General features: G+C 37.2%; 1 protein-coding gene and 2 pseudogenes across 5 annotated transcripts; 2 read left to right on the top strand and 1 right to left on the bottom strand.

The window, feature by feature from the left end:
• Window positions 1–35,227: 35,227 nt before the first annotated feature.
• Window positions 35,228–126,298, bottom strand: TRAPPC8 (trafficking protein particle complex subunit 8). Of its 5 annotated transcripts, XM_060120929.1 has the most exons (29): window positions 125,800–126,298; window positions 119,295–119,489; window positions 109,713–109,802; window positions 108,723–108,897; window positions 106,503–106,656; window positions 104,100–104,193; window positions 103,207–103,463; window positions 102,741–102,856; window positions 101,885–102,035; window positions 95,504–95,604; window positions 92,101–92,206; window positions 85,643–85,774; window positions 81,875–82,099; window positions 80,542–80,650; window positions 78,929–79,123; window positions 77,688–77,815; window positions 74,462–74,536; window positions 73,804–73,930; window positions 71,495–71,649; window positions 64,978–65,420; window positions 63,483–63,630; window positions 60,269–60,365; window positions 52,312–52,380; window positions 52,163–52,221; window positions 49,649–49,822; window positions 46,083–46,184; window positions 43,519–43,664; window positions 37,238–37,327; window positions 35,228–36,272 (listed from the first exon to the last, which is right to left on the bottom strand). In XM_060120929.1, the coding sequence occupies exons 1-29, from the start codon at window positions 125,954–125,956 to the stop codon at window positions 36,038–36,040; spliced, it is 4,305 nt and encodes a 1,434-aa protein (XP_059976912.1). In that variant the 5' UTR covers window positions 125,957–126,298; the 3' UTR covers window positions 35,228–36,037. The 5 variants fall into 5 exon arrangements, with proteins under 5 accessions (XP_059976912.1, XP_059976913.1, XP_059976915.1 ...); XM_060120930.1 differs by lacking the exon at window positions 109,713–109,802; XM_060120932.1 differs by lacking the exons at window positions 119,295–119,489; window positions 125,800–126,298 and adding an exon at window positions 111,936–111,954.
• On the top strand, window positions 61,463–62,383 carry LOC132504376 (homeobox protein NANOG-like; annotated as a pseudogene).
• On the top strand, window positions 96,514–99,521 carry LOC132504375 (small ubiquitin-related modifier 3-like; annotated as a pseudogene).
• Window positions 126,299–144,179: the final 17,881 nt, after the last annotated feature.

Genomic DNA, 144,179 nt, shown 5'->3' with positions numbered 1-144,179 from the left:
TTTTGGTGAAGGCCACCAAGAACAGCACTGTGGGATCCCCTTTAATCACTTTTGTACCTCATACAGTAGAAGCCCTCCTGAATTCTCATCACACTCAATATTTCTCAGTCACATGCCTCACCTACTATGAAGTCCCTGTTAACTGCTTCTTCCATGACTCTTTTACATTGTCATAACCTTAACCTGGGTACTCGTCTCCCCTCCATCACTGACAAAGTCCCTCATGACTCCTTAACACTGACAAGATCACCTGACTCCTTTCGAAGATCTGCAGGAAATTCCATTGGGTAATGCTGACTTCTTATGGTTTACTGATGGTTCTTATTTAAAAGGTGACAATGCAAATATTGTGCTGGGTATGTTATTGCTACTCCTTTTGATATCGTTGAATCATTCTAGAACTTAGAGATTAAGTTCTCCAACAGGCTGAATTATACGCTCTTACATGGGCTTGTACTTCAACCAAGGGCAAAACTGCCAACATTTATAACTGATAGTAAATATGTTTTTGGAATAGCCCATGATTTTGGAATGTTGTAGAAGTAATGTGACTTCCTTACTCCCAGCGGAAATAGAATTTAAAATGGCCCCTATTTCAGGAATTATTGGATGCAATACTTTTACCTGTGTTTTAGCTTTATTATTAAGACTTCAGGGCATTCTAAACTTGACTCTCTGGTAGTTAAGGAAAATCATTTTGCTGACATTTCCTCAAAAAAAACGCTGCCCTTAAAGAAACCAGTGTCAGCCAAACCTCTGCCATTGTCCCAAGAGATATTTCCCTAAATGACAACTTAGGAAAACTGGTTAGAACAGTGCAACAACTGACCTCAGAGAAGGAGAAACAAGATTGGAAGTTCAACAATTGTTGGTTTGGTAAAAAGAGAAAGCTCTGGTTTGCACCAAGTAACAACCCAGTCCTACTGGAGACTCTCAAATTCTCATTCCTCACCATTGTACATGCCTTAAACCATTGGTCTACTGAAAAAATTATAGCGTTCATGGACCAATATTGGTGGGGAAACATTAACAAGGCCACAAAGAGTGCCCACCTCACTTGTCCCACTTGTCCAAATACAACCCAAGAAAGCCTGTTTATATAGCTCCTGGTCATTTTAAACTGCCTAATGGACCATTCGAGGTTTGGCAAATGGATTTCATACAACATCCTCCAACTCATGAATATAAATATGTTTAAGTCACGGTTTGTATGTTTTCACACTGGAACGAAGTCTTCCCATGCAGGCAGGCAGCACAAGTCGAGATATACTTTGCAACTTTCAGCTCCACAGAACCGCCAGGTGAGGGCTTGGTCACTTCAAGTCTGGTCCCCTTTGTGGTCTCTATGCCAGTGTCAGACACAGATACGGCTCTCTGTCCTTCCAGACCTTCCAGTGGGTAAGTAGTAAATAGCTCTTTTTCACACACACACACACGCACGCACACACACACACTCATATGCTCACACACAACCAAAATAAGGCATTCATGCATATAACAGAATTTACTGACATTTGGAGTCGACAGAGGTATACAAGACAGCAATTCCAAACCCTAAAAATTAGATGAAACCGGTTCTTCAATTGTTTTTTACTGCCTCATCATGTAATTCAGCTGCCCTCATTCCTCCAATACCATTCTCTTTTCAGAAGTTCCCTTCCTCAGACAATCCACAGAAACTTAACTCCCCTCACTCTATTACCTAGAACAATTATACTCTCCCATGCTCTCTAATAGTATCACGGGGGGAAGAATAGTCTCCAAACTGGGAAATGGAAGGTTTTTGTATCTTGCATCTTTGCTTGGATCCTGAAAAGTATCATTACAGGCAATGGCCTGTTTAAAATTCAGCTGCACTCCCAGGCCCTCCGCTTCTACTCTCTGCCTGATCCCATTTCACCCTTTCAGGTTGATTGGACTAATCAGCACCTCAGCTGGGGGATGAAATTTTACTATTCCAGTGATCAGCACCATAGACATATCTGCCTCATTTGCTTGTAGTGGTTGTTCTTTCTTATCTGGTACACAGCATACCTGGCATCTGGGACCAGCCCTCGCAGACTTTTTTTGTAACCACTGATAGAGTCGTGATACGAAATGAAACTGCAAATATTTCTTACTTTGAAAAACATTAGCTACTTATGTAATCATTCTTTTTCCCAACTATTTAATACCTTTATTTTCACTGCCCTTCTCCCTCTCTTTCTCTCTCTCTCCTCTTTGAACTTTACTGATTCCCTCGCCCCCTAGAAAATTAATGAACTTAGGCAAAATCACAATCAAATTTGTCTAAGAAATTTTGTTTCACAATGAGCTCTTCTGAATTAATGACCCAAAGGTACCTGAAAAGATGTTCTATGTCATTATTCATGAGGGAAATCCAACTTAAATCCACTACGAGTTACTACTTCACACCTATCAGAATGACTAAATTTAAAAGACTGACCGTTCCAAGTGTTGGTGAGGATGCGTAGGAACTGGACTCTCGTACACTGCTGGCGGCGTATAAAGTAGTGCAGCCACTTTGGAAAACACTGTGGCAGTTTCTTAAATGCGTTAAACATACACCTATTCTATGTTCCAGCCACTTCACTCCCGGGCACTTTACCAACAGAAATGAAAACATAGGTCCGTTGAAAGACTTGCACACAAATGTCCATAGCTATTAGCTAAAGTTCATTGTGATGGCCAAAATCTGGAAATGACCTAAATGTCCATCTACAGGAGAATGGATAAACTATAGTGTACCCAAAAATTGGAATATACTACTCAGCAAGAAGAGGAAGTTAGCAGTTGATATAGACAACATGGATGAATTTCAATGTAATTATGCTAAGTGAAAAAAGGCAGACAAAAAAAGACTACGTACTTATGATTCCACTTATATAAAATCATAGGAGGGGGCTTCCCTGGTGGCGCAGTGGTTGAGAGTCCGCCTGCCGATGCAGGGGACGCAGGTTCGTGCCCCGGTCCGGGAAGATCCCGCATGCCGCGGAGCGGCTGGGCCGGTGAGCCATGGCCGCTGAGCCTGCGCGTCCGGAGCGTGTGCTCCGCAACGGGAGAGGCCACAATAGTGAGAGGCCCACGTACCGCAGGAAAAAAAAAAAAATCATAGGAAATGCAAACTAATGTATAATGACAGAAAGCAGGTAAGTGGTTGCCTTGGGGATAGAGCAGTTGAGGAAGAACAGGAAGGAGAAATGACAAAGGGGCCTGGGGGAATCTTGGTGGAGGGGTAAAGAATACATTCATTATCTTCATTCTGGTGATGGTTTCACAGGTGTATATACTTGCGTAAAACTTACCGAATTGTACACTCTAAATATGTACAGTTTATTATATGCCAGTTATACATTAATAAAGTTGTTAAACAAAGATTTTTAAAAGGCTCTCTTCTGTAATCATTATCTAAATGACAGTAAAAGAATGTTGTTTGAAAATAGAATTATCTATGTTTAAACCTTTGTTGTATTTTCTAAATATGTTTGGTCTTGTGATAAAACACCAATTGTGTGAGATGTTTATTGTGTTCAACTGAGTAGTTTTAAAAATTGTCTATGAACTGTTTTAATCTACATGTATATTATTTGGTGTGAATAGGTGTTAAGCTCTGTAAGAGTTCTCAGGAAGTTTAGAAAATGACACTTGTCATTGACCATAAGGTTGAATTATGCCCCTCCCCCCCCAAAAAATTGATATGTTGAACTGCTAAACCCTAGTACCTCAGAATGTCACCTTATTTGGAGTCAGGGTCTTTACAAAGGTAATCAAGTTAAAATGATGTCATTAGGTGGTACCCTAATCCAATATGACTGGTGTCCTTATAAAAAGGGGAAATTTGGAGTCATCTACACATGCAAGCAGAATGCCATGTGAACATGAAGATGGCTATCTACAGGCCAAGGCAAAAGGCCTAGAACAGATTCTTCTCTCACAGCCTCTGAAGTAACCAACCTGCCAAAACCTTATTCCAGCCTCCAGAACTGTGAGACAATAAAATTTTGTTATTTGAGCCAGCCATTTGTGATACTTTGTTATAGCTGCCCTAGCAAATCAATTTAATACTACTGTGTAGAAGAAAGACAATGTTCTCATCTGGAATTTGTGACCAGCAATGGCATTTTTTTTTTTTTTTCTGTACGTGGGCCTCTCACTGTTGTGGCCTCTCCCGTTGCGGAGCACAGGCTCCGGACGCGCAGGCTCAGCGGTCATGGCTCACGAGCCCAGCCGCTCCGCAGCATGTGGGATCTTCCCGGACCGGGACACAAACCCGCGTCTCCTGCATCGGCAGGCGGACTCTCAACCACTTCGCCACCAGGGAATCCCAGTAATGGCATTTTTTAAAGAATCTGTGAGGAAAATATCACTTGGATCCCTCAGGGTAAGAAGCTAATTGTGCCAAAAGATATATAAGGAGATTATTAACTCCTTAACTAAATTATAAGGAAAAGAATGTTGGTGAGCAATAGCTAATCACATTTGGTTCCTGTTAGAAGTTTCTTGAGGGGCTACCAGGGGAAGAGGCTCTGGAAAATAAGGAGAGAAGGGCACCAGCTGACAGAACTTTGACTTATGAAGAAACATACTGATGTTTTCAAGGAAGTTACTTTTCAACTATGAGAATGTAAATGTTAGATAACAGATACTACTATACAACAGGCTTATTGTGATTCGTTCCCCTATGTATTTCATATATCATTATATTATGTTATTTGTTTATAAGTACATTATTTAACTTACAATATACTTATGTAAAAGAATCATGATTAAAAACTACTGATTATCAAAAACCAGATTGCATTGTATTTATACACAAGGAGAGTCAGGGACACAATGAAAATAAAATCCAAAGTTACAAATATGGCATTTACACCCATGATTTTATTAATTTTTCTCATTAATGTTTAAAATAGTGAACGTAGATAAAATAGTTAAAATAATAAAAACTCAACATAGATGGAGATAATAAAAACCTTGTAAATGGAGAACATCATGACAGCTGATTCTGTGTTATTGTTTTTTTTATGAGTATAGCATTTAATGTAGCACCAGAAATATTAAATATCTGGGAATAATCTAACAAACGTGAATACCTCTAACAAAACTACAAAACATTATTTTAAAAGGCTAAAGAAGAACTGAGCAAATGGAGAAATATATCATGTCCATGGATTACAAAACAATAGTGTAAAGATATCGATTCTCACCAAATTTATTTATAAATCAATCAATTCAATCACTGTATGTGTGTGGAAATCGACAAGTGAATCCTAAAATTTGTGTGTAAATGCAAAAATGGCAGCTGATTCTTAAGAGAACTGTTCTATTCTGTTTTTACGCCACTTTCAGAGGCACCTGGGAGCTATGCAAATGCTAATCACGGCTCTTGTTGAAACAAGAAATTCAGCATCATGGCAGCTATAAGAGAAAATCTATCAGGTGGTTCAAAAGAGTAGCCATTAAATTTAGGAGACACTTAATGTAACTGCTCTCCAATACATTTCTATGAATTTCATTTTCTCTGTATGGTAGTCAATGACTTTTGCTTGAAAAGTGCAGCAGAACATTTCAAAGTACTGTCTGCTTCTACCTCCCCCCAAATAGCTTGCTTCTGTTCTTGGAGTATTGCTCTGAACGGGAGAAAAATGAAACCAAGAAACATCCAGACCCTTCTCTCAATCAGGTGGCCACTATAGTCACTCCCCATGCTCATAGGGATGTCGAAAAAAGGAAGGGAAGGGAAGGGAAGGGAAGGGAAGGGAAGGGAAGGGAAGGGAAAAGAAAGTTCTAACCTGCATCCACTCTGGTCGTTCCTAGAGGCTAGTGTAGTTTGGGCCCAGCCTGGGTTTTCCAAGAAGTCTGAATGCAATAGGATTTGATGAATCCCAGGAAAGAATCATACCAAAATTTCCTCTTACCTGGGTCTGCTATGATGAATGGATTTTCCACTCTGAAAGAAAAATTATTTTTGTTAAAATGTTGTCCTTTTTTAAAATGTAAAATACCCCAAGAAAACTAACACCAAGCAAAGATCCAGATTTAATACCTTAGTTGATCAGTGATAACTGACAGAAGATATTGACTGGATGGAAAGATGCCCATTCATGCTTTATACCTGGCTAGAGTAGGGTTTCTCCACCTTACTACTACCGACATCTGGACCTGGATAATTCTTTGGAGTCAGGTGCGGGGAGGGAGCTGTCCTTGAAGGACTAAACATTCAGCAGCATCCTTGGCCTCTAACCACTATATGCCAGTAACAACCCACACAGGGTGACATCCAAAAATGTCTCCAGGGAATCCCCTGGTGGTCCAGTGGTTAGGGCTCGGCACTCTTACTGCCAGGGCCTGGGTTCAATCCCTGGTCGGGGAACTAAGATCCCACAAGCCGCACAATGTGCCCCCCCACCAAAAAAAATGTCTCCGGACATTGTTAACCGTCTTCTGGGGGCAGAATTGCCCTGGATTGAGAACCACCAGACAAGAGTTTTAGACGAAGTAAAGTTACTGATACATGCAACCACATGGACGAATCTCAAAAACATTATGAGTGAAAAAAGCCTTGCCCGAAAAGAGCATATATTGTGTAATTCCATTTATATGCTGTTCTAGTACAGGCAAAACTAATCTTTAGTGGTAAGAAGTAGAACAGTGGTTGCCTGTAGGTCACAGGGATTAATGGGATGAGACATGAGGTAAATTTCTGAGGTGAAAGTAATGTTCTATATCATGATCAGAATTTGGGTTATACAGGTGTATGCATACTTAAGATTTGTGCATTTCATTTTACGTACAGGAAAAATAAAACTAAAAAAAATTGAACTAATGCTATGTATGCTGAAGTATTTAGGGGAAACTATTCAAATGTCTTCAATTTACTTTCAAATGTATCAAAAAAAGATGATTGATGGATGACTAGAAGATGGGCAGAGAGATGTGTGATAAAGCAAAATGTTGGTGGTGGAATCTAGGTGGTGGTATTGGTGTTCATTGTAAAATTATTTCAACTTTTGTAAATGTTAAAAAAAAATGATGTGGCCGGTTAGTGGTGTCAGATGGCCTAAACCAGCAGCTTCATAAATATTCATGCTGATAAAGCCAGTCCTTTGCTCCCTCACTGCATTCAGTTCTCCACTCAAATTTCACCTTATCAGAGCTCTCTCTGACTCTTTCTGTAAAAATAATGCCACAACCCCTCTCAAGCCCCTAATGCTATCTTCTGTGTTATTTTACTCTATAGTTCATATTATAACCTGACATACATTTATTTCCTAGTTGCTTATCTCCTTCTGCTAGAACATAAGCTCCATGCAATCAGATTCATTGTTTTATACGCTACTGACTCCCCAAAATCTAGAACAGTGTCTGACACATAGTAGCAGCTCAATAAATAGGTGTTGGATGAAAAAAATGCTGAAAGAACCAAGAAGATTTCTCATGTGCAATTGCTGTGTGCAAGACGCTGGGCCAAACATAGCAAGTAAGACTGGCTATCATCTCTCTTCTCAACAGATCTTCAGCCTAGTTGGGTGTCACAGGATAGTAATAAATACAATAATAGCAATACACAGTGGCAAATGCAAAGTGCCCAAGAAAAGCTAAACAACAAAACAAGAAAGGGCTTCTTGGAGATGAGATTTAAGCTTTGTCTCAAAGGAACAGTAATGACTTCTTGGTTTCCTTGGAAGGTACACCTGTCACTCTAAATTAATACATTGGGATGCCACTTTTCAGGATTGTTTGATATATCAGTTCTCGTGAATTCACTCAACTTCGCAGATGTTGACATAATTGAGCTTTGGGGAATCACGAAGCTAGAAAAAGCCAATGAAAGAAAGAATTTGAAGACAGGAAATAACTGAGAGAACCGGGTCTCAGAAGAGGGATTTACCTGGGACAGGAAAAAGCATGTCTTGTTCTGAGCCTGGAGGGAAAGAAGTTGTTTATCAGTATAGAACTGAGTAGATGAAAGACAAGAAGGTAATGGTGCTTATGCTTTCATCATTTCTTTGTAAGAGAGGACCTTGGTCAGAGCCCAAATGTACAGGAAACAGAGGCAACGTCACATAGTGATTAAGAGATTCTGCAGACAGGATGCCTACATTTAAATCTTAGTTCTGGTACTTAGTAGCTGTGTGACCTTGAGCAAGTTATATAACTTCTCTGTGCCTTAATTTCCTCATCTATACAATGAGGTGAGAAGTAATAATAATAGTATCTACCTCCCAGGGTTGTTATGAGAATTAAATTTAAATGACTTAAAACATAAGAAGGGTTTGGAATAGTGACTGACACATATTAAGTGTATTATTATTTGCAGGCTTAAGGTTGGTAAGAGCTACTGTGAGAAACCAGAGCAAGAGGTAGGTAAAATGAAATTCCAGTGATGCTTAAATGAGGTTGCAGCTGATGGGTTGATTGTTGTATTAATCTAAAGATGTTTAGGGAGGGATAAATTGGGAGATTGGGATTGACATATACACACTACTATATGTAGATAACTAATGAGAACCCACTGGATAGCACAGGAACTCTACTCAATGCTCTGTAATGACCTGTATGGGAAGAGAATCTAAAAAAGAGTGGATATATGTGTATGTGTAACTGATTCACTTTGCTGTGTACCTGAAACTAACACAACATTGTAAATCAACTATACTCCAATAAAAATTAATTTAAAAAAATAAAGATGTTTAGATTTTCTCAAGAAGAGCTAAGCTACCTAGTGCTGGAGAAGAGAAAGTGAGCTTTAAGACATATCCAAGGTCGAGGGCCTGCAAAGTGAGCTGTATGGGGCCACAGTGGATCTACAAGCTGAGACTGGTAGTGAGGGAGTAGTTCAATGGGTCGACCTGGTTGTAAAGATGTGAGTCCTGGGGGAGAAATGTTCCACTTGCTGAAGTCACCCACGGTGACAGCATGAGGAAGGGTGGGGTCAAGGCTGGACTCTGGGGTGGGCGTCACCATGTGTAGGGGAGCCTCCTGATGCTCAGTCAGTGGTGACAAGGACTGTATGGGGAGTTGATGCGGTCATAGAGAAGGGTCATTAGGGAAGGGTTGTCTAGGGAGAGCAGTTGGTTTCTTTGGGCCTCACAGAGAGGTATTCCTGGGGTTGGGGGAGAGAAGAAGGAGGGTATGGTGAACAAAATTGTGCCCCCCAAATTCATGTTGAAGCCCTATTACCCAATGTGATAGAACAGAATTTGTAGACAGAACCTTTAAAGAAGTAATTAAGGTCATTAAGGGTGGGGCCTTAATTCAGTATGATCGGTGTCCTTTATAAGAAGAGAAAGAGGGGTGGGTGCACAGAGAAAAGGCCGAGTGAGTATACAGTAAGAACACAGCCATCTGCAAGCCAAAGAGAGAGGCCTCAGGAGAAACCAAACCTGCCAACACCTGATCTTGGATTCTCAGCCTCCAGAACTGTGAGAAAATAAAATTCTGCTGTCTGAGCCACCCAGTCTATGGTACTTTGCTCTGGCAGCCAGAGCAGACTAATATAAGAGGCTATGGACCCAGATCACACCCTCAACCCTGCAGAAACAAAAATCTGATTTGTTTGTGTGCACACTAGATAATCATTCAAGGACTGGCTCATAGGTACCAAACTCATAAAAGGTTATTTTATGGACCAAAAGAGTAATATTGACTAACAAGCAAAATAAAGCCTGCAGGAGAACTGGAATACATATTACTACTATACCAGTGTGTTCTCTCCCTGTTGGCAAATCCTGGGGAAGGTAAATCATTATTTAAAGGTCACTCGGTGAGCGTGGCTTTAGGAGAAAGGGAAGTGGAGGGTGTGAAAGACACTGCCGCAACTCCTGTTGCCAGTGACAAGGGCCTGTGACCTCAGAATGGGCTTACATTCAACTCATTATGATTCAGACATCCACAGGCCTGCTTCCTCCAAAGTGCCTTCCTAGCTATTTGCTGGCGTTTCCAAGGTCCTGCCTCAGGGGAATTTTACCGCAGGTGCCCCGGTTTCTTCTTAACCTGCAACCCTGATGAGTCTTGTGAAGCGGCCCCCTGGTGGGGTCAGCTGTCCCTCGTGACGACCATGCCACTGCTTGCACTCGGTCCTCAGCTTGGGGATCCTGTTGCCACTAATGCCCAGAGAACAGCTGAGACCAGATGGCAGCTTTTATTAACTTTTAGTAAAGTGGGAATACAGAAAAGGATGCTGAGAACACTGTGTAACTGCTACAAACCTAACCTCTAGACTTGCTTAACCGACTTGCAACAGACCTCCTCCTGCCAGGAGCAGGCCTTGCTCCCCAGTGGGAATCCAGGCATCTCTAAGCAACCCCACAAATTGACTCCAGACCCAACTCTACCCCAGATGGTGTCCTCCCTCCTCCCATCCTACCTCAGGATGATTAACAGTAGAAACATGTATTCTCTTCAGTGGAGACCTCACACACACACACAACACACACACACAACACACACACACACAACACACACCACACACACTCACACACACACAACACACACACACAACACTCACACACACTCACACACACACACAACACTCACACACAACACACACACAACACACACAAACACACAACACAACACTCACACAACACACACACAACACACACACAACACACACACACACACACCACACACACAACATTCACACACAAACAACACACACACTCACACACACACACACCACACACACAACACACACACAACACACTCACACACACAACACACACACACACACACACACACACACACACAGCGTGGTGTGGGGTCCAAGGTTCAGCCAGTGCCACGGCAACAGTCAGCAGTCCCCCAAGTCCAAAATCCCTCCTTTCGTGACATTTCCACCTTCTGATAATGACACATATATGGATGGGACTGTGAAATCTCCCCCAATAAATTTTAAGAAAGAGATACCATATTAACCCCTGAGTGTTAAACCAGTGGATTATAACAGATGTGATTCAATCTGCTCAAAGTTTCTCTTATAGGTTAGCGTTTCTCCCAGGCCATGAATGGGAAGAAAGGAGAAGAAAAGCCACTGATGCTTGACTGAACACAGAAGGAAACCAGCTTTATCACGGCCACAGGAGTATCTGAAGAGGGAACAGGTGAGCAGAGGAGGTCATCCGCAGGGAAGGTAATACATGGGTATTGAATGATGAGAAGGAATTCCTCAGGGTTCAGCCAGGAAGAAGAAACATTGAATCTGAGAAACTCCATCACCAGAAAGTACTTTTTTGGAGGCTGTGGTTTATGGAGAAACAGGAATGCAGGCTAGAGAAACAAGAAGAAAGCAGAGGAAAGCTGCTTCCTCATTTCCCAGGGGGGGACCCACCTCAGCTCTCTTTGGCCTGTGGCTCTTGTTAAATTAGACAAGGAGGCCATTAGACTGAGATGGCTCTGATACCCTGCCATCCTCCATTAGCAAACAGTGTTACAAATCAAAACACTAAGGCCACAAACAGCCACGCAGGCTTTAAGCTGTAGCCAGTCAAATACACTAAGTCCCCTACATACCAACCTTCAAGTTGTGAACTTTCAAAGATGCGAACATGCTTTCACACGTCCAATCACGTAAGTCAGTTCACGTGTCTGGCGTACATTGTCATGTGCATGCATCCTCCACAAGAGGTTGTGCTACTGTGTACTTTACTGCACAGTATGGTATAGAGTACAGCAGTACAGTATCTTTATTTCAAGCCCAGCATGTCCGGAAGCAAGCGTAAAAGCGGCGGTGATGTAGCTGGTACTACTGTACTTTTCAAGGTACTGTACTGTAAGGTAAAAAATGTTTTCTTTATTTTTTGTGTTTGTTTTTTATGTATTATTTGTGTGAAAAGTATCATAAACCTATTACAGTGCAGTACTATATGGTTGATTGTTAGTTGGGTACGTCGGCTAACTTTGTTGGACTTATGAACAAATTGGACTTACAAATGCACTCTCGGAACAGAACTCATTCATAGGTAGGGGACTTACTGTAATTTCCCTTCTGTGAATTTTCTCTGACTGTCCCGCAGCTCCTTGTCCTTGGATGCCCCTAATCACTTCCAGTTTACCGCTGCCTGATTCTCATAGATTTTTGCTCAGATAAACTCAACATTTTTAATATGCCTCAGCTTAACACTCTTGAGAAGTCCTATTTATTTGGATTCTGCTGTACAGTTCACAGAGGGTTTCATCTGCATCTCACTGACTGCAATCTCCATGAGGGGAGCAAAGAAGGTGGTGTCAGGCTCCCCTTGCTAAGAGGAAACAGGCAATACCATTGCTAGTATGCAGCAAACTGATCTAAAACCGATCTTCAGAGTCCAAGTCAAAGAAACTTCCCCTGTAGGATTTTTGACCCCAAAACAATGCTTGCCTCCCCAGATATGCCCTTTCTCGTCAAGCCTCTGTCATTTCTCTTTCCTGCTTGCTGCTCCATCCTTCCCCTTTACGTTCCTCCCAATTTGTGCCTCTTGGTGGCGCTGTGTCTAGACTGTTGTGAGGACCACGTAGAAACGTCGCAGCAGCGCCACTCTCTCCCCTCACTCTGTGAGGCCACCGCTCTTTGCCTTGGGATTTTTCATTTAGGTAATAACTGAACTGTAAATTACAAGCCCTATTCTGTCCTCTTTTAGCAAGGAGTCCTAAGGCAAGGCAACACTAACCTGGACGGGTTCTGGGAAGAGAAGATTGGGAGGAGAAAGAAGAAAAACAGCCATTTATCACAATCTGGATTGTTAAGTGGTGAAGCAAAACGGATACCCTTTGTCCCCGCAAATACTTGTTACAGCTCATGAGATGCAAAATAGGTGGGAAATGGACTACTACACTTTTAAAAGATTATGTTCCTTGCTTATTTTCTTGTGTGTCCTTGACCCTGAAACTTAGGGAAAAAAAACTTTCAAAGTTGAGGAGATACCAAAAGGTGACCTAACCAGAATGCGAGAACATCATTTACGTCAGAAATCATCTGCTAGTCTTTACTGTTAAGCAAAATCTGTTAGCCTGGTTTAACAGGGATGGCTCGGTCTGAATGGGGTGAATTGTGCTGAAAGAAAACATTATGCATTTATCTTCCTTTCCTGTGGGTGTAAAGCTGGTTCTGACTGTTATCTATGCAGGGAAAGCTGACATTTAATGACCTTGTATTTGCATAATGACCAGCCTTTGCAGCTTTTGCTGTCCCAGCTAATTGCCTTAGAATACTTCTGCTACATCTGTTGGGTTTGACCAGTTTCTAATAGAATCAAAATCCTCAATCCCAGCCAAATCCACACCACTTATATACAAATTTTGAAACAGGCGGTTGTATGAAACATTCAGAATTCATGTGATTTGCCTGCTGACAAGATCACGCTCTATCAGAAAGAAGGTCACAACCCAGAAAGGACACACAGTCATCAAAGAAAAAAAAAATCAAAATCCTGTTTTCTATGTCCTCTGTACCTCACTGGAATAAGCTTTGAACAAACTTTGTTTCCTCTCATGATAGAGTTATCTTCCTACGAATAGAATCCAAGATTCTACACGCCAGGCGGTTCTCGGGAGCTCAGTGGGGTCTCTTTTATAAGATCACTAATTTCATTCGTGAAGGCTCCACCCTCGTGACCTAATCACCTCCTAACACCATCACACTGGGCATTCGGATTCACCATGTGAATTGTACAGGGGTGCAAACATTCAGACCATACATAGCACTTGGTGTGAGGACGCTTTTCATTTTCTAATGAGGAAACTGTACTTGACGTCAAGGTCAATGACTGGTGGGATTGAGGCAGGACACAAGGGCACAGGTCTGGACGGGGTGCCCTCTCTCCTAAACCTGTTTGGGTGGGTGCTGCCAATGGCTGGTTCTTTGGGAACAAGTTTTATAGGTTTCAAATTGACCAAGCCACTTGTGTTTCTGCAGGCTTTCTCCAAAGAAGGCATCATATAACTTGGTTTTCCCCTTACTAAATTATAATCACTTTGCAGTCTCTTGCTTTAGAGTAATCTAGATTGAAGGATTAGATATCTGTAGGCTTTTCAGACACATTATTTATCTACAGTTTACTCCCAAATCTCCTATCCGAAATCTTCTTCATGGAGATTGATATAGGTCAGTGAAATTAAAGATTCCAGTCAAAAAACTCCCCTTGCTCTGACCCTACACTCTCCAAACCACATTTGGATGATAACTTGACTCCTTAGTAGCTTGTCCGCATGAAGCCCAAGGGGAGATCTGACAATGTAAGCGTTCTGATCAATTTGTCGGTGCTGTTGTTTTTGTAAGTTAATAAATGGGTGTGCACGATACACTCCCCTCAGTTATTATGCATGTGTCAGGGCAGGGCTTGTGTGCCTACCTCAGTCTATACAAGTATTGAATCTTTTTCTCGGTTTTTGTCAAAGCCAGATTTCTGAGAGTTGGAGGCTTTGGAACATCCCTTCAGAGGGTGTGGAGAAAAGGGAACACTCTTGCACTGCTGGTGGGAATGTGAATTGGTACAGCTACTGTGGAGAACAGTATGGAGGTTCCTTAAAAAACTACAAATAGAACTACCATATGACCCAGCAATCCCACTACTGGGCATATACCCTGAGAAAACCGTAATTCAGAAAGAGTCATGTACCACAATGTTCATTGCAGCTCTATTTACAATAGCCCGGAGATGGAAACAACCTAAGTGCCCATCATCGGATGAATGGATAAAGAAGATGTGGCACATATATACAATGGAATATTACTCAGCCATAAAAAGAAACGAAATTGAGCTATTTGTAATGAGGTGGATAGACCTAGAGTCTGTCATACAGAGTGAAGTAAGTCAGAAAGAGAAAGACAAATACCGTATGCTAACACATATATATGGAATTTAAGAAAAACAAAATGTCATGAAGAACCTAGGGGTAAAACAGGAATAAAGACACAGACCTACTGGAGAATGGACTTGAGGATATGGGGAGGGGGAAGGGTGAGCTGTGACAAAGCGAGAGAGAGGCATGGACATATATACACTACCAAACGTAAGGTAGATAGCTAGTGAGAAGCAGCCGCATAGCACAGGGATATCATCTCGGTGCTTTGTGACCGCCTGGAGGGGTGGGATAGGGAGGGTGGGAGGGAGGGAGACGCAAGAGGGAAGAGATATGGGAACATATGTATATGTATAACTGATTCACTTTGTTATAAAGCAGAAACTAACACACGATTGTAAAGCAATTATACTCCAATAAAGATGTTTAAAAAAAGCCGTGAACTGGCTGAGGCGAATACCACCTGTGAACGCTCTTGGGAGTGGCAGCTGGTCTCTGCCAGCGACAGACACCTTCCTGCAACACCTGGGCATGTATCTTAACGTTCAAAATGGCAACAGTATAAGATCCTGTGCGTTAAGAACATTTAACAGGTGAAAATTTGAGCTTCATTTAAATCAACAAATTAGAGAACTTCCTTTGTATAAAACCTCATCAGTTCCAACCAAATAGGGACATTGTTTTGATTATTGCAAACAATTCTAATTTTCAGAATAACTATTTCTATGAAACAGTCTCTGAATTAATAAATATACACATATATGTATTTTAATATTACAAACAAGAAAATGTATATCACACACACACACTTTCTAATTCACAAATTGGAGCACATAGAATTTTGATTCCCAAAGCCACAATCACTTAAACGTTGACATAAAGTTCAGAGTTTAATTTGCTCAATTGGAGTCAGCTTGTCTCTTTCTTTCTCTTTAAAATTATATTTTTTCTATCATATTATTCCATCACATAAAAAATGAAAGAATTAAAAATACTACAGAATATGAGAGTTGTGATATTTCTGTCATAAATAAGGAAAAGGTAAAGCTACATTACTTGGCAAGAGTTAACAGTCCTCTATGATATCACCCCATCTCGTATTGGGGAAGAGTTATGCTAAATATAGAATATTTGAATGCATGCAAGGCCAAACTGGTGAATAAGAAAAAGGAAATAACAAGCTGTGGACCAGGTGCCAGCCTCCCCAAATAGAAAAATTTGTGTGAGTTTCAGGAACCCTGGAATTGCTTTATCAGTCATTTGAGGACAGACTGTAGAACAACCGTCTTCATCTGCAAAGAATTCCTGATTAGGATCAGATTATTAAGGCAAGATACCAAGAAATAAATGTCTAGCACAGATTTTTGTTTATGATGGAACAGAAGAGGGTATAGATATCGTTTCTAAGGCTATCCATGTTCCTCGGTTCTTGGCTAGCAATCCCAACAATTTCTTGATAGAACCTGTTCCTTGTTCTTTTAAGATTACATGCTGAGGTGTAAAAGTGTTTTGCTAGTCTTAACATTACTCAGGAAACTCCTCAAATGTTCAAGTAGCCTCAAGAGACAAAATGCTGCTTTCTGGTGGGAGACAGCTCTCCACGGGGCTCCCGCATTTCTACTTGTCTCGTGAGCCGAAGCATCGCGTGGCCGTTGGTTTCAGACTACCCTTTCCAGGATGTGTAGTGAACAGCCTTGTAAGCTTAGCGTCCAGGATAACCCTAGTTAATGACCCTCTCTGCAGTCAGGTTCAAGCAGGTTGGCTTATAGCCCATTATAAAAGGTATCTTACAAATGATGAAATAAAATTCATATTTTACGGCAAGACAAGAAAAATTTAAACATAAAAGTTTTCTCTGCCCGTTTAGGCCTCCTCCCTCTCGTCTAGTGTGTATTGTGCATCGGCATGAACCAGCCCTCCTAGGAGATAACCTTACTTCTTAATCTCGTAAGGGATCACGATGACCTACTATTTGCTTTGTACATGCAGATCTGGATTATGTAAACTGTGAGTGCGCTATTTGATGTATAATCTTTTGTTTCAAAAACGTACATAACTATGCTTTGATCTCTAATGGGCAGAACAGCCCTCAGAACTTTCTGAAAGACTATCTCTTGGGTTGGCTCGAATAAAATTTTCCATTTCTTTCTTAGATCAACTATTGATTAATTTTTTGTTGGCATAAATATTCTATAAACAGCCTTTTGAACTTATGTTGTCCCATAAATCAGTCAGTGAAAGCCCTTTGAGAAAAATGGATTGATGAAGACTGGACTTTAAACTTTTGTTTAAATTAGGAAACTTGGCCATTTAGGCAATTTCACTCCATTTGAAAACAGACCCTAGTTTGTGTTCTTGTTAACAGTAAGCCTTCAGTGAATTCTTGTTTCAATGCTACAGCTTAGTAACAGCTGTCCTTTGAGGACTTAATCAAGGGCCCAGGTTGGCCACACTTGGGGCAAAGCAGCCTGGGAGAAGCTGCAGCTGAAGAGAAGCCTGTTACCTTCCCAATGGCCAGAGGTGGCCCAGAAGCCAGAGCAGCAGCTGTCCTGACAAGCATTACCAGGATGAACATGAGGCAGGAGATGGGCTCCAGGTTAGAAATTTACAGCCAGCCTCCTGTTTATACTTCAAGATAGAAATAACAACAGGAACAGGGTAAACAGCTGGACTTTGTCTCCTGTGGACACTTTAAGAAAACAGTAATGGCAGAGACAGAGGGGGGCTAACCACTGCCTGCATAAGAAATCAAGAGGTCACATATTTTTCATCCTTGGGGTCACAGAGATCTCGACTGCACACGAGTAGAAAGGCTCCTCGGGGATCAAAAAGGGAGGGGACGCCAGACCATAATAAGTTTTGCTAACTTCCCAAAGGTCCTTGCACTGAAATCCATCTTGGCTAAAGGATGCATGCACACATAAGAGAGGGTCCTGAGTCAAAGAACAAAGCAAGACGATTGGCCAGAGGAAAACAAAGACCTGGAAGACTGGTCCCTTATAAATGATTTAAACTTCCCAAAGGCACGACTTTCTCTCCGAGCTCCCCCGTGCATCTGTCTGCATGTACTCTGTTTTTCTAAAACAACGCCTTACTTTCCTTTCTACCTTCTGTGTCCTCGTCCATTTTTTTTCAAGGCATATGAGAACTGGGACCCAGACTCTAGCCACTGACCCGCGTGGTCTAGTGTTTAGGACTTAGCACTCTCACCACCAAGACCAAGGTTTGATCCCCAGTCAGGGAACTAAGATCTTGCTTCAAGCTGCTACTCACTGCAAGCTAGTACTCACTGCTGTCTCTCCAAAATCAGACTTACAGTAGGGTAAACTTCCTTGGGAATGGTGAGGGGAATCTGGTCAAAGACTAGACTTTAAAAGGATGAGTCTGGGAAATGGAGAATTAGGGGGAATAACTGGTTAACAATAGCAATGCTAACCTCAACCAAATTAACTGCTGTATTAAAAGTTGGGTTTAAATAATAAAATATGGGGGACTTCCCTGGTGGCGCAGTGGTTAAGAATCCGCCTGCCAATGCAGAGGACACAGGTTCGAGCCCTGGTGCAGGAAGATCCCACATACCGCGGAGCAACTAAGCCCGTGAGCCACAACTACTGAGCCCATGCGCTCTAAGGTCTGTGTGCCACAACTACTGAGCCCGCGTGCCGCAACTACTGAAGCCTGCGCACCTAGAGCCTGTGCTCTACAACAAGAGAAGCCACCCAATGAGAAGCCCACGCTCCGCAATGAAGAGTAGCCCCCGCTCACCGCAACTAGAGAAAGCCTGTGCGCAGCAATGAAGACCCAAAGCAGCCAAAAAAAAAAAAAAAAAAGCAAAAATATATAAAGAAATAAAAATTTAAAAAATAAAATATGGCACACCAAACCAGCCTGCCTCCATAAATCTATTGGAGTGATCCACTCATTGGACAAATACTTCTGAGGATATAGTTGCCGGCCAGCACTATGCTAAGATGCAGAGGTGCAATGGCAAACATGATGCGTGCCCTCGAGGATCTTAACTGTTAAAGGTAACAACACATCTTACTGACAATGGCTACACAGTTTTATTATGTTTTATTTAGGGTTATGTTCAGTAAAAAGAGCAATGGCTTAAATAAAATTAAGGTTCATTTGTTTTTCACCAAAGTTCAGGTAGATAGGCTACTACGTAGACTCCACAATCACTAGGACCACGGGCTTCTACTAATTGGTTTCTCCATTCTCAACACATGGCTTCCACCTTGTGGCTGAGGATGGCTGTTCTAGCTTCAGTCATCCCAGCCTGTGTTTCCTGGCCTTTAGCAAGGATGAAAAGAGAGAAGGAAGGTATACCCCCTCCCTTTTGGGACACTCCCCAGAAGCCCCACATAATACTTCCAATTACATTACAGAGGCCGGAGTTTAGAAACGTAGCTACATCAACTCTACCAGAGAGTTCCTTATTCTGACCAGCCATGTGCCAGCTAAAGATGTGGGGCTCTACTATGTGAAATGAGGGGAGATGACCAGCACCGCCATAGCTTGTATAACACAATGCGGTAGGCAGCCCACTGGGAGCTATGGAAACTACTTCTGGGATTTAGGGGACCTTTGGGGAAGAGATCTAACTGGAATCCTGAAGGACAGCTAGGCTTGTCCTGAAGGCATGAGTGGGAGGGTACATTCCAGGTAGAGGGAGGAGTTTATATAAAGACCTGGAAGTGAGAGAAAGCACAATGCATTAGAGAAGCTCAAAGTCCTTTTGAAAGCTGAGCACAGAGGGCAAGGTTGAGGCGGGTGGGAGATGCAGCTAAAATAAAACTCACAATGAAGAGCTTGCTGGGAGTTTAGATTTTCTTTTTGGAAAATGAAGGGGGTCAAACAGGGAAATAACTTGATCACCTTTGCACTTTAGAAAGAGACTCTGGCTGCAATGTGGAAACTGGATTGGAGGTGGGGTAGCACAAGGGTTAGACACATTAGGTCACTTTCGTAGTAAACCAGACTAGCCATCACAGCAGCCTGGAGTCTGGGGGTAGCAAGGGAAAAGGAGAAAGGAAGACAAATGCACCTGGTAGGAGATAGTATCAAGAGGACATGGCGGTTCATTGGATGTGGAGAATGGGGGCGAGGAAAAAGTTAGGGACAAGTCTACGTGTCCTGGCTTTGATGTGGCTGATGGCGGTGCCACATCCAAGACAAGGAAGTTGGTAGGCGCATCAGGGTTTGGGAGGGTTGGGGAGCTCAGAACATGCTGAGGTCAAATGTTCAGGGCTACGGCTCAGAGAGAAATTTTGGCGAATAGAGAGAGAAATTTGTGATTGACCATCATGTTCAAAATGGTGGATCTAAGCTTACGTTTTAAATTAATTATAACTGACAAATGTGTGTTTGTGGAAAGTATCCAATTCCAAATTCCTATATGGTAGACCTAAATTTACATTTTAAAAGAATTATAATAGGCAGATGAATGTTTATGTAAAGTAGCCCCTTCCAAGTTCCTGTATACAGGAATATAGGAATTACTACATCACATTAATTGTATTAGGTTATTACATTAGCAATAATCATTTATTTTTAAATCATACCTGAATTGCAGTTATCCACTTTCTGACTGATTCAACATGAAATATGCATCATAAAAATTTAACTGCTAGGCAGATGGTCCCAATTTTTTAAATATTAAACTTAACAAGGAGTTTTCTCTGGGGGGGGGGGTTTGTAAAATCAAATACATTTTATTTTGCATTTTTAGATCCTTTTTAAAAATTAAGTTGATAACTTCCATCAATATTTTGTCTGCTGGTGGCTTGAGTCTGTTTATTTATTTAAAAGTTCAGTTAGCTTTGGCTAAGTGAATAGTTGTACCTCAATTAAATGACAAGATTCATCAATTATAGGGACACGTGGCCTGCATGTCATGGGTGATCTAGGATCCTTAACAAGGAGTTTTGAATCTCCCCAAACTGCAATTCATTTTAGACTAACAGACATTTCCTAGATTTTAATTAACTTTCCTTGAGTCTACAATTCTGTTTTTCATAACAAAATAATAACTTTCTAAAGAATAGCATTTATTATATAAGAATATTTTTTAAATTCGTTTTATCTCATTTCTCTGGAGTGTTTTTCTATTATACAGCAATTTCTCTGTTGTCTTTCTTATTAATTCATCTAGTCCTTGAGCACTGTTGATTTTTAAATGCTTAATTACGCACCCTGAAAATTCAGGAGAAAGGTCACTTTCCCTATGATTTTCTGTGCTTATTAACCCCAAATCCCAGGGAAGTGTGGACATAAAAAATAGGAGTAGAATCAAGCCCCCCCTTTTAATGGAAACCTCATTCTGTGCCCAAACCAGCTCACTCTTTAAGAAAATAATTAGGCCTGTGGAAGTGGTTGAAGAAAGGAAAACGAGCTTAAAAAGGACACACAAACGGAGCATCAGATTTGCCTGAGGAAAACCAGAAGGGTGTTCTAACATAAAAGTCAAGATGACAGTCTCTCCTGTCTGAGTTTGAATCTGAAGAAAAGCAGAGAAGGCAGGGCTGAACTAGAAATTACACTGACCAGCCATTTTTCTAAGAAAAATCTTGCAGTGAGGCAGAGTGCAACCCTGCAACAACTTCTGCAGCTATTAATCCTAGTTGGCTAAAAAATAGCAAAGGCTAAAATTATCTATCTATCTCTATCTATAGAAATATATATATAATAAAATCTATCTATCTATCTATATATATATATATATAAAACCCTCAATCATAAGGAAACTACTGGGACACAACAATATCAAACATAACACAACTCTCTCTCCATGGGCCTCTTGCAAATGGGAACAATAGGTCGGGGAACTCATTTCTTTTAAAGATAGGTTTAGAAATTGGACTAGAAAATATATAAAAAATACTACAAGGAAAAAGGAACGACAAGAAAAATTATCAGAATAATGTTGACACAGAGCAGACAGAATATGCAACCAAAGATACTGATACACCCATCAGATAAAAAAACAAACACAATGAACCAAACCCCTCTGTAACAAAAGCACAAGGCAGAGAGATACAAGATCACAAAGACAAGACGTTGAGAATGAGTTTTAAACAGCTACCAAGACCAGAGTGCCCACAGGACGTCAATGCCAGATTCCCACAGCACCAGGGAGGGAGGACAAATTCTGGGAGGTTCCGAGGCAGCCAGGTATACTGAGACAGAAGAGGCAGTGCCCACGATAGAAGAAGGGAGATTTGGCCACCCTCCTCCCTAATTTAAGGCTTCCCAGCAGAAAGCTAGAGCTTTAACATTGTGACATTCAGAATGCTGGTTGTTAAAGTGCTTAGAAAATTTAATTATTGAAATCGAGGCTGTTCTTAAGATTTAAAGTGACAGGAGCACATTGACTGAAAGAGTTACCAACATTTCATTCAATGTTTCTGGGTGGGTTTGGGTGCATGTGTTGGGGGCAGGGGGAGGGAGGGAAAAGAATAGAATTGTTTTCTGCTGCATCCTATGAAGTCCTGCTCTTTCCAGGTAACAGCTACACAAGACAGGAAGACTGCATTTCAGGAGACGGTGCAAAAGGGAGACAGGTTTGGGAGCCAGATGATGAGATGGAAACTGTGTGAAAGTAGGTCAGTGGGAAATGATGCCCAAGGATAAGGGTTGTCAAAGGACTTCTACCTAGATGTCTGGTTTTCAGTTTTCACTTGCTATAGGGCTGGCTTCAAGATAACAACCCTCCAATGCCACAAACCTTCGAGCTTCTGTTACACATAGAGTTTGGGTTATTGGTAATTCAGAGAGTGAAACAACAGAGCATTGTGTGAGGAAATGGGACATGTTTTGCCCATGAGTGATGTAAAGTACTTCTTGAGAATCTCTGTGAGAACATGCCGCTCCCTCGTCAACAAGGGGAATTGATCCAAAAACATCAGTTAGAGGCAAAAAAACTAGATTATTATGAATCTAGTTAATGTGAAAACTACAGCAATTAACAGCAACAACTGGTAAATATTGATACTACGCATTCCTTCAGGAGATAATTCTAAATTCTATCATTACACTCATACCAATGACAAATTCCTGAGGAAACCTAAAAAGTTAACTTTTTTGTTGTTAAATATGTAAATTCATGATTTCCTACTCACAGCTGCTTAATTAAACGTTGGAAATTAGCTTTTAAGTTATTTGGTTTTAGTTATTTCAATTTTTAAAATAAAGATATTTGCCTAGTTTGAAATATAAATGGTGACAAAGAATATGGAGTGGAAAGCAAGTTTCCCTCCCACTCCTGTCCCACTATTATCAACTTTCCAGTCTAGAGGCAACCACCATGACTTGGTTTTTCTGTAACCCTCCATACATATAATCTAAACATCATGCAGTTTTCAAAATCTGTATTTAAATAGTAGCAACAACCAACTCCTGTGGGCTTAGAAGTCATAAACCATTCAAATTTTAGAAAGCATATTGTAACCTAGTTTTTTTTAATAGGTAGTAACACTCGTGATGCTTCGGGAAACCATATTTTTTTCTTGACAAAATAAAATTGTTGGATTTTTTACTTGTTTTAAGGTAAAATACTATATTTCAATGCAAGAAACCAGGAAATAAGAAAGTAGCATCAAACTGAGGCTAAGAGTAAAGGCATGATGGCAGAATTAGGTCACATGCTCCTTGATATATTACAACAAGGTTTAAACCTCTAATGAAAACAATGATTTTCTTTATAAGCAAAAACATACAAAGAGAGTCCTCAAATATCAAGAGATGACAGGATTTATACAGCATAACTATTACAGTACAAACAGTAGGTACCCATCATATTAACAATAAAATTTTTAAGTGATGACTATTAGAGAAATGTTAATTAAAACCACGAAGAAATGCTAATTAAAACCACTAACCCTGGCGGTCCAGTGGTTAAGACTCTGTGCTTCCACTGCAGGGGGCGCGGGTTTGATCCCTAGTCCGGGAACTAAGATCCCCGCAAGCCACATGACACAGCCAAAAAAAAAAAAAAAAAAAAGCTAAGAATTACCATACCTATTAGAATGGCTAAAATAAACCGACAATATTAATTGCTGGCAAGAATGCAGAGCAACAAGAACTCTCATTCATTGCTGGTGAGAATGCCAACTGGTAGAGCCACTTTAGAAAACAATTTGGGAGTTTCTCATCAAGTTAAACATATACTACCTGAACAGTATGTGACACAGTACTCCCACTCCTAGGAAATCACTAAAAAAACCCAAATCAAAACTATGTTCATATAAAACCACAAATGTGACTCTTAATAGCAAGCTTATCTGTGACCTCCAAAAACTGGTATTAATTCAACAATGTGTATGAATCTCAAATGCAGTATACTAAGTGAAAGAAGCCAGAGACAAGAGTCTATACTGTATAATGCTACTTATATGACTTTCTGAAAAAGGAACAATTATGGACCTGAAAACAGGTCAGTGGCTGCCAGGGATGATGGTCGGGGTAGTGGTTGGCTACTACCACTTGTAGTGTAGGAATTGTGTCCCCCCCCGACCCCAGTTCATATGAAGTCGTAACTCCCCAGTACCTCAAAAGGTGACCTTATTTGGAAATGGAGTCACTGCAGATGTAACTAGCTAAGATGAAGTCGTACTGGAGTAGGGTGGGCCCTTCGTTTGAAATGACTGGTGTCCTTACAAAAACGAGAAATTGGGACATGGACATGACCACAGAGAGAACCCATGCGAAGATGGAGGCAGAGATAGGATTATGATTCTACACAGCAAAGGATACCAAAGATTGCCAGCAAACTGTCCGAAGGGAGAGGAGAGGCATGGAACAGATTCTCACAGCTCTCAGAAGGAACCAGCTCTGCCAAAACCTTGATCTTGGACTTCTGGCCTCCAAAACAATATGAAAATGAATTTCTATTGTGTGATTCAGCCAATTTGTGGTTCTTTATTACAGCAGCCCTAGGAAACTAAACTAAAGGGGTGGCACAAGGGAATTTTGGGGGTGATGAACTCTTCTGTCTCTGAATCATGATGGTAGTCACATGATTACATGTGTTTGTCAAAACTCAGAAGTGTATACCAAAAGGAATGAATTTACAGTATGTAAATAAAGTGAACAAAAATTTTAAGGTAGTAGCTTGAAAAATGTAATCAAAAGATTTCATTGCTTGGTCTAGTAAATTCACATAGCAAAACACTTTCCTGTAACTTTCAAATATGAAATTCTGATTCTTCACAAATGTACTATTCATATAGTTGCTGTCTGAAGGGTGCCACACTTAAGTTAAAAATACTTTTTTTTTTTTGGTCCCACCGGGCAGCATGCAGGATCTTAGTTCCCCGATCAGGGTTTGAACCTGTGCTCCCTGCTGTGAAAGCGTGGAACCCTAACCACTGGACTCCAGGGAATTCCCCCCCACCTCAAATTCGTATCTTTAAATTAACATTAGCTATTACTGCAGCCAATGCCCAGGATCGTCTTGCTAGCACCTAGAACAGTGCCAAGGCAAAACCCTATTAATAACTGTTGAACGAATGACCCATTAGAAGTTCTATACTTGAAATCACTTTCAGTGAAAATGTTAGCAAAAAGGCACAATACAGAAGCAAACCCAATGTTTCCACTTCCCTAAAACCCTTAAACTTTTTGTCATGAATAAAAGACTCAGTTATTCTTGCTGTTTTCTTCCATTCTTTTAACAGGAAAATGAATTCATATGAATGCAAGTATGTAAATTCAGTTTTAAAAACTCATTTTTATCAAACTAAATGCCAGGATTATGAATATTTCTCACTTATAAAGCATTACACGTCATATTAAAGTCATTGAAGAGCTGTTGCCTGTTGGCACTGCAAATCACAAGATTCACTGCACTTGTAATAGACAAAAGATAATTTAATCAATTCTTATATTCAACTCAACAAGAATTTCTAGCATGTGTCCCGCACCGTTCTAAGTATTAAGGGAGGATATGAAGGGAGCAAATCTCATAGTTGATGTGCATGAGGCCTAAGCCTGCAATCAAAATAAAGCCTATAATCTTGAACAAAATTGGAAACTTAAAATAGTGTGGTGGCTGCTATAGATAGAATTATGGGTTTATGGCTCATACAGCCATTTGAAATGGCATCTATTAGAGGAGCTTACAAAGAGCATTCTTAAATGGGATTTAAGTAAATCATGTTTAAAAATAACAGATTATTGAGTGTTCACTACCAGTCAGTCACTGAACTAAGAAATTCATGGAATTTAGTCATTTGAGCACCACAATGACCTAGTCATATGGGAACTATTGTCACACTATACAGATGAGAAAACTAAGGTAGTTAAGTTACCTTTACTTTCCCAAGGTCTCGCATTTGGTAAGGAGCAAAGCTGTGGATTCAAATCCATGTAGGCTTAGGAGCCATTGGTATTAGATCTTCCAAGGCAGTCTTGTCTGCAGAGATTATGGTCCATTATCCACAAGTAAATTCATATGCCCCGAATCATAGCCCCTTACATTTTTGCTCAGAAAATATTACAACCTCCCTTTAAATATCTAAAATACTTAAGTATTACACTTGACATCTCTATCTTGGTATTGATTTTGAAATCAATGTTTTAGTTTATAATATTGTAACTTCTGTTACAAAATTTGAAAGATTATGCAAGCCAACTTCTTAACAGCCCCAGATTGTGACTTTTGGGTAACTGTGTGATACTTTAAAAAACTGCCCAAATGACTGAATTAAGCTGGTAAGTTTTCCTGTTCTCCACAATGCGTGGGCATTCTTCTGGTTTGAGTCATCTTGCCCTATAACGTCATATCCCGCTGGGAGGAATTCTCCAGGTACACTGGTAGCTCACCAACACATGATTTAGCCAGCATGCACTGGACACCAACCACGTTCTAGGAACTTTAAAACCCATTATCTCACCATATACCATACAAGAATCCTGTGATATAAGGAAAGAAAAAGGTTAAGAGGTGTGTCCATAGCCACCAAGCAGGGATGGAAGAATTCTTACCCACATATTTTATCAGAATTTTCATTGATTTAACAATGTTCCATTTTAGCCTCCATTTTAAATTGCACTATGACAAATTAAATGACTTTCTGATCAATAAAACTTTACAATGTCTGAAAAGATTAAGTTTCAGGAAAATCCATCTATCTTGATTCTCTGAATGAAGTAAAGACTACTGAAAAGTCAGCAACAGTTTTTTTTTTTAAATATTTATTTATTTATTTAATGTATTTTTGGCTGCATTGGGTCTTCGTTGCTGCATGCGGGCTTTTCTCTAGTTGTGGCGAGCGGGGGCTACTCTTTGTTGTGGTGCGCGGGCTTATTGCTGTGGCTTTTTTTTTTCCCCCAATAAATTTATTTATTTTATTTATTTATTTCTGGTTGTGTTGGGTCTTCTTTGCTGGGCGCCGGCTTTCTCCAGTTGCGGCGAACGGGGCTACTCTCCGTTGCAGTGCACGGGCTTCTCATTGCGATGGCTTCTCTTGTTGCGAAGCACGGGCTCTAGGCACGCGGGCTTCAGTAGTTGTGGCGCACGGGCTTAGTTGCCCCATGGCATGTGGGATCTTCCCGGACCAGGGCTCGAACCCGTGTTCCCTGCATTAGCAGGCGGATTCTTAACCACTGCGCCACCAAGGAAGCCCTGTGACTTGTTGCAGAGCATGGGCTCTAGGCGCACGGGCTTCAGTAGTTTTGGCACGCAGGCTTAGTTACTCCACGGCATGTGGGATCTTCCTGGACCAGGTCTCAAACCTGTTTCCTGCACTGGCAGGCGGATTCTTTTTTTTCTTTGACATCTTTACTGGGGTATAATTGTTTTACAATGATGTGTTAGTTTCTGCTGTATAATAAAGTGAATCAGCTATACATATACATATATCCCCATATCTCCTCCCTCTTGCGTCTCCCTCACACCCTCCCTATCCCATCCCTCTAGGTGGTCACACAGCACCAAGTTGATCTCCCTGTGCCATGCAGCTGCTTCCCACTAGCTATTTTACATTTGTGGTGTATATATGTCCATGCCATTCTCTCACTTCGTCCCAGCTTACCCTTCCCCTCCCCGTGTCCTTAAGTCCATTCTCTACATCCGGCAGGCAGATTCTTAACCACTGTGCCACCAGGGAAGCACAGCAGCAACAGTTTTAATTATGAGGTATTTCCTGAGTTAATATCGTAACTTTAGGTTGGTAGATTACCATTAACTTGCCTGATTCTAATTCTCTGTAGCAGAAGAAAAAAATGTCTAATGTGAAACCCAACCCCACTAAGTGTTACCTCATAAAATGCTAATTGCAATATTTTACATGTAAATAGAATGGCACTGATGCAAAATTGCACTTCTGGTGCCCTCTAGTGGATACAGTTGGTTTCAAGAATCACTTGCTAGGTTTTAACAAGAAACCTGCCTTAGAAAGGAATGAGGCATCCCTTCTCCCTACAATCGATCCTCTCCTTTCTCCTCTATTGTCTAGTCTTATCCAGGTTTCCAAGATATGCTGACAATGTCATTCAGTGCTAAAGCTAATATAACTTTATTTACAGAAACAGGTATTTACAAAAATAGCCACACCCACATATTTGGCGGCTTTTGCGCTACAGCTGGAATAGTTAAGTAGCTTCAACAGAGACTGTATGACCTGTAAGGACTAAACTACTATCTGCCACTTTGCAGAAAAAGTTTACCAAGCATGTCACCAGTTATGAAAGCATGTCACCAGTTATGAAAAATGCTTTGTCTGGGAAGAGCTGGCTGGTCCCTATCAATATGTTTGGGAAACCCCCCATGAATGCACATGAGCAATAAAGAAACCTCTTTAATTTCATTTAATTCCACATTTCCCTAATTTGTTTAGTCAGGGAACTCCTTTTTCACCTAATACCTATTAACATCCTATTCAGTGAAAGGGAAATACTATTTTATAATATTGTGCTTAAATTTAAAATTCAAGTCATTATTACTACACTTCTTCTTGATATAAGAGGAAATTCTGTCTTGGAACCTTGTACCTTAGGAATCAAATGTTATACTGAGTATAATTTACTTTAAAATATTTCACCAAAAACAGTGTGATATATATGTAAGGTAAGTTAGTTTTAACCACCTAGGAGTAATTAAAAAACATTTCAAGTACCTAACCCAGGAGTGGTTATTTAGCCTTTGAAAAACTCTGGTCAGTCCATAATCCAGAAGTGGCTACCAAAAGCCTTTCAAATATGAGCTATCTCAGCAAATATTAGCACTAACAAGTTTGCAAATCAACATAAAGGACATATAAGTGGTGTTCAAGATACGATACGTGTACTGGCTACAAATATTGTACAAGCTCCCTCACACTTGAATGAAAAGGGTTTAGGAATCTAGTTAGGCGAGTAGCCTATACTCACTGCAGTGGCATTCTTAGCCCAGGGCTAAAATTCAGTCCTGGTTCCAGGCATTAGGTAACCAGAGGATTCTGCCACCGGATTCTCATCTGAAGGTTAGCTGAATCTTGCCACTCATCATCACATCTGAATTGAGTGAACATTTCTGCCCAAAAAACAGGGAACTAGGATTCCCCCAAACATCTAAGGATAAGCCATACGACTTTCCTGAATATGCAGTATTTGTATGTGTAGCAGAATTCACTGTAACATACCAGCCAGCAGAGAGCCTAAGAGGGGAGCTGAGGCCAATATGAATTCACACTCCAGCGTGTCTGGAACACACCGTAATTGTTAAAGTGCCCCCTTTCACTCTCAAAATGCCTCATTTTGGGTGAAAACTTCAGCAATTATCCTATCTACAGCTCTCATCTACCTGTACCTAGTAGAGACTACAAATATCTGTCCAAAAGAGCCTAACCATCGTGAATGGCAAAACGGACAATACCAAAAGCTAGTAAGTGGTAGCAGTTATGATCAATGGCCAAGAAATAAAACTGACAGGCAAGCTGGGATTGAGTGTCAATCCCAGCCTTTAGTGTGTTTAACTAATTGAGCAAATGAGTTATTGTAAACCCAATTTTTATTTCAACTGTCCTTAAGCAGAAAATTAATCTTTGAGCAATTTGCCATGTCTTAGGGGCATATATTCAAAACACTGGCACAGCCACCCAGAACTTTTAAAGACTAGTAACGTTTCCATGATGTGCCTGAAAGCTTGATAGAAACAAACAAACTTTATAAAAGTCTGCTGCTAGACACAGTGCTTCTAAGGCTCCCCAGGGCAACGTTTCCCAAAGTGTGGTATCTAGGTCTTCTCTTCTGAGTCAGAGCTTGTTAAAAACCCCACGATCTAAAAACAACAAACGAAACAAAACCCAACAACAAAAATAAGATTCCACACTCAAACCAGACCAACAAAAACTGATCGAGGCAGGTAGACCGAATTGCTGGGGAGGTAGCCTCTGGAATTGCATTTCTGGTAGCTACCCCAATGATCATGCCCATACATTTCGAGAACCACTGCTTTATGGGGTCCTAATGGCTGGAAGATTCAGCAAGACACCTTACGTCTTGGCTAAGAGCAACGTGGATATCAGGACACTAACTTTTTCATGGTCTATGCTCATACCCTGAGGTGTGCTGATAAATGTTTATCAAATCCTCTCCAGGAAAAAAACTTTTAACTGATATAGTCTTTGTAGCACATAATTTACAAACAAAAATAAAATATGCAATACTCAGGCTTCCCTGGTGGCGCAGTGGTTGAGAGTCTGCCTGCCGATGCAGGGGACACGAGTTCGTGCCCCAGTCCGGGAAGATCCCACATGCCGTGGAGCAGCTGGGCCCGTGAGCCACGGCCGCGGAGCCTGCACGTCTGGAGCCTGTGCTCCACAACGGGAGAGGCCACAACAGTGAGAGGCCCGCGTACCGCAAAAAAAAAAAAAAAAAAAAAAAAAAATATATATATATATATGCAATACTCTTTACTGCAAATTCCATATAGCCTATTGATTCTCACAAAGGACTTTTGTTGAGTTTTGCCGAGCTCTTGGATAACCAACCTGGGTTCCGATTCACAAATGAGAATAATTCCAGTATGATGCTGGCTGATATTTTTGTTTATGCTAAGGAGGAAGAGGAAAGTGAGACGGCACATCTGCTCCTGTTCACCAATGACATGAGCAACTTTGCTGACCTGGGTAACAGTTTTTGGACACCAGAGGAATATCTTCTCAATTATTTGTGCTATTCATAATGTGTTGCCTGCTACAGGCAGGCAACGCTTTAAAGTTTAACCTGCATTAACATTTTCTGCATGACTTTCTTAGTTTGAGAATAAACAGCAAAAATCAATACAGCAAGCCCAGATGTTCAGCATTTGATTTTTCCAGAGGCCAAGTTCCCACTCTGGCCAATTTCAAGCTCCCAGAGCCAGATAACATGGAGTTGGGAAGAGATGGGATTGAATGCAGAGTTGGGAGGAGATGCGCAGGGGCTCCCCATTAGGTAGTATTACATAACTTGATTTTTCAGTAGTGTCTGTGTTTAACAGTCGGTTCACAGAAGTCCTGAACATTAATAACTGGCCCTCCTGCGTGTTGTGAACGTGTTTCTGAGACAAGAGGGAAGGGGGCAGGGTACAATACACAGCCCTTGAGAAAAACTGGATAGACAAAAACCGGTTAGAACTGATTAGGCCCAAGATGGTGGAAGAGTCAACCTCCACTGGACCTTGAGCCTCATTATGCACTCGCTGTAATATATTAGCATATGCTAAATGACACACCCACAGGTGCCAGGGCAGTTCCCAGGCTGACCATAAAAGGCCAAAAAGTGCGCAGTGGCCCTATTCCTGGAAATCCCCTTCCCCTCCCCCAAATAGTTGGACTAATCCTCCCGCTTGTCAGCCCATAAAAACTATCCACCCCATATTCTGGGGTCGCTCTTGCCTTCTGAGAGGGGCCGCATTCTGCCTATGGAATGTGTATCTCTCAATAAGTTTACTTCTTACATATCACTCTGCTGCTTGCTGAATTCCTTCTGCGCTGAGACATAAAGAACCTGAGCTTCATTAAGTCCTCAGACAAGTTGTGTGGATTCAGTTGGAAGATGGTGGGTTCCAGTCCCATCTGAGGTGTACGGTGTCACCTCAGCAGTGACTACACCTCCCTCTCACTCTCAAATTTGCTCTCTTTGCTGAACATTTTTTGCAAACCATGGCCCTAAACTTCCAGGAAAGAAATACGTGCCCCCAAATGTGACCTTCCTCTCCACCTTGCCCTACACGCAGGGAAACGCAGGGCGGAAGGCGTGGAGCAGCAGAAGAGATGCCCACGTGAGACGTGGCAGGCACAGACAGCAACCCCTGCTCTCAACAAGAGTTGCTCTGCACCCAGGCTTTGAATCGTCCGTCTTTTTGAACCTGGAAAATGGGGTTTATTGATCTTGCCTCACTTTCGTGCAGTTCCCCTGGAGGGTTGCTGGGATGCAGACTGGAACAGACCCTGGAGTGGCACAGGGCTCAGGCTCCCGCAGCTACCCTCTCGCCCACAGCCCTTCTCCTTCAAGGACAAGAGCCTCCCTTCCAAGCACTCTCCTCCCCTTCCTCTGCGCTTTGCATTAAAATTCCCTATTGCTCCCTCTTGCGGCCAAATGCCTCTTCTCTAGTGCAAAAAGTTATTTTTAGAGCAGACTTTCTAAGCAACAGATTATTAATAGTCTTCAAAAGATTTCACGTTGTTTTATATACTACATCCTGGTGGAATGTTAATTCAACTAAGACATACCATTCGTTCACATGTGAAAAAGAACACTCGTTTTTGCCTTTTCACAAACATCCTGTTACCAGACGTGTCCTTTCCTGCCACCAGGTACAGCATACTCAAGTAGGTGAGAAACTGAAAACTGTTCCAAGTTTTAGGAAAGCTGACATCTATCATAGCTTAAAAATCAAAACAAAAACACAGGGAGTGGGACTTCCCTGGTGGCGCAGCGGCTAAGAAGCTGCTGCCTATGCAGGGGACACGGGTTTGAGCCCTGGTCCGGGAAGATCCCACATGCCGCAGAGCAACTAAGCCCGTGCGCCACAACTACCAAGCCTGCACTCTAGAGCCCGTGCTCCCCAACCAGAGAAGCCACTGCAATGAGAAGCCTGCGCACCGCAACGAAGAGTAGCCCCCGCTCGCCGCAACTAGAGAAAGCCCGCGCGCAGCAACGAAGACCCAACACAGCCAAAAATAAATTAGAAAAAAAAACAACACAGGGTGTAGGGACAGACGACACATGACATGCAAACTTTTCTCCCGAGGTGAAAACCTACAGCCCGATAATCCTGAGGAACAAGGGAATACTACCAAATAGGGATGACCCTAAGCAAGATTATGAAACGGGCCAAGTTTTCCTTCAGCAACCTATCCCTTCCTCCTTCCCCTCTCCCCATTTCCTGCTCCTCCCACCAGCTCCCCTCACCTCCCTTCTAGACACTGTTGTGTGTCCCATTCCATTTCAAGGCTTGCCTCACTCTTATAGGCTGCCTGACAAATCTTAACATTTTAAAGGACAATGAGGGTGAGTTATTAGGGTACCTACAGGCAGTTGCATTTTAATGGAGTCTTCTGGAACTCAGCCCTAAGGGTATGAAGCTTTAATGGAACAATTTCACTTGATTCGGGGTGCACAAACCTCAAAATACTCAACACTCTAAGTAGCCGACTTATAAGGTAATTCCTATTAGGATGTATTTCCTTAGCTGTGTGATAAATGGACCCCGTTCCTTTCTGCTCCTACAAGACCCCACTGCAAGGTCTCAAGTGCCTTGCCTGTCACCAGGGCTCTGATCTACCAGATGTCTTGTACTTTTACAGTCAGGATGACTTTCTTTGTTTAGAGTGATTGCAGCTCACCCTTAAACCCTGTCCTCTTATTTCCTTTCCACAGGGTCTTTCTGGATTCCGGTCTTCCCCACCTGCATCCACTCTGTACAAAGGCTTGACATAGATGCTTGACATAGCCAGCTGGAATTTAAGGCTAAATTTTCCATGTGCAGATAATTTGAAGTTAATATTGTCTAGTTATGCTAAACACACGAGCTAGGTGTGGTTTCACTTGCTCTTGTTGATTTGTATACTTATTTGGAGAATGAGTGGAAAGATTTAGATTTAGGCAGATTATCCTAGAGTCACCTGAAGTAAACTCTCTGGTTTTATTTGTCTGAAAATGTCTTTCACTTTCATTCTGAAAGGTATCCTTGCCATTTAGAATTTGGGCTTAGCAGTTAGTAGGGCATCTTCAAAGGGTTGAAAGAAACTATCTTCTGGCTTCCATTATTTTTGTTGAGAAGTCTGCCATCAGTTGAATTACTGCTACCACTCAAGTAAGTTTTGCCTTCTGTACTCAAGACTGTTTCTCCCTTTGTCTTTGATTTCTAGCAGTTCCACTATGATGCATCTGTATATAGGTTCCTTTACATTTATGTTGTTTGGAATTTACTGAACTACTTGAATCTGTAACTTGTTGTCCATCTTGGAAAATTCTCAGATTCTATACTGCTTCTGCCCTATCCTCTCCCCTTTCTAGGACTCCAAATAAATACGTAAGACTTTCTCACTGAATCCAGGTTTCTTACCTTTTTTTGGCCTATTTTCCATCCTTTTCTTCTCTTTGCTTCAGTTTTAATTATTTCTCCTAACCTATACTTCTTGTCTCAAAATAAGTCAAACATACGCTCTGCCTCTCAGCTGCTTCTTCCTAAGTGGGCAAACCTCCCAAGGCAAAGTAGGCCCAAATATCCTCTCTCTAGACTTTCTTCTACTGGATTTTGGTCCTCTAATAACGGACTATATTGATAACACTTTGTTTTTAGTAAAACATTTTCTTCTATTTTGTTCTGACTTTTTACTTTTCTCCAGCAGGAGGGCTAAATTACCTAGTCTGCCATAACCAGCATAAGAGTCTGCAATGTGGTTATTTACAGTAGGGTCAATAAGCATAGATCTTCCTTTCTCCCAGGATATAAAAAGGTTATCCAAAATTGTAACTGGGTATCAGACATGAAACATTTAAAGACAAAATTCATTTGTTCATGTATAACACGGCCACCAAGGACTATAGGAACAAAGATTGTCATTCACTTTTAGAAACAAAGATAACGCTTTCTCAGGAAATTGATCTGGCACCTGCTATAATAATATGGTTGGCATTCTTTTTTTTTAAAATATCCACCTACCCATCTATTTATTCGACTGCATTGGGTCCTAGTTGTGATGTGCGGGATCCTTAGCTGCAGTGTGTGGGATCCCCAGCTGCGGCACGCGGGACCTTCTAGTTGCAGCATGCAGGAACTTTAGTTGCGGCAGGTGAACTCCTAGTTGTCGCACGTGAGATTCAGCTTCTGACCTGGGATCGAACCCAGGCCCCCTGTGCTGGGTGCACGGAGCCCCAGCCACTGGACCACCAGGGAAGTCTTGGATGACATTCATTTTCAATAATATGTTAAGTTCTCAGAATTTTTTAAAAAAGGCATCTAATAAATCTATACAGTGAATAGCATGTCTTTATTCTATTTACAGTACATTTGTTATAAATATAATACATTTTTGAAAAGCTGATTTTTAATTAACTTGAGTAGATTTATATTTTAAACAGATCATCTCAATTGTTAAAGTTACATAATAAAGAATATGATAATTTAAATGACAAAAATCTCATATTGTGAAATAGTGCACTGTATGCTGAGATGAATGGGGGGGGAGTCAAACTCTTTCCAAAACTATAATCAAAGCATCAGAAAAAAAAGTTCTTCTTTTTACAAAGTTATGTATAAGCCATAGGAACAACCAGATACTGAAGTATGAAGACCCTATAACCAACGTTCAAAACTGATTTTAGAGAACTGTGTGAAGCAAGACAGCAAAGTCTGTATTTAACACTCTATAGAACTTCACAGTAAAGCTGGAATTTATAGACTAATGGCTTAACAGGAATATTGCCAACAAGGCCTTTTCTTCCTCAAAATCATCTCCTAATGTTCATATACCATTGATAAGTTGTAACAGCAGACTTAGACACTGGTTTTAAGTGGGGCTTAATAAGGTGCATGGATATGCTGAAATTCTGTATTATGAGCATGTAAATTATTACCAGGGGTTAAAGAAATACAAAAAAAGAATTTAAGTACTCTCAGTCCAACGTGCTTTGCATCATCAACAAATTGACAAATCAAAAGTATTTTACAATGATCTAACACCAACCTCCCAAACAAGTTAGGTATTTCAAATACTGCTGTAAAAACCATTCAGTAAAATAAAACTGATTCCTGTGGATTTCAGTACAAATTTGTAAGTTATCACACATTATTGATGATGATCAGGGCAGGCATGGAGCTCTGCTGACTTGTTTCAAACACTGTAACTTGGTCCGATAACTTGGCAAATACCCTAGGAGTTCCAAGGTTATAAACACCTGTATGGACAAAGCATGCTTTCAGCTGCAAACTGTGAAGCTCCTGGCTTTTAAGATGAAGTTTATATTGTGTTTGTCCAAGCCATGTAAATGATCCATGGATTTCCAATGCTTCTGGGCTAAGGGAGGAGGCAAGTAGTAAGTTGGAGAATTTTTTTCTTCATAAATTTTTTCCCAAAGTCCCAATAACACATCCCTTTCATCTAGCAATTCTATTTCTAGAAATTATTTTATGACACCAACTGTATTAATAACAATAACGGCAATAGCTAACATTACAATTTCTGTAATAGCTAAAATTTATTAACACTTACTATGTTCCAGGCACAATGTTAAGAATGAATTATCTCACTTAACACTCGCAACAGCAGCTAGTAAATAATGGAACCTGATTTCAAACCTGAGCTTTTAACCACTTGGTTATCCATACATAAAAATAAATGTGCATATAAGAATGCTTATAACATTGAAATTGTTTATAATACTGAAAAATGGAAAGCAACCAAGGGTCTACCAATAAGGCATTAGCAAATTAATTTATGATACACATAATCATACACAAAATGTTTGGATTTCACACAGCTAACCCAGATCCTGTTTGGAGTGTTATACAATAATAATCAGTATACGCTTCACACTGCTTTTCTAAAAACCCCAAAATTTCTGAATTCTGAAAAGCATCTAGATCTTGGAGTGCCAGTATGGACCAGCATTTTCGTTGTTGTTGTTGTTGTTAAGCATTATTTTATAAATCAGAAAACAAGACAAAAAAAACTTCTATTCTGAACTTGCTGATTTTCAATTTTAGAGTTCTTTATCACCAACAAACTTTTATAAAAATTGTTGTCTCTGATCAAAATAATTTGCTGCTTTTGGAAATTGCTTTCCATTTGCCACTATTGAAATTCTAAGACAATCTTCGTTAAGTCTTCTCTAACACTTCTTAATACTAAACAAAAAAATAAAGGCATGCCTGAGTAAACTTTCTCTATGTTAGGTAATTATTTGCATAATTTCAAAATATTAAATTGCTTTCAAATCAATCTTTAACTGCAAAATAAACTTGCCCTGAATAAATCTTTACCTTGTTGTTTTATGCCTAAGATCAACTATTACATCGACGTCGGCCTTTGAACAATTGGAAAGTAAAAGAGTCACTGGTACTAAACAAAGGCTGTGGAAAAAAAATAAATAAAAAAGGTTAGCGGGATATTAAAAAACAACAACAAAAAAAACCCACTTTCTTGAAAATAAAACTTAAGAGTACCTAATAGCATAAGCTCCTCAAAAACAATTAGATTCAAGTAAGGAAAAAAACTGAATTCTAAAATCACTCAAGCCAAATTATTTACATAAACAAGAAGTAAAACATATTAATACAATGCCTGAATACTAAATACCAGAATACATACATCTACAAAACCATTTTATTTATATTTATTAAAGCTAATCTGAAAAAATAACCAAAATGTTTCTAGGTGGTTATTTCCCAAAATGCAAAACAGAATAATCGCAACTAAGAAAGATCAATGGAGATAAAAAATCATGAAAATGCCAACAACTAATCCTGTTCTCTACGCTTCGTGAAAATTACTTAATTTTGAGAACTGACATTTGCTCTTCTATCAAATTTGCATAAAAGCCATCACGTTCGGGAGAATATGATAATTATTTCTGTACAGCAAGTTATGAGGAGAGCCCTTTCAAGTAGACACATTTGCTCAGTTAACCTAATTTCTGATCTCACTTTATAATTAGTAAATCACTAAAGCATAGGAGAAAGGACATGGAGTGATAGAAGAGGACCTAATGAACAGACTGGTGCAGATTTAAAATCAAGAACATAATAAATGAACGTATCTATGCACAAATGGTTACATACTATTATTGAAAATAGTTTACTCTATTAACACAAAGAACAAAGGGATAGTAAAAAAGAAAAAAGTAATTCTATAAGCTCCCACAAAATTAACTTCAAAATTCTGCTCAGATAATATATTTTATGCTTTCAGAAATTTTATATCCTCTTACTAAGAAATACTTTCTGAACCATACTGCAAATAACAGATTTCCCTAAACAAAAACTAAGATAATTTCAAAGACTTATTCTTAGATTGTACCGGTGCTATGCCCTTACCTCCTCCACAAACTTCTAACAAGGAAAAGAGGACAGCAAAGACTACCGAATAGGTTTCCAGTCTAGAGCACCCCATTAAGTTAAATTCCAATCGCATAATTTGTAACCCAAAGCAAAACCTCAGAAACTTTGCTATTCTGTTACCATTTGGGCCTCAAATTCTCCATGCTTTATCTAAATGCTTCTAGTAAAAGAAGAAATCAGAACATCTGGATGTTTCTTAGCCCCAAAATCATTACCTTCATTCCTCTTCTTCCTCCATTCACTGCTTCAGTGAATAGCACCCCCATCTCCCCAGCAAACCTTAGGCATCATACTAAGTGTTAATAAGTGGGAATGGGGGCTACTGCCTCACTAGCCCCCATTCCCAATTTTCTACTATTCTTCACAAATTCCTGTCAATTTATTTGATTCATATCTTTGTTATCTCTGGTCACCTGCTGTTTCTCATATTCTCATTCCTCTGCTGCCCTGTGTTCCACTGCTATGACCAAACCTCTTCCCTGTCCCATCCCTCCCACATTTCTATATCATGAACAACACTCCTCTAGATCCTCAGTCTCCTCTCTTTATATGTCTACATCTTACTTTAACTGAAATTTGGCTGAGTACACAGCTTCCTCTGCAGTCCTCTCAGTAACACATGCTGTTCTTCTTCCAATATCTTCCATATCTCTAGCCAGAATGTCTCATTAATATAGTTAATACCACTTCTTGAGTTCTTCCTCCTACCTCTCCTATAAAAACACCTCATTTTTTTGGTCATAAACTACTCCAAGGTTTTTATTCTTTTTTTTCTGTCCCCATACTGACAAACTAATACCAGTGACAGTAACTCAGTACAGCAGAGATTCTTTGGGGGAGGGGGATGGGATGAGTCTTTCAAAATATCTGCTTCACCCTCTTCCCCCCACCCCAAATTCATCTAGTATATCTGTCAAGCAGAGGCCTACCATCTAGACAGGAAACATTGCTCAAGATTTTTCTTCCATATCATCTTATTGGCTTCATTTATTAAAAGCTTCTGGATGAGTTTGCTTTCTTCTTTTCAATCCTGAATTTTGTCATCTTTTTGGAGAACTTTACTGTCAAGGTAGACAACTCACTCAACTCCTTCTCAAACCCTTGATCTGTCACCTCCATGACCACCAATACTATTCAAAACTCAGCCATCTAACTTCCATGACCATACTGTGAATTTGTTTTAGTCACCTAAAATAACTGCCTCTGAAATACTACTGAGATTCTCCACTCTCTGACCACTATCTCCAGCTCTCTCACTCAATTACACTTCTGATCTTTAGTTTCACAAGGATGCCCAATCACTTGACCCTCTACTTCACTGATTCGCAATCCTGGTTACTGTGATAATAATGGTAATTATTGTTTAGCAGTTATTCATTCCCCTCACCTCCCACTGTGCAACGGTGGAGCATCCTTGTTGATTGTGAAGGAGAGGCTATTTGGCAATGGAAGATTAATGACTCTGATGCAAACAGAAGCCTTAAACGTGCTACTGCAATGTGGCTCACTTTTTGTACTCCAGAGATATGCCATGAGAAGAACATAACCCAGCTGGCTGCTGCCCATTTGGACTGACCCCAAATGTATGTGGCACAAACATGAACCCAACCAACCCACAGCCTGAAGCAGAGCTTTAGCCAAACTGTCATTGGCCTGCAGACCCATGAGCGTGGGAATAAATGCCTTGTAAACTACTGAATTCTGTAGTGGGTTCTTACGAAGCATTATTTAGCAATAGAAACTGATACAGATTCACTCTGGTATCATCTGAGGATTTATTTAAAATATATAGACACATAGGTCCTACTCCCAGAGATTGTGATTTAACTGGCCTAAGTATCAGGATTTTCAAAAATTCTTCAGGTGATTCTAATGTGGAGCCAAAGTTGGAAGAAACTGCCATATCTTATCCTTCTCAAATCTGCCTTGTTTTCACATACTTCCGTGCACAGTTTTAATTCTATGATGCTTTATTTTAGCCCACTGCTCTCCTTTTAGTTTGATCAAAACTGTCCTGTTTCACACACTTCCCTGAACTGCCTAGAGTCTACGATGCTTTTTACCCTAATAGAAGCACATGGAGAAGTCCTACATATCCCAGCCTCTAAGGCATAGCCAGGGTTTCAACCACTAAGCAGCACCATGCCATCTAAGATATTCAGGAAGTACATGAAGCAGGACAGGTTTGATAAACAGGGACAAAGTAGAACGGTGGGTTAAAATGAAACATTATGGAATCAAAACTGTCTATGGAAGAGTGGGAAGATAGGTTCACTAGGGATAAAACAAGAAATTTTTTCTCAGCTTTGGCTGTACATTAGAATCACCTGGAGAACTTTAGGTAATCTAGATGTCCAGCCCCCAACCTTCAGCCAATCGAATCAGAATCTCTGGGAGGAAGACCAAAGAGCATCTGTATTTCTTAAATTTCCCCAAGTGACCCCAGTGTGCCTCTGTCAGTCAAAGGCATACAGAATGACTACTGAGCAATTAAGACCTAGACAAAGATTTAAGACCAAAAGTACTTAAAAATAACTTAAATGGCTAAAATATTTAAAAGTGTGACAACAGAAAGTGTTGCTGAAGGTTATGAGCAGAGGGAACTCCCAAACACTACTAGTGCGATATACGAATTAGTAAAACTACTTTGAAAAAATTCCTAGATAAATGTGGGAAAAAAAGAGGGGAACAAACACACATGCACCAGGAGATATATACAAGAATATTCAAGAGCATAAAGTTGAAATTTGAAAATAATCCAAAAGTTCATCAACAATAGAGTAGATAAACTAATTCTAATATGTTCAAACATATTCATTTGGCAATGAAAATTCCACAGCTTCGTCAATGGCTGATGAATAACATAATATTAAGTGAAAGAAACTGGACGTAACAAGAATATACTCTGTATAATTCCATTCATAAATAAAGTTCAAAAAAACCCACAGGACTTCCCTGGTGGTGCAGTGGTTGAGAATCCACCTGCCAATGCGGGCGACACGGGTTCGAGCCCTGGTCCAGGAAGATCCAACATGCCATGGAGCAACTAAGCCCATGCGCCACAACTACCAAGCCTGCCCTCTAGAGCCCGCGACCCACAACTACTGAAGCCCACAGGCCTAGAGCCCGTGCTCCACAACAAGAGAAGCCACCACAATGAGAAGCCCGCGCACCGCAACGGAGAGTAGCCCTTGCTCGCCGCAACTAGAGAAAGCCCACGCAGAGCAACGAAGACCCAACGCAGCCAATAAATAAATTAATTAATTATATATATTTTTAAAAACCATGACAATCAAAATACAGATATGTAACACTTGGTTGGAAAATTATAAAGAGGAGCAAAGAAATGACTGTTAATACTGGGGATGGACAGGGGAGTGACTGGAAGGGAGTACACAGGGGGCTTCTGAGATTGCTAGCAATATTCTAATTTCTTCCCTAGATGTGATTATTTGGGTATTACTTTTGTGAAAAATAATCACTATGGCCACAAGTTTTCATTTTTGAGCACTTTTCTGTGTGTTATATCTCACGATAAAAGGGTTTAAAAATGGTTAGCACCATTTAAGCTACTTTTTAAATATTTCCGATGCTAAGTCAACATCTTAATTTTGCCCAGCACTCCTTCTGTGTGTCCTTGGCCAGCTCCTCATTCCTCTCAGTAGCTGTTCTCAAATTTCACTTTTAAAAATTCTCTACCCTTTATTCTCTTATTTCCTAGATTATTTTGAGTACTTAACCGTGCTTCTATAAACTTCCGAAAAGTGAAGGCACTCCAATAATGTGTAAACTTGTTAAAATTTCTCCCTACTTTCATCTTTCCCCGTTTCCATAGTAAGGAGGTCCGTTCTTCAGTCCAAAGCTAATCCTGCCACTCTTTGGTGTATCTTTCCATCTATTAAGGATTCTGTTGCCCTTCCTGTATCCCATCATTTCCTTCAAGACCATAAATACATCCATATCTTACCTAGTAAAACAATAATATTGCATGGCTATTCCCTGATCCCCGTTCATAGCCCAGCTTCTTGAAAGGGTGGTCTACACGAGTATCTTTACTTACTTCCTCCCATTTCTCCTCAACCTACTATATCATGCTTCCACCCCCACTATATAATAACATTCTTCTCAAAAGCATGAGCAATTTCTTTACTGTCAGAGCCAATGAATGACTTTTCTGCAGCATTTAAAACTGTTAACTGCTCTCCCTCCTTGAACTGTTCTCACTCCGCCACTGTGATGCCACTTTCTCCTCATTGGTCTTTTCTTCCTAACTGTTTGATTGCTACTTCCCAGTCTTCTTCGTGGACTTTTTCCTTAGCTCATCTCTCAAACACCACTGTTCTATAGGTCACCATTCTCTTTTGTTCTATCCCACCCCATCCCTACCTCTATCCAAGGTGACTTCACCAAAATTTATACCTTCAGTTATAATTCACAGACTGGCTCTAACAGACTTCTCTCCATCTTCTTTTATATCTGTAAACCAGCCACTTTTTGAAGTGTCATCTGACTTAGCACTTTTTATTTTAGAACCTTAAGTTTATATGATCAGGCTATTTACCAAAGTTATAAATACATCAATCCCCCAAAAGTTTAATACTTAATAAATCTTAAGTAAATGATGCTATCTAAATTTAAACTGTTTGATGAGTCTATACTATAGTCATGTCTTAGATTTAATTTCTGTACTTAAAAACAAAATGACGGTATTTTTTCCTTCTTCTTGACTTAATGATAAACCTGCTCATCAAAAGAAAACTTTTTTTGGCGGTATGCAGGCCTCTCACTGTTGTGGCCTCTCCTGTTGCGGAGCACAGGCTCCAGACGCGCAGGCTCAGCAGCCATGGCTCACGGGCCCAGCCGCTCCGCGGCATGTGGGATCTTCCCGGACCAGGGCACGAACCTGTGTCCCCTGCATCGGCAGGCGGACTCTCAACCACTGCGCCACCAGGGAAGCCCCAAAAGAAAACTTTTGACAACTAACTGGCTGAGGAAATACCCATCTTTTAATTACAGCAGCAACATATGGTAATCATAGTAAAGGGTAAATTACTTAAGGGCAATTTCTACAGACTCAATAGTATTCTAAATTGTTTCTTCAATATCTGGGTTAATGCTATTAATAAATGTGTGTATGTCTGTGTGTGCATGCACACACAGGTGTGTATATTGTAGAAAAATGTTAACAAAAATACATCTCAAACCTTTTTTGATGAAAAGGATGACTAAATGATTCTGGATAGTGAAGACTCGTTCTAATGAGATTAGAAAGCTGCTCTACTGATGGTCTTGAGGAAACTGTAGTGTTTTCTGGTCTGAAAAATTTTAATAGTTCCATTTCTGGTGGCTCCTGAGAAAAGAAAAAATATATGACAATAAAAACACTGCCTTGTTAAAATAAAGTATAGCACACACAAACTAAAGAAGTTAAAACCAGTAGAGATAAAGTAAAGCATGAACAATACTTTTTCTGCTGTAAAAACTAACAAACTAACAGTTGAAATCATATGCAATACATACAACCTAGGATAAAAAAACTAGGATCTGTAATCATTTATTCATTCTCTATTTATTATGTGCTGGGGTTAGACTTGAAATCCAGCAACCTCACATATTAGCTCTGTGATCCTGGATAAGTTATTTAATACTTTAAGACAATTTCCTCATATGTAAAAAAGGGGTTTACAATAATAATAATTTCAAAAGTTGCTGTGGTTCTCATCTAATAAAATTGCTGAGTACTTAGGCTATAGATATTCAATTGTATAGCATCTGTTTTAACAGTTGAAAAACTAAAATTGCCTTAAAGAGTCATTTTTGAAAATAGCTTCCTGAGTTTTTACAGATTATAGTGCCTCAACTATATTAACTGAAGGTTAACATACATGTAAAAGTCTCAATATAGCTAGTGTGAGGCACACTGTAAACATTTCAATAAATATTATTATTGTCTAAATGAAAATAGAGAATCATGTCCCACTTCTAGTATTATTATTTCTTTCTTGATAATTTTTTTCTCCATTTTCCTTCACCATCCAGAAAATTTTGATTTTTTAATTTCCTGCTAGCCTAGCTGGATTCTGATCTACACCAAGGACTGGCAAACTACAGCCCATGGGCCAAATTCAGCCTGCTTCCTCTTTATGTAAAGAAAGTTTTATGGAAACAGAGCCACATCTATTTGTTTACACACTGGCTATGGTTGCTTTCGGACTCCAAACAACACAGATGAGTAATTCTGACAAAGACTCTGAGCCAGCAAAGTCTAAAATATTTACCATCTGGCTTTTCTCAGAAAAAGTTTGCTGACCCTTGATTTATACAGCTGCAAAAGCAAGAATTGAAACTGCTTTTGACCTATGAGTGAGAGAAAAGTGACTAGAGGTTTACTCTGGAGGAGGGAAGACTTGTGCCTGGAAGCGAGCAGGAGCAAAACTTCTGGGTTCGGGTCATGTTCTCTTTCTTGATCTGGGTCCTCCTTATACTGAAGTGTTCTTCAATTTGTGAAGAGTCAATGACCTAGTCACTATTCTGCATTTACGTTACACTTTAATAAAAAGTCCAAAAAATGTACTATTATTATAATCTAATCATCTAAGAAAAATAAGCTGTTATTTGAGACTTCTAAATTATACTAAATGAATCTCTACATACTACTTACCAGGAGGAATACACACGAACAACGGCCAGAAAAGGATACCAAAAACCTGAAGCTAATTTACTGAGGGAATGTTTAGAAGAGCTTCCCTCTCTTCTACCTTAAAAGCAACAACAGGTATTTTTGCAATGAGTGCTGGACAATTTGTACAGTAGTTTTATAATAAGGGTTTGATTCAACCTTACGACAGACAGTCCCATCACAAGAGAGGCAAGGTATAAAGTACTATTACCCGTTTTATATGTAAGCTAAAAGTTTATCAAATTATGCGAGTAACTTGCACTAGGCCATCAATCTGAAAGTCTCTGGGCTCCAAATATATTATTCTTAGTATGATGAACATGCTGCATCTCCCAACTCAGTTAATCATATAAAGAGAATATAAAGTATTTCAAAGGTGAAATACAGAGGAAAAAAAGGATATGCCCTACACAGTATTTTAGTAAAATGGGACTATAACTTGAGTGAATTTTATAGAAATCACTTTGTTTCATTTTCTAAGTGAAAAACCTTGCCTTGAGATGTTCGAAATTATCAAAATATGACAATTTGCAATTAAAACTTGGGACTTTTTTAACTAATCAAATCAATTTGAGAAAAACAATTTTCTTAAAGTAAGAAACAGATTTGGGTTTAAATATTTACACATACTATGAGAACTTTTGGTAAGATTAAACAGTATTTTAGGAAAAGTAAGTAAATAAACAGTATTACCAGCTTCTGCACAACTCCAGAGGCCATCCTTTACACTGTATGATAGGCCCCATAGAGTTCTGCAATGGTATGGGCCTGTTAAACAACAAACAAGATAATACAGAGAATATGGTTCCCTTCCTCTCAAGCTAACTGTGAGTTCTAGATTCAATAAAGAATATATCTTAGGAAACCCCAAGATCACAAATGCATCTCAATACTCTTATGAAGTGCTAGTGAATTTTAAAATCAATTTATGTTCATTTCTAATTTTAATCAGCTTTCTGCCACCAAGCTCCAACTCAAATTCCAATATAAAAGCTTGCACAAACCAGATACCTTCAAAAACACAAAAAACAACCAAACAAAAAACCCCACAAGTTCACAGGAAGGCCCCAAAGCAAACTCTGTCATTACCTGTTTCTGAGGATATGAAAAAGCTTCTTTTCCTATAGTGCGAAGAACAACATGGTGCTGACCTTCCAAAATAAGCTGCTTACTGTCTTCCACTACGTATGCCTAAGAAGTACAAAGCACAAAACTGTTAGCCTGCTTGGCAGTAACCTCAAAAGTAACCAATGCAATATCTGATGGAAAGCAGAGGTATTATGGCTAATATCTATCAATTACCAACACTCATGGCTGTGTCAACCTTTCTACTTTTGTTCATTCATTCAATCAATTAAGTATCTGTCAAAATCTGCTCTGCCTCAATATAAAACAGTTGGCCTGGATACGTGAGAGACACTTCTTGAAATCTTTTCCAATTTTCTCTAGAGCGCTTAAGAAACTAGTCCAAAAGAACAGTGCCATACCATAACACAAGTTTTCTTCTTTACTGGACTGCCAATATACAGGCAAAAGGCTTTTTCTTTTTTAAAAATATATTTATTTATTTTTGGCTGCGTTGGGTCTTCATTGCTATGTGCAGGCTTTCTCTAGTTGTGGCAAGTGGGGCCTACTCTTCATTGCGGTGCATGGGCTTCTCACTGCAGTGGCTTCTCTTGTTGCGGAGCACAGGCTCTAGGTGCACGGGCTTCAACAGTTGTGGCTCACAGGCTTCAGTAGTTGTGGCTCGTGGGCTCTAGAGCGCAGGCTCAGTAGTTGTGGCACGTGGGCTTAGTTGCTCCACGGCATGTGGGATCTTCCCAGACCAGGGCTCAAACCCATGTCCCCTACACCGGCAGGCGGATTCTCAACCACTGAGCCACCAGGGAATTCCCAAGGCTTTTTCTTATCGTCTTGCTTCTGAAATGTACCAGGGTTTATCATATAATGCAGCAGAATCAGTGAGTACAATCATAAATCCTAGAAGTGGAAATGCCATGTCCTTGGAGATCTTAAATTTAAGTATTGATACATATGCTTAAAAGAGAAAAAAAAAAGTTTTTTTTCTTCCTATACAATGAACTGATCTCATCTAAATTAAAACACTTACTCCAGCACGTAACTTTTCTTCTTGAACTTCTTCTGTGTTGGAGAACATAAAATCTGTACATGGCTCTGATATACTGGTACTGTCACACTATGCAAATACAGATGCTTAATTTTTTTTTTGATAAGCCCAATTTCTTTTACTATTAGATTCAACAGATTCAAAATTACTCAGTCAGAATGCTATAAACACTCCTAAATGTTTATTTTCAATTTCTATACTTATCATGAGTGACAATTTGCCATCCATGGATCACACTTGGAGAACTGCTGCACTAAGGCAGAGGCAGGCCCAGGACCTGCTCAGCACCCATCCATGCACAACCCAGAAATGCAGGAGGAGTTAAATACTCGATGGAGTGACCTTTAATCAAGAGAGGATGACAACTGATAGATAACATCCTGAGACAGGTCACACATCTTTTCCAATGGTCTCAGGGACCAAACAGAAGTCACCCATAGCCATGTATAACCCTATAATGCATTCTCTTTCCTGCACAAAGTCTTAGTTTTTCAAAACAAACCTTTATTTTTGGTTAAGATTGGTTATAAGTTATACTATACCCCCTTACCAACTAAATTTTTTTACAAAAATGTTGTCCAAGGTCTTAGTTTTCTCCTGAATCATAATTTTTTAGAGTACTATGTTCCCTATGCATCAACTCCACAACTTAAATGACTTGTCAAGTTTTCTTCCGTTCAAGGGGGTCCTTTGTGCACTATCTAGAGTCTTCACTAAAGAAAATCTACTAGTCACTTCCTCAAATGAATTGAATAATAAACTTATCATAGCTACTAGCCCCTACCAAATTTAATATCCCATCCTGTAATCTATTCAAACTTCCATTTTCTAACTAAGGAGTATCATAATCTTGGGTAGTGTTCTTCTTCTTCAATGATAATCAGCAATACTAGTAATTGGTTTTTATTCAGGGTGATTTTTTGAAAGATAACCCCTGGCCGCCCCGCCCCCACCAAGGTTACTGTGGGCTCAACGATGAGTACAGAATACAGCACACATAACTCAAAATCTTGTCTCACGAATATTACAAATTGTTACATGGCAGGAATCTGTGGAGTGACAGCTACAAATGCTAAAGGTCTACCATACATTTAATGGATGGGTGGTTTACATTAAGGGGCAATGCTACTGAGCCTGAAAACAGGATTCTCTCTTTTTTTTTTTTTTTTTTTTGCGGTACGTGGGCCTCTCACTGCTGTGGCCTCTCCCGTTGCAGAGCACAGGCTCCGGACGCGCAGGCTCAGCGGCCATGGCTCACGTGCCCAGCTGCTCCGCGGCATGTGGGATCCTCCCGGACCGGGGCACGAACCCGTGTCCCCTGCATCGGCAGGCGGACTCTCAACCACTGCGCCACCAGGGAAGCCCAGGATTCTCTTGATTCTAAGCTCCAAGAACATTTGATTTCAAACTAATAACGTGTAACTTATCTTTTTAACATTAAACACCTTCACCTTCTATAGTCAACAAAAGTATCAATTTGCTTAAGCAGTTTTACTGGAATTCATATAAAGCCAGCTTGGTTTCAAGAAAGTTTACTTAAAAGTGTACAGTTTAGTAAAAAGAACACTTTAGAACATCTGAATCAATTTAAAATAACATGTTCTAATCATCTACTATGAGCATGTCTCCATGTTAGGCCTTATATCAGACAGTACAAAATCAAACCTCCTCACATAGTTCAGGTGAATATCCCTGGGCAAGATCCTAAATTTCACTGTAGAATCATTTCTACAGTGGAAAAAAAAAAGATACATACTTAAGATACAAAAGGGTGTACTGTGAAAAATAAACCTCTTCTGCATTACAGTTAACTTTAGGGAAGACCAATGCCTAAACAACCTCATTCTGGTCTGCCATGTGTATGTGCAAATCTTAGCTGAATCTGATTTTTTTTAATTAAAATATTTTCAAATAATCTGAAAAATTTCAACACAGACCAACAATTAGATAATTGTAAAGAATTACTGTTAATTTGGGTGAGATAGTAATATGGTGGGGTTATATTAAACAAGAAAGTCCTTATCTGCTAGAAGTACACATAAAAACAGATGAAATATGTCATTAAAAAATATATACTGCAGCTAAAAAATAAAGGAAGGTAAAAATAAAACAAAGTAAAGGAATAGGTGAAAACGAACAGCAGCAAATTAGTGGCTGTTGGAGCCTAAGTAATGGGTACTTAGAGGTTCATAGTGCTATTTTTCCTTTTTCAGAGTTTGAAAATGCTCACAATAAAGAGTTTAATAACAGCATTTTTGCTTTCATGGAGCTTATCATGTCTACAATATTCTCAGTACCTCTTACAAGTAATAAGTAACACAGAATAAAGTCATCTAATTTGAATGAATTCCTCCCTTTAGGCAAAAAAAAAAAGTTATTTTGGAACTGTTGAAAAACTTATAAAACTATTTCAATATTCAAATTGGAAAATTTAAGCAGAGAAAATATAAAGAGCAGGTTACATTTACTCTTCAGCTTAAGAATCAAGTATAAGTGAGGCTTGCTGAAATAATTTAACAACACATACCTTCCACAATACAACAATATTCAAATCCACCTCATTGCACTTCTGAATTAATCTCATAGTGTCCTCTATTGACTGCTTTTCTGTATGCAGAGAAGACTGGGCTTGTGGTTTCTTCAATTCAGAGGATAAACTTCGATAAAAGAAGTCTGCACAGGGGCTTGCTGAACTTACTATCTGTTAAAAGAAAATCGTTTGTCTGTATGTGTTTTCAATTAGATATACCCTGCCAAAATTTAAATTTCTACAACTTACATATACCCAAAAGGCTTATTCAGTAATTTCTTATCAATTTGGTTGAATACAAGGAGGCCACCCTAAGACTTGAATACCTAAAATATTTGGCACAAATTACCCTGAATCTTAAAGTTTGAAGCTCAAATTCATAAATCTACACTTCCATGGCACTGGCTTTAACCTTCTAAGTATCCAGGGAGGGTAAATGGGTATCTCTAAGAAAATGAATAAAAAGTGAATTGTTGAGAATCTGACAAACAACATATATATGTATAACTGAATCATTTTACTGTACACTTGAAACCAATACAACATCGTAAAATAACTATACTTCAATTTTTTAAAAAGTAAATTGTTAAAAGGAAATTATGATTTTTTTTAACTATTAAAAATAACAAATATTTCCCATTCAAATACTTGGAAGACTAAGTGACATCCAATGAAACAGAACGAATGAAGCCACTGGCATTAACCTGGCTTTTATACTTGAAGGGAGAGAACAAGAGAAAAGATTTTTAAACAGACTCAGAACTACAGAATTTCCCTTAATTAATGACTACTGTGTTTCATAGTAAAATCTCTACACTTAACAATTTCCTGCATTATAAACTATATTATATAGCTGTTAAGCTTCAAGTTAATTATTAAATATTAATAAATACATATATTTCCCCCCTAGACATGAACTTTTTCTGGTAAACCATTGTCCACATAGTTATCTCATCAACGTGTAGTGCCTGGTGAGTTCTATTTACTCAGATTCATCAAAAGGGAAAATGTCTTTGTTTATGCCATCTGCAGTGCTCCTATACAAAATTATTAACAATAAATACAATAAAAATTACAACCTTAATATAATTTAAGGGTCCTGATGATGTTTCTAGGGAATGTTTTTAAAAAGACACAAACAAAACAAACAACTTAAGTCCAAAAAGCTAAAATTCAACCATTCAGGAAGCAAGGAAGCACAGTGTCCAAAAGTCATACTCATTCTGGAATTATTGGACTTTTGGTGCTCTGGGATATTTCTAAATAGCCGCTTCCTCAAATGGCCAAAAGATAGTACAAAGAGTGGGTCAGATGAAGGCAAATGATAAGCACAATACAAAAGTCTAAGTATGTTTGGAATTATCAAGGAGAAGAACACAAAGAAATAATACTAGTAACAGCACAAAACGACAGGGAATTTGGCCCGTATTTTTCAAAGCAGATCCCCAAATCACCTCTTCAGATTATCTGCAGAGCTGGATGAAAATGTGTATTCCCAAACTCTACCCAAAGTATGAGCCAGAGCTTTAGAGGTGGGACGGCAAAGCTTTCATTTTTATAAAAATTCTCTAGATAAAAAATAGTGTGCAGAGCTTCCCTGGTGGCGCAGTGGTTAAGAATCCACCTGCCAATGCAGGGGATATGGGTTGGAACCCTGGTCCAGGAAGATCCCACTTGCTGCGGAGCAACTAAGCCTACACGCCACAACTACTGAGCCTGCGCTCTAGAGCCCATGCACCTAGAGCCCGTGCCCCGCAACAAGAGAAGCCACTGCAATGAGAAGCCCCACGCACCACAACAAAGAGTAGCCCCCACTCGCCACAACTAGAGAAAGCCCGTGCGCAGCAACGAAGACCCAACACAGCCAAAAATAAAATAAATAAATTAAAAAAAAATAGAGGGTGCAGACTGATAACCTCAAGATCACCTACCTCAAAGCTTTAGCAATTCAGAGCCCCAGGTCTCATCCAGTCCCACTGACTGAGAATTTGCATTTTAACAAGATCCCCAGGTGACTTACATGAACATTATTTCAAAGTTTAAAAACCACTCTCAAGGTGGTTCTAACATATAATTATTGGGAGTATCAGTGCCCTAGTCAATAATACATTTAAAATTACAAAACAGCTTATTATTTGGGTCATAGAACCATATGATATTCCCAAATCCAGAGGGTTATCATCTATTTGTTCCACTGTGACCACGTTCCCAAATAAACAGGTTCCTTCATATAATCCTGTTTCTTTAATCCCAAGGACTAAACTTATTTCATGAGTATCTTACACTCTAAAAGAAAGTTAAATTTAAATAACTAATTAAAATGCTATATTCCATATAGCATTTTTGTTTGCTTTGGGGCATGAAGACAAGTTGCAAAACCCAACAAAGCTGACATGTTCATCCACCAAAGAATTTGGGGATTACTAAAGCAATAGTTTTACCAAAATAGTCAAGATACTCCAGACTGTGACTTTTTATTAAAATCAAACGTTATTGTGCTTATTCGCATACCTGTTCATTTCCAAAGATGATATCTGCAAAGGTATATTTTTCTGAGGACTGTGTAGCAACTAAAAAACAGGAGAGAACAAACTAATCATATCATTGGCATGAAATATAAAATAACCATTTAAGAAAGTGTGACAGTAAAATGAATTTACCTTCTTCCTCCTTACATCGCATTGCCTTGAAGCAAAATTTTCCCTTCTCCCTATTCGCAAGTTTGGCATCTAGGAAGAGAAAAGAGAAAATTTCAAGTATCTTTCTCAGTTTATAACATGGTAAAACCTAATTCATTACTCAGACTTCTTCAGTCACAATGGAAAATATTTCATAATTATAAATAGTGTTTAATGAAAAGCATCTTTGCTTTCCTCTCAATAAAGCAAATCTCATTCAGCTCCTTAAAAAGGTAAGATTAAATTTTCTTGAAATGCATGTTCATATGCACATATATATTCAGATATGTATGACATTATAGATAAACAGAAAATTTGAAAAATTAGAACTTGGGAGCCAGGGAGTCCACAATTCCCCCACTCTATCATTTCTGCATTTCCTATCAATATTTTTTTCATATGGATGATTTATACCAATATTACTATATGCACATATTTGCTATGATGCATTTCCCCACTATTGTGACATATTTTAAAAGCTTATATATTTTAATAACCACAAAATAATCTGAGTTGTAGCTTAATTCACATTAAAGCTCCATTTGATTTTTCTCTATTGAACATAATCTTACAATAAACTGCTCTGAATATATGGATCTTCTTATATTTTGAATTAATTCCTCTGTATAAATTCCAAAAATAAGAATTACTATGAGGCTAGATAAGGGTTTAAACATTTTTTTTTAATCTTTTAAAATACACTGTACAATTCTTTCCAGAAACAGTAAATATTTTGCCAGCTTCAATCTACTCTTACAAGCACTAAGCACTTTCATACTACTAGCAGGATGATAAAATGATGGAAATATTTTGGAAAACAATTTGACAGTATGTATCACAAGTGTGCATATTCTTTTGTTTCAAGTTATATGGGTATGCAAATACACAGAAAAGCCACTCAACACACAAGTTTGATTACACACAGAAAAACCAACTTTCCAATAGTAAAGGAAACAAAGAGAAACTTACACTTCTAGTCTATATGTTTCTGTACTGTTCGAAATTTTGATAGTGACCATGTATTCAGGCACTGATTTTATAACTGAATTTTTTAAAAAAGAAAAAATATATACAAATAGAAAAGATGTGGAATAAAAAGATGGGAAAGAATCGATTAACACAGTAATTTCACTTACAGTCATGTAAAGTAATGAAAGCACAATTTAATGCTTACAAAAGTTAATTATAAGAAAGTCATCAACCACCTAAACAAGCTCCAAAGATGGGTGCAAGCTGTGGCTATCAGCACAGACCCCTGAGACGGGCATGAGACGCTAAGGCTGCTGCTGCAGCCACCAAGAAGCCTGTGTACGAGCACAGGTCACTATCCACAACCCCCCTTCCGGGGAGCCTGTGCAGCTCGCCACTGCCAGGGGCCCATGATCCAGGGACAACTTCCCCAGGAGAACATGGTGCGCCTCAGGCTGTTGCAACGTCAAGTCACGCTGTCCTCTGCCGCTGCAGGCTCGCCCCACATTCCATACCCCTCCCTCCCTCCCCCCAGCCTGAGTGAGCCAGAGCCCCCTAATCAGCTGCTACTTTAACCCCATCCTGCCTGGCAAACAGACGCCCTCAGGCAACGTACACACACAGGCGGAGCCAAATCCAAAGCTGAGCCCCAGGAGCTGTGCGAACAAAGAAGAAAAAGGGAAATCTCTCCCAGCAGCCTCAGGAGCAGAGGATTAAATCTCCACAATCAACTTGATGTATCCTGCATCTGTGGAATACCTGAATACACAACGAATCATCCCAAAATTGAAGCGATGGACTTTGGGAGCAACTGTGTTTGCTTTCTGTGTCTAATTTGTTTCTGGTTTTATGTTTATCGTAGTTTAGTTTTTAGAGCTTATTATCATTGGTAGATTTGTTTATTGATTTGGTTGCTCTCTTCCTTTTTTTATTTTACATATATATATATGAGGGTTTTTTTTCCTTTTTCTCTTTTTGTGTGTGTATGTGTATGCTTCTTTGTGTGATTTTGTCTGTATAGCTTTGCTTTTGCCATTTGTCCTAGGGTTCTGATTGTCCTTTTTTTTTTTTTTTGGTATACTTTTTAGCAATTCTTATCAATGGAGGATTTGCTTTTTCGTTTGGTTGCTCTCTTCTTTCTTTCTCGCTCTCTTTTTAAATTACTTTCTTGTTTTTTTATTTTTAATAATTTTTTTCTATTTTAATAACTATTTTATTTTATTTATTCATTTTTTTTTCTTTCTTTCGTTTCTTTCTCTCCCTTTTCCTTTGAGCCGTGTGGATGAAAGGCTCTTGGTGCTCCAGCCAGGCATCAGGGCTATGCCTCTGACGTGGGAGAGCCAAGTTCAGGACACTGGTCTACCAGAGACCTCCCGTCTCCACGTAATATCAAACGGCGAAAGCTCTCACAGAGACCTCCATCTCAACGCTAAGACCCAGCTCCACTCAACGACCAGCAAGCTATACTGCTAGACACTGTATGCCAAACAACTAGCAAGACAGGAACACAAATCCACCCACCAGCAGAGAGGCTGCCTAAAATCATAATAAGTTCACCGACACCCCAAAACACACCACCAGACATGATCCTGCCCACCAGAAAGACAACATCCAGCCTCATCCACAAGAACATAGGTACCAGTCCCCTCCACCAGGAAGCCTACACAACCCACTGATAGAACCTTACCCACTGGGAGCAGACACCAAAAACAACAGGAACTACGAACCTGCAGCCTGCAAAACGTATACCCCAAACACAGTAAGTTAAGCAAAATGATAAGACAGAGAAATACACAGCAAATGCAGAAACAAGGTAACAACCCACAGACCAAACAAATGAAGAGGAAATAGGCAGTCTACCTGAAAAAGAATTTAGAGTAATGAGAGTAAAGATGATCCAAAATCTTGGAAATAGAATGGGGAAAACACAAGAAACGTTTAACAAGGACCTAGAAGAACTAAAGAGCAAACAAACCAGGATGAACAACACAATGAATGAAATTAAAAATTCTCTAGAAAGAATCAACAGCAGAATAACTTAGGCAGAAGAACAGATAAGTGACCTAGAAAATAAAATAGTGGCAATAACTACCACAGACCAGAATATACAAAAAAGAATGAAAAGAACTGAGGACAATCTCAGAGACCTCTGGGACAACATTAAATGCACCAACATTCAAATTATAGGGGTCCCAGAAGAAGAGAATAAAAAAGGGACTGAGAAAATATTTGATGAGATTACAGTTGAAAACTTCCCTAATATGGGGAAGAAAATAGTCAATCAAGTCCAGGAAGCACAGAGAGTCCCACACAGGATAAATCCAACGAGAAACATGCCAAGACACACATTAATCAAACTATCAAAAATTAAATACAAAGAAAAAATATTCAAAGCAGCAAGGGAAAAGCAACAATTAACATACAAGGGAATCCCCATAAGATTAACAGCTGATCTTCTAGCAGAAACTCTGCAAGCCAGAAAGGAGTAGCAGGACATATTTAAAGTGATGAAAGGGAAAAACTTACAACCAAGATTAATCTACCCAGCAAGGATCTCATTCAGATTCGATGGAGAAATTAAAACCTTTACAGATAAGTGAAAGCTAAGAGAATTCAGCATCACCAAACCAGCTCTACAACAAACGCTAAAGGAACTTCTCTAGGCAGGAAACAGAGAAGGAAAAGACAAACAAATGCAAAACATTAAGAAAATGGGAATAGGAACATACATATCGATAACTACCCTATATGTAAATGGATTAAATGCTCCAACCAAAAGACACAGACTGGCTGAATGGATAAAAAACAAAACCCATACATATAGTGTCTACAAGAGACCCACTACAGACCCAGTGACACATACAGACTCAAAGTGAGGGGATGGAAAAAGATGTTCCATGCAAATGGAAATCAAAAGAAAGCTGGAGTAGCAATTCTTGTATCAGACAAAATAGACTTTAAAATAAAGACTATTACAAGAGACAAAGAAGGACACTACATAATGATCAAGGGATCAATCCAAGAAGAAGATATAACAATTGTAAATATTTATGCACCCAATATAGGAGCACCTCAATACATAAGGCAAATGCTAACAGCCATAAAAGGGGAAATTGACAGTAAAAGAATCATAGTAGGGGACTTTAACACCCCACTTTCACCAATGGACAGATCATCCAAAATGAAAATAAATAAGGAGGCAGAAGCTTTAAATGATACATTAAACAAGATGGACTTAATTGACATTTATAGGACATTCCATCCAAAAACAGCAGATTACACATTCTTCTCAAGTGCTCATGGAACATTCTCCAGGATAGATTATATCTTGGGTCACAAATCAAGCCTTGGTAAATTTAAGAAAACTAAAATTGTATCGAGTATCTTTTCCAGCCACAACACTATGAGACCAGATATCAATTACAGGAAAAAAATCTGGAAAAAATACAAACACATAGAGGGTAAACAATACACTACTAAACAACCAAGAGAACACTGAAGAAATCAAAGAGGAAATCAGAAAATACCTAGAAACAAATGACAATGAAAACACGATGACCCAAAACCTATGGCATGCAGCAAAAGCAGTTCTAAGAGGAAAGTTTATAGCAATACAATCCTACCTCAAGAAACACCTCAAATAAATAACTTAACCTTATACCTAAAGCAATTACAGAAAGAAGAACAAAAAATAGCAAAGATCAATAAAACTAAAAGCTGGTTCTTTGAGAAGATAAACAAAATTGATAAACCACTAGCCAGACTCATCAAGAAAAACAGGAAGAATTAGAAATGAAAAAGGAGAAGTAACAACTGACACTGCAGAAATACAAAGGATAATGGGAGATTACTACAAGCAACTCTATGACAAAAATATGGACAACCTGGAAGAAATGGACAACTTCTTAGAAAAGCACAACCTTCCGAGACTGAACCAGGAAGAAATAAAAAATATAAAACAGGCCAATCACAAGCACTGAAATTGAAACTGTGATTAAAAATCTTCCAACAAACAAAAGCCCAGGACCAGATGGCTTCACAGGCAAATTCTATCAAACATTTAGAGAAGAGCTAAAACCTATCCTTCTCAAGCTCTTCCAACCTATAGCAGAGGTAGGAACACTCCCAAACTCATTCTACGAGTCCACCATCACTCTGATACCAAAAACAGGCAAAACTGTCACAAAAAAAGAATACTACAGGCCAATATCACTGATGAATACAGATGCAAAAATCCTCAAGAAAATACTAGCAAACAGAATCCAACAGCACATTTAAAACATCATATACCATGATCAAGTGGGGTTTATCCCAGGAATGCAAGGATTCTTCAATATACACAAATCAATCAATGTGATAAACCATATTAACAAACTGAAGGAAGGAAAACATATGATCATTTCAATAGATGCAGAAAAAGCTTCTGACAAAATTTAACATCCATTTATGATAAAAACCCTCCAGAAGTAGGCATAGAGGGAACTGACCTCAACATAATAAAGGCCATATATGACAAACTCACAGCCAACATTGTTCTCAATGGTGAAAAAGTGAAACCATTTCCACTAAGATCAGGAACAAGACAAGGTTGCCCACTCTCACCACTATTATTCAACATAGTTTTGGAAGTTTTAGCCATAGCAATCAGAGAAGAAAAAGAAATAAAAGGAATCTAAATTGGAAAAGAAGTAAAACTGTCACTGTTTGCAGATGACACGATACTATACATACAGGATCCCAAAGATACTACCAGAAAACTACTTGAGCTAATCAATGAATTTGGTAAAGTTGCAGGATACAAAATTAATGCACAGAAATCTCTTGCATTCCTATACACTAATGATGAAAAATCTGAAAGAGAAATTAGGAAACACTCCCATTTACCACTGCAACAAAAAGAATAAAATACCTTGGAATAAATCTACCTAAGGAGACAAAAGACCTGTATGCAGAAAACTGTAAGACACTGATGAAAGAAATTAAAGATGATACAAACAGATGGAGAGATATTCCATGTTTTTGGATTGGAAGAATCAACACTGTGAAAATGACTCTACTACCCAAAGCAATCTACAGATTCAATGCAATCCCTATCAAACTATCAATGGCATTTTAACAAAACTAGAACAAAAAATTTCACAATTTGTGTGGAAACACAAAAGACCCCCAATAGTCAAAGCAATCTTGAGAAAGAAAAAGGGAGCAGGAGCAATCAGGCTCCTGGACTTCAGACTATACTACAAAGCTACAGTAATCAAGACAGTATGGTACTGGCACAAAAACAGAAATATAGATCAATGGAACAGGATAGAAAGCCCAGAGATAAACCCAGGCACATATGGTCACGTTATCTTTGATAAAGGAGGCAAGAATATACAATGGAAAAAAGACAGCCTCTTCAATAAGTGGTGCTGGGAACACTGGACAGCTACATGTAAAAGAATGAAATTAGAACACTCCCTAACACCACACACAAAATAAACTCAAAATGGATTAAAGGCCTATATGTAAAGCCAGACACTATAAAAGTCTTAGAGGAAAACATAGGCAGAACACTCTATGACATAAATCACAGCAAGATCCTTTTTGTCCAACCTCGTAGAGAAATGGAAATAAAAACAAAAATAAACAAATGGAACCTAATGAAACTTCAAAGCTTTTGCCCAGCAAACAAAACCATAAACAAGACCAAAAGACAACCCTCAGAATGGGAGAAAATATTTGCAAATGAAGCCAACTGACAAAGGATTAATCTCCAAAATATACAAGTAGCTCATGCAGCTCAATATCAAAACAACAAACAACCCACCCAATCCAAAAATGGGCAGAAGACCTAAATAGACATTTCTCCAAAGAAGATATACAGATTGCCAACAAACACATGAAAGGATGCTCAACATCACTAATCATTAGAGAAATGCAAATCAAAACTACAACGAGGTATCACCTCACACCAGTCAGCATGGCCATCATAAAAATATCTACAAACAATAAATGCTGGAGAGGGCGTGGAGAAAAGGGAACACTCTTACACTGCTGGTGGGAATGTAAATTGATACAGCCACTGTGGAGAACAGTATGGAAGTTCCTTAAAAAACTAAAAATAGAACTACCATATGACCCAGCAATCCCACTACTGGGCATATACCCTGAGAAAACCATAAAAAGCCATGTACCACAATGTTCATTGCAGCTCTATTTACAATAGCCAGGACATGGAAGCAACCTAAGTGTCCATCGACAGATGAATGGATAAGGACGGTGTGGCAATATATACAATGGAATATTACTCAGCCATAAAAAGAAACGAAATTGAGTTATTTGTAGTGAGGTGGATGGACCTAGAGACTCTCATACAGAGTGAAGTAAATCAGAAAGAGAAAAACAAATAACATATGTTAATACATATATATGGAATCTTAAAAAAACCAAATAAATGGTTGTGAAGAACCTAGGGGCAGAACAGGATTAAAGATGCAGACATAGAGAATGGACTTGAGGACACGGGGATAGGGAAGGGTAAGCTGGGATGAAGTGAGAGAGTGGCATGGACATAGATACACTACCAAATGTAAAACAGATAGCTAGTGGGAAGCAGCCGCATAGCACAGGGAGATCAGCTCGGTGCTTTGTGACCACCTGGAGGGGTGGGATAAGGAGGGTGGGAGGGAGACGCAAGAGGGAGGAGATATGGCGATATATGTATACGTATAGCAGATTCACTTTGTTATACAGCAGAAACTAACACACCGTTGTAAAGCAATTATACTCCAATAAAGATGTTAAAAAAAGGACTTTGATATAATGTAATATATGATATAATTATAGCAAAGTATATACAGATATTTAAATGAGTTAAAAAAAAGAAAGGCACCAATAATCTTATGACATTCCGGTACTGTTCTGAAAAAAATAAAATCAACGAAGGAAGATATCAGAATTTATTATGAAGAGGGAAAAAGGCACAAACCTTTGTTTTCAGAGAGATTTACAGATTTCTGTAACTTCCAGTGTTTGCTACTACTTGATACTTGTACTATATGGAATTCCTTAACACCTGCTTCACTCTATCAAAAGGAAATAAAAGAGTCATTCAAGATTTAGGAGCACTAACGTAGAATACTCTAATGAGAATGACACTGCTACCAAAGTCAGTATCAATTAACATAAGATGAAATTTTTATTTTGAAATAAATTAACAATACATTTCAGAAATGTAAATTATTTAAATCCCTCTATAAACATTCTTAAAACACGTAAGTCATCATCTTATTCACAAAATAGATTTAATTATAATATACTCCCAGTGGCAAAGTTTTAAATATTGAAAGGCATTCAGTTATTAGAATCTATTATAATGAGTTATTTAATATATCAAAAATTATTTGCTGCCAATTTTTAATCAAAACCATAGCACTTTTATTTCTTCTGATCTTTCTCTCACATTCCTGTTAAGGCAAAAAGCAATGAAGAACAGAATACCAATATACAGTCAATGTACATAAAATTATTTAAATTGCATATATTTTTTATTCTCCTGAATAGGAGCTAATTTGAAATTATTCAAATGTTCTTACTCTTACAAATATTGGTTTTTTGGGAAGATCACCGAAGTATCAGCACATTGACCTTAAATGTCCTAAAATGAAATGACCATACAAATTTATGAAGCTAAAAGACATGACAGAATTAATAAGTAACATTTCAAACAGGTATCTAAACTGAATCAATATGAAGCTAAGATTCTACTTTAATAAGATCACAGTTCCTTCTTGAAGAATATTCATTTTGATATTTAGAGTACATAAACAGGAAAGATAAAATGTTTAAAATGCTTTATATAAAGGAAATGGTACTGCTGGAAATGTATAAGTAAGGGGTTATCAAGTTAATACTGAATGTGAAATCCTAACAGAACTTTGTAAATTTAAGCACATCAAAACACATCCTCGTCATTTTCCTCACATCCTTGTCATTTTCCTACATTGGGCTGGTAGGCTTCCGTTATCATACAGGTGACTTCCCTTCATCCCATGTTTTTAATACTTTTACACCTGGAGATCTTCACCTTTCTCTAAGCTCTTCTACCTAGATTCTGAAGCCTGGACTTTTCCTACCATCTATCTAGCTCTTTGGTTTTCTCCCTCTCCTTCAATTCAACAACATGAGTGTGGACCCAGCTTGTCCCCAAAGCCTGCGTGGCCCCAAAGCATCCAATTCTAGGGAATCTTCACCAATGCCTGAGATTTACGGGCCTGAAGAAAATTATGTCCTTGCAAATGTCATCTGCTGAGACCCAAGACATGGAGACTGTCTCTCCTCTTCCTTCCTTCTCCATGGATCTGCTTATTCAGGACAGTCCTGATTCTCCCACAAGCCCCAGAGTAAAACTAATAGCCACGGCTGCAGACAAGAGCACAGAGAAGAAGGAAGAGAAGGTCCTGGTCAAGAAGCAGAAGACCAGAACCGTGTTCTCTCAGTCGCAGCTGTGTGTGCTCAATGACAGATTTCAGAGGCAGAAATACCTCAGCCTCCAGCAAATGCAAGAACTTTCCAACATCCTGAACCTTAGCTACAAACAGGTTAAGACCTGGTTCCAGAACCAGAGAATGAAATGTAAGAGGTGGCAGAAAACAACTGGCTGAGGAATAGCAACATTGTGACTCAGGGCCCAGCAACTACAGAATACCCAGGCTTCTATTCCTACCACCAAGGATGCCTGGTGAACTCTTCCAGAAACCTGCCCACGTGGGGTAACCAGACCTGGGATAACCCAACTTGGAGCAACCAGAGCTGGAATAGTCAGTCCTGGAGCAACCAGAGCTGGAACAGTCAGACCTGGTGCCCCCAAGCTTGGAATAACCAGACTTGGAACAATCAATTCAACAACTATGTTGAGGAATTCCTGCAGCCCCAGATCCAGTTCTAGCAAAATTCTCCTGTCAGTGATTTGGAGGCCACCTTGGAAACTGCCGGGGAAAGCTAGAACATAATACAGCAAACTGCTAAGTATTTCAATTCCCAACAGCAAATCATGGATTTATTCCCAAATTACTCCCTGAACACACAGCCTGAAGATTTCTAACGATGGCTGTATTACTCAATCTTAATTTGAGCTATGACTGTTATTACTTCCCTAGAATTTTTCTTTTAGAATTACGTATCTCTCTGCCTTGACAAGCTGCTTTTCATTGTACCTTTTGTGTCAATTTGGGGGTGTATGATTGGTGTCTACTCAAAGAGGTTTCACAAGCATTGGCTTCTACGGACATCATGATAAAAGATGACAGGCGGCTATAGATAACTAGGTTATAATACTATTTTTTGGATATCTTTAGGATCTAGAACCTAACCTCAAAAATAGGGAGCAAAAGTACAAAGATGTGTAATGAAGGATTATTCATATTTTCTGGGATGGGGAGGCTTTACTTGTTAAGAACCTCAGTTGTTAAGGTGAAGGGTTAAGCTACAATGTGCTTCACTGATTTCCTCTACCCATTTTTGCTACTTTACTACAACCCCTAATTTTTTCCACCAGTCTAGTATTTGTAGAAAGATGTTTTAATTTGTCCACATCATAATACTACCAGTTGGCTGGTTCGTTTATGAGTACCAATAAACAAAAAAATTACCCATTTAAAAAAAAAAACACATCCTCAATGGTGAGACTAGAAAGCACTTTATGAGATCTTTTTTGGGTTGAATTACTGGTATATGGCCATATACCATATGATTATGTATCATATTAATACCACTAGATCCTTTTTTTTTTTTTTTTTTTTTTTGCGTTATGTGGGCCTCTCACTGTTGTGGCCTCTCCCGTTGCGGAGCACAGGCTCTGGACGCGCAGGCTCAGCGGCCATGGCTCACGGGCCCAGCCGCTCCGCGGCATGTGGGATCCTCCCGGACCGGGGCACGAACCCATGTCCCCTGCATCGGCAGGGGGACTCTCAACCACAGCGCCACCAGGGAAGCCCAATACCACTAGATCCTTTTATTTGAAGTACTGAGGGATAAAATTACGAAGCAAATTGAGAATTAACATGTTTTTACATTCCATTCTATATGAACATCCCTAAATTCCTAGCTTATGCTGTCTTGTGAAGGAAAAAAAATCATTACGAAAAACAAAGGATACACTTAAAATATAATTAAAGACAAAATTTAGTTTTAAACCAGCTTACGGTATTGGTATTTTCCACATCCACAAAGACTAGCATATTGCCTCCTCTGCCCTCCTCATCTTCAAGAGAATTACTTCTGCAGACAGTGGCTCGCACATTCAAAGATCGACTGGTACAAATGACTGCCGTGTGTCTTAATATTCTGTGACTAAAGAAGTAAAAATCACAAATTTAATCTAAGACTCTCTCCCAATGTTATGATTCTCTAATTCCAAATGAAGCTTTTTAAAACCTATTCACCCTCAGGACAATTTATACTCTAAAAAAACCAAGACAGATACAATAAGGTAAAATTATCTAGTTAGCCTAACATTAGTTCAATTCTTTATTCTCAGTTTGGAAGAAAACTATTAGTCTCCTTTTTTCCCTGCTCATCAAACTCAGCCACAGTATAGCACATGAAAATAATCATCATATAGTCATGTCTTGATTATACCTCTTCTGATAGTAGTTCCAAAGTTAATGACTGAATGCCTACCAAGTAAATGCCGAACTTTCACCTGGCATTTAAGGCTCTCCACAATAGAGCTTTACAATTCCACCTTTATTCCCCCTTTATACATTTTATACTGTAGCCAAACTAACTATATGCAGTTCATATTTCCCAAGTTGGAAATTTTCATTCATATATACAGTTACTTCCGGGAATACCCACTACTCTCTTGCCTATCCCCTTTGATCCAAATTCTGAAATCTTTACTTTCTTTGGAAGCTCATTTTACCACTACTACATTCTACAAAGTCTTAATGGATTGCTTTGGCCAGAGAACTCTCTATCATCTTCTTAAGGGGAATTAACATTTACCGAGGACCTAAAATGTACCTGTCCTTACAAATATTATATCTTTTGGTTCTCATAGTAAGCCTTACAAGATATTTTATTAAATTTTAAAATGTAGCACAATTATTCCCGGTTAATTTTGTAAAAATGACAATGGCATTATCATAAAATACTCTATTGCGCTACAGGCTACAGATCCTTGTATAAGCCAGCTAGGTTTGATTTCTTCAGTGATGCCCATAACACCACCTAAATCATGTGCTCTGCAAATACATACATTTTGGGAGGTAGGGGAGGGCACTAGGGAAAAGGAAAAGGAAAACAGAGTAATTTTCTTTAAAAAGGATGACTGTAGGCAAGTTGTCTTCATATACAAATGACACCCTGTTTTAATACATGATACCTGTGAATTTCATTATTATGTGATAACGTTGGCCATAGTACTTAGTTGTATCGAAGAATCATGAAGTTTATAGAAAGAAGCATGAAAAAGATTAATGTAGCTTAATTTTTTCCACTTTTGGCTGCTTAGAACTTACAATTAGATTAGGGACAACCTCAGATACAAACTTCATGCATAATTTGGAAGGGAGTAATTTCTTAGTAAACTATGACATATGTTAACAAATATCAAAATGTTTATTTGAATGGGTGTATATATATCTATATATATTAGACGCAGAGGTTAAACCTAAAAAGTTTTATAATACTCACCGTATTTTAGGCTGCTTTTTAACACTTTCATAGTAAAACAAAAAGTTAATTTCATGGACACCTTCTTCATCTGGCCCACGTAACCACATTGGTAGCTGAACTGAAGCTCCAGGTAGAAGAACAGTGTCAGGAAGGGGAACAGGAATCACCTCTGGCTGACTTCCTATGCCAATGCCAAAGTCTACAGAAGAAGCTGATGATATGAGTGCTGTACACACAGAGGTAGAATCTGTCACAACAGTCTTGTAAGCACTACAGTTCTCAGAAGCTGAGGGACTTAGTGGTGTTAGAACAGCTGTGTTACCACCAAAAGTAAAGAACTCTGGACGTTTAGAAACAACCTTCAATCCAGTAAGAGGACATTTGCTGACATTGACAAATTCTACATATGCTTTTCGGATTTCTCCACAGAGAAGCCCTGTAGGAAAATGTATAAAGAACACCTGCATTGGAGGGAAAAAATATTATTATATTGTCTGTTAAAAATTCTGAACCTCTAATTAATAACACTTTAAGATGCTGTATTTCTTTACTACAGGTTTACAAGTATTTTATTAATTCTCTTTGATATCTCCCTGGGTATGTGGTATTAAGAACTCCATTTTAAAAAAGAGGATGAGACAGAGACCAGTGTTACTCAGTAGCAGATTTCAGAGTTATGAATTAAAGGTACAGTGTCAATAACTACAGGGCCACCGGCAAAACTTTCACAATTGTGTAGATTATGGACAAGAGAAGCTATAAGTAATTTAGCATGGTCACATGAACAATTATCAGCTGAAAAACCCTTAACATTGTCAACTTAAAAAGTAGCTCAACTATCTATTTATACATCATTAAAATGAAAAGAGGCACAATAAGTCTTAAAAGGGAAAAGCATATAGATGCGTGATTCCATATGTATAATTTAAAAAGCCGGTATCTTCGAATATCCTCAGGCTTTCAGTAAGCTGTGTGGAAGCAAAACCTGATCCGACAAATGGAGGTTCTTTATAGCCTTTTCCATTTAGTGTGATATTCATGTGGTTCACTCAAGCCACATTAATGTGCTTGATTACCAGGTGCTGCCACAAACCCAACAGGGGTCACATAACGCTTTAGATAAAAACACACATGTATATGCACAATTTCTAAAAATTAAAAAAAAAAAAAATTGACTTCCAACACATGCCTGGCCTCAGGATTTCAGATAAGAGATGGAAATACGGGCTAACAAAATCATCCAGTAAGTCATCTGCATTTAAAAGATCCAGAAGAATAAATGTCAGAAGTACTCTGACAGCATCTAAGAAAGGAAGAATATAAAGGTAACAGTATGAGGATTAAAGTTACAGCTGGCTGTCCCAAAGGAGTTATGAAAGTCCGGTGGAGGCTTCCCTGGTGGTGCAGTGGTTGAGAGTCCGCCTGCTGATGTAGGGGACACGGGTTCGTGCCCCGGTCCGGGAAGATCCCACATGCCGCGGAGCAGCTAGGCCCGTGAGCCATGGCTGCTGAGCCTGCGCGTCCGGAGCCTGTGCTCCGCAACGGGAGAGGCCACATCAGTGAGAGGCCCGTGTACCGCAAACAAACAAACAAACAAACAAAAAACAAAGTCCAGTGGAAGTATCTGTCTTTTAATCTTAGTTTGAATAGGACTTCATTATGGCCATATTCTTAAGGAATCAGATAAAATTTGGGGAAATCAGAAGCTTTAAAAATGGACATGAGAAAATAAGGGATTAAGGCAGAAATCCAAAACACAGATTAAGAAGATGGGAAAAAATAAACCAAGTATAGCATTATACTGAAGACACTGATGATGTACTAATTAGCTAGTATCAAATAAGCTTAGTCAAATAAGCTAAAATTTGTGAGGGAATATCAATTTTGAGTTGTTATATCAAAAACAACTGCATGAGTAACAAGTGAAACAGAGTACTGTAAAGACACACTAAAACACACACCGATACCCAGATACCATCAATAAGGCTACAGCACTGGTAGAATGGGAAGGGTGATGGAATAAGACCAGTGATACACCACTTGTAGGATACTGTGTAATATACCTTCAGAATAAAGGTTTTACTAAATACACTATGTTGACTCTAAGGAGAACCAGTGTATCTAGCCTTTACTTCAAATGCACTGTTGCTGAAAGTCCTTTATTTTATTTATTTTTTGGGCGGGGGCAGCTAGATTGGGTCTTAATTGTGGCACGCAGGATCTTTTCATTGCAGCATGTGGACTCTTGGCTGCGGCGCACAGGCTCAGTAGTTGGGGTGTGCGGGTTTAGCTGCCCCATGGCATGTGGGAATCTTAGTTCCCCAACCAGGGATTGAACCCACGTCCCCTACACTGCAAGGCAGATTCTTAACCACTGGACCACCAGGGAAGTCCCTAAAAGTCCTTTTAAACAGGTGGTGTTTTGGACAGCTTCAAATTTTAATGGAAAATAAGACCAAGAACCAGGAGTGTGACTTCTACTAATTTATCCTAAAGATATATGTGTGATATGCATATACATAATGTATAAAACTGATATGCATAAGGTTATTTATTGTGGTTTTATCTGTAACAGCAAGTGATTGGACACAAGTGACAGACAAGTCTGGTTGAATAAACTACATGTACACAACTTACTGCCTATGCAGTGAGAACCTGAAGGGGCCTGCTCTTCTTTCTGCTATTCTATGTTAAAAGTTATCCTAACAAAATGTTAAAAATTAGTAAGTGAAGAAAAAGTTTTGGAATGATACCATTTTTTCTCCAACAGAACTTAAATACAAAATATTTCTAAGTAGATACAGCTCATAGTTCACTGTTTGCTTTCAGTATGCTATACACATTAGAGTTAACACATGACACTTTAACTATATTTTCTCAATGAGTTTCTCTAATTTTCATCCTCAATCTTGTTTTGATAAATATATACTGTTAGAGACTATTTCATCAGATGCTGTAGATTGATTACTTCTTTCACTACTCCCTTAAACACTTCAAACTCTACAAAATATTTCTGACATAAGATATTAGGAATGGGAATATTCTATGATTTTTACTAATATTAATGTATACTACTGTTCATCCAAGTATAATATAAGGTCTCTTAACTGACTTCCATCATACCATGTCTGTTGGATTAACCAAATTCTCTAGTATTTCAATAGAAAATACTAAGTGATGTTTATGGAACTGAACATTAGTAGCTTTTGGTTTTCTACTAAACCCACCCTCTTTTATACCTTAAAGTACAACTTTTATCTGCAGATAAAATCTAGACATATACTGTACTTAGATTACTTGACAATTTCCTTTAGCTTCTCACTCTAAAGAAACCAAAACTGGACACTTAAAATGTCAACTTATGGATGTGGAAGAATGCATGAAAGATGAAATGAAACTCATATTAGGAAACCCATACCAACACAAAGAACTCATAGAAAAGGTCTCTAACCTAAACACACACCCCCAAAATAGTAAATAAATGGATATTCGTATGTTTTCAATTAAGGTAAAATGTTTAGGGTATGGATTTATTATGGTTTTTTTGGTTATTCACTTTACAAGCTTTTTTGTTTAATCAACCAAACACCAGTTGCTGTATTATGTAGAACAAGAGGTCCTCTGCTCTAAAACACCCTCTTCAGGGAGAACTGCATCTATAACAATAAAATTTTAAAAACAAAACAAAAACACTATGGTATGCAAGAGGCAAAGTTAAGGACAGAACCAGCAATATCGAAAACAAGATGAATGTAAATTTAAAGACTGTTGAGTTAAACAGAACTTAAAGTCAAACATCAACTGGTTCAACTTCCCTCATTTTATAAGTGAAGAAACTTTCCAAGATCATATAATTAGAGATGGGCTTAGACAGAAGCTGAAAAGCTAAGCTCTATCCTTAACAATGTGTGCCTGAGAAGCACTGCACTTAAAAACCATTGGCACATTTAACAGTCTTAATAATTGAAGAACATTTAACTAATGTGGTATAATAAAAACCATAAGCTAGGAGAATCTATAAAAACTGAGTATTTTGGTATTCTCTACTGATTTATCTCAAAACTTAAACCAGAGAGGTCAGAATCTCCCCTTTTGCAAGTAAGCTCTAGCAAATTCTTACATATACAATCCTAAGCAAAATGTTTATTAGTTAGTAACTTCTAAACTACAATGGTATTGAATAGCCCTAAAATAACATTTGGATCCCAACTCATTTCATCTTCAGTCTCAAAACTCCTAGCTATAGCAATGCAATTGTAATAAAAATGCCAATTTTCATTATTGTATTATTGTGGGAACTTGACAAACTTGGACAAAAGTGGCACAAGTGTAAGAAAAAAATTATTATGAGCAGGCCTCGGCTTGCCAAATTAAAAAAAGATGATAAAGCAAGAGTATGGAAATGACACAAAAACAGAAGAAGAAATGTCAAGGAGAATAGGTATCATCTGCATAACATACTTTCAGGATATTAGTATATTAGGAAGATGCCATAATAAGTTGCCAATATTCAATTAATGGTAATTGGGACTAGAAACAAAGTTTGATCCCTACCCCCTGACATTCAGAGAGTATATTCCCTTGGATTTCAAAGCAAAGACACTAAACAATAAAACTATAAAAGTTTTGACTAGGGAAGTCTCTGTAAGTAAATATAAAACTTAGAAGCAACCAAGTAAAGGACTGTCAGTTAAGAATGATTTAATAGAAGTTAAAAATCTTTAAGTGATGAAAGACACCAAATCAAAGTTAAAGTATGTGCAAATATTTATCAACCAGAAACTGGCACTGCCATCAGTCTTTAATGAGTCTTTTATTTGCCCTACACAACTCTTTAAATGCAACATAATTAAGCAAGTGTAAAATCTGGGCAGAATACATGCAGCTCAACAATACCTTTCCCTTAACACACACACATCACCGTTTCCATGAGCATGTTACCTACCCCACCACTACAGGATTAGTACCCATAAAATCATCCAATGAGAAAAAGGAAGTAACCCAATTAAAGGGTATCATATGGACTTACAGAAGAAACAAATCATACAGACCAAAAAAATGAAGATTGACTAACCTATCAGTTATCAAAGAAATGCCATTTTGATTTGCAGAAGTTAAAAAAAAAAAAAAACCTGATAGTATCCATTATGGCACAGACATGAAGCAACAGGCACTCTCATTCTGAAGGAAAAGTGTCAATTCCTACAGCCTTGCTGAAGGTAATTTTATAGTATATTGCATGATTGACCCAACAATTCCATTTCTAAAAGCCTAGTCTAATCTAGAACATGAACAAAATATGTATATAATAATAATGTTTACTGCAGAACTGTCAGTAATGATGAAAAACTAGAACCACACCCATCAATACATAAATGATTAAAGTACATTATAATGCATCTGAATAAAGGACACCTTATCTAGCTGTTAAAAAAGAATTTTACTGATTGTGAACAAAGACCAAGTTTTGTTGTTAAAGACAAAAAGCAAGTCACAGGATAAAATGTGCAGTATGATTATTAAAAATATATATAAGTGTAAAACGAAAGGTCTGAAAAGAGAAACATCTGTTTGGAATCACTGGCGCTTTCTGAAGGTGAATGACTAAGCTTCTAACTCCCCTACTAGGGAAACATGAGGATGCAGGAGGAAGGCCCTCTTTCCAGTGTTCACACTTATACTTCATGGCTGTGCCACTGGCCTGCCTTTCAGGTAAACACCTGATTCAAGGTGGGCCATAGTTCTTTCCTAGATTTGTAATGAAGTGGCACAAAGACCAGAAGTTGTAAGACTGAAGTCATATCAAAAGTAATGCTTTCTAAAGGCTTTACGAATTCCCTGGAGCTGCTGAGTCCTTATTCTTCCTTGAGACCTACTGTTCTGTGATACTTTAGTTTCCATGAGATATTCCAAAATCCTTCAAACTAAATAATATTGGTGGGGGGAGGCGGGTTATGCTACCCAGCATCAGTTTCTACCTTTTGCAACTAAAAGATGGCATGAAAGTATGACAGGGTGGGATACAAAGAAAGTGAAGGGAATATTGGTTTTATTCATATAAAAATTATCTATATTGCTTAAATTTTTTACAAGAATTAACTCCTGTTATTTTTATATCCTACCCAGAAAGAGCCATTGATTTAAATAACAACCAAAGTGTTCTTTCAGAAGGTTTTTCTCAACTTCCATTAGTATTTTGAGGATTGTATCTTACAACCTGGCTGTGACTTAATGCTAATTTGCATGATTATCTTATCTTTGTAAATTACATCTGTTCAGCATCAGCTTTTTTTTGGCTGCACCACACAGCACACGGGATCCCAGCTCCCAGACCAGGGACCAAACCCACACCCCCCACAACCCCACAGTGGAAGCGCAGAGTCTCAACCACTGGACCGCCAGGGAAGTCTCCAAGAATTTAAAAGTGCATTTCAATCTATCAATAATACCAAAGTCTAAAATTAACCTACCCAAAATATCATCGTCACCTTACAGATAAATTATTAAGTGTATGCAATTTTAAAAAGTGAAATACCTCCAACAGTGGCATTTCCTCAGTGATTATGGGATCTAGACGTCGATCAGGACCATATTTAATAGATGTTTTCTCTTCTTTTGTGTTGTTAAGTCGAGGACCTTGAATTTCTAAATCCTGTCTCCCTCGGACTGACATACTCAAGGAATGCTTTCCTGAAATAAAAAACAATCAATGCCCTAAAATAATTTGGTATGTTAACTAACATCAATTTAGCTTGAATATATGAATACTGTATGTTTCAGATTATTTCTAGAAAAATTCTAGACAATTACTAATTATCATGGTTAATCAAAGAATTAAGCACATTTTATTTCCATGCTTAACAACACCTATTGTATGCTGCTTAATTTCTCATTTTATTAGGATTTACTTACTTTACAGAAGGACTACTAAATAGGAAGTTTTTGAAACCTACATTTAACCATAATGGCTATTAACCAAAAAGATCTATCTGACAGAACAGCTACTCATATTCAGTATATATATACTAATTTGAATTATTTCTGGATTATAAATAACTACATCTTCTTAATAGAATGCACAAAGAAAATTAAAGATAGTATAGGTAGCTTTCTCAAAATTAAACTCACTTAATAATCATGTGAGATTTTCCTCAAAAGCTTCCACACATTGCATGTAGGTGTGAAAAAAGCCAGGGTGTACAACTTTATTTCCTGCAGGAATACTTAGAGTCTTTAATGTGCTGAAGATCAATGTGATACTCCCAGACCAGACACACAATGTAGCATTTCCCATACCTCATCTGACCCAGATCCCTATTAGCATTTTACATAGTAAATAGAACTACACTTAAACTTCATAAAAATTCTGCTATAAGATGCAATTTAATAGTTAATTCAGGTTCTCCTCCCACTGTCATAAAATATTTATTAATGCATATATTCGGTACCTTAAATGAAGCAATTAGCTATAATTTATTGACAACCGTAACTTTGTGGTACTCGATTAAAATCCTAGGTAGGTACAGTGGGAAAGGAAAGAAGCTTCAAAAAGTTTTTAACACTCAGTTTACTTACTTAAAATATTCAAAAATTAGCAAGATTATTTATAAAAGAATCTTGTCTGGTGCTTTTCAACCAAGAATTACACATATAGTACTAAAATGCATAAACGCCATACTCAACTTTAGTGTCAATTACACAAATAGTACTAAAATGCATAAACACCATACTCAACTTTAGTATCAATTTTTTCCTTATAATTTTTGAATTCTTACGGATTCATTCCACTTCTGTATACTTTTTAAAAAAATGTTTTATTGAATTATCCTAGATATGCAGGCAAGTAGAAATATCCAACTGAAGGTTAAAAGCACCAACAAATTTTCCAAGTGTTCCCAAAGGATTTCCCAATATAATCAGCTTTTGTAAATGCTAAATTCAAGTCTGCCAATGACCATAATTTGTTTAAAAAAATAATAAGGGGCTTCCCTGGTGGCGCGGTGGTTGGGAGTCCGCCTGCCGATGCGGGGGACGCGGGTTCGTGCCCTGGTCCGGGAGGATCTCACGTGCCACGGAGCGGCTGGGCCCGTGGGCCATGGCCGCTGGGCCTGTGCGTCCGGAGCCTGTGCTCCGCAGCGGGAGAGGCCACAGCAGTGAGAGGCCCGCGTACCGCAAAAAAAAAAAAAAGACTTAGCTACTAAAATTAAGAGATAGAAGTGATAGATTTTATAGTAAACTCTCTCTCTAGCATCTTGTCAACTTAAACTCAAATAACAATTACAAGGTAATATAAGAAGGGTTCCCTGAAAATTAAAGGGCAAAAAAAAGGCAAACCATGTTAAACATATATATCTAGTAGTTTTACTCTTCAAAACTTTGTAAAACTTATCATCTGGGACACCAAGAATATCAGCTTAACTCTAAATCCTACTCTTTTTACAAAACAGATGACAGAATTTAAGGTGTTTCACATCCAATGATATGAAAACACTGGTCTTTAGTTTTCATATTCAAAAAATAGAATATATTAAGACAATGTTTTTTTGTACTGGCAGCAGATATCTCAACCAATGGTTAGAATATATTTAGTTAGAATTTACTAAATTTGGATCAATAACAAAAAAGAAAAATACATAGGGTAGAACCAAAGGATTATCAAAAATACGTCAGAAGGGAATAAAGTTGTTTTATTTTTGAAGCAATGGCAGAGTTAAAAATAATCCAAATTATCCATTCTTTCATTTGATTAAATGCCTTATTAAATGTACATTAAACTTATTTTTAAAATACCTCATTTTTCATTTTATTCTATGGAGATTTAATTATTAGTTTCTATAGCTTTACCTGTGTGACATCCAGGAAGAGCACCAATTCCATCTACTGTCATGGAGCCCTGAATAGTGCCAAGATTATAAACAACTCCCAGAATATGCAGCTCCCCTATGTGATGGGGAAAGAGCTTTAGCCTTGCCTGTGGAGATATTTAAGTCACTCTTATTATCTTTTTTCATAGTCTCTTAAATAGTGCAATACCTAAATTCTGTAATGTTGCAGAATTTATATTTAATATCAATATAATATCAATAATTTAATATCAATATAAACTCATGACCTAAACTTAACTATCAATTGATTTCTCTTACTAGAACGCATTTTCTTCAAAAGAAATTTTCTAAGTTCAAAAGTTATAGGCCTGGATCCTCATCAATACTTTTAATAAAAGCCAAAATATTCTGGTCAACCAAATATCATATGAAATTACAATACTCATCCCAAAAAGAAAGCAAAAACTTTTTTCACCAGGCTTCTTAGGAAATTAACAAACTAAAGACCACTGCAAACCTACTTTCCCAATCTCCCCCCGTGCAATTCCACTTTCCTAATATTCCAAATTTTAGTTTTTAAGAAAACTGGAATATAAAACAAACTGAATAAATGGAGTTTTAAAATTTGTTTTCATCTTACTTTTAAAGACTTGACAGAAAAATAATGAAACAATTACCACTTTAGATTCTTCACTATTAATTAAGAATTCTGAAACAACTTCAGTTCCAATCATTTCAGGTTCACCTTTTACCTGAAAAGTAAATTATGTAAAATATACATTCTAAGGAATAAAGTAGCAGATTATTAACATTTCTATGTATCAATATTTAAGAACAATAACAATAGTTATAGTTAGCATTTATTAGCTTTTCACCATGTGCTAAGCAATATGCAAAGTCCTTTGATTTCACACCGGCAGTAAAGTCATGCAGTAGTAGGCACTTGATTTATTTTATTTTCATTTCATTCAGTCCAATTCAACTGCAGAAGATAAGTGATCTACTCAAAGTCACAGCCACCAAGAAGATAAAACCTCAAGAGATACAAGTTCAGTTGCTCATCGTAAAAAAAATGGCCAAAATGGCCATTTAATTTAATCTTGCAATAAGAGCAGATTTTTTCTTCTTTTACTCCAACCAGCCTCTTTTTCCAAATTGGCCAATTACACATGGAAAAAGTAATAACAGCTTAAGTAGGATACATAAGATTCGTGGACAATAAGGGCAGTGCGGAAGAGCAAAAAAGTCCTGTCTCTTCCAAAAGCAGGGCTAAAGTTGGCTCACACTGGGGTAAACTTAATCCTCATAAACCCTGTTTAACTTTTACCATGAAATTAGTTAATTGACACAAGAAATAAAAATTTCATTTCCCTAAATTCCAGTTCAGCATCTTAGTCCATCACCAGTAGCAGCTCATGAAGAAACCCAAAGAGTTTGAAATTTACAGAAAAAAGTGCAACTTCATTATACACAATGACAATTTTCACTTAACTTTAATAAACCTCCTTTAAAACCTAACATCTTGAATGGACTAACATACATCAAAAACTAATAGATCTTTTAAAAAAACTTTTCCAAGAGTGAACAATTTATACTCTTCTAATTTGTATTCCAGGCATCCAAAAAACATTAGAAAAATTACTGAGGTTGCTAAAATTCAAGTCAGAATAGAGCCCGGGAAACCTCAATCTTTCAAAACTATTCACAATAAGTGTAAATAATCACAAAATGTCTTCAATGAATTTAAGCAGCAAGACTTAAGACTGAATAAAGCAATCTTTAAAAAAATGAAAACACTTCAAGAGAAATAGTTTAAAGTTAGTATAACAGACATCTTCTTTTAAGTTCTCCCTTCATAAATCAGCACCAAAATATTGGGATATTTCTCAATTTAAAAATAATTTTTACCACATTATTAAAGCATATAGCAAGGTAGTATAAAGAAGTATAAGTAACATAATAGATATTGGTGAATAAACAAATAAATAACTAAGTAAAAAAATGTACTTGCCCAAGTTATTTCTGTTACAATCAGCTGGGTAACAAAATTTCCTGCCTCAAAAATAACTATCTTAAATATATAAAGAAATTATACAGACATACATAAGAAAAAAGATAAATGTAAATGAAAGTTATGACAATTCACAAGAGAAGAAATACAAAAACAAGAACTTCAACTTCACTAGAAATCAATGAAATGGAAAATAAAATAGTAAGACAGCATTTTTCTTAACCTATAAAATCGAGATTTTTTTAAATAAATAAGAATACTTAATCTTGCAAAGATGAGATACCCAACCCCATATACTGCTGGTGCAAAGCTTGTTGGTATGACCTTTTGGGAAACCAAGAGTATTAAAATATTTATTCCCTAAAATATTCTAACTTCATGCCTAGGAATTTTTCCTACAGAAGTAATCAGGATAAGAAACTATGTACTCAAATTTTCACCAATGAATTATTATAATAGTAAACAAATGAAAACTTCCAAAACTACTACCAATGGAGAGAGTAGAATAGCTTACAGACCATTCGTGTTATGGAATATGATACAAAAATGAAATATTAATATATTTAATACCAAAATATGCATATAAATACAGAATTAAAAAAGCAACATACATAATGAGAATCCCACATATGAGGAAAAAACATACAAATGCAAATGATTAGAAAGGCATACAAAAGTGTTAAAGTAGTTATTTCTAAATACTGATAAGACAATGATATCTAAGAAGCAAAACAAATGAACAAACATAACAAAACAAAAAGTCATAGATACAGAGAACAAACTGGTAATTGCCAGGGGGTGGGGTGGGAGGAAATAGGTGAGGGAGATTAAGAGGTACAAACTTCCAGTTGCAAAGTAAATGAGTCACAAGAAATGTACAATGTGGGGAATACAGTCAATAACTCTGTAACATCTTTGTATGGTGACAGATGACAACTAGACTTATTATGGTGATCATTTTAAAATGTACAGAAATAGCAAATCATTATGTTGTGTATCAGGAACTAACATAGCATTGTAGGTCAATTACACCTCAAAAACAAAAAAACAAATGAACAAACTCATAGAAAAAGAGATCTGATTTGTGGTTATCAGAGGCAGGGAGTGGGGAGAGGGGGAACTGGATGAAAGAAGTCAAAAGATACAAAATTCCAGTTGTAAGATAAGATACTAGAAACGTAATGTACAGCATAATAAATATAACTAACACTGTTGTACGTTATATAAGAAAGTTAAGAGAAAATCCTAAGCATTCTCATCACAAGGAAAAATATTTTTTTCTATTTCTTTAATTTTGTATCTGTATAAGATGATGGATGCTAGTAAACTTACTATGATAACCATTTCTTGAGGTATGTTAAGTCAAATCATTATGCTGTACACCTTAAACTTACACAATGCTGTATGTCAGTTATATCTCAATAAAACTGGAAGAAATAAATGCTGAGAAGACAAAACAGTTTTACTTCTATCCTTATCTTCTTCTGTACCCTCAATTTTCAATAAGCATATCTCATACTTTTTGTAACTAGAGAAAATAAGCATAAAAGAAGAGTAACTTCAGGGCTTCCCTGGTGGCGCAGTGGTTGAGAGTCCGCCTGCCGATGCAGGGGACACAGGTTCGTGCCCCGGTCTGGGAAGATCCCACATGCCGCGGAGCGGCTAGACCCATGAGCCATGGCCGCTGAGCCTGCGCGTCCGGAGCCTGTGCTCCGCAACAGGAGAGGCCGCAACAGTGAGAGGCCCGCGTACCGCAAAAACAAAAAACAAAACAAACAAACAAAAAAGAGTAAACTTCAGCTCACTGAACAGAAGAAGTTGAAATGCTATTACAGCATCTGTTAAGACTGTTACTGAAACATGCTTATTACAAATACCTTTTAACAACTTACTAGTTCTTTAACTTCATTTTCCTTTCCACTGACATCGTTAGGTTGAAACTTCCAGAGCAATGACAAATCAGTCAACAAAAGTGGAACTTTCAAAGGGTTTCTAAAAGCCACTTCCACTGTTATTGGCTCTATAAAAGAAAGGCCTAAATTAATAACTTGAATAAACCCCATACATCACCCTATGCTTCAATTCTCTGAACACACCTTGCTTTCACAGCTCTGCATTTCTGCCTATCACCTTGTAAATGTCCATTTATTCAGGATTCAGTTTAAATTACCTTCTCAAGAAGATTTCCCCAATTTCTCTGTACCAAAGAATGTCATTCTGTCTTCTATATTCCAAAAGCACATTGCATATTCCTGTATTAAAGCCCCCACTGCATGGTTTTATAAATGCAGCTCACTACATTATGAGTACTCAATTTACTTTTGCATCCCCAACTTCTAGTCATATTTGGCATGCAGAACATTATCTTGAGGGCTTCCCTGGTGGTGCAGTGGTTAAGAATCCACCTGCCAATGCAGGTGACACAGGTTCGAGCCCTGGTCCGGGAAGATCCTACACGCCACGGAGCAACTAAGCCCGTGCGCCACAACTACTAAGCCTGTGCTCTAGAGCCTGCGACCCACAACTACTGAGCCCACGTACCACAGCTACTGAAGCCCGTGTGCCTAGAGCCCGTGCTCCGCAACAAGAGAAGCCACCGCAATGAGAAGCTCACGCACGGCAATGAAGAGTAGCTCCTGCTCGCCACAATTAGAGAAAGCCCACGCGTGGCAACAAAGACCCGACACAGCCCAAATAAATAAATTAATTAAATTAAAAGAAAAAAACCAAAAAAACCCACATTATCCTGAATACACTGTAAACAAAATAAAAGCTGATTCACGTTGTTGTACAGCAGAAACTAACACAACATTGTAAAGCATTTATACTCCAATAAAGATGTCAGGGGGAAAAAAAAACATGAATAGAAATTCAAGGGACTTCCCTGGTTGTCCAGTGCGTAAGACTCCACGCTCCCAATGCAGGGGGTCCAGGTTGGATCCCTGGTTGGGGAACTAGATCCCGCATGCATGCCACAACTAAGAAGTCCGCATGCTACAACTAAGAAGATCCCGCATGCTGCAACTAAAGATCCTGTGTGCCACAACTAAGACCCAGCACAGCCAAAATAAATAAATAAAAATAAATAATTAAATAAATAAATATTTTTTAAAAAGAAATTCAAGTATATCACCTTCTACAACTGTGAGCGGAAATTTTGAGTTATCTGAGTAACTGTTCAAACAGTACTCTGTGGGGTGGAAGTTGGATGGAAGTACTCCTCTGTTGACCACAGCCACAACGTGTTCCTCAAGTTCTCGCCACTGCTGAGAGGATTCAGAGTCATATTCTTGATCAAGACTTACATGAGTAGCGGCTTGCTTTTCACCTTAAAAAAAAAGAAAAGTGTCACTATTAAATACGCATATTTATTAACACCTGCCCTCAAATGAAATATATTTAAAATAAAGGTCTAAAGTATCCAAATGAACACATATACCATTCTTGCCTATTTCCAATTATCTGAGAGAAAAATAACCTCTTACTAATTCTAGCCTGACTGGAACTTAACTTATAATATTGATGCTTTTTTCCTTCTGACTCTGAAAGAATACATCTTCCTAGTTGTCTACAATTTTATATGAAATATTTCAAACATACGAACAAAGCATGGAGAATAATATAACAAATACTTGTATATCAAAATTTAACAAATGTTAACTTTGTTATATGATCCCAAATTTTATTTAAAAATAAAATAAATGTTACAGATAGAGTTGATGTCCTCTATGTCACCCTCCCCAATCCTGTCACTCTCCTTCATCTCCTCCACTGGTACCACTTCTTCCCAGAGCTACTCTGAAGCATAACATTCACACTCATATTTTTTATTTTTTTTACCTTACCAAATGAGTGTATACATAAACAATTCATAGAGTTGGTTTATATTTTTGAAATTTATATACATGGAATTACATTTCAGCCATCATTCTGCAACTTTTTTCACTCAGCTTTATGCTGGGGGTATTATCCATGAAACCATTATATGAATGTACCAAAATTTATCAATTCATTCCCTGCTGTTTTACTTTTCTTGCTACTAAAAACAATGCTGCTATAAGCATCCTGATAAATATTTTTAAATAAATTACTAAATTAGCTCTTAAAAAGAAACATATTAAGCTCCAATTAAGAAGGCTTAAAATTACAAAGTTTACTTTAACATGCATGAAGACCCTTGATATATTTATACTTTTGGCCCAGGACTGCCATTCTACAGCTCAACGCTAAGGAAATAATCCTATGTTTTAAAAAAGTCTTACAATAAGAACAGCATAATATTGGCAACTGTTCACTGCATCTGTATACATTTGAAATTTTCCATAATAAAATGTTAAGACAAGTTTTATCCACAAAAATGTCTATTACAACTTAGATTTTATATAAGCAAAAAGATGGAAACTATAAAACAAGCAAATGTTACAATACTTTATATGCACTGAATGGAATATTTTACAGCCATTAAAAATGTTTATCAAGATTATGTAATAACATGAGAATTCTTTATATTATATAAGAAAAGTCATTATAAGTACGGCTATTTTGTTGTTATTGTTTTTAGTTTTTAAAGCTGGAAGGAAAACCCCAAAGTAGTAGCTCAGGTAGCAGGGTAACAGATGATATGGTGTTGCTGTTTATTTTCAAATATTCTTTAACAACTACACATTATTTTTTAAATGGAAAAAGATGAAAAAACTTAAACAAAAAAAGTCAAGAGGTAACAAAGCCAAATTAAACTTTACTAACCATCTGCTGGTCGTCTGTCATGGCCAAAGAAAACCCGTGTTGCTGAACTGTTAATATATGGTAAAGGAAGCTGCGGTAAAGGACCATCTGGTGATAGCTGACTTACATTCTAGGAAAAATACCAAAGAAAAGAACAATTTTTGAGAAAACTTCGTTACCTTCAAAATGTGCTTCCTCATTTTTTAATACACAAGATATTAAAAACATGTTAAACAAGAATATTAATTACTAGTTTTACTTAATATTTTAGAGTCATAAAATTTTATAACTGGGAAGAACTTTAGATATCATTGATTGTGGTCCAGGAGAATCTCCCTAAGGTTACTCTGCTAGTTAGTTCTCTCTGGATGTTATACCTCCAAATATTATTATTATTATTTTTATTTTTAATCACACCACCACCCCTCCCCCACCCCACCGCTTCCCCCCTTGGTGTCCATACATTTGTTCTCTACATCTGTGTCTCTATTTCTGCCCTGCAAATTGGTTCATCTGTACCATTTTTCTAGGTTCCACATATATGCATTAATATACAGTATTTGTTTTTCTCTTTCTGACTTAACTTCACTCTGTATGGCACTCTCTAGATCCATCCACGTCTCTATAAATGACCCAATTTCATTCCTTTTTATGGCTGAGTAATATTCCATTGTATATATGTAACACATCTTTATTTTTGTATGTTTTTTACCTGGACTCATTATAGCATCCTCTCTGCCAAAATTCTTACCCATATGATTTCAAATTAATAAAGTATAAAAGGGTAATTATATTTTGCAGGACAGATAAAATATTTACTATTCATGGACCCTGAGGAAAAAATTACAACTTTCCATTTCTCCACAAAACAATGCTTTAAAGTTACTATCCTCCTGTCTCAGTGAAATATTTTTTCTTCCTATTAATTCTACTGCATTACATCAAATTAATCTACCTCCCACAGATCCGTATCTCCTTATCTTTCATAGGAAAAAGAGAGGAATGTACTTTCCAAATGGGGAGATAACCCAATATACTGTAAAACCAGTTATAATTCAAAAATATATATTGAAGAAACAGTCCAGAAAGCTCATGGCATCTTTTTTTTAAAGATTCCAAGTACAGATACAAATGTTTACTGGAATATTAAAATTCTCTTTTATGAGAACTGTGGAAAGGCAGCACAACTCAGATCTATGACCAAAAAGCCTAGCCTGCCATATTAAGACAGATAATTGCATATATTCTAATAAAAACACTTATAAGACTCCTACTAGCTAGTACTGAATGTGCTTTTTGCTGAAAATAATGACAAATATAATTTTAATATACACTCTTGAAAATAAGTGTTCACCTTGTAAACATAAAGATATTCTCTGAGGAAGGCCCCTTGTTGAGCAGCAGATTGTTTACTTTCATTGATTAAAATATGCCTAAAAGCAGACACAGCATTGTCCAGTTGCCTAAGAGTATAGGACTGACGTCCAATGGTGAAGTTAATGTGATCCTCTGCAAGAGACCAGCCTTTTCCTTTGTAAACTTGCATGGCTTGACAATAGCAGCGTAAAGCATGTTTCTTCTGTAAGAAAATATACAAAACAAAGTATTACAATCCAAATTTCTCTTGGACTGGAAAAAATAACACACACACACACACACACACACACACACACACGAAATCAAGTAACTGGTAATTAGTTCTTCCTCTAATAGACACTGGGATGATGAGGAAAATGAAACTAACATTTATGAAAACCCCTTTGTAATTACTGCTAAAAACCAAGTGGTCCTGAAGCAAACAAGTAACTGCTCTGTCCAAGGGCAAGAAGTCTAAGAAGTCAGGGCTAATAATGACTTCATGAAAAACCATCTGGGAGTTTCCAGAGCAGTAGCACATGGAGTCATGGATCAGTTAGAGACTTGCCGTCGTTAGCTTCTAGCTGAGAACTATCTTGTAAAGTCTAAATTTTGTTATGGTCAGCTCTCTATACCACCGCACTGGGCTGAACAGTAATGTGCATTCTAATACTGCATATATGAGTATATGGTATAAGTATGTACTTATATTTATTGGTCTTGTTTGTTTGGTAGTGATAGAGTTTGGCATCCTTTTCTTCTGCCCACCGCTGCATCCTGCCACACCCATGAGCAGATATTTGGCTTTAATTATATACCACTGCCACCCTCTGAACTCAGACAAGCTCCATTCTAAAACTGGGATTTGGTACCAAGAAAAAGGCTTCTCTCCACCTAACCTTTTGCTTCAGACTAAATTCTTGTAACCACTCCCCTCTCCAGGGCAGATTTACAAATTCTGTACCATGTTTAACCAGAATTGTTCATTGTTTTAGGAAATGTTTTCTTGAAAAGAGATAAAGAAAGCAAATCAAAATCATCTGCCACTTGATAGCATGCAATAAGAACAGTCTCTCTTTTGTGATATCCTTACAAAGATACCCGATTTGAATCTCAGGATGAGGAAACATCAGATAAGCCTAAACTGAGGGACATTCTACAAAATAACCGGCCTATAATCGTTAAAAGTGTCAATATCATAAATGTCAAAGTATCCTTCTGAACAGGATCCTTCACTATAAAGGACATTTAGGGGGCAACTATCAAAACCTGAATGGCATCTAAGGATTAGATAGTAGTACTGTATTAGTACTAAGTTCTTGATTTTCATTGTTGTTTTATGGTAATACAGGAGAAAAAAATTTGTTTCTAAGAAACAGGAAATATGTCCTAAAGTACTGGGGGGTACTGGGGCACCAGGCACACAACTCTCAAATGGCTCAAGTAAACAAAAGTTTCTGAACTGTGCTTGTAACTTTTTTATAAGTTTGAGATTATTTCAAAATAATTTTTAAGTGATGTTTCTTTAAAAAACAAAAAACCCAATCTCTGTACTGCATTTAGTAAAGGAACACAGTTACTGAATCTTACAAACTGAGAGATAAAGAGAAACAAAGGTGTCTAGAAGTGTCACGTTCAAGTGCATTTTTTAGGATCTCTTGAAAAAGCATCTAAAGAGATTTAAGAGGTAACAAGGATTTAAAGTCTGCCTTTTGAAGTAAAAAATAGAAAGATTGTCCAGGGTATTCTGGGCACAAACACCTTCTCCAGCACTTCCTTAATTTTTTTTTTTTAATTGTAAAAGTCTCTTACAATGTCAGTTCTCTAACTTTAAATACCTTATACGTGTTCATATTCTTAATGAAAAAATTGAATTATAAAAAATTTCTGGGGACAAGTAATTCAACATGAACTCACAGAGAGGACTGAGAAATGACATTACTATATATATATAATATCCTCTATGCTCCTCACTCATCCTTCCCAATACACACACCTGTTTTTAATGGAAATGTTATAAAAAGTTGGTGCTTCTCAGAAACAACCTGGCCTCAGTCAGAATTACGTGCCCTATGCGTGCCCTATCTTCCAAGGAAGATACTGTTCTTGACAAACTTCAAAGGGACATATATTTGCTTTTCCAATAGGTCTTCATTACCAGTTATATTTTCAAGTTTCTACTACTTGAGAAAGCAATTCCCTGGGTTCAAGGTATACAGAGTGGTCACAAAACAGCAACCTACCTTGGAATCATTAACTCCATGAGATAACTACAGTTAAAGATGATTATTAGGCCAGATAGCAAATGTATGTCAACCTACCACAATGTAGTCATTTTTAACTTGCTATGCATTTCCTAGAAACAATATGCCCTGTACTTTTAGAAGGTAAATACAAGATCCAATGACATCATAACCACAAATGAAACCATTCACAAAAGTGGACAAAGATGTGGAAAAAGGATAACTTACTTTTAATAAGAGACACAATCATTCCTAATGGGGCATATAATTATTCTTCTAAGGAAAGGAAACCACATGCTTAACACATTTTGTAGATTTTTGAATAACACTTTTTAAGCAAAGATAAACAATGGAATAGCACGTTTCAGATGCATTTTATACTTACTATGGAAAAAAGCTGTGAAAAATCAGAGCTTTTTTACCCCCACTTCAGAGCCTGAGAAATTCTAATACATGAAGTACATCAAATTATTATAAAGACTTTTAATTTTATAAATATTTTTACAGTTTTGTATTTAATATAAAGCAAGGTCACATATTTTCTAACTTGCCAGTTTCCAAAAATAGAGGGAGGAGCTCAAATTTTGAAAAGTTGGTTTTTAAAAATCACGGCATTCTTACATGAAATTGAGAATAATTTTAGAACATCTTTATTTCTTTGTATCTTTGAAATAACATGTAATTTACAACACTGGCATGTTCTGGTTATCGCAGACTTTGAAAAATGTATGTTCATAAAAATTCTTATTAACTAAATTCAAAAAAATCCTCACACTCCCTGACTAGATTAAAAAATTCCTTAAGAGACAAGACATGTTAGTTTTATGGGTGTAAGCTCAGCTCCTAGCAAAGTCCCTGGAATACAGAGATGATTACTCAACCCACACTTCTATCTATATTTACAGTAAACCACCATATCTCAACTGCTGTTACCACTCTAGAAAGTGGTAACTGCCTCTAAAAAGGTCCCTCCAGCTAACGCTTAAAAGGACAACTGGGGCCAGAGAATCTCTCTAAATTAATAAAGATCTTTTCCAACCCAACTGCTCCCAGGGACAAGAGACAGAAGATTTCTACCCATTAAATATTTAGTAAATACCATTAAGAGACATTCTGAGAGAAAATAGAAGACCAGAGTTGAAATAGGGAGGGTTTAATCACCTTTAAGAAGAATTAAAATTACTTAAGTGCAGTATATCTGGCCTTCACATATATGATTTAGTTTAACCTCACAAAAATTGGGGCAAAATTACAAATTTTATAAATTAAAAAAAAAAAACGGAGGCTCAAAGACATAACTTTAAAAAGTCAAGTTGTGAGTAGATCAAGATTTAAACTCAGATTTGTCTAAATCCAAATCTCATGTCCTTATCAATATAACACATTACCTCAGAACAAAATTTAATTCCATCTTTAGAACTTTAAATCAAAAAATTGACAAATAACATACCTCTATAAACAAATTATAACAAATAAAAATTAAAATAAATAAATAATTTTCTTTTTAAAGCAAATGCACTCACCTGCCCTGCTTTACTAAACCGGTGGCCTGCCAGTATCATATGAAACGCGTATTTTCTAACCATGGGACTCTTCATGTTTATAAAGCAATGTGCCGCCTGTTCCAAAAGAAGTGCACTTCGAAGATCAGAATCCTATTGAATGTTAAAGAAAAAGAAGGTTAACGTCACAAAATTAAAAGTAAAGAAGTAATTAGTGAAAAAACATTTACTCTCTTAAAATAATATATAGCATACGCAATATTTAACTTAGGAGTATCTGAAGGCAGTTATCAAGAGACAATCCAGTCTTGATGATTCTTTCTTCCAATAAGCCAAATTTAAAAAAAGTCCAAAAAAGTCTCTATCATGAAATATTTTCTTTTGCTTTTCATAGAGCCAAATGTCTGGTTATGATATGCCCCATGTAATAAATCTGTGAAGAAATGCAATCTCTTTTCAAATGGCAAAAAGGAATATAAACTGGGAATTTAATACACGTATACTGATTTAAAGATAAACCAGAAAATGGAGTACAGAAAAAAATAGATTCACACTAATCTAATTTCTTCTGGAAACTGATCTGTGACATACAATAGCATACTTCCATCCATCCAAGAAAAAAGGAAAGATAGAATGTGTGTAGATCATGACATTATCTAATTTACTACTCTGTCCTCTATCAGGTTTTACTGTACTTAAAAGGAATTCTCAGTTTTTGCTCTAGTTCAAGAGGGTCAAAATGACTGATTTGCATTAAAAAGTCCAGAAGGCTTCCCCTTCAAAGATTATCACCTACTGTTAGCATATTAGTTAGTAAATGGTATAACTCAAATTAGTTTCCACTTCAACTGACTTACAACAGAGTCTACAAAGACCACATACTACATTTATAGCCTCACCCGTAAGGACAACCTTTCAAATGACAGAGCCATCGTCACTTTACAAATAACTGAGAAAGTACTGAAGGTTGCTGATCAAGCATCAACAACATTTTCACCAAACTTTCTCTAGTTTTTCAGCTGTTCTCAAGCTGAACTTACCATGCCCTTCCATGTGTTCTGCTGCCATTATTTTCCCCAGGGAAAGTTGAAAACAGAAAACATTGACTTTAAATGCAATAATTTCAACAAATTATAGTTACATCAAAAAGTGTTCATAGACCATTGATTACTGTAACTATCTCTGTAGCAATCATAAAATTATATTAGAGTAGAAAAAGACCTGAGGAGACACTCCAGAAAGCATTCAGTAAATGGTAGATATTATTAATCTATTTCAACCCCCTCATAACAAAAACTAAATGATCAGATGATTTTCTTAGTTAACTAAATCCAAAAGCTAGTGAGTGGGAAAATTAGGAATATACAATTAACAAGCAGTTCTTAACCAAGGGTTTAACCAAGGGCATCGGAATTACCTGGGGAAGCTAGGGAGCTTACTTCTTTATTTTTTTAGGAAAATGCTTTCTTCTTAAAAAATTATTAAATACAGCCTCTTTTTTTCCTTAAAGAATAAATGTTTGAAGAAAAAAAGTGAGTATCTTTCTTTCCCACCTCATTCCTCATCCAATTTGCCAGAGGTAACTACTATTACCAACATGGTGCTCGTTTGTGTCGTTTCTCTCCCTCCCTCCCTGTACTTATATGTTAAATACAACAGTTTAATACTCATACTTCCTTATACATTAATCGTATTATACAGAGTATTATCTTGCATTTTAACTTAATATCATTGACTTCTTTCCAAAACATCTACATCTCTCATTTCTTTTAAAGCCACATTGTATTCCATTATATAAATGTACCATAATTTATTAATACAGTCTCCAACTGATTGATTTAATACTGCCACATACTTTAATTACTACAAAAAATGCTTCAATAAACATCTTTACAAAAAATTTTTGAGTAACTATACAAATATTTTTATTAAACAAGTTTTTGGATGTAGAAGTGCTGAGTTAATGAAAGCTATGCATATACTTCAAATTCCAATTAATATAGCCAAACTGGTAAAAAAAAAAAAAAGCCATACCAGTAAAAGTTCCCATAAGAGAATAAGAGTTCATTTTCCACTCAGCCAAAAATCATTTTTTTTAATTTTATCACTTTCATAAAATAAAAATAACACTTTGTTTCTCAACATACATTTCTTTAATAGTAAGGCTATTCATCTTCCATATGTTTATGTGTCTTTGTATTTTTTCTGTGAATTGCCTATTTATGCCCATTTGTGAATGGGTTTTTGTGATTATCTGGTTTGTAAGAGCCCTTTGTACACTTAATTAATATTAGGCCTCTGTCATATATTTGCAAATAGTATTTCCCAGTTTTGACATGAAAGAGTCTATTCTTTAGTAGTCAAACATACTATATCTTCGCTTCTATGGCTTCAAAATACTGTATCAAACTAAGAAAGAATGTTATCATTCCTAGATTTTAAAAAATGTTCTCCCATATATTCTTCCAAGTTGTTCATTTTTTCATATTATAACTTAATCAAGCTACAATTATCATGTAATGAATAAGATAGGAATCAGCTAGTTTGATGTCACAACACCATTCAGTGAATAACCTAACATTTCCCACTAATATGACAAAATGACAGCTACTTATATGTAGTATTTAAATTCTCATTCTATTCCATTACTCTGTCTATTCTTATCACTGTAAACAGTTTTAACTTCTAAAGCCTTATATTTTAATATCTAGAACAGGTAGATTCCCTCTAATTACTTCTTCTAGTTTTGAATTTTATTTAGGTTTCTCAATAGAGTGAGTTTAAGTCCTATAAATTTCTTGTTTATTCTTAGCATGCACATGCACCCACACACACACACACATACATGCACACACACAGCATAAAAACATTTTTTTAATTGCCTACAAAGCTTCATTAACCTGCAAAACCCAGATGGGCTGCAATCCTGGACATTCTGAATAAAATAAGGAATATACCCTAGATATCTTTGATGGTGTGTAAATGATTCTAATGTACAATTCAATTGAGAACCAGCACAGTAAACCCTCAGCATTCTGAACTTTAATTTGACTGACCAATTCAAGAGAGACCCGGAAGTCCACAGCATATATTAATTTAACTGAAGCAAAATTTGCCTCCTGCATCCAGTGAAACTGTTTGCTGAGAAAGAACTGATTTGCAGAGCTAAACACCCTGCACTCATATCTCACTGCAGCCTTTGTTCTTCGTTTAGGTCCTGTCTTACAGTGACACCTAAAGTAGAAAAAAAACACTGCTTTGAAACCAAAAAATGGCCCTGAAAAGAATGGTAACTGCCATCTGTGTTGATGGAAGAAAAATGGAAGAATTTCACAAAGTGATAATTTTATCCAGAAAGCAGAGGCTTTCTTTGAGTGAGCTGAAGAATAAAATTTTATTTTAGTGTTAGTTCACATCCACGCTATGACAAGTCTATCATATATGCTCTATAAGGAACTAAGGAAAAAACCCCATGATACCACTGCAACAAGAACTCCAGCCTGTGAACTTTGCCCACAGCCAAGATATAATTTTAACGAAAGCTGAAAAGGCAACACTAACTTAAAATATGAAGATAAATATAAGGGAAAAAATCATTTGAGGTAGAGGTTTCCATAAACACTTCCATTAAAAAAAGGCACCCGCTGCACAAACTTAACTGAATCAAATCTCAAGGATGGCATGGCACTAAGATTTTTTTTCTTTGCATAATTGTGAAATTAACAGGAAAGGTGCTAGCAGCTGAACAACTTACCACAGGAACAGTTCCTCCCAAGCTTGAGAAACTTATAAAAAACTGGTGCTATTACTATATCCTTGATAAGGTGATTTATTGTATTTAAATGGAGTAACAGACAAAAAGGGTTATATGACCAGAATTAATGTTCAACACAGAAACACAGACACAAGGAAGGGGAAAGCACCATGTTTTAAGCACCAAATTTAAACACTACCTATGTGCTACTAAATGTGACATGTTTCATCATTAAACTGGGTTTGCTCTGCCATGCTGAAAATCCCAGGGCATAACACAACAATAAGACCCACTTGCCCATAAACTTACAGTGCAAAAAATAAAGTCAAAGCACAACTCTTTTCATCACAGCTATCTTTTGCTATAATGGGATTAACAAAAATCTAGGAAAAACAATTCATGAATGTCAAGACTATGTAACTCAGTTCCCTACCCTCAGGATGAGTACATTTTTCATTTTAAACAGCCTTTCTAGTTAACAAAATTACAATAAATACAAATTATTAGTTAAAATTTAATAACCTTAGACATATTATGCCTAACAGTCTTTACTTTCAAGTTATCTCAAAGAAATATCTGACAGGTATAGTAGAAAAGGCCTGTGAAAATCACAATTTCTGGGGAAATATATCACATTCACCCCCATCTGTCACCCCAAAGCAGTAAATGACAATGATAAATTTCCTAGAATTTCATGACAAAATAAATCATCCAGGTTTGAAAAAGAAAGGTAAAAACAAAGAGTTGGAAAGAAAAAGAATAATGAAAGAAAATAATAACACTACAATGCAGATAGAAGAATTTGCTCTAAAGAAATTTTACTCCAAGCTCCTAAACCATAAATTCCTTTTACATTCACTGATAACCCCTAGGTTGAAAAACTCAGCAACATATTCAAACCCAAGTTAAGATTATTTATTATAATACAGAATATCAACACACTCAAGAACCTATATTCAGCTCTAACAAATAGTTTCTGACAACTGTTCATACTGGTCAGTGTCCATGCAGTATCAATTATTAAATATTTTTAAAATCATCCCTTAGCCTACTTAGTTATAACTGACAGAAACCTTTTTAGAATAATTAATGGTTCAGTTCAACAAACATCTGTAAATGATATACCATGTGTCAAGCCCAGTGTTAGGCACTAGGGATAAAAATGTAGAAAGCAACCCAGTTCCCTATCCTCAAGAAGTTAACAGCTTAAATATAATTTCCAATATAATATGACAAGTCAGGTCTCACAGCATATATGAAAGGACAGGACAGAGACACTTAGAGCAACCTGGGTACTACATACAAATATCTGCAGGATATGACTGATAATCAGGACTACTAAATTAAGGTGAGGAAAAGGGCCAAAGTCCAAGAGAAGGACATTAAGGACATGAACCAGGACAGTAATAGGAGGGATTTTAAAAAGAGAAAGAGAGATAAGTAAAATATGTGAAGATATAAAAACATGTTTAAGAAGTTTAAAAACAAAAAATCCCCTGGGACTTCCCTGGTGGTCCAGTGGTTAAGAATCTGCCTTCCAATGCAGGGGACATGGGTTCGATCCCTGGTCAGGGAACTAAGATCTCACATGCCGTGGGGCAACTAAGCCCACGTGCCACAACTACTGAACCTGCACACTCTAGAGCCCATACACCACAACTAGAGAGAAGCTTGCACACTGCAACAAAAGATCCACATGCCACAACGAAGATCCTGCATGCCACAACTAAGACCCGATGCAGCCTAATTAATTAATTGATAGATTAAAAATCCCCTAATTGTGTCACTGACAGTATAGAAGAATATAGGTACATCTCAAGTAGTTTTTGCCTTGAGCAAATAAGGAGCTGGCTGGTTATAATTTAAGATCAAGATCTATAAGGTAAGAAAGTAGAAGTTTAGTTATTGCTATGTTGACTCAAAGGTGCATTGGGAACACTCAAGTAGGTTAAGTCTAAAAGGCAGTTGGCCTTTCAAATCTAAAGCTCAAGGAGACATCAGGGCTGGAGACAGATTTGAGAGTGAAAATCATAACTGTAAATAGATTACCTAAAACATGTATGAAGTAAAAAAGTACAACGGTCCAAGGATTAAAACCCTAGGGAACATTAATATAAACACAAAGGTGTTTGATTTTGTTTTTTCTGTTCTTGAGCATTCATCTAAAAAACATGTCTTTAACCATACTGACAAAGAATTACTGCCATTCTTTACAAGCCTATAGTCAATACAACTTAATGTCTGTTGGAAACCTTCAACAGCAACTATTTACGTGAATTTCTTTGTCTCCCTTTTGAAATATTCATAATATAGATTTTAAAAATGCGTAAGATGATTTTTTAACAAGTTCATAGGAATGAAAACAAAATTAAAAATTCCTGAGTAATTACTTTTTAAAGTATCAATTTTATATTAGGAAAGATGTATATGCATGTTGCCTTAAATATTGTTATCCATAAGTCAAAACTTAATTCATAGAAGACATACAGTGCATGTCTGTGGTTAATAATCATGCAGGCTTAAAATGTGTAAATAAAATAAATTCAGTTTACAAAATACTGCATTTAAAATTAATTCAACAAATTACTAAAGTAGCCAGGTTATAAATTCCCAGAGAGAGATACCCCTCTAATTTTGTTTTGCATACCCTCTCAAGAAAAAAGAAACACTTAAAAAAATATATGAAACAATACTAATTAGAACAAATACTACACAGTTTTAGTACCTCACTGGTCAACCGTATTAGGAGAGCTGCAGCCTCTGAATATTTGCTTTGGCTTTTTAAGATTTCAGCACTAAGCAATACACATCTTTCAGCCAATACCATATTCCTAGAGAAAAAAAGGCAAGAAAAATATAATTAGCACTACAATAATATTTTAGTACATCATAGTAACCATGTGTTCAACAAAAGTTTCCAATTCTAGTTTTTAAGTAAAAAGAAATACATGTCTTTGTTCTCTACTTACCAAAAAAGGTTAAAAAAAAAAACTTCAAAGAATTCTTGTAACTCATCAAACCTTTTTAGCATTGTATAATTTTGTAGTAAGACTACAATACAAAGTCACATTTCCTGTATGAAAAAAGCTAGAACCCAACTCGTATCTCTGAATCAGCAGTTAGTTAACAAAACTTGCTTTCAGACATAAAGGAATATAAACATTTCACCCAGATTTCTTTTTCCTTCCTTACTGCAAACTCTGGTAATGTGTGTTTCATTTTACTGACTACTTTTAGGAATAATTAGGCATTTTCTCTCTGGTTAGTACTATTGAAATGTTTCACTTGGAGATAGCATGGAGCCAGTGTTGCCTGACTGTTACTGAGAAAAATCTTCTTTGTAAAAACACAAAATCAGTTGATTTTTCTTGTGGACAACTATCATCAAAAATCTAGAGTTAGATTATTTATTCTTGAAAATAATAAAAATAAATGAAAATATTTTTTACTGTGTAATTACAAGATGGAATTCTTTTGTTGAGAAATACAGTTGACCACTGAACAGTGCAGTCAAAAATATGCAGTTGGCCCTCAGTATCCACAGTTCCACATCCATGGATTCAACCAACTGTGGATTATGTAGTACTGTAGTATATATTTCTTGAAAAAAATTCATGTGTAAGTGGACCCGCAGGACTTCCCTGGCGGTCCAGTGGTTACGACTCCACGTTTCCACTGCAGGGGGAACAGGTTCAATCCCTGGTTTGGGAACTAAGATCCCGCATGCTGCACATCATGGCCAAAAAAAGAAATGGACCGACACAGTCCAAACCTATCCTGTTCAAGGGTCAACTGTAGCAGCAAAGTTTTTCTCATTTTACTTTCTAATTCTTATACAAAAATATACCACTTGACCTTAAAATTACAACCAAAGACTACTAACTTGAAGGTCATTCTGAACAGTGATATTTTAAAAATACATTTCACTACTTTCAAAATTACTGTAATGACCTGCCATAAACTTTCTACAAATCATGATTTTTTTTAGAGGGTTGGTATTTATGAATATCTGAGAATGTTTTAATGAACACAAAAGACTAACTCCTCCTTACCAGTACCTACTCACATACTACAATATGCTCAAATATGCTCAGTTCTTAAATCTTCTTAAGTAAACTTTACAAATCTTAACACAGTTGTTTTATTTTTATCCTCAGCTATTTCCCCTCGTGATCAGCTATGAAGTCACAAGGCTACCAAGTTCAGGACTTTATATTAATTTATTAAAGCAAGATTTTAAAAAGTCATTTGTGTCAGGCAGTGGAATTACTAAAGATTCAAGTGTTTCTATGACACAATCCCTATCTAAACGCAGAAACTGACATAAAACAGATAATGGACAGGGTACCATTGATTTTTATTACGATTTGGGGAGATAAAGGAGGGAAGGGAAAGCTTCAAAAAAGAAATGTATAAATAGGATTGCATCAGTTAAAAAGTAGAGCCTGGCATTATAAGGGCATTGCAAAAGTAATATTGTATATCCTGTACTTAAGAAAATTTATTTACATTTTAATATTTCTGAGACCAGGGAGTTTCTTAAAATTGATATGTATAACTAATGTAGTATTTTCTAATTTATCCCAAAATATCTATTAAATTGTTGATAAACCTTACCAATTATGGTAACTTAGAAAAAAGATTTTAAGTTAAACGGATGTCAGTTAAGTATGTATTTAGAAAAAGCATATAGTCTGTTATGAACAGGAAGACAAAACTGGATTGCCACGGCTTATTTGGCTATCTGGGTCAACTGGTATTTTCACTTTTCTTTTGCACCACTCCACGTGCATCTCTCCAAAAGCTCTGTGCTTTATGAAGACAAGGAAAATCTTTTCAGAGAAAAGACTTTACTGCTCTGGCTTCCTTAATGCCTCATTCTCATAGTTCTTCTACCTTTTGAATCTCACTTTTTCGGAATCCTTCAAAGGTTCCTCGTTCACAGAAGGCTGTTTCTCCTGTCAGAAACTCCAAATATATTCTCAAACAGATTATACAAAGTATTCTATACAAAGGGCAGGATTTGATACTGGCTCCACCATTTATTAACTGCATACCCTTGGGCAAGTTAAACTCTTTAAGTTTCAATCTCCTTGTCTATCAAATGGTATCCACCATTTCACAGGCTTGTTGTAAAGATTAAATGAGCATGTAAATTACCTTGGCATAGTGGTAAATGCTGAGCACTAAATAAATGTTAATCATTATTACTAGTGTTGTGTTGTAAACACATTGCTATGACTACTACTTCTACTTCAACATTATAGGACACAAAACTGCCTTTGTGTCTCTGACTGTAACCCATCCATTCTATATAGAAAAGTCATATTAATCTTTCTGAAAAATAACTTTTATTATCAAGGCTCTACTCAAATATTCAGTAACTCCCCCATTTACTACTATACAAATCTTAACTACAGCTTAAAAATAATAATAAATGAGAGTTAATGCTCCCCCACGCTGATTTCTCTCAAAACACCTTTCCATATATACAAACCCTCTAACCTAGCCAGGGCTCTATTCCTTTTCAGCAGTAATGCTGTATCCAAAACATTGTTCCTGCCAATCACAATTACTAAAATGTCTTTGTGGCTATCAACTACCAATCAACCTTTCTTTCAGGGTCTATTCCTCAAACATACCATGACACCTTCTCTGGACCAGTTCATAGTCTCCTTTACAGGTGGTGAGTTCTAACTCCCATAGAGTTTCAACAGAACTCACTATGTGTACAAAACATTTCTCATTTTCTTCCCTGGACCATTATTTAACTCTCTGTGTTTCCCTATTTAACAAGGAAAGTTCAAACTAACTAACTCCTGGCTTAACAGTGGCTAAAGTTAGAGATGTCCCCAAAATATAAATCACCCTCAACAGAACAAATAACCTCAACATTACATATAACAAATTCCTAACCACATATCCAAACAAAATTGGAAAGGAAAGGAAAATGTAGTAAAACCCTAGTTTTAAAAGATCATCTCACCTTATCTATGTCTATATTAACTTGATTTGGGAGCTTATTTAAGTTTAAAGCATAAAAAACAAAGAACCATTTATATCTAATAACCATATAAATGTCAAATTTACCTCTAAATGGATAGAACATAAATATTCTAGTCACCTACTTGCAGATATCCCTGTATGTCTGGATTGCTGTATCCATATAATGTGCAGGGTATGGCCTGGGTGCTCCTGGCTGAAGGAACGCTGACACTGCTGCCATTTCCTAGAGGAAAAGACATTATTTATAGTATTTCAAAAGGAAAATATTATTGTAGTTTAGCATTCAGGAAGTCTAAAAACTGGAATGAAGTTTGCTGAGTTTTTTTATGTATCCACATATATAAATCTGATAGCCTAATGCAGACTTGGAAAATATATGTATATGCTTTTAGTTTCAAAATTCTCTAGTCAAATTCCAAAGTCTGTCATTCAGTATTTAAATGAGTTTTTTCAAGAAGACCTAGTAAACAGCTTCAGTCATGGTATATATATAACTTACACTTTCAGTCATGGTATATATAACTACCAAGTGAGCCTAGCTTAAGATTTCTGCTACCACCTCCTCCTCGTTATTCCCTATTCCTTAATGACTAAAGAACAGACCAATGACAGAACCATATAGAAAGAAACAAAATAAAGTGCATCTCCTTCCAATGTACTGGCTTCAAAATTTGAAAACAGAGCTCATAACAGCTTGCACTATGCATCTTTTCAGCTACTTATACACTCTATAGTTTATATCCTATATCATACAGAAGGCACAGACACCATTTCTGAGACCTATACTACTGTCAATTTTCTAGGACTTCTTATTTCATTTTAAAAACCCATTCCATTGTTAATACTTCAAATAATATACAATAGTGCGGAAGAATTTTGAAATGAAGATGAGAATGAAGGTTTTGGCTTCTTAGTAAAATATTCTATTATGACCATACTTGTGGTCTCATATAGACCAAGTTTTAATAATTTAATTAGAAATAAATGAAACTTTCATACACTGGGGAAAAACTTGTTAATGGCAATCCACTCTTAGGACGAATAAACATTTTTCTGCAACAGTTTTTAAAATAGAAAAAAAATACAGAAATAATTTAATTATCTAAAAAAAAAGAATTATCTAAAAACTGAGATGATTAAAGCCTTTAACCTGACAGACTATATAAGTTCCAAGACAGTATGAACCATATCTGTTTCAGAATACCTCTGTATCCTTAGTACCCAGCAGTGTGCTGCTTTACTGAAGAAACTGAATGAAAATATGTGATTTTCACATGAAAAAATTTTCTACAGCTCTGAAACATCATGTTTTCTTAACTAGTTTATATCTTAACTAATATACATAATGATATACATAGAGGTCTATATTATACCAAAAAATCTAGTATATATTATATATGGTATATTATATAAAAATACATTATATTTGCTATATATGAACTATATATACTGCATATATATACATCAATAAGTATACTAAGAAAAAATCCTGTAAGAAAAATAGGCCCCAATTCTAAGTTATTTTCTAATTTCATTCTACAAGAAATTACAAATCAATATACACACAAACCGAGAATTTCTAAGGATACAGTGAGAACATTCAGAATGATCACCCCAAGTTACTGCACGATCTTCAATAATCAACCATTAAACCATTTCTTATAGTCTACAATAATGGATTAATACATTTCACAAAGACATTCATCAAGAACTGGAGTGATCTACTTACCCTTCAGCTAGTTATGACAAATTTAACTACAGAAAAACCATATTTCTCCAAGAATTCCTATTATTGGTTTCACCATGATACATCTTTTAACTTTATAGTTAAATAACTAAGTATCTTCTTAATTATCATCGAAAAAGCCAGGCAATATAGTCTGTTATCAATTAGCTACTATGTGACTGGTAAATAGGAAAGAGATATTAGCTCAAATGAAATTTTTATTCATTCAGAAATAGTTTTTCTTAGGCAACAGGATCAAATATAGCAAATATAGAATTATAACCTACAGCAGGAAAGGAAAAAGCTCTGAGCTTAGCTGTTGCTCAAGCAGGAGCTTTTTTTAATCTGTATTTTAAGAAAATATAAAACGAATGACTACACTTCGTATCTGTGTGTGGTTGGGGGGGCTGGAGGGGGCCTCTCTAGAGACTTATGCTCCCAGCCTTGCACAGTTCTTGGTTTAAGGCAGGCTGCGCTTCCTTCCACGCTCACCTTTATGGCAATTACACTGGTTACAAGTTCCTCTTCCCCACCCCAGTGTTCACATATTGTTTTTGCATACTTTTTTTATTCCTTGAGATAAGCTCCTGCCATGCTAACCTGCCTCACACAAACATTTTATGCTCTGGTTACAAACATACATAGGTTTTATGAGACTCTCCCAGCCCTATTTTTCTCTAAGGCCTATTATTTTTAGGGCAGCTATTCTAGACTACAAAGATTTTTAGGTATGCATATATTATGCTACAGCAGCTATGCCTTTATTTTCCAGTGTTAAACTACCTTCTCTCATATAGCTGCTACTAATATGCCTCCATCTAAATGATTTAAATGCAGTATTTATCAGATGCAGATAGAAATGAAAAAGTTTAAGTACCATAAAATCATAGAAAGTTTTTGTCATACTTTCCTAAGATTTTACCAAACTTGCAATTTGCAGATGCATTGTGTACAATTTTGAAATTATAAACTTATAAATGATGAAATAACATTTAAGTGTTTGTGATTTTATATTAGCTCATACTAGATGACTATAAGACCAGAGACTGTCTAACCAAGGACAATTCACATAATTTTTCAAACACTCTTATTCATAAAGGTAACATATTTTCAGTTCCTGAAGATTTCTTAGAAGTTAGCTGACTTTTTAAAATTAAAAATACTAAGAAATAAGGCTTCCCTGGTGGCGCAGTGGTTGAGAATCTGCCTGCCAATGCAGGGAACACGGGTTCGAGCCCTGGTCTGGGAGGATCCCACATGCCGCGGAGCAACTAGGCCCGTGAGCCACAACTACTGAGCCTGCGCGTCTGAAGCCTGTGCGTCTGGAGCCTGTGCTGCGCAACGAGAGAGGCCGCGACAGTGTGAGGCCCGCACACCGCGATTAAGAGTGGCCCCCGCTTGCCACAACTAGAGATAGCCCTGGCACAGAAACAAAGACCCAACACAGCAAAAGTACATAAATAAATTAAAAAACTCCTACCCCCAACAACAACAAAATACTAATAAATAAAAAATAGTAATGTAATTTTGCTATTTTAGTTTTACAGTTTAAAATCACCTATTTTATTTTTATAGACATAGTATTAAAATAAATGCAAAAGAGATGGCAGTTATTAAACAACTATCTACATGCTAATTATCAATGAAGTAGAGTTCTTATGTATTTTTATTCTTTCCACTTTTGTTTATAGCTTGCTTGTCTTTAAAAAGATTACGTAGGGGGGCTTCCCTGGTGGCGCAGTGGTTGAGAGTCCGCCTGCCGATGCAGGGGACACGGCTTCGTGCCCTGGTCCGGGAAGATCCCACATGCCACGGAGCGGCTGGGCCCGTGAGCCATGGCCGCTGAGCCTCCGCGTCCAGAGCCTGGGCTCCTCAACGGGAGACGCCATATCAGTGAGAGGCCCGTGTACCGCAAAAAAAAAAAAAAAAAAAAAAATTACGTAGGCACGCAGCGTGTTGGGGAGGGAGCTCACGAGGGGCGCGGGCCCTCTCCCTCCTCCAGGGCTGCCGCTCCGACTTCTGCACTGCTTGTGTGCCCGTACAGGGCAGACCTCGTTTGTGAAAAGACAGCTGAGGAGACTCCAGCGCTCGCCATGGCCAACAAAAGCGGAAGGAAGGAGTCAAGACTAAGAACGATCATATAAATTTGAGGGTGGTGGGGCAGGATGGTTCTGAGGTGCAGTTTAAGAGGCATACACCGCTTAGTAAACTAATGAAAGCCTATTATGAACAACAGGGGTTGTCAATGAGGCAGATCAGATTCTGATTTGACGGGCAGCCAATCAATGAAACAGACACACCTGCACAGTTGGAAATGGAGGCTGAAGATACAATTGATGTGTTTCAGCAGCAGACAGGAGGTATCTACTAAAAAGGGAACCTGCTACTTTACTTCAGAATTCTGTTCCTCCAGACCAAGACTTTCTCAGTTAGAAAACTGCAACTTGGTTCCACCACATCCTGACTACCACAATACAGTTTCTCTACTCTTTCATTTTCCCTTTCCCTATTCCTTTACTGTACATAAAGTAACTAGTGTATGTGCAAAAGCATATTGCATTTTTTTTAACTAAATGGCCAATGGTATGTTTTGATCGACATCAAATGGAGATGGGATAGCATACTCAGCAAGTTATTTTGTTCTCACTGTTCAACAACAACAACAAAACCCCATAAAAATCCTTGCATACCTTGTTGCAAGGAGAATTTTAATATTTTTTCATTTATCATTGTAAAACCAAGGACAATTTTATACCTTTTTTGTACATAGCTATTATATGTAGGGCAATCTGTCTTTAAATAGGGATAAATTACTCTAAAAGAAATGAATCCTATAGTTTTTCCTTCAACTTAAGCATCTTGTTTAAATAAACTTCTTGTTTAATTAAATAACTATGTAGAAAGTAACAGTGCTAGTTTACTCTTTTCTAAGCACAGAAAGATTATAAATATATTTATGACAACTTTTCAATTACATTAAAAGGTTATAAGGCAACAAACACAGAATATTCTTTCTGCAACACCCAGGTTTTATACTGATTACAAAAACTAACATAGCCAATGCTTACTGACAGCTTATTATATATATTAGATAGTGTGCTAGGCACCTTACAAACCTTATACCTTATCTAACCCTATGCCATTAGGATTCCCATTTTACAGATGAGAAAACTAAGGCTTAGAGATGTTCAATAACTTGCCTAAGATGAATTTTATTTGCACTGATATCTCTTTCCTATTTACCAGTCACATAGTAGCTAATTAATAACAGACTATATTGCCTGGCTTTTTCGATGATAATTAAGAAGATACTTATTTTAACTATAAAATTAAAAGATATATCACGGTGAAACCAGTAATAGGAATTCTTGGAGAAATATGGATTTTCTGTAGTTAAATTTGTCATAACTAGCTGAAGGGTAAGTAGATCACTCCAGTTCTTGATGAAATTCTTTGTGAAATGTATTAATCTATTACTGTAGACTCTAAGAAATGATTTAATGGTTGATTACTGAAGATTGTGCAGTAACTTGGGGTGATCATTCTGAATGTTCTCACTGTATCCTTAGAAATTCTCGGTTTGTGTGTATACTGATTTGTAATTTCTTGTAGAATGAAATTAGAAAATAATTTAGAATTGGGGCCTATTTTTCTTACAGGAATTTTTCTTAGTACACTTTTATTGATGTATACATATGCAGTATATATAGTTCATATATAGCAAATATAATGTATTTTATATAATATTATACCATATATATAATATATATTAGATTTTTTGGTATAATATAGACCCCTATGTATATCATTATGTATATTAGTTAAAATGTAAACTAGTTAAGAAAACATGATGTTTCAGAGCTGCAGAAAATTTTTTCACGTGAAAATCACATATTTTCATTCAGTTTCTTCAATAAATTTTTTTTTTTTTTTTTTGTGGTACGCGGGCCTCTCACTGTTGTGGCCCCTCCCGTTGCGGAGCACAGGCTCCAGAGGCGCAGGCTCAGCGGCCATGGCTCACGGGCCCAGCCGCTCCGGGGCATGTGGGATCCTCCCGGACCGGGGCACAAACCTGTGTCCCCTGCATCAGCAGGCGGACTCTCAACCACTGCGCCACCAGGGAAGCCCTCTTCAATAAATTTTTGAGCAGACACTGCTGGGTGCTGAGGATACAGAGGTATTCTGAAACAGATATGGTTCATACTGTCATGGAACTTAAACAGTCTGTCAGGTTAAAGGCTTTAATCATATCTCAGTTTTTAGATAATTAATTTTTTTTAGATAATTATTTCTGTATTTTATTTTCTATTTTAAAAACTGTTGCAGAAAAATGTTTATTCATCCTAAAAGTGGATTTAACAAGTTTTTCCCCAATGTATGAAAGTCTGTCTCACACCAAAGTACATGTTCTTAACCAATATATAGGCTTAGATCAGAAAAAAACATTTCAAACAATTTTAAATTATTGTAAGAGATCAAAAAGCATCTTCTAAAAAAAAGTTATTATACTGTGAATACAGTGAAAACTGTAATTCAAATTAAATAGAAAGTACTAATCAAATCTAAGAAACCAACCCTCACATATGACCATGTTTCAATGCACTAGTTTAAGAAAAATTCATCAAGTTATCATAAATGAATTCAAAACCTATAAAGCATTGTATGCTATTTGAGTACAACTTATCCCTAGGTAGTTTGCTTGCCATTTCATAAATAAAAATTTCTAAGTCATTTATGGTAGCAGAAGCAAGAAATTATAATACTACAGAATACCAACCAAGGCACCAGCTGCATAAAGCATTGCTTGATCATTAAGAAAATCTTTCTTTGCAGTATGATAGCAACTGTAAGCCAAATCATAATGCTGCACCAAAAAACATAAGTCAGCCATTTTCCTGATTTGAAGCTCTGGAGCTTCTGGTGGATACCTGTAAATACAAATTAAGTTAAGAAAGGAATTTACAATTTATGACCTTTAAACCATTAAATATTATAAAATGTCTAAAAAGATGCCCAACTGTCCAAAACATGAGAAAAACTGATCCTGTATGGTAAGAATTCTACCTCCAAGGAGAGAGCGTCATTTCTCAAAGATATTTGGAAACAGATAGTTACATCCTTATTTATATAATTTATATCCCTATACTGAGAACTTCTCAACAGGAGGCAAGCATTTTCTCTATTGTCAAATTATGAAGTAAATAAATGATCAATTCCATGTGACTCACCTTTATGTACAGCAGAAAAAAAAAGAAAATCTAAAATGGATTTTATTTTCCCCTAAAACAGGATTTTATATTAAACAAAATTTCTAAATATATGCCATGTCTTAGAATTCTTAGACCTCAATACTTTAATATAGTTATTAATGAATACTTAATCTAACTCCATCTTTTTACAAATAGGAAAATAGACCTAAAATAAAGTGACCCTCATTATTTTTAGATATCCAATTACTTATAGTTTTTTAATTTAATATAATTTACTTATGGTCACTATTCTTATCTACCCCAGCTTTGACCAATATGAAACTAAGAAACTAAAGAGACAGTCATTTTTTGCAGAACATCATATAGTCAAACACTAATCAGAGTTAAATACAGAAAAACTAAAAACAATAATATTTTACTCACAGCAATCCAGATGTATTTTTTAGCTCATTAATGCTCTTTTCTGGAACTTTACTGCCACTAAACCATTTTTTAGTTGCAGAAAATAAAGATCGACTCAAACCTTTTCTTGATATTAGCTAAGAGAAAAGATTAAACATATTGACAAATATAAGAATTTAATATTTTTCTTTTACATACAAAAGAAAAAACTCTAAATAACTAAAGTTTTAAGAGTGAGCAAATGTGCATTTTAACATTGATTTAAAGAAAACTGTCCAAAATGCTGACGAAATCCCTAGTGAAAATAAATAAGCCTCTTCTAGGATTTAACAGAATTTCATCACTGATAGTAATGTTAATAAACCCTAATATTGGTCTATTTTTCAAACAAAAACTTCAATTCTTTAAATAACTTATACTACTATATTCTCAACTTTACTATTTACTGAAATTTTTTAAAATACTAGTGCAAATAATTAAATCTTACCTGATCATTTAATTGCCGAATTGTTTTCTCTATATGTGGCAAGAGGCCCCGAAATGTGAACTCTTGTATAAACTGTCGAATTCTATCATGATCAGTAAGGGTTAAACATGCACCATGAATAATTCCAGCATTTGCTTTCTTTGTTTCATGTAATGATGAAGCAGATTTTACATGATCTGGGCCATCAATGCTGTTAGAAGAGTCACCAGATGGGTCCAATTGAAGCGGGTGAGTTCTAAAGTTGTTTGGTAAGCCATCTACTGAAAAACAGATCTTTCTTTTACTCTCAGAAAACAACAGAAAATTGTGATATTACTACTATATTACTAAAGAAAAGAAAGAATGTTGGAACTGTTTATCTTTCTGTATTTCTTAAGAAATCTAAAACAATAACATTAAAGTGTCCCCCCTAAAATTTTAGGACCTGGGTTAATACCTGTTACATGTAATAGAAATTTTTTAATTCATGTAAAGAAATGAAGAAAAATAATGTTAAAATATAAAGAATTATTTTTAAATAGCATAACTAACCAATAAGAAAATTTATAACAAAAAATTTTTAAAGCTATCACTGTCTAAACTGTAATTTAAAATACAAAAATAAAGCTCTCAAAATCATGTGAATTGGGGGAATTAATGCTACACATAGTATCTTCCCTTGCTTTCTACCCAAAAAATTTTTTTATGAAGCCTGATATATTACTCTTAAAAAACAAATTTTTAAATGTCAAAAAACATCAAACTCAAATAACTCAATAAAATCTTCAGAGGAAAAGCTAACCTGTCCATTATCTTTTTTCATCATGAAAATTCCCCCATCTTTTACGTATAAAGATTTAACAACAGTGCATATTTTCAATCAAAAGAGAAACTTAGAGAAAGTATATCAAGACCTTTGACTTCGTTATCTAATCCATCCAATGAAAGCAAGTTACTATCAGAATTCTTATTTGAAGTTATAGTACAAGGGCCATCTTCATATGATTCCTATCAAAATAAAATTTAAACAGCATTAATGGTTATATTTAATCATGTTTAAGATACCATCAAATTCATCAACAACTATGGTAAATCTCATTTTTTTTTGCTACAGCAACTCTTTTCTTCCAATCCTCCAAATTCTTAACTTCTTCCATGTATCATATTCTATCACTTCAATCCACACCTACTATATTCTTAAATTCTGTTTCACATGCAACCTACTATCCTAATTCTTCTGAATTCGAGTTACTTCTATCTCAGTTTTTCTGTTTATATGTGATATGCACATGCTTATATGAAACCTCTATATATATCTATGTAAGGAATAATGGCAAGACAGATGGACTACTAGAGTCAAGCGGGGTAAAAAAAGAAGGATGGTATGGAATCTGCTGGATCACAGATGCAGCGTTAATAGGTTGGAGTGCATTCTGAATACACAGAAGTGTTTTGGAGAAATATCCAATGCAAAAAAAAAAAAAAAGAAAGAAAAATATCCAACGCAACGTTTACTTGTAAAAAGGGCACTGATTTCAGCCAACAAAAAAAACTTTAAAAATACCCAGACTACTCCATAAGACCACTAATACTATGAGGTATTATTCTGAGTGCCAAATTTTGGGAAAAATATGTAAACTAGAACTTAATAAGAGGAACGTGATCAGGACAAGAAACAGTCTAAAAACAACATTTAAGAAAGAGTTGAAAAAACAGTATATTTAGCCTAGAAAAATATTTTAAAAGACATGAAAGCTATCTTGTATAATTTGAAAGTTGTCTTAATGGAAAACTGATATGGTCCCTATAGGATTGAGTACAAGCAAAGGGAGAAAAATTCTGGTTGATCCTCAAGCTGCTCAGACATGGAACAGGTCACCTGAGAAGACAATGAGTACTTTTACTAGATGAGGTCATTTATAGGTTTAAAGGAAATTAAAGCATTAGAACAGGGGTTGGATTTGACAACCTTTAAACTATCCTTCAATCCTGGGCTTCTAGGATTCTAAGCTGTAGAATTTCTATAGCTCTGTCTTCTATTAAAAGTTCTCCAACTGGACAATCTTACTTATTATGTTCCCTTTCCCAACCTAAGATGGCTGGATTCTAAATTGAATATTTCAATACTATTCCTATTCTGAGTGTGGCCCTGAAACATCATTTAAAGTTCCTTCACATCCAACTGGTTCTTTTCTCTCAGACACCTTTCCCCAGCATTATCTTAAAGAAGGTCAACAATTATCTCAATATTAAAGTGAATAAAACTGGATTAAAAATTCCATATATAAGAAAGAAAAGGCAAATAAACAGATTATTAAACAATATTTATATTAGAACATCAAAAACTACATGAACTTTCTAATTCATATTTCTTAAAATAATATCACATCACGTACATAATGTAGTTTAACTGTACAAAATATAAATATATTTTCCATTTACTTAAGAAATCCTCTTTCTAAACAAAAAAAAGTCAACTCTTGATTATCTGAACTAAGCATAGGAACTTGGCATTTGACCACTACCAAGTGCCATAAAGTTCTACCTTAAAAGTTGGACAGAATGTGAAACCTTACACCCACACGCATTAGCCAACAGACAACAATTAACATTAGTCTAGAACTCTATATTAGAAGAGTTGATTAGGAAGAAACAAAACTTCCTGGAAATTCAAAAGAAAAGAAAATCAGAGGAAAGTTAGGGAAAAAAGCCCACCCACCTAAAAAGTATGAGCTCCAAAAGGTGGCCATAAGAACAGCATGTTGAAAATGAAGGAAGGCAACCCCAGAGCATGTGGATAATAAAGAATTGACTGTAAGCATTCATAATGAATTAAATGTACAAGCCAAAAATTCTATTCTCTACATGTTTGTTTAGTCAATCTAATTCAATTCTTAATGTATAATTCACTTTTCATCATTTTTTTTTCTTTTTTTTTTTTTTTTGGCTGGGCCCCGCATCATGCAGGATGGGATCTTAGTTCCCAGAGCAGGGATCAAACCCACGCCCCCTGCAGTGGAAGCGTGGAGTTTTAACCACTGGACTGCCAAAGAAGTCCCCACTTTTCATCTTTTAAGAAAACAATCAATTAACACTGATATTATATACCTGAAAGGTATACACATAAGGGATTACTGCAGTTGCTTAAAAACAGCTTCTGAACTACTGACTTAAGAGCTCACATACTGATGGATCAAAACTAGCCAGATTCCACAAAATAACTATTAGTAATTCTACAAATTCTACAGTGATACCATTAGCCATAAAACTGAAATACAGCTTTTGTAGTTTGCTTCATTGTTGTTTTTTACATATACCTGGTTTTGAATACTATTTTTCTGGAGATACTGACTCCAAGGATCTGGTATCTGTTCATCTGACGCTCGATTAGGTGTTCGAGAATTAATTTTAAGTAAATAGCAACCCTGAGTTCCATATTTCTGTTTCATTTCTTCATAAATTGATTCAGCTCTAAAATAAAAAATGGAAAAGTTTGTAGCCAATGGGGAGCAGACCTTAGGCAATAACAGATATTAAAATAATACAAAAACCATGAAAAAATAGTCCCCCCAAAAGAACAAAAAGTTAGAGGTAGAATAATTTAAAAAAACTAAAAGTTCATGATCCTAACTGAAATTTAGCTAGCTTGGTTATCACCTTAAAGCACAATTACCAAAGTATGCGTCATGGAATAAAATTTTGCAGGATACTCTTGTTAGTCAAACAGAAAGTTTTGGTGGTCAAGCTAGTTTGGGGAACTACAGTAAGCAAGCCAACCAGTTTGTTTTGCAGCAGACCACCTCAGAGCCTTCCATTTGCTAATATGTACTGTGAATTTCCAAAGAGTGGCTTCAAACTTATAGATCAGAAACTCTTTCAACTATGTGAACTAGTCTGCAGGAAATACAACTTTGCGAAATTCTGTCTTAGAGAACAGACATTTATCAAAAAATGTAAGTGCTAACATAAAAAAGTATAGCACCCCCCAAAAAATCACCTTTCACTGCTAGAGTTTACCCTTCCCTTAGCTGTCTCCAAAGGGACACAGTTCAGAGGAAGAAAAACGAGAAAACGCAAGAAAAGCAGCCAAAATATTTACTATATAAAAATCCTTGCAAAATTTATAATAGCTGGATCCATGAGCTAATCTCAGATACAACAAAAAGCACTTGATTTCCTTACTTTTAGTTAACTAGACTTGCTAGTTAGTGGCAGACAAGATACTTCAAATGGTAAGTCAGCCTAAGAATCAAACAGTACATTCTGATGGAAAATGAAATTTTGGTACATAGAGCTAACCTAATTTAAATAGCTTTTTTTTTTTTTAACCAAAAAGCACATGGATAATCCTATATCACATTCAAATGCAGAAGCTAATACTATACAAATAACAAGCCTAACAAATAATTAAATCATATTACACACTATAAAATGAAAGCTGGATAAATAAAATAGTTATAAATTTGTATAAACACAGATATAAGTATACGTGTATGTATATACACTCAAGTACAAAAAACTAAACATCTACTTGCTTTACCAATGACACTGCTAAGCATAAGAACCACTGATCTAATACTGCAATTATCACTTAAATATCCTAGTTATAACCATCCAATGTGGAAGATATATACCATATTCAAATGATAGAAACTAATTTCAATAGCCAGTTCAAATTATTTCTATTTATATAGTACACTTTATCCAATAGGCTACAGATTGTTTATGATGTCAAAAAAATTCTAAAGATTAGTAACCCTCAGAACAATTCTGTGGTCTTAGAGAGGAAAATTTATTTTAAAACGATGGATTGTGCTCATAACAAGGGCAAGAAATAATTATTTAATTGCATATCCTAAACAGCATTGAGATATCAGAGTAACAGTTTGAAACAACAGATTAATTTGATCCACATCTTGAACCAAAATTCAAAATAAACTGCAAAGCCACAAAAGTAAAATTGTTTTAATATTATCTTATTTTTCAAGAACTCATCTTTAAAGATATCTATTCTCTTATCCCAAAGATAAAAGGACTATGGCAAATCACTAATAATGAACATTAAAGGGAACATAAGAAAGAAGTGCTTGGATGTTTCTCAAGACTGTGAAAAACATCAAGGCTAAATATATAGTGATGAGAAAGTGAAGAGTGGAAAAAGCAGTGCCTATAAGCCAGGAAGTGAAAAGTCAGAGGAAAACTGGGAAAGAGAAAAGAGAAAAAATGAGAAATAATATTATACAAAGTAAGAAATAACAGTGAAGACCTATAGGTATAAAATGGCAAGCACTTGTGGACAAAGATTACAATAATAGAGATATACATTGAAAGAAAATTTTGGGTAAGCATATGAAATCTAACATAAAATGATGTAGCTGTTGAATATAACTCCAAATAAGAGATATAGTTAAATGTTTTATTAATGAATTTTTACTTTCTTGGATGAAAAATATATCAAAAACTTAAGCCATGTCCAAATCAACATTAACTCATTTAACAGGAAATTATTTAAAATTTAAAAAATAAAAAAAGCTTACCTCTGTTCATCTCCTGCACTTACATCATGTAAAAGTACATAATATTTAAGTGTATTTGGTATAAACCACTTGGGGTAGGAATAATCATTGTTGTGCTGAATTCGATGCTGTTCTTGTGACAACTTTGAAAACTGTTCCATAGGTTCAGCTTCACTAGACGATGTCACCAACATACCTTGTAAATCATATTAAGGTAATTATCACTTATCACTTAATAATAAATATTATCCTATTAATATAAACTTTAGGGAGATATTTTTTGAGCTAAAAAAATCTGATTTTACAGGTTTTCCTGCAAGCATAAAACATTGATAATTTCTTCAACATTTCTAAGTAATTCAAGGTTCTAAATAGTAAAGCTATTTTGTTGGTAGTTTTTTAGATCCTTTATATATGTAATAAGGAAATCCATGAAAAAATGGACAATGTGAAAATTGTGCAACTATCAACATAATGAAAAATTCTGCTGAATCTTGCTTCTCTCCATTCCATCTCACTGTGATCTCATATTCTATCCCATCTCAACTTTTCACTGTAACTGCATTAAGGAAATGAAAGTCATAACTGTCAAAGTAGGTTAACAGCTATAAAACAGATTACTAAAAAAAAATGGATAACTTTTTAAATATGAGCTTTTGCATAAGCGATTAATTTTGAGGCAATCAGCAAAAGCAGTTAACACCGACAGTTTACATTTTTTCTTTCTAAAATAGCTTAAAAACATATTAAGCATGAAATTTTCAAGTTGGGTGATAAAGAAAAATAACCAAGCCCTTAGTATTCTTATTTTTTAATCAAAAATTAGTTACACCAGTCTTGTATCTAGGATGCCATTTAACAAAGAAAGCAATAAAACTTGTAGCATCATCAATAAAAAATAATTTCTCCATCTCTATATCCTCTCAACAATTTTGCCTTCATATAACTCTTTCTGAGATTAATAACTTCCAAAACATTTGATTTTAAGAGAACATAAAAGTCAAAGGATACATGCTAAATAGTGGTTCAGAAATTCATGATCTGATGCTGGCATCGACTGAAGAAAGGTCTCTCTGTAAGACTCAAACCATGGAGTAGTAGCTAAAATTAACAATAAATAAACCAGTTAAAAGTCCTCAGTAGAATCAGTTTACAACAGACAAAATTTCAAGTCCATTTTCCTAAAAGATATGAAACATCATTTCTAGCAATACACAAGCATTTTTCACTTTTGCTTTAAGATGCATATGTGATGTATGTGTATAAGCCATACACACAAATATATTCATACATGGCAGTATATATATTTGCAAAAATAAAACTGACCTATTCCTAAACCTACCCAATGATCCCACAGCTTACTTATTAATGCTTTCAATATTACCTACATGAATAATCAGATTTTAGCACTAAAGTTTTGTATCCCTGCCACTAGTCATGTTGTCATAAGTAGCTCCTTTTCATAAATGGTATTATTTCCGAACAGTGGTTCTCAACCAAGAGTGATCGTGACCCCCAGGAAACATTTGGCAATGTCAGGAGACACTCTGAGCTGTCACAACTAGGGATAGGGAGGGGGTGCTACTGGCATCTAGGGAAATAGGTCAGGAATGATGGAATGATGCAGTACAGCCTACAATGAGGAGAACAAGACAGCACCCCCCGACCCCAGCAAAGAATTATTTGTTCAGAATGTCAACAGTGGTGAGGCTGCCAAACCCTACTTTATAATTTGATTACTTGAGTATGATAGCAACTAAACCTCTTCAAATGGAATTTCAAAGCATACTTACCTTATAATCAAATACAAAGACGTGTGTTTTCACTTTTTGTATACATGTATATGATGTTGATTCTTAAAATTTCAAATCTCTCTTGCTCCATGCTATGCATTTTACATTAAAACTATTCTAATGTTAAAAATTTGAATTTAGCTAAACTTAGTCATTTCATTAGGTTTAAGCAGATTATCTAAATCACAGTTTTACTAAAAGGATACTCCATTCCTATTTACTTATGCTGACTATAAAACCTTGTGTACTTTTTTGTCTTATTCTTAGAATCACTGAAAACACAGCAAGTATATTTTCTGTTTACATTATAATACTACATTAAACGACTGGGAAGGTTGAAGAAAAAAAGCTATTCATTTTGACCGAATAACATATCCAACCTGGTGCCATATATACAAAAAAACTTTAATTGCAAAAATGCCTATGAGAATAACCCATATATTGTTTAGGAGGGCTATTACAAAAATCTCATGTTCATTGCTATAAAAGAGGAAAAAGATTCCCAGAAACAGTACAATATATATGAAAAGTGGCAAAAATCAGAGAATGAATGACAAGGATTAGTCTGTTAAAACAGGAAAGCAATTTTCTTACCAACCAGTAAATATATCTTCCCGCCAAATGAATCAAAATTAGTCTCTAACTTGAAAATTAGTATTAACTTTCATTTAATCCAATGCCAAGAAAATATAAAGATTAGGTAGTGAAAATTTTGGTTAAAGAAGAAGGAATCTCCACAGATGGGGGAAATAACTTTATCAGCTTTGATTATTTTTCTGTTTGTTGCTTCAATGATGCAACATTAACAAATTATTAACAAATTAACAAATAACAGTAAGTTGTAGACATATGTAGACAAACAAAATGTAGACATATGAAAAGGGGTTTGTTTCACGGTGGGCTGGGGAGTTCTGAATAAACAAATTAGGTCTTCCAAAACAGCTATCCTTTGCAACACTATCTGGAATAAAAGACTAGAAAACCTACATGTCCATCGGGGGGGACATTAAATGGAGGCACTATGCAGCTTTAAGAGAAAGGGGAAAATCTCTATATATTACTATGAAGTGCTCCCAGAATACATTAAATGAAAAAAGACAACAGCAGAGAAGTATACATTTTTGTGAAAGGGAAGAAGATACAGAAAGCCACACATGTATTAGCTTATATTGTCAAAGAGAAATAACAGAAGGATAAATGCCACCAACAAATGCCATCATGTGTCAGAGAAAGAAGAAAGAACAGATAAGAAAGGGGAAGGGCCTGAACAGAAGGTAGACCTCTGCAAATGTACCTTGTTTCACAGTTTTGACTTTGGAACAATATAAATGTCTACATAACTAAAATTAAAAAGAAAAATAGCAAGTACACACATGCAGGAGTTCTTAAACGGAAATAATACTTTCTAAATACTGGTGCAAGAAAACACTCGGTACTCAACAAAGAATATAAGGAGCACAGGAAAATCTTCTAAATGTATATGGCAGAAGTGGGTTTTATCCTTCAGGTAGGTCACATTCAGGTTGATGAGGTAAGTTTTTCCCTCAGCCACATGTTTCCTTGAAGGGCTAGAAGTCTCCCTTTATTTTTCTTACATGTCAATAAGTCTAGGGCATCCTTCTTTTTTGCTTTTTCTAGTGACATTTTTGAAGAAAGTGGAAAAAAATAGTTTATTAATTTTTTTAATATTAACAAAAGACTAACATTTAGTGACAATTCTCTTCCCTTAAAAATTCTCTTGTACTTATTTTGGGATGAAATCGGTATTTTGCTCATACTCCTTTCCATCTCTACATGTTCTTTGGTTGGAATTGAAACAGCAACCATGTTATCCTACCAGTTCAAGTTTCTCTATGCAGAATGTACTTTTCCCTTGGTAAGAAGGGTAAGGAAGGCAGCTAAGAGCTGAAAAACAACATAATGCTCTATATCCTCCACTCACACTCATAAAATGCAGCCCTCTCTCTCTCCCCATTTCTTCTTTGTTCCCTTCTTAGTGCCAGTAGCTTCAGACACAGTTACTAGTGTTCCAATACATACCTAAAAAGGGCTGCCGGCAGTGAGCTAGACCTAGAGCAACTCTGGTCCTCTTTCTACTGAAACCAAATACTATCACTAGAAATCCCAAACCTGCCAGTGAAAAAGACTGACTACCCTAAACATAAATGTCACCTGTAAATCACATATTTTCCCTTTCTAATCATTCACAAAAGTTGAAAGTACCAGAAAACCACCATTCAGACTAAACAAAATAGCACTAAGAAATATTACAAATTCCACACAATGTTGTCACTTAAGATTATAACTTTAGATAAACAGTAGTACCAAAACTTAGTATATTTCAGAATGAAACTATTCAAGTAAGGAAAAGAAATCAGATAATTAGATGCTGTATAATTATTTAATTCTTTAAAATACAGTTTCAAGGTCAAAAATACTTGACAACACAGTGACTATCAGAATATATGGTTTAATTCAGAGTATCTTAGACTACAAAAGCACCAACAAACTAAAACCAGAACTCATATAAAATTTATGAGCATTTTGCAAATCAAATAATCTTAAATAATATGAAGAGCTAAGAAATACTAACCTTGTATTTTAACAACAACCTTGAGAACTATCCTTGAAGAGAATATTTCTAATCAAGTGTTTTCAGAAAAATCAGCAAAAATCAAAGTATTCTAAAGAGATGAGAGTCATGATTACTTATGCCCAATTATTAAATTTCTCACACACCACAGGAGAAGACTTTTTAAAACAGGTTGTCCTTTATTGAAACTATATTCCTTTTAACCCTCAGTATATCAGGAAAAATAGTCACTGCATTTACTATCTGGATCTAACTGACCCTTGATATTTTATTGTATTTTTAATTCAGTTTACAAATTATTTACAGAATTAAGAGTAAAACCATAACAAACTTTTTAATAAATTTTAGTAAAGCGAACTCAAATTGTATTCCATATATTCCCCATTTTAAAGATACATGCCTCAGTTAGGCAACGTTTTTTGAATGCAACTAACTGTTCATCAACTATCATGCACAAACCTAGAACACATCCATCATGTAAATACCAATTCCAGATTCAAACACATCTCTAACAACTTCTAGTTTATCATTACTTCTGGTTCTTCTTGCACTTGCATAGTCAAGGTGCAATATTTTGGAAAAATGTGATGGCGCATATTCGCTGAAAAGAAAAAGGTCATTCTATTTGCTCCATCACTGCAAAACGTTTTCATTCTTTAGACTTCTAAACAGCAAACAGAACGATCAAGCTAATAAATTTTTTACTTCTACATCATCTAATTCTTTCAGATTACCTTCATACACATACCTGCTTTCAGCATTTGTCCACTTACAAACTGTATCAAGTAAATTTTGTTACACAAACTTATGATCATAAAAGATGAAAGAATACGGTCACATGTCCTTTAACAAAATGGGATGGTCTAGGTTATCATCTCAAAATATTATGTGAAGTCTTTTCTGCTAAATTAGTGATCAGCTGGATGAAAATACTGTATTTTCTTTTTGTTCTTAGAAATACATTGTTCACTCATCAGTTCTTGAGCTTGAGGAAAATTGTCCTGGATATTGTCATCTGAAGACTCATAGACTGGGATTTCTGTATATGATCAATTTCACCATTGTCATCAGAGTCCAATAAAGTAGGTAGCCACTAGCCACATGTGGCTAGTGGGCACCTGAAATGTAGCTTGTCTGACTGAGGTGTGCTGTAGGTGTAAAATACACATAAGATTTCTAAGACAATATAAGAAAAAGAATAAAATTTTCCATTTATTACATTTGAAATGATAATTTTTTGTGTATATATATATATAAACTGGAATTAAATTAAATATATTATTAAAATTAGTTTCACCAGTTTCTTTTTACATTTTTTTTTTTTCGGCCACAATGCGCAGCTTGTGAGATCTAGTTTGCCTACCAGGGATTGAACCTGGGTGCTCGGCAGTGAAAGCACAGAGTCCTAACCACTGGACCACCAGGGAATGCCCCCTTTTTACATTCATTATTGTAGCTACAGAACACTGAAAATAATGTAAATGGCTTACATATTTCTATTAGACAGTGTTAGTCTAAAATGCTATACGTCCGGCTTCCCAGATGGCGCAGTGGTTAAGAATCCACCTGACAATGCAGGGGACACGGGTTCGAGCCCTGGTCTGGGAAGATCCCACATGCCGCGGAGCAACTAAGCCCGTGCGCCACAACTACTAAGCCTGCACTCTAGAGCCTGCGAACCACAACTACTGAGCCAGCGCACCACAACTACTGAAGCCCACGCACCTAGAGCCCGTGCTCCACAACAAGAGAAGCCACCGCAATAAGAAGCCCACACACTGCAACAAAGAGTAACCCCCGCTCGCCGCAACTAGAGAAAGCCCAAACGCAGCAACAAAGACTCAACACAGCCAAATATAAATAAATAAATAAGCAAATTTATATCTAAAAAAAAAAAGAGTAAACACAATAGGGACTTGCCTAGTGGTCCAGTGGATAAGAATCCGCCTTCCAATGCAGGGGATGTAGGTTCCATCCCTGGTTGCGGAACTAAGATACCACATGTCGTGAGGCAACTAAGCCCACGCAGCGCAACTACTGAGCCTGCACACCATAACAAAAGATCCTGCATGCTGCAACGAAGATCCCACGTGCTGCAACTAAGACCCAACGCAGCCAAATAATAAAATTTTAAAAAAAATTTTTAATTGCCTAAAAAAAAAGTAAACACAATAGACAGTAGGTGATAGGATAGATAAAATTATCTCCGTTTTAGAAAAATGAGACAGAAATGCTAATAATAGCAGTAGCTGAATGGAAAAAAAGATAATAGGCAAGGAGTGGAGTGTAAACAATCTGGAACAGACCACCACAGGAAATAACTGTATATAATGAAGATTCTTTCAATTCCATCGTTGTTTCTTTCCAATTACTGTACTAAGGAACACTAGCTTTAATTGACCAATCTGATGAAGAAAACGTGGCACTGTTAAGCCAAGCTTATGAGGTAAATATCTAACATGTATTTCATAAATAGAATGCATGAAAAGTATGATGACTCACATTAATGGTAAAAACTAGAAGCGTATTTCTAGACAAACAGAGAATTAATCTTATTTACAATGGATAAAACCACTCTCATATCTCCAAAGAGAAGTATTCTGTTATAACAGAATCTTATTAAAATGAATTCAGTCCTTCATATCACATTCCCAGTCTTCAAGACCAACATAAAAATAAAGCTAAAGGGAGGTGCGTTAAGTAGCAGGGAAAGAACTTGAACAAACTGTTTTCTTCTGTAGTTTGTCCTAACCACTTGGAATTCTTTTTTAAAATCTGCCTAAGGAGTTCAGCTATAGTAATGCCTCCACCCACTTTTAAAAGCAAATGGCACTGAATCTTTCCTTATGTGGAGATGTTAGCAGGGACCTGAGAATGTAAGTAATATAATTAGATAAAATTTCTCACAACTAAATCATGACCACATTGTTCCTATAAACTATCTATACCAAACAACTTTAATAAACTATAAAAAAATAAATATGCCAATCCCTAATATACAGCCAACCAGACATCGGATTTGAGAATCTTTCTCTAAAGATAATTAAATGACCCCAAATAATTCATAGTGAGAAGGGACTTCCTTGGTGGTCCAGTGGTTAAGACTTCGAGCTCCAATGCAGGGGGAGTGGGTTCAATCCCTGGTCACGGAACTGAGATCCCGCACTCTGCGCAGTGCGGCCAAAAAAAAAAAAGAACTGTGAGTAATAAAAACTGGGCAACTCTCAAGCCTATTCACAGCCTTACCACCCAATAAAGAAGTCCACAAGATGACAAACTTTTTTATGCCCAATCAGGGTTACAATACCTCAGTTTGAAATAGAAAATAATGCCAAAGGCTCACCAGACATTTAAGGAAAGTTTCCAACATGAAAAAGAGAACAAAACAAACTGAAAAATAATACAAATGAAAGAAAAAGCATAGGATAGAAGAAAACTTAAAGACTTAAAAGAAGCCAACAACAATTTACTAATATCCTTTTCAGACATTCATTCCTCAAAAATTTTACCTTTCACACAACTTTTCTCAGGAAACCGCTGGAGATCCTTCACCAAATCAACAAAATACACCAAAAAAGATATGAATGAGAGGCTACAGAAAAGGGAAAGAAATCTCCAGAAAGGCAGCAGTGGAGCAGGCCTTGGAAAGCAACCAGACCACAACTGAGTAGAACAGTGTTTTGAAACTTTTATTTCATTATCTCCCCCCATGAACCTTTTTAGACATTTTTCTAATTGATCATTCTCCCCAAAGAATACTTAAAAATATTGTTAGATACTTAGATATACTGTGTATCCATTTACAGACTGCGGTCCTTTGGAGAGCCACAAACCATTATAATATCTAATATTTTTGTTCCCCAAGTACCAAATTTTCACCCCATTGAGGGATGGTATCATTCCCCATAGAGAATGCCTGGAGTAGAAAGAGAGAAGACTTCAGGAAGGAGATCTTAATAAATGGATTATCTCATAAATTAATCTGTCAAGGGGAAAATCTTACTGAGTGAGAGGCTATTAGAAGTCTGAGGGACTAGCAAAAAATAGAAAGAACTCTGGGCAAGTTGTTTTTAAAAAGGCAATTACTAAATACTGAAAAAAAAAAAAAAAACAGGAGCTGTATAAGAATGAACTGAAAGCCCAACATTCGGCTCAGCAGTGAAGAAGTGAATACTCAGTCACAGTACTGTAAACAGTGAGTATTAATCAAAAATTATAAAAACTGCATTAGGGAGATGGAGGAAGGGGAGTAATTAAGCTAAATCTTCATCAATTATAATGAGAAATCAATAAATAAAAATTTTAATTAAGCCATAAATAGCCATATAAAAATATTACTTAGAAACACGAAATGAATACCAGAGAAAAGAGTTGGTGGGGCAGGGGTGCAGAGAGCAGATCAACTGTTGCTTGTTCCTCTCAAGTCTTTTTAGCATTATGTCTCTGTGTATATATCATTCTGATAAATTAAATTTTTTTTATGTTAAAGGTATATAAACTTTGGAGGTTAGGAAAATATTTTCAGTATAGAAAAAGATAATTTTTTAAAAATATGATAGTTAATCCTTCTCTGTGTGCCCCTCAGCACTTTGGCATACTGGATATGCCATATCTCTATTACAACATATTGTCATCTTAAGATACTATAAATTCGAATGTATTATAATTATTGACCAGATATATGACTAATATATGAAGTTATATATAGCATCTCATTCATCTCTGATCTCAATGCAAAGCATACAGTAGGAAATCAATAAATATTTGTTGCATGTATAATAAAAATGTTAAAGTCCCTATAAAATAGAATCACAGGATTAAAGGTCTAGAAGAGGCCTTAAGACGTAATCTAGCCAATTCCTCTTGTTTTCAAAGAATAAAACTGATTCTGAATAAGTGACTTATTCAAGTTATCCAATTAACTACTGGATAACTCTGGCCCTTGATTCATTGCCCTTCACATCTCAACATGAATTTTCCATTGATGACAGAAATAGTTCAAATTCCACTGCTTTCTCCCAGAAATCTGCAAATTTTGCCTCATGTTGAAAACATGTTATGCCAGGAACTGCTTAAAATATGTATCCTGAAAATGGATTCTTTTGATTTACAAAGATAACCATAATCTTCTAAACTTAGTCTTATTAAGTTAACTTGCCTTGCTGGAATTAAAATGACAGAGAAAGAAGAAAAATTATAAACATTTAAACAAAATAAATCTACAAATACTTCTAACCATACAAGTGCAACCAACTAACTTCAGGATTTAAAACACGCCACTTAATTTCTCTTTGTATGTTTGGAAAAATCTTTAAATATGCAATTAGGAGGTGTTAAAATAATAGATTATGAGTTATACTGATCTAAGATTATTTTATTAGGCTGCTAAAATATCCTAATTAGATGATGTACTTCTCTTTTTTTTTTTGGCCGCACTATGCAGCATGCAGGATCTTGGATCGAACCTGTGCTCCCCTGCAGTGGAAGCGCACTGCCCTAACCACTCAACTGCCAGGGAACTCCCAGATGATGTACTTTTAATCTTTCCTCTCTAAAAATCTATCCCATGTCTCCCCATTAAGTCTTTTTCATACTGAAAAAGAGTCACACCAACCACTGCTAACTCACTTTACAGAGTATTACATAATTTTACCTACCAAGCCTATTATGAAAACATTTATCTTTCAAATCAGATTAAGATCAAATATTTATTTATATATTATAAACATTTCCTCCACTTAGCACTAAGCAAGATAAAAAATATAATAAACTTAATGCTTTTTATGTAATCACAGTATTACTTAATGTCACAAGAGAATAGTTTTTTATCTACTGTTAGTTCTTTCATTCAAGAAATATTTATTATGCTTATGATCTAGGCATTACTTTAGATACTAGGAATAAAATAAAGAGCCAAAGTTCCTGCCCTCAAGGAGCTTGTATTAACTTTACAATTAGAACTACAAAAAAAATTTTTCATTATGAAAAAGTAAAGTGAAATCACATAATTCATAGTTATTTGAATGGCTGCCTGCTTACTTGACTGTAACCTCCTTAAAAGCAAGGACTTTTTTTTTCAACATTGTATTTCCAGGCTCTAGCACTCAGCAAGCACTTAAGTGTTGAATGATTTCCAAGTTATAGAATTACCTTTTCTAATAAAAAGAAAACGTCATTTTAAAAATAATAATAAACCTTATTACATACCACTGATGTTGAGGTCGTAATCTCCTGCCGTAATCACATTTGCTACTAATCCTTCTGCTGGCTGACTGCCAGAAACAACATCATTCAAAAGCTTCCGAATGGCTCCAGGCTGAGGTGGTTGGGTGATAATGTTGCTTACTGCTATCTTCAAGTTTTTGATTACGTGAAGCTGATTATTGGGATCTCTCATATGAACTTAAAAAGAAAAAAGAGAAAAACTTGAAATTACTTCTGTACAAAGCATAACAGGCCAACTATTACAACAATAATAAACTGGGTTAATGGTTTATAGAGGATGCTCAATTTGGAAACCAGAAATTCCAAGTGGAACAGTCTTCGAGAATACAACCAACTTACAACATTCCATTAGACACCAAAAGGGCAAGCTAAACAGTCTAACCTTCCTCTCCCACAATGCTACTGCTCACAACTACTCTACTCTAGGTCCTTTCCTTCCTCTTATGTTAAGAGTTGCCAGGGACCAACTACCATCCATACCAAATGTCTAATTCTCACCTCACCCTAAGGCTGGTCCACGGCAGTGTGAGGTCTATGGTATCAACACTGAAAATAGGAAAAGGGAAGAAAGGGAATTAAATGCTGTCTGCAGGCTTCCTCTGCTTCTCCGATAGCGATGCCTCCATTCTCAGCCCCTATTCTAGTATCATAAAAATCAATGCTGCTCTGGTGCCGGATGTTGACAGTGAGGGGAGGCTGTGCGTGTGCTGGAACAGGAGGTATATGAGAACACTCTGTATTTTCTGTTCAGTCTTGCTGTGAACCTAAAACTGCTCTAACAAATAAAGTCTATGAAAAAGAAAGAAAGGAAAAAAAAAAAAACAATGCCCAGATCCCTTCTCCTAACCCAATACCTCCTGCCTCCTCTCTGCCTTGGCTCAGTCTATGGGATTTATAACCAGTGGTTCAGGGCTTCAAGGCCAAGGAACAGGTTCTCAGGCAACTGTAGCAAGACAGTGTCCACGGTGCACAGAAGGAAATGTGAGCGTATTTTTTCTCATGAATATAATAAGACAAGATGATTAGTTGCCATGGTACTATAAGAAGCAGTCCACTGTATTGATTAAGGGCCCAACTTTTGGAGTCAGACTTTATTTGAAATTCCAACCCACCACTTATTAACTGGGTTACCCTAAACAACTTTTAATCTTTCCCATGCTCAATTTCTTCATCTATAACATATAAATAAAGTAATGTACTTCACAAGGTTATTTGAAGGATTTAGGTGAGATATCCTTAGAAGACACAGTAAGTGTAAAGCACTCAGCACAAGCCTGACACATGACTGTATAGTTAAGATGGAGGCAGCACGTACAACATACTCTATTTGAAGTACATCATGGATCATATACAAATACGAGGCACTTTTTGGAAAACTGACTTTGGGTACCTACCCATTAAAAATTGACGTTATTTTCACCAATGGAAAACACTTTATACCAAACTTTTAAGCTCAAGCCCGCCTACATTTTAAATAAAGTTACATCTGTTAAAAACTGTCTTCCTAAATTTCCTGTGTGTTCTGTTGACTTCTAAATCTTTAATTAAAAGACATTAAACAAAAATCTTTTTAAAATACTACATGTGGCATGAATATGTGTACTTGTATTGCAAAACTAAATATATGTACAGAAAGTACACACGCAAATTCCATTATAATGATTACCTATGATGAAAGAAGGAAAGAAATGGGACTGAGGAAGGGTAAAAAGGTGAATTCAGCTCTATCTATAATGTTTCTTTTTAAAGGAAAGGAAAAGATACAAAGCAAATATGACAAGATTCATTGGCTCTAGGTAATGAGGACCTGGATGGTTCTTGTATTCTCTGCATCCGTCTGTAATTGTTTTCTAAATTATTTAAATAAACATATGCAGGCCTCTCTCCCTAATGAAACTTCTCAGCTGGTCTAACTATGAAACAGAGAGACCAAAAAACACAAAGATACTATGGTACATTTCTGATATTTTTAGAGTGTACTGTACAAGTAGTTTCCTTGAAGGGTTGATCCATAATTATCAAATAACATAAGTAGCCATGTATGTATTAAACCTCTTTCAAAATTTTAAATTGACTCTAGTATCCGGAAGTGTTAACACAAAAAGGTTATTCTAGTTGTGCCCTATATTCAGAACGGGTTAACCAGTTATTACGTTATTAGTTATTGGGTAATCTTACTAATAATCCAGAAATTAGTTATTATGTGTTGCAGCCAGACTCTGAAATGGCACCCAATGATCCCGGTTATTTCCTGGTATATACTCTGGTGGAGTCCCCTCCCACATCCCAGGACTGGTATGTGTGACCAATGGAACACAGCAAGAACAATGGTATACTACTTCTGAGATAAGGTTGTAAGAGTTCAGGGCTCCCCTGGTGGCACAGTGGTTAAGAATCCGCCTGCCAGTGCAGGGGACACAGGTTCGAGCCCTGGTCCGGGAGGATCCCATATGCTGCGGAGCAACTAAGCCCATGCGCCACAACTACAGAGCCTGCACTCTAGAGCCTGTAAGCCACAACTACTGAGCCCATGTACCACAACTACTGAGCCCGCATGCCACAACTACTGAAGCCCACGTGCCTAGAGCCCGTGCTCCACAACAAGAGAAGCCACCGCAATGAGAAGCCCATGCACCGCAACGAAGAGTAGCCCCCACTCGACGCAACTAAAGAAAGTCCGCGTGCAGCAACGAAGACCAAACGCAGCCATAAATAAATAAATTTATATATATATTTTTTTTTTTGTGGTACGCGGGCCTCTCACTGCTGTGGCCTCTCCCGTTGCGGAGCACAGGCTCCGGACGCACGGGCTCAGCGGCCATGGCTCACGGGCCCAGCCGCTCCGCGGCATGTGGGATCTTCCCGGACCGGGGCACGAACCCGTGTCCCCTGCATCGGCAGGCGGACTCTCAACCACTGCGCCACCAGGGAAGCCCCAAAATTTATATTTTTAAAAAAAGGGTTCAGCCTCCATCTTGGGTTCTGATCATTCCCTCTGGGATAAGCTAATGTCATGGGGACACTCAGGGAACCTATGGAGAAGCCCACATGGCAGAGAATTGAGGTCTCAGGCCAGCATCCAGTGAGGAAGTGAGACTTGCCAACAACCATATGAGTGAGCTTGGAAGCGGATCCTCCAGCCCTAGATGACCACAGTCCCTGCTAACAGCTCCACTGTAACCTCAAGAGAGAACTGTCCAGCTAAGCCACTCCCAGATTCCTGAGAAACTGAGAGATAATAAATGCTTTTGTTTTAAGGTGCTAAGTTTGGGGGTAATTTGTTACACAACAATAGATAAGTAATATACTGGAATAGCACAAAACCATCTTAGTAAAGAGAAAGGCAAAAGCTAAGAATGACTGAGAAATGCTCTTAAATCACACACAAAAAATCCAAAGGTTCAGAATTAAATAATTATATTAAGGCTTCATTAAGATTATAATGTCACAAAAGGTGATGTTATGTATCATATAACATCTCAATTTCAGGGTGAAATTCAGCTCTATCATTACCTTACTTTTACAGACTACCATATAAATATAGTTTCTTGAATACTGTACTATGAAGCAACATTCCCCACTGTGCTGCCCATGGATTACCGGTTGCTCAAGATAGCTGTCTGAAAAATCAACTCCATGTTCAAACAAATTTGGGAAGTACTGGATTAAGTTTTTAAAAGGTCTCTTTACAGCAGGTGTTCCCAGAACTCTCCATATGCTGAATGACACTAATTCTCCCAAACACATGCTATATTAAGCAAACTTATTTGACCACAAAATTTTTCCAGGACACATACAACTGGTGTACTACAGAACATATTTTGAAAAATAAAATAATGATATCTTTTGTTTTTATGTAGCACACACAAAACTTTACTGTACTAAAAAAAATTTTTTTTTAAACTCAATTGCTTATAAACCACACCAACTCCCCCAAAACTCCATACACTTGCTTAAGAAATCTGTGAGTGCCACATATTTACCATTAGATATGAAATCAAAAATTCCTTTCCTAGAATTCAAGATCCTTCCTTATCTAGGTATTTTCCCTTACTATCCTGTACTCAATAGGGACTTCTCCCACTGTTCCCCCCAACCATTGAATCATAATTTATACCTTTGCCCATACCATTCTAACCTCATCCCTGTCTTCAACAGGGAATGCCCACCCTCTTCTCTTCCACCAACCGTCGACCTATTAAAGTCCAACTCACTATACTCCTCCCTTAAATCTTTTGCAGTCTACACAAGGAAAGCAGAGTACTGATTTCAGCCTCTATTCACTGCACTGTCCAATACAGGAGGCACCAGCCACGTGTCTACTGAGTACTTGAAACATATCTAGTCCAAACTGAGATGTAATATAAGTATAAAATGCACACCAAGTTTCAAAGACTTAGCAATAAAAAAAAATGCAAAATATCTCATTAAGATTTTTGTATATTTACTACATGTTGAAATGGCAACATTTTGGAAATACTGGGTTAAATAAGATATTACTTAAACTGCTTTCACCCATTTCTTTTCACCTTTTTAAATGTGACTACTAAATAAAAGTTATACATGTGATTCACATTATTTTACTACTGGACAGCACTGCTCCCTTGTGTGAATAGGTGATTCTAAATATTACCAGCAGATAAGACGACTTGATTAAGAACACCTTGTCTTGAATCAAATTGCCTGTTTTTAAATCTTTCCCACCTGTAAGACTGGACAAGTTAACATCTCTGGGCCTCAACGTCCTCAAATTTAAAATGGTATTAACGGTATCTACCTCATAGGACTCAAGGAGGACTCAAAGACAAATGCTACGTAAGTAGGTATAGGTGTTTGCATTATTATTCTTTATTAACAAAGCAGAAAAGAGCACACAGCTCAAAATCAAACGCACTGTTTTGTCTTTTAAGAATTTAAGAATGTAGCGCGCTTTATTGTTTTTATTGACTTAGGACAATACTGGAGGAGGTGAGATGGATGGCTAAAGTACATGCTGAAGAAAATCCAAGAGTTCCCAATCTTTGCTTTATTGGATAGCTCTCTCTCTCTCTCCTTTAAATACACAAGCGAGGGCTTCCCTGGTGGCGCAGTGGTTAAGAATCTGCCTGCCAATGCAAGGGGCACGGGTTCAAGCCCTGGCTCCGGAAGATCCCACATGCCGCGGAGCAACTAAGTCCGTGCGCCACAACCACTCAGCCTGCGCTCTAGAGCCCGTGAGCCACAACTACTTAACCCACGAGCCACAACTACTGAAGCCCGCACGCCTAGAGCCTGTGCTCTACAAGAGAAGCCACCGCAATGAGAAGCCGGCCCACCGCAATGAGAAGCCGGCGCACCGCAACAAAGAGTAGGCCCTGCTCGCCGCAACTAGAGAAGGCCCGTGCACAGCAACGAAGACCCGACACAGCCAAAAATAAATAAATAAATTTATTTTAAAAAAATAATAAATACAAAAGCAAACTTATAATGGAGATATTCTCCCAAAGAATACACGTGTGGCATGTAAATAAATAAATTTATGGCGCAGCATTTTTTTGTGTAAAGTCATAACCAAAAAACCATGGTCGTTGGCTTGACACAGCTTTATTATAGAACCTTTTTATTTTAAAGTTCTTAACACAGAACTTTCCCTATACTTTACTATGTTCTGTTTGCAAAGTACAGGTAAAGATATTGGCTAAACCACACTTGACTATTATTACACTTACTTTTCCCTAATAAAGAATCTAAAGCTGGAGAAAACAGGCAGCTCTTCTATAAAAGATATTTCTCCCGTTGATTAAACTTTTAACTGAAAAAAAAATTCAGGACTTTTCCATCCCTATAAATCATAACTCCAACTATCTTGATTAAATTAACTACAACTTGTCCTTATTTCCTCATCCATTAGGCAAAAAAAGGCTGCTGCAAGTTTCATTAATTTTATAATTCTTTTTATTTGCTTGAGAGATTAAGTAAAATACTGGATCCCTAAGGAAATGTTTGAATTCTCAAAAGAAAAAAGTAAAATAACTGAACAGAACGCTTGAAGGGGATGCACCTCACTGCTAAAGAATATAATACTCAAGACAACTTTGAAAGCCCGGTTTAACTCCCAGGGGAAAATGATTCGTCGTCTTCCCCCTAAGACCTAGTCGTCTAACAGGGAGCATCTTCTTACCTTGCCCTACCTTGCAACTTCCTAATTCCCTCCCTGTGGCGGCTGAGAACAGTTTCAATGCCCTTCTCTGGGACTCACATTTTTAATTACCTAACAGTGTGGCTGGTCGGGGAAGTGCCTAGAAAAACTGGAGGTTAGGACCATGATGTCTTGACCACCTCACAGCCCCTCCTCCTAAGGCCACCGGAGACACCGCGGGGGCCCAGCCCAACGCCACTCTACCGGCTACAGGATGTAAACACCGCCCTTCTCTTCCCTGCCCGCCCCCAACTTCCCTCTCCCGGCCCCAGCTTTGCGAGAGCTCAGTGAAAAGGGGAGACCACATACCCTCAGAAGTGAGGCGAGAGAAGGGCTTAAGCAACTCCGCGAAGCTAAGGTGATTGAGACGAGTGAGCCGCTCGGCTTCGTCGCTACACAGCGCGGCGACACAGGGGACGAAGGAGTCCGGGATGAGCTCCTGCACTGATTGTACACACTGGGCCATCACCGCGGCAGAGGCAGCAGCGGCGCCCGCCCTCCGGCCCACTCTCAGAGGCTGATCCTGCGGCTGCAGCAACTACTGCCTCCGCCCGCCGGCCTGGCCCGGCCCGGCTCGGCCGGGCGGGGCCCGACACTGAAGCCTTGAGACCAACAGAACAGACGCCGCCGCCTCGGTTCCCGGGGCACCCGCCACCGACCCCTCTCCGTCACCGCCGCTCCTCAGCGCTCGCCCCGGCGTCCTTGCATTCCACCCTGATAGGTGGAGACGCCAACAATCGCCAGTTAATCCTCCCGACGGCAAAGCGTTTGTCGCCGCCCGACAGGAACCGCCATGTTGGGGCCGAACCCTGACCCACCGGCTTACTTATCCCAGCAGCCCCCGCGCTCGCCCCTCACGTGACAGTGTTAAAGAAGATGGGGGCGGGGGAAGAAAGCCAGGAAGAGGGAAGTAAAAAGCGACCGAGGCCGGTCTGGAGGCTGACGCCGGAAGTGCGACGGGTGGGCCCCCCCACTACTGGGCAGGGCTGGGGCGGGGCTACGAGTGCGGCGGGCGGAGCCAGGCGCGGAGGCACGCGGGGGTTGGCCTGGTTCTCGCGCACGTCCTTGGCAAAGCCCAGCGAAGTGTGACGTAGGGGTCGGTAGGCCGAAGCTCGTGGTCTGTGCTGTCACAGTGGTGCAGGCACCCGTTCGTCTTCCACGCCCACTCGACCCACCTGGGAAACGGTAGGTAAACCATGTGGCTGTTCGAGCTGCCTTCTGCCCGCCCGCCCTGCCCTTCCCACGCTCCTGGTGGAGCGACTGGGGGCACCCGCTCAGCGGAGAGAGCGTGCTGCCCGCCGGGTGTTTGGATGTTTCGCTGGAGCCGGCCTAAACAGGCCACGTATCATTTAAACACAACCATGCTTTCAGAAAGCTTTTAGAAAGGACTGCCATGCATGTGAACTCAACCAGTGAGCAGAAATGTGTGCCGTTGTGGGCGCTGCAGTTAGCCCGAGTGTAGGAGAAACTACTGCGTTTTTGTTGGTCTCACGGAAAGGATGTGCCCAACCTCCGACCCGTTCATCCGCTGCCGCCTTCTTTTTACAGTCTGCTAGAGTATTTACTTTATCGTGATGGAGGTGTGGGAATCCAGTAATTACGTGCCGAATAAATAGAGGCCTGAACTTCTATTCCTAACTTTCATTTTTATAGATTTTTCCTCTAAATATGTAAAAGTGAATGAAAGGAATTTTACTATAATATTATTCAGCTCCTTCTGAATTAAATGACAAAAGTATAAGACAAGGAAAAAAAAATGCAACACCCATAAAGCCAACATCATGGCTTTATGGTCCTTGATTTAAAGGAGGCTTCCCCAAACAAGAGTATCTCAAATTGTCAGATTGGCACCCTGAAGTTCCTACCCTGGTAAGAATTTATTACAGGTGAGTATGCCTTTCTCCTATAAATTGAAAAATGGGAGGTAGGAAAGGACAATAGGACATAATGACATGACAACTTAGCCACAGATCAATCTAGAAAAGATAACACGTGGGAGTTGAGGATCTGGAAATTCATTTCCTTAAAACTGGCTGTGCCTGAGGACCTCTTGGAAAGCCTTCTTTTAACCCCAGGGGTATACATGTTACCTTTTGAATACCTCTAATATATCCCTTACCCTTTATAATGTAAGAATCTCACACAACAGAGCGTGACTCAAGTTATAAGATATATTTTTTGGTAACAGGGCTCCTTAATGCAAGCATACTACTTTAGTACTCAACTCAAAGTTAAAAAGGCAATTTATTTTTTACATTGAAGGTAAAACTAGCTGTATTAGGCTCTGTGAGAAGGACTTTCAAGGGTAATTTAGCCTAAATGGATTTTTGGAGATATAATTCACATACCATAAAATTCACTCCTTTAAAGTGTACAGTTCAGTGGGTTTTACTGTATTCAGAAAGTTGCACAATCATTACTGCTAATTCCAGAACATTTTCATCACCCCAAAAAGAAGCCTGGTGCCCCCTAGCAGTCAGACTGCACCGCAACACCCCCTCTAGCCCCTGGCAATCACTAATCTACTTTCTGTCTCTATGGATTTACTTATTCTGGACATTTCATGTAAATGGAATCATACAATATATGGCCTTCTGTGTCTGATTTCTTTCACTTAGCATAACTTGCAAGTTTCATCCATATCGTAGCATGAATCAGTACGTCCTTCCTTTTTATGACTATGCCTAAATGGATTTTTGTCTTATGCATTGCCTTTACAATCTAACACCACATGCATGCACTGTTTCCAGTGAGTGACAGCACTGTAAAACACTATTTCTCTTCTAGTTTATCCTAAACTATCTAACATGTTCAACTTCTAAGGTATTGTCTTCCCCTAAAGATTAAAGCTGAGTCACTGCCACATTTGCTTTTCAGCCTACATGAATGGGGAAAAGAGAATGGAAACGTACATGACTGATGGTTTCAGATCAAATTGTAGAAATGGCATTCAGCAATTTCACTCACATCCCACTGGCCCCAGTGTGTCCGAAGGAGACTGGAAAATGTAGGCTTGAGGATTCTGTTGCTAGATGAAGAGGAGAATGAATATGGGGTGACAGTCAACGGTCTCCACCCCACTTCATTAGGAATGAGGTACCTTGCAGGATGTATCGATATTTGCCTGAGGTCTAAGATACCACACGTCTTTCATTTTTCTGACTCCTCTGGACAATGACCCTTTTTGCATCACTTGTCCTCTGAACCATTTACTCTGTCCAGGAAACATGAAGTGTTATGGTTGGCCAGGCCTTGGCCATGTGCCCACCCTCAAGGCCAAGCAGACAGGGTCTATCACTTAAAGAGGAGAAAGCTTGCTGGACAAAATAGTAATAACACAAGCAACTAAGGACCTCTTTTCCAAGTATTGAAGATAAGGCCCAGCTTCCTACTCTCCCCAGAATCAAAGAATCCCGTAAAACATATGCTATGCCAATTTTGAAATAGTGTGTTATCAAACATTCATGGATTGTTTTATTTTGCATGTGTGATACTGCTAGTCTCTTCTGATGTCTGGTGTGGTCAAGAATACAGACACTGAAGTCAAAGAAGTCTGAATTCAAAACCACTCCACCCCTTGTGAATAAAAATAATATCACCATTATTGTTCACCATATATCAAGCATGGCACTTCACATACATGTCTACTACATATATATTCTGCTTCTCACACAAACCCTGAGAAGCACATGTGTTGCCAGTTTTCAGATGTAGCACCTGAAGCACAGAGCAATTAATTAACTTGGCCAAAGATAGCACTGGAGCAGAACCAGCTCGGTTCTTAATCCTAGAGACTTGATCACTGGGATAAATTGTTTTTCCATATGTTTCCTCGCTTTGAAAGCATCTACAGAAATTTTAGCTTGCAGTAGCTTGTAATACAGTTTTAGCAAGAAATCTGTGACTTTTAACAAGTTACTTGTCTTGTGAACCTCACATTCTTTATCTGTAAGCTTATGAAGTTGGGACTAGAAGATTTCTTGTATTCATTCCAGTATGAAGATACGAGAATCTATTATTCTTTCCACTATTATTAAATTTCACTGTGTTAACAGTAGATGGTGCTATTGAGTATTAGCGTCAAAAGCCAATAAAAAACCGGTTCTGATTCCTGAGTACATGGATCTCACATAGGAGCTAACTACCTGTACATCAGAGCATTGGAGGTCAGGGGATGCTGAGAAAATTTGTACATTAAAAGTTTCTTAAGCTTCTGTGGAATCTAAAAATGTAAATGTATATACAAAACAGAAAAAGACTCACAGACATAGAAAACAAACTTATGGCTATCAGAGAGAGGGCGGGACAAATTAGGGTATGGGACTAACGGGTACAAACTACTATGCGTAAAACAGATAAGCAACAAGGATTTACTGTATAGCATAGGGAGTTATACCCAATATCTTGTAACAACCTATAATGGAATATAATCTGCAAAAATCCTGAATGGGTATGCTGTACACCTGAAACTAATACACTATAATAAATCAACTATACTTCACTTTTTAAAAAAGTTTTGTAAGCTCAAAGATTTTTATGCTATGCTACTTTAAAACACTAAACAAAGAAGGGTTTAAATATATAATACACATATTGGCCCACACTTTTTATTCTGTTTACTGTACTGGATTTTTTTGTTGTTGTTTGCATTGGGTCTTCATTGCTGTGGCAGACGGGCTTTCTCTAGTTGCAGTGAGCGGGAGCTACTCTTCCTTGTGCACGGGCTTCTGATTGCAGTGGCTTCTCTTGTTGCAGAGCACGGGCTCTAGGTGCTCAGGCTTCAGTAGTTGTGGCACGTGGGCTCAGTAGTTGTGGCTCGCAGGCTCAGTAGTTGTGGCTCGCAGGCTCAGTAGTTGTGGCGCATTGGCTTAGTTGCTCCACAGCATGTGGGATCTTCCCAGACCAGGGCTCGAACCCGTGTCCCCTGCAGTGGCAGGAGGATTCTTAACCACTAGGCCACCAGGGAAGCCCCTGTACTGGTTGTTTTAAGTATACTTATTATCATTAAAATTCTGACTAAAACAGATGGCATCCATTTCCTGGTTATTTTAAGGATGAATCATAGCCACAATTTTGCTCATAATTCTATTTTATACTTATTATAGGTATTTAAGCCCCATATAAATCCTCCTCTAATTTAATCTGCAGCAAGTAAAAATCTTTTATACATATTTTCTCCTTTATGCTTCTAAGATAGGGAATAATATTAGTGCTTGGTTTAAAATCATATGTAAATACTTCCAAAAACAACTGGATTTGGATAAGAAAAATGTCGATGGGGGAACGGTGGGTGAGAATGTTGAAGATCTAAACTCTAAACAATTCTATAAACATTAATCCTCAAGATTTAGGCTAAAAATAAGTGCACATTTGCATGCCATATTTCGATTGGCTGCATAAACCCATGACTTTCCATTTAGGAAAAATTATAATATCGTTTTAAATGTGAGGAACAGTCCTAGAGAGATAAAGTAATTTCTCCAAGGTTATATGCCTAGTTAGGTGCAGAGCTAGAAAACGCTTCCGTTTCCTGACTTTTAGTTTCAAGCACTTTTTGTTATACTTCCTCGGTTTACATATTAACTGAAATGTTTTTACTTATTTGTCCCTCCTATTTCAGAAATTATTTAATGCAATGGATATTGTTTTAATACATACTTCTTTATAAATGCTTTTAATGTCAACACATTAATAATGATTTTTATCTCTATAAAAATAAAAGGAATAGTTACAGCTGCTAAGCAGTCCCCAAAAGTCATGTACTTTTTTAGCTAACTTGCTATGCAACTTAAAAAAATATTTGCAGTTTGAAAGAAATTAAAGACCTGAACACATGAAATGACATCTCATGTTCATGGATCAGAAGACTTAATAAGATGTCAACACTCCCCAAATTGTTCTACAGATTGATATCAAATTACCAACTGGCTTCTTTGTAGAAATTGGCAAGCTGATAGTAAAGTATATGTCAAAATTCAAAGGATCCAGAATAGCCAAAACAATCTTTAAAAAAAAAACAACAAAAAAACACAAAAAACAAAGTTGGAGGACTCAAACCAGCTAATTACAAACTTATTACAAAGCTACAGTAACCAAGAGAGTGTGATACAGGCAGAATAAAGCCTCGCATTTAAGGGCAATAGAATTTTTTAAAGGGTACCAAGACAATTAGAGGAAAATAAAATAGTCTTTTCAACAAAAGGTGCTAGGTCAACTGGTTATCTACATGCAAACGAATGAAGTTGGACCCCTACCTCACACCATATACACAAAAATTAACTCACATTTAAAGACCTAAATGTAAGATCTAAAACTATAAAACTGTTAGAGAAAAACATAGGCATGCATCTTGATAACCTGGAATTAGGCAATGGTTTCTTAGATACAACAGCAAAAGCAAAAGCAACAACAACAATGACAACAAAAAGAGAGAAACTGAACACCACTAAATTTTAAAACCTCTGCTTCAAAGGACACTGTTAAGAAAGTGAAAAGACAGCCCACAGAATGGGAGATATTTTTTGCAAATCACATATCTAATATGATTTGATGAAAAACTGATAAATTTAAATACTGCCAAAAACTGGTTTTGGATACCAAAAGTGCAGAAGTACAAGGGAAAAAAATCTAGTATATGTAAAGAACTATTACAACTCAATAATCAGAAAGATAAATTATCCAATCAAAAATGTGCAACATCTAGTTAACATCCATCACCATAGATAGTTACAAAAATTGTTTTTTCTTGTGATGAGAACTTTTCAGACCTACTCTCTTAGCAACTTTTTGGTGACCATTTCACAATATATACAAATACTGAATCATTACCTTATACACCTGGAAGTAGTATACCATTATGTCAATTATAGCTTAATAAAAATGAAAGGAAACTCCTAAACAGATAAAGGTTATGTAGCAAAGATTCATAATATTATACCTAATGGTTAAATGTAAGAAAGAATTATTTCCTTTAAAATCAGAATGAGGGACTTCCCTGGTGGCACAGCGGTTAAGAATCTGCTTTCCAATGCAGGGGGCACAGGTCGAGGAAAATCCCACATGCCTCAGAGCAACTAGGCCCAGGCACCACAACTACTGAGCCTGCACTCTAGAGCCTGCGAGCCACAACTACTGAAGCCCAAGTGCCTAGAGCCTGTGCTCTGCAAGAAAGAGAAGCCACCGCAGTGAGAAGCCCACGCGCCACAGGGAAGAGTAGCCCCCACCCGCCCGCAACTAGAGAAAGCCCACATGCAGCAACGAAGACCCAACGCAGCCAAAAATAAATAAGTAAATAAATCTATTAAAAAAAAATTATATAGTGGGATAAATGTATAGCACACCTTCATCATATTTATGTAGCTGTCCATCTCTCCTCCCAAAAGTAGGAGGCAGGACTCATATTTTCAGCTTCTCTTATAGCTAAGACATAATCATCTGACTTTAGTTTTGTCAGCTAGACATATATGTGCAAGAATCCTGTCTGAAAGTGAATTATATGAGGAAACATATTTTGGGAGAGCTTTCATTTATGCTCTCATTGGTAGTAAGAGACACCATAAAGCTGTCAGTTCCACTAAAATTAATCCAGAGGTTCAGTGCAATTCAAATCAAAATACCCACAGAGATTTTATGGAATTTGACAAAGTAATCCTCAAATTCATACTTAAGAGCAAAGATCTAAGAATAGTTAAGATAATTTGGGGGACTTTGCTGGTGGTCCGGTGGTAAGACTCCACACTCCCAATGCATGGGGCCTGGGTTCGATCCCTGGTTAGGGAACTGGGTCCCACATGCCTCAACTAAAGATCCCACATGCCTCAACTAAAGATCCCACATGCCGCAATTAATACCCAGTGCAGCCAAATAAATAAATAAATAATTTTTTTAAAAAAAGATAATTTTGAAGTTAAATAAAAAGATAGAGGAATTTGCCCGACCAGCAAGCAAGATATATTAAAGTTATAATACCGTTATCAAGAGACAGGAGTAGACAAATAGGCCAATGGAATAGAATGGAGAGCTGTGGGACAGACCAACTTGAAACATAAACAAAGTGATGTAGAACAGATTATTTGATAAACAGTGCTTCAATAATTGGTTATCTCTATGGAACAAAAACCTGATTAGTTTTCTATGTCATGGCATACAAAAAAAATCAGGTCAGGTAGAATAAAGATGCAGGCAGTAATAACACTTACTTGTTGCTTATCTTGTGCCCAGTACAGTTTTAAGCATTTTATATATCCCGATTCATTTAGTCCTCATAACAACCCTGTGAGTAGGTACTATTAATATCATTCCCATTTTATAGATGAGGAAACTGAGGCAAAAGAGATTAACTAAATTGTCCCAGGCCACAGTACCACAAAGTAAAACAGCTGTGATTTGTACTCAGGTAATCTGCCTCTTGAGTACCCATTTTAAACCACTACACTAACACTGCCTCCCTTTCATGAAGGAAACAGGGACAGATTTCTTAAACAAGATTCAAAAAGTGCAAACCGTAGCAGAAAAGATTGATAATCGAACTACATTAAATTTAAGATCTTTTTATCAGAAGATCACAAAGTAGTGAAAATTCAAGCTACAAATGTGCAAAGATATAGATCTACCATAAAGAACTCCTATAATTAATAAGAAAAAAGGCAATCTGTATACAATTGATACTGTATAAGTACTAGAACACAACACAATATGATACAAGTGACAAAGTCCCAAAAGAGGAAACCTGAATGACCAATATATATTTAAGTATTCTCAAAGTTTTAAAAAATGAGCAAAGGATATAGACAGTTCTCCAAAAAAAAGATGTACAAATAGGCAATACACACATGAAAAGGAGTTCACCATAATTAACCATTATGGAAATGAAAACCAAAACCATAATAAAATACCACTTCACACCCACAGGATAGCTATAATCCAAAAGACAATAGCAAATGTGACAAGAATGTGGAGAAATTTGAACCTTCATATACTGCTGGTGGGAAAGTAAAGTGTTGCAGCTGGTTTGGAAGACAAGCTGTTTTCCAAACTGTTAAACAGAGAGTTACCATATGATCCAGCAATTTGCCTCCTAAGAGAAATAAAAACATATGTCAACACAAAAACTTGTACCTGAATGTTCATAACAGTGTATTAGTAACAGCCAAAAAGTAGAAACAATCCAAATATTCATTAACTGATAAATGAATAAGTAAAATGTGGTATAGCCATGCAATAGAATATTATTTAGCAATAATATTCAATAATAAGAAATGAAGTACTGAGACTTCCCTCGTGGGCCAGCAGCTAAAACTCTGCACTCCCAATGCAGGGAGCCTGGGTTCAATCCCAGGTTGGGAACTAGATCCCACATGCCACAACTAAGAGTTCACATGCTGCAACTAAAGATTTCACATGCCACAGCTAAAGGATCCCACATGCCGCAACAAAGATCCCATACGTGGCAACAAATATCCCGTGTGCTGCAACTAAGACCCAGCATAGCCAAATAAATAGATAAATATTTTTAAAAAGAAATGAAATACTGCTACATGCTACAACATGGATGAACCTTGTAAACAGGCTAAGTGAAACAAGCCAGTCACAAAGGACCACATATGAATCCATTTATACAAAACATTTAGAATATGTACATCTACAGAGATAGAAAATAGATTAGTGCTTGCCTAGGCCTGGTGGTAAAGATGGAGATGGGAAGAGTAGGAGAGTTTGAAGATTATGGCTAAGGGGTGCCAGGTTTCTTTTTGAAGTAGTGAAAATATTCTATTAATGATTGTGATGATGATGCATAACTCAGTGTATGTGCTAAAAGCAATTGAACTGTATCATTTAAATGGGTGAATTGTATGGTATGAGAGTTATATCTCAATAAAGCTGTTTCCAAAAAAGGTACAAGTGCAATGTTTTGCAATTTTTAAAAAATCAGAGATGAGGAAAACTATTACAATTTTTGTTGTAAGTTTTGGTAACAGCAAAACCATAAATGAAATGAAATTCTAGTCATGGTTCTTCCACTGCCCACTTCTAAGACCTTGGAACTAGTCACTTAACCTTTCTGATCTCAAGAATCATCACCTGTAGACTAAAGATTGTATGATTGCTAATAACTCATGATTCTAAGCAATGGTTCTTAATGTTTAGAATAACAGATCTCTTTGAGAAGTTGATAAACATCAGAAGCATTCTGATGAAAATCAGAAACAAGGCATTATTAATTACTATTAGTATTTAATGTTCTGAAAATTTGGGTTAATGAAATAAAAATAAGTATAAATATTGGAAAAGAAAAGCAAATTATTACATACTCAGAAAGCTCAGATAAATTTGCTGAAAAAAATCGTGAGAATTAATAAAAGTATTCAATAAAGAATTCTAAATTCATAAAGTCAATAGCAATGAATAAGAATAATTCAATTAGAAAAAAATTTTTTTAAAAAGATACCACATTCAAATCCATACTCCTAAATTAGAATGTTATCTCAACCAATGAAAATTTCAACACCATATATGACAAAAACAAAACAAAACAAACAAAACTTAAATGTTCCTGTAAAAATGCTACAGTAGGGCTTCCCTGGTGGCGTAGTGGTTGAGAGTCCACCTGCCGATGCAGGGGACACGGGTTCGTGCCCCAATCCGGGAAGATCCCACATGCCGCGGAGCAGCCGGGCCCATGAGCCATGGCCGCTGAGCCTGCGCGTCCGGAGCCTGTGCTCCGCAACGGGAGAGACCATAACAGTGAGAGGCCTGCGTACCGCAAAAAAAAAAAAAAAAAAATTCTACAGTAACAGATAAGATCACAGTTACAGTTAATGGTCAGTTAAATTACAAATAAGCACTACTTTAGATGCATTCCACAAAATTTGATATGTTTGTTTTTCATTTTCGTTTGGTTCAAAATACTTTCCAAATTCCCTTTGCTATTTCTTTTTGTACCCATGGATTATTTAAGAGTATATTATTTATTTCTCAAATATTTGGGATTTTTCAAATGTTTCTATTATTGATTTATAACTTAATTCCATTGTTATCAGAAGGTACTTGGTATGATTGAATTATTTTAAATTTATTGAGAGTGCATTTAAGGTTCAGAATATGGTCTATCTTGATAAATGTTCTTTGCACATTTGAAAAAAAAGATGGATTCTATAATTGTTAGAAGGATGTTCTCTAAATGTTAATTATGTAATATTGTGTTCTTCAAGTCTTCTATATCTTTGTCTTCTATTTTTATGTTTATCTGTACTAGTTTCTTAGGGCTGCTCTAACAAATTGCCACAGACTGAGAAGCCTAAAACAAGAGAAATTTCTTTTCTTGTAGTTTTGGATTCTAGAAGCCCAAAATCAAAATGTCAGCAGGGCCATGCTCCCTTAGAAGGCTCTAAGGAAGAATCTTCTTCCCTCTTAGAGCCTGTGATGGATACTGACAATTCTTGGCATTCCGTGGCTGGTGGCAGCTCCAGTCTCTGCTTGCTGTCACTTGGCCTGCTTCCCTATGTCTCTGTATCTTCAAACCTCTTTCTCCTTATAAGGGCCAATCCTTGGACTTAGGGCCCACTATAATCCAGTATGACCTCATCTTAACTTGATTACATCTGCAAAGACCGTATTTTCAAGTAAGGTCACATTCATAGGCATAGGGATTAGGAATTCAACATATCTTTTTGAGGGATGCAGTTCAACCTACAATACTATTCTTTTTTTTTTTTGTCTGTGTCTCGTGGCTTGCGGGATCTCAGTTCTCTGACCAGGGATTGAACCCAGGCCACAGCAGTGAAAGCCCGGAATCCTAACCACTAAGCCACCAGGGAACTCCCCTACAATACTATTTTTGTATCTAGTCTTATATCCTTATATTTATCCTCATAGAAGGATATATCCTTCTATATCTTTAGACTAAAATTTTGACTAAGAGTTTTGGTGTACTACTATTAATTATTGAGAGAGAAGTATAGAAATATCTGGTTATAATTGTGGATTTGTCTTATTTCTCATTTCAGTTCTTATCAGTTTTTGCTTCGTGTAATTTGAGGTTCTTTATTAGGTACATTAACATTTAGTAGTGCTAACTTCTCTTGATGAATTAACTCCTTTACTTAACAATATCTATTACTACTCCTATTCAGCATCATACTGGAGGCCCTAGCTAGCATAATAAGGCAAAATATACATATATGGTTTATGGATCAGAAAGAAAAATAAATAAATTTTTCATTATTTGGCAGAATAATATATTCTACATAGAAAATTTATTTTAGTATCATAGAAAAATTATTTATAACAGAAAAAGAATTCTGCAAGTTTGCTAGATAAAAGATCAATATACAAAAAAAATCAATTGTGCTATTACATATCAGCACAATTAGAAATTTGAAAATAGATGTTTTAAGAGGTACATTTTTCAATAACAAATATTTCAGACTACTGACAAAATATACATAGTAATACATATAATTATTTTTAAAACTTGGAGGTATTTTGTGAAGAAAACTACAAAACTTTATTGAAAAACTCAGGAATTTAAAAGAATGCTTAAATAGACAGAGAGATATACTTTGTTCATGAGCTCAGTACAATAAAGATGGCAGATCTTCCCCAATTAATATGTGACTTCAATTCTAAGGTTAAGAATATTAAAATCACAATAGAAGAAATGGGTAAATTTTACTACTTCAAAACTTAAAAACTATTTTTTTTTTTTTTTTGGCCATGCTGCGTGGCATGTGGGATCTTAGTTCCCTAGCCAGGGATAGAACCCGTGTCCCCCTGCAGTGGAAGCGTGGCATCTTAACCACTGGACCACCAGGGAAGTCCCTAAAACTATTATTTGATCAAAAAAAGTAATAAAATTCGGGAAAACAAAAACACAGGAGGAAAAATTTATCATACATGTAACAAAAAGCAAATATGTTTTTCATATAAAGGGTTTCTAATAAAGCCTTTTTATGAGAAACATGTTTTCTTTTTGTTATATTTATGATAAATCTTTCCTTCTATGTTTTTGTTCTTATACAGCTCTCAAATCAGTCCCATTTCTTCTTTCCATCCTCAGTTATTGTCTCACTTTAGCGCTTCATTATACCTCACCTCAGTTTTTCAATGGCCAATTAATTGCTCTTTCAATTTCCAGTCTTGCCCAGTTCCAATTTTATTCACCAAAGTGAACTCTACAAAAATGCATATGTAAATATGTTACTCACTTCCATAAAAATTTTCAGTGACTCCCCATAGCCCAAATCCCTGGCACATATTAGGATATACCTTGACATGGTCCTTGTCCTCCCCCCAGTCTTTTGCTCCTCAAATGCAAAATTTTAACAATATTTGAAACACTTGATGGGACTTTCCTGGTGGTCCAGTGGTTAAGACTCTGTACTTCCACTGCAGGGGTCATGGGTTCAATCCCTGGTCGGGGAACTAAGATCCCGCATGCTGTGGGGCCAAAAGAAAACAAACAAAAGAAAACCTTAAATTTTCTTAAATCTATCAACTCTCTTTAACTATAATAGAATTTTAATAGAAGTTCCTTAAGCCTTTAATTACAGAAAAACTGAGACTCACTCAAATTAACTCACATACAATGCAAAGTAAAGTAAATTGTTACAATATAGACTTTTCATTAAATCCACGGACAAGAACTGGAATATAACAGGGATTGATGCAAACAGAAATAGAAATGCTAGAGCCAAAGCTCCTTTCTCAGTCAGGGTTCTTAATGTCCTTTTCATCTCAGCCTCTTTTCTGTTATGGAGTCTGTGCTTTCTCTAAGCCCCTCTCTTTCCTCTTCTTTCTCTTCTTCCTTTTCTTCTTTCCCTCCTCTTTCTCATCCTCTTCCTCCCCCTTGTCCTCCTCCTCCACCCTCTTCCTCTCCTTTTCATTTCTTTTTATTCCTCCTCCTCCTCCTGCTCCTCCTCCTTTTCCTCTTCCTCCTTCCTCTATTTCTTACACACGCACACACACACACAGAAACACACCTTTTTCTCTTTACTCATTTTACACGATACTTAATATATTTGTCCAAATCCCAATTCTATATGATGTAATAAAGTATTTCCTCTGCTTCCCTGTTCAATTTATTAAAACAGATAAAATGGTTAGTTGTTTTTAGGTGTCCATCCTTGCTTTAATTAGCCATGGTCAGTGACAAGCAGTCATGAATTATAAAAAGTGTTATGAGAAGGGCAGGCAATGAAAACTTCCCTTTAATTCTACTACCACTTCTTCATCATTCTCTTTTAATGTTATTAATTCTTATTCTTTCAACATTAAGTTCAAATTTCACCTTCTCATGAGATAGAATTCTCTGACATTCAGATCTAACCATAAGCTGTCCCTCTATGTGTCTCATAGCATACCTTAATATAGACTGTATCTCGTAAAATAATCATTTGTTTTCTCATCTGTTCTCTTATTTAAATTTTGAGCTTTTAGCAAGCAAATACACATTAGGCACTCATTTCATCCCCCACGTAAGATAAATGAGTGAAAGTTATAAAGAGAGAAATCTTAGAAGTTTTACTCGGTGGCTTTGTAAATTGACATCCCACTTTTGAAAAGCAATTTGAAGAGTATCAAGAGCTATGAAAATGTTAATAGTCCTGCACAAATTTGATTTCAGTATGGAGAATTCATTTCATTTCATTCATTCATTTCATTATTGACTACTTTTTATAGATTACACACTGCTAAACTAAGATTTAGAACAAGGCCAACAAAGACCTGCCATAATCATATCATGACCATTAGAAGTTTGAACCATGAACACTGCCCTCCATGGTTCTGAACAGTACTTGCCATTCAGGACACAAGTCTAGTTCACTAATATCTCCTGTGTAATCTTACACCAGAGTTGTAAAGCAGAGTGGGGGAAGAGAGAATAATAAGAGAAAAATGTAGAAGACAGAGGAAGAGAGATCATTACAAAGGCATAGCCACTTAGAGAGTCTTGATCAACCACTAGGATAAATAAGCGAATTTAGTAAGGTCACTGGATATAAAATAAGTATATTTAGATGGGGAGTTAGCTCAAGATAGCAGAGTAGAGGACGTGTGCTCACCCCTTCTTGTGAGAGCACAGGAATCATAACTGCTGAGCAGCCATCAACGGAAAAAAGCTGGAACCTACCAAAAAGGATACCCTACACAAAAAGAAAAAAAAGAGAGGCCACAGTGAGACAGTAGGAGGGGTGCAATTACGATAGAATCAAACCCCATACCTGCCAGGTGGGTGACCCACAAACTGGAAAACGATTATACCACAGAAGTTCTCCAGCTGGATTGAAGGTTCTGAGCGCCATGTCATGCTTCCCAGCCTGGGGGTCTGGCAACAGGAGGAGTACCCAGAGAGTCTGGCTTTGAAGGCCAGTGGGATTTGATTGCAGGACTTCCACAGGACCGGGGGAAGCAGAGACTCCACTCTTGGAGGGCACATGCAAAGCCTTGGGAACAAAAGGACCCAGGGAAAAAAATCAGTGACACCATAAGAGACTGGGCCAGACCTACCTGCTAGAATTGGAGGGTCTCCTGCAGAGGTGGGGGCAGCTGTGGCTCACTACAGGAACAAAGACACTGGCAGCAGCAGTTTGGAGAAGTACTCATTGGCATGAGCCCTCCCAGAGGCCACCATTAACCCCACCAAAGAGCCTGTAGGCTCCAGGACTGGGTTGCCTCAGGTGAGCAAACAACAGGGAGGGAACAGAGGCTCACTATCAGCAGACAAGTGGATTAAAGTTTTGCTGAGCATGGCCCTGACCACCAGAGGGACAAGAACCAGCTCTACCCACCACCAGTCTCTCCCATCAGGAAGCTTGCACAAGCCTCTTAGATAGCCTCACCCACCAGAGGACAGACAGCAGAAGCAAGAACTACTGTCCTGCAGCCTGTGGAATGAAAACCACAATCACAGAAAGTTAGACAAAATAGAACAGCAGAGGATTATGTCCCAGATGAAAAAACAAGATAAAACCCCAGAAAAACAACTGAGTGAAGTGGAGATAGTCCAGAAAAAGAGTTCAGAATAATAATAATGAAGATGATCCAGGATATTGGAGAAAGAATGGAGGCAAGGATTGGAAAGATGCAAGAAATGTTCAACAAAGACCTAGAAGAACTAAACAAACAGAGATGAACAAAACAATAACTAAAATGAAAAATACAGTAGAAGGAATAAATAGCAGAATAACTGAGGCAGAAGAATGGATAAGTGACCTGGAAGACAGAACGGTGGAAATCACTGCCATGGAACAGAATAAAGAAAAAAGAATGAAAAGAAATGAAGACAGTCTAAGAGACCTCTGGGACAACATTAAATAAAACAACATTCACTCTGTAGGGGCCCCAGAAGGAGGAGAGAGAGAGAAAGGACCTGAGAAAATATTTGAAGAGATGATAACAGTTGAAACTTCCCTAACATGGGAGAGGAAACAGTCACCCAAGACCAGGAATCACAGAGAGTCCCAGGAAGGGTAAACCCAAGGAGGAGCATGCCAAGACACATACTAATCAAACTGAAAAAAATTGAAGACAAAAAATATTAAAAGCAACAAGGGAAAAATGACAAATAACATACAAGGGAACCCCCATAAGGTTATCAGCTGATTTCTTAGCAGAAACTCTGCTGGCCAGAAGGGAGTGGCATGATATATTTAAAGTGATAGAAGGGAAGAACCTACAACCAAGAATACTCTACCCAACAAATTCAGATTTGACAGAGAAATGAAAAGCTTTACAGACAAGTGAAAGCTAAGAGAATTCAGCACCACCAGATCAGCTTTGCAACAAATGCTAAAGGAACTCCTCTAGACGAGGAAGAGACAAGCAACTTAAAACAACTTTGTACATATATAGACTGCTATATCAAAACCTCATGGGAACAAGAAACCCAAAAATTACAGTAGATACACACACAAAAAAGAAAAAGCAACCCAAACACAACACTAAAGATCGTCATCAAACGACAGAGAAGAGAACAAAGAGGAAGAGAAGAAAAAAGACCTACAAAAACAAACCCAAAACAAGAAAAGGGTAATAGGAACATAAATATTGATAATTACCTTAAATGTAAGCAGATTAAAAGCTCCAAGGAAAAGACATAGACTGGCTGAATGGATACAAAAACAAGACCCGTATATATGCTGTCTAGAAGAAACCCACATTAGACCTAGGGACACATACAGACTGAAAGTGAGAGGATGGAAGAAAGTATTCCATGCAAATGGAAAACAGAGGAAAGCTGGAGTAGTGGTACTCATATCAGACAAAATAGACTTTAAAGTAAAGACTGTTATAAGAGACAAAGAAAGACACTACATAATGATCAAGGGATCAAGCCAAGAAGAATATATATCAATTGTAAATATATATACATCCAACACAGGAGCACCTCAACATATAAGGCAAATACTAACAGCCATAAAGGGAGAAATCAACAGTAACACAATAATAGTGGGGGACTTTAACACCCTGCATTCATCAATGGACAGATCATCTAGACAGAAAATCAATAAGGAAACACAGGCCTTAAATGACACATTAGCCCAGATGGACTTAATTGATATTTACAGAGCATTCCATCCAAAAGCAGCAGAATACACATTCTTCTCAAGTGCACATGGAACATTCTCCAGGATTGACCACATGCTGGGCCACAAAGCAAGCCTCAGTAAATTTAAGGAAACTGAAATCATATCAAGCATCTTTTCTGACCACAATGCTATGAGATGAGAAATAAACTACAGGAAAAAAACCCTGTAAAACACACAAACACGTGGAGGCTAAACAGTATGCTATGAAACAACAAATGGATCACTGAAGAAATCAAAGAGGAAATCAAAAAATACCTGGAGACAAATGAAAATGAAAACACAACAATCCAAAACGTATGGGATGCAGCAAAAGCAGTTCTAAGAGGGACGTTTATAGCAATACAATCTTACCTCAGGAAACAATAAAAGTTTCAAATAAACAATGTAACCTTACACCTAAAGCAACTAGAGAAGGAAGAACAAATAAAACCTAAAGTTAACAGAAGGAAAGAAATCATAAAGACCAGAGCAGAAACAAATGAAATAGATACTAAGAAAACAATAGCAAAGATCAATGGAACTAAAAGCTGATTCTTTGAAAAGATAAACAAAATTGATAAACCTTTAGCCAGACTCAACAAGAAAGAAAGGGAGAGGACTCAAATCAATAAAATTAGAAGTGAAAAAGGAGAAGTTACAACTGAAACCGCAGAAATACAAAGGCTCATAAGAGACTTCTACAAACAACTGTATGCCAATAAAATGGACAACCTGGAAGAAGTGGACAAATTCTTAGAAAGGTACAATTTCCCAAGAGTGAACCAGGAAGAAATAGAAAATATGAACAGACCAATCACAAGCACTGAAATTGAAACTGTGATTTAAAAACTTCCAACCAAAAAGTCAAGGACCTGATGGCCAGGCGAATTCTATCAAACGTTTAGAGAAGAGCTAACACCTGTCCTCCTGAAACTGTTCCAAAAAATAGCAGAGGAAGGAAAACACCCACACTCACTCTATGAGGCCACCATCACCCTGATACCAAAACCAGACAAAGATACCACAAAAATATAAAATTACAGGCCAACAACACACTAAAAGAATCATACACCTTGATCAAGTGGGATCTATTCCTAGGGTTGCAAGGATTTTTCAATATCC

Source organism: Lagenorhynchus albirostris, chromosome 14 (assembly GCF_949774975.1).
Source record: "Lagenorhynchus albirostris chromosome 14, mLagAlb1.1, whole genome shotgun sequence".
Classification (NCBI taxonomy): Eukaryota; Metazoa; Chordata; class Mammalia; order Artiodactyla; family Delphinidae; genus Lagenorhynchus; species Lagenorhynchus albirostris.
This window is presented reverse-complemented; position numbering and strand designations above follow the sequence as displayed.

Coding starts and splice junctions, on each gene's coding strand:
- TRAPPC8 (XM_060120929.1), bottom strand. CDS start 125,956: ATGGCCCAGTGTGTACAATCAGTGCAGGAGCTCATCCCGGACTCCTTC. Junction 49,823..52,162: donor TCATCTTTGGAAATGAACAG/GTATGCGAATAA, acceptor TTCTTTTAACAG/ATAGTAAGTTCAGCAAGCCC. Junction 36,273..37,237: donor CTTAGGCATAAAACAACAAG/GTAAAGATTTAT, acceptor CTCCTCCCTTAG/CCCAGAAGCATTGGAAATCC.